General features: G+C 43.8%; 1 protein-coding gene and 2 non-coding genes across 7 annotated transcripts; 1 reads left to right on the top strand and 2 right to left on the bottom strand.

Annotated features, from left to right (window-relative positions):
* Nucleotides 1-1,516: 1,516 nt before the first annotated feature.
* LOC136638355 (U1 spliceosomal RNA) lies at nt 1,517-1,680 on the top strand. Its single transcript, XR_010793593.1, has one exon. It is a non-coding gene; the product is annotated as a U1 spliceosomal RNA (small nuclear RNA).
* A 1,055-nt stretch (nt 1,681-2,735) lies between these two features.
* LOC136638353 (U1 spliceosomal RNA) lies at nt 2,736-2,899 on the bottom strand. The gene has a single exon (XR_010793592.1). It is a non-coding gene; the product is annotated as a U1 spliceosomal RNA (small nuclear RNA).
* Nucleotides 2,900-24,369: 21,470 nt separating this feature from the next.
* Nucleotides 24,370-99,075, bottom strand: YLPM1 (YLP motif containing 1). 5 transcript variants are annotated; one of them, XM_066627269.1, is made up of 22 exons: nt 97,990-99,075; nt 83,414-83,653; nt 77,545-77,739; nt 75,829-76,123; nt 74,820-74,964; nt 70,440-72,551; nt 68,988-69,108; nt 66,303-66,822; nt 65,056-65,148; nt 64,175-64,352; nt 63,003-63,136; nt 59,719-59,873; nt 58,956-59,018; nt 57,206-57,325; nt 53,839-54,015; nt 53,339-53,422; nt 52,177-52,260; nt 47,809-47,892; nt 35,246-35,297; nt 28,193-28,323; nt 25,050-25,224; nt 24,370-24,757 (listed from the first exon to the last, which is right to left on the bottom strand). In XM_066627269.1, exons 1-21 carry the CDS (start codon nt 98,986-98,988, stop codon nt 25,078-25,080), a joined length of 6,129 nt encoding a protein of 2,042 aa, XP_066483366.1. In that variant the 5' UTR covers nt 98,989-99,075; the 3' UTR covers nt 24,370-24,757; nt 25,050-25,077. The 5 variants fall into 5 exon arrangements, with proteins under 5 accessions (XP_066483366.1, XP_066483331.1, XP_066483340.1 ...); XM_066627234.1 differs by having other exon boundaries at nt 74,820-76,123; XM_066627243.1 differs by lacking the exon at nt 65,056-65,148 and having other exon boundaries at nt 74,820-76,123.
* Nucleotides 99,076-103,866: the final 4,791 nt, after the last annotated feature.

Below are 103,866 nucleotides of genomic sequence, written 5' to 3'. Positions count from 1 at the left end.
ATGGATAAGGAAGGCTCACTGTAATTCAGCTGTTTGCCATAAAATGGAGGAATTGAGAGTAGTCAATCTCAAAAACCAGAACCACATGCCTGCAAATAAGCTCCAGAAAACTCTTCTAAGTGAGATGGATGCAGGAAATGTAGTCTTGTCTGTGAACAGCCTGTGGCCCAAGCCCATGCATGGCTACTCAGAAGCAAGTCCTATTTCATTCAATAGCACATATTCCTAGGTTAGTTGCATGAGTACTGTACAACTCTTAAGTAATTTTGTAATGCTTGTCCTTTCTTTGAATCCAGCTGAATGTTAAAGGCTTTTCTATACATCTATATACCAAATGATTCCTTTGGTGTGCTAGTCATGTCTGATGGAAAATTTGTGAGCATCCCTTCCTCGGTTTTTCAAAAAAACCAGCAAGGAGCACTTTCCAAGGCCTTTGGGAGTGTCCCTTGCAGCACCCAATTCTATACATAAGCCTTGCAGAAAAATTTAGGCTTTGTTGATACTCTGGTATTAGCAGAATTCTGGTATTAGCAGAATCTAGAATTACCTACCATTTCCAAATCCTTGAATTGCCTAGACCAGTGGTTCTGACACATTTAGCACAGGGGCCCACTTTTTATAATGAGAACCTGTCGGGGCCCACCAGAAGTGATGTCATGACCAGAAGTGACATCATCCAGCACAATCCTAGGTTACAATCCTACCCACACTTACCCAGGAGTAAGTTCCATTGACTATAATTGTTAAAAGCATATACATAGTACCTGTTAAAATTAAAGATCTGTAACATGTCCCCAAATGCAGTCGCATACCATGGTAGCATCAAGTCTAATATATTAAAAATAAAATATTGAAATGGATGGGGTCTCACCTGAAATTGGCTCACAACCCACCTAGTGGGTCCCGACCCACAGTTTGAGAAACACTGGCCTAGACATTATGCCCAATATATCAGTTAATAAGTAATAAGAAAAGTCAAATATTGTATAGTGAGAATCAGAATAAAAAAATGGATACACAGAAATAAAATACAGAAAATGCTGTTTCTAACATTGCACTTGTTATTGATCTCATGGTCATGCCACATTTCCTAAACAGGAGATCAAAGGGGCAGCTGCAAGCACTCTTCTTATTCATTCTGGATCGCCTCGCAGCAGCCACCCAAAGCTCTCCCTGTTTCGTCTTCGCTTCTGCTGCCCCCAGCCTCTGCACCTTCCCCAGCCGGCCAGACTCCTCGCTGCAGCGCCTCGTTCGTCCCAACAGGAGCAGCAAAGGGGGAGGAGCTACGCTGGCTTTATGCAGATGAGCCGCTGCAGGGCATTATGGGAGGCGGGAATCGGGGGGCGATTCGGCCTTGAAGTGGGGGCGCGCCTACCATTGTGGCGCTGCGGACCGGAGAGCTTGCCGGCGGCGGTCCCGGCCTCCGTGAGAGGCGCGAGAGAAGGGAGACCGCCGCCCGCCGTGGCCTGTAGAGCAGCGGACGGCGAAGGCGAGGGTTTGGCGGAGACGAGAAAGCATACTTACCTGGCAGGGGAGACACCTTGATCATGAAGGAGGTTTTCCCAGGGTGAGGCTCATCCATTGCACTGCGGGTGTGCTGACCCCTGCGATTTCCCCAAATGCGGGAAACTCGACTGCATAATTTGTGGTAGTGGGGGACTGCGTTCGCGCTTTCCCCTGACATTTGGTCTTCAAAAATAGACTTTATGGTATTCGTTAAGCTGCTAGAGGTTCGCTTTCAGAGTGTAAAGTGATTTCAGGAGCATAGTAGGTAACGTTGGTTTATATATCTCAAAAATGCTCTCAAATTTTTTTTGTAAGATCGCTGACACTGGTTTCTTCCGTAAGACTAGCATGCCTACGCTTCACAGTACACGGGTGAACTTAACAGAGCTCCAGAGAGGCGAGTTTACCATGCATTATTCCTGCTGGTGTGAAAAGCTTCCACAGCCTCGAACCCGCTTAGATGACAGTTAGTTGCTTAGGTTAGGTGACATGCTTACTTATTCCTTGTAGGGTCACTTTCAAAAGGCGGAGGGAAACAAGACGCACATGATTTTTAGTACTGGAGGATGTTCTGCTCCTATCGGCAGCGACCTCCCATCCTCTGCCTGAAAGCACAGGCTGATAATGGAAATCCTAAGTAGGCTCTCCCCCCCGCCCCCAGTTCAGTGAATCAAGAAGTAACGGGTATATATTGTAACTACCTAGGAATCTAGCTCCTTTTTTATTATGCGTGCTTCAGTTTTACTTGCTTACAACGGATAAAAATATGGAGAACTCGTGCAAGGAAAGCGCCCTACAGGTAGACCACAGCTGCGATACAACGACATCTGCCTTAGGAGTGGACCTCAACAGGTGGGAAACCCTGGCCTCTGAGCGGCCCGCTTGGAGGCAGGCTGTGCAGCATGGCCTTTCCCAGTTTGAAGAGACACTTGGCCAACAGTCTGAGGCTAAGAGGCAAAGAAGGAAGGCCCATAGCCAGAGAGACAGACCAGGGACAGACTGCACTTGCTCCCGGTGTGGAAGGGATTGTCATTAACCACCACTCAGAGCGCGATACTGAAGTCTCGAACCTGCCAACGCATACAGCACACCATTTAATTTGCCTTTTTCAATTTTCTAACTGACTATAACGCCAAAGCGCTGTTTCTACTAAAAAAAACCAGCTTAACGAAGTCTCTTCAGCGATAACACGTAACCACCTGTTACATCTGCTTTTGAAGACCAAATGTCAGGGGAAAGCGCGAACGCAGTCCCCCACTACCACAAATTATGCAGTCGAGTTTCCCGCATTTGGGGAAATCGCAGGGGTCAGCACACCCGCAGTGCAATGGATGAGCCTCACCCTGGGAAAACCTCCTTCATGATCAAGGTGTCTCCCCTGCCAGGTAAGTATGCTTTCTCGTCTCCGCCAAACCCTCGCCTTCGCCGTCCGCTGCTCTACAGGCCACGGCGGGCGGCGGTCTCCCTTCTCTCGCGCCTCTCACGGAGGCCGGGACCGCCGCCGGCAAGCTCTCCGGTCCGCAGCGCCACAATGGTAGGCGCGCCCCCACTTCAAGGCCGAATCGCCCCCGATTCCCGCCTCCCATAATGCCCTGCAGCGGCTCATCTGCATAAAGCCAGCGTAGCTCCTCCCCCTTTGCTGCTCCTGTTGGGACGAACGAGGCGCTGCAGCGAGGAGTCTGGCCGGCTGGGGAAGGTGCAGAGGCTGGGGGCAGCAGAAGCGAAGACGAAACAGGGAGAGCTTTGGGTGGCTGCTGCGAGGTGGTCCAAGACCCTCTGCGACGGCCCAGGGGCCCTCCTGCCTCTCAGGTCAGAGCTATATCATCTAAAAAGTGTGTTAAATTAACACTTCCACTCTCTTCAAGTACCATCTAGGATCCTTTAAGTTGCTATCATGGTTCTAGCTTATTCCTGTATGGTTGCAATCCTGTCCTCACTTTCTTGGGAGTAAACCCCATTGACTATTATGGGTCTTACTTCTGAGTAGACATGCAAAGGAGGGCTTTGATCTGTGTGTATTAGTCAAGGCAGAGGGCCAGAAATGCCAGCATGCAGACACGTATTGTACAAATTGCCACATATATTGAAGAACGTATTGATTACTTAGTTTTACATGTGTAAATATTTATATAAAGTATATTAAAGGAGGGAATGCATTAGCTTGTGTGCATTCCTATATTATAGGAATGCACACAAGTTAATGCATTCCCTTCTTTAATTCATACTGTTTTTGGCATTGGGAATTTTTTGGCCACTCTCTGGAAGTAGTTGGTACCCCTACTTGGCATCAATATGCCATGTTCACTGCTTGAGAGCCTTGAATGGAGAGAGTTGTCCCACTAGCAAAGAGGACACCAGGCTTGCTCCTACTTCAGGTTCTTCTCAGAGCTGCTTTACACTTGCCTTCCTTTGATGGGTGGGGGCAGCAAATAGTGACACAAGGGCACCTCTGCTGCCGAAGAATTTGCCAAAGAGCATTTCTGGCCCTGCTGGGCAAAATTCCAGCAGATCATTGCTTCATTTTCACCTGGAAGGTTGCCAGCATTCAGCCTTTCTTCCAAAGAATGCTATTTTTAAATAATCCTTACATTTGCTCTTTCCTTGTTACTGTGAATTCTGTTTGAATGAACCACAAAGATGCTTTCCATGCTGAATCTAGAAACTTTTGGCAAATCCGTTCATAAAACAAACCAGAGTTTCCTGTTGCATTGCCACTTTGCTGTATATGAGCAGTCCGATTTGTTGCCCCTGCTACTGCACAACCTCCTGAACTGTAAAGCAATCCTTTCATACTACCCCAGTATAGTTGCAGTACCCCCTCCCTCCCACTATAGTTGCTGTTGCTGCCTCCTCTGCAGCCAGGTGGGGCAGGCTGGATCCTGGCCCCCTGCCCTTCTCAGAGCTGGCCTAGCTATGAGGTGTCTTACTAAATCCCTGTTCTGAGCTTTGCCTAAACAACTTATGCCCAAAACCAGTAAGTTCCCCCAGCTTAACCACAGCTAGATCTAGCAGACTGCAAAAATTACCACTGTACCCCAGCACCAGCAGGAAGGAGACTAGTAGGAGGCTGGCTTGCCTGTAAGACTGCAGGGTCCCTCCTTCAAGTGGCAATCCTTTTGGGTACAGCAGCACCACCTCAGCTCTCCACCACTTAGCAGTCTCTGTTGGATTAGTCAGTGCACCAGTTCGTGGTTTGCCCTCCAGTCAGGGTGCCAGTTAGTTGTTTGTTTGCCAGTTTGTTAATTAGTGTGTCAGAAAGTCAGTTAGCCAGAGTCAGTCTGATAAGTAGAGTCATGAGTCAACTAAGCTAGTAGATCAGTTAGCCAAAAAGTCAGTCCATTTTGTTAGCAAGTCTCCTCTTTCTCTCCCCCCCACCCCTCCTGTATCAGGTGCTCCTTATATCCCTAGAGACCTCATTGCCTCTAGTGGCTGCAGCTGTGCAACACACCCTTTGCTGAAAGCCCAGGCCTAAACCCTTAAACTGCTGACACCACATCCCAGATCTTCCATGATTCCAATACATGAGGCTGACTGAGGGCCCAATCCTATGCAGTGCATGCCAGCTCACTGCTGGCACAAACTGTTGCTCAGCACTGGCTGGCACTAGTCCAGTGCCAGTGGAGCACTGATGCAGTGGAGAGGCAGGTGGGGATGTGGAGCTTTATTCTACCAGATCCTGAGCCTCCATGTCAGGCCACTGGTCTGACATGGAGGCTCTTAATTCAACACCAACCCTTGGGTCACCGTAGAATCGAGTAGCCCCATTCAGGGGTTGCTCGCTTTACACAAGGGAAGGGGATGAAAGTCCTCTTCTCCTGAGGAGCTGCAGGCGCTGCCTGCTGAGTGCACAGGATGCAGCAGCAGCCACTTTTGGCACCGCTGCAGCCCTGGACACTGGGTGGCTCAGGATTGGGTTGCTTTGAGCAGTGGTTTGTGGGAGAACAACAAATGAACAAGTGGCCTGCAGGCACACAGCCCTTGGATTTTCCCAAAGAAAATGCTGTTATATGCTTGTGTGTGCCCCACCTCCCAAGTGGTGAGAGAAGTTCAGGGGGTACAGCAATACCTAGGTTCTAATTTCCCACCTCAACAAGTGGGAAACCCTGGCCTCTGAGCGGCCTGCTTGGAGGCAGGCTGTGCAGCATGGCCTTTCCCAGTTTGAAGAGACACTTGGCCAACAGTCTGAGGCTAAGAGGCAAAGAAGGAAGGCCCATAGCCAGGGAGACAGACCAGGGACAGACTGTACTTGCTCCTGGTGTGGAAGGGATTGTCACTCCCGGATTGGCCTTTTCAGCCATACTAGATGCTGTGCCAGAACCACCTTTCAGAGCGTGATACCATAGTCTTTCGAGACTTAAGGTTGCCAATATATAATATATAGGTTCTAATTTCCTTAGAAGAGAGAGCACTGGAGGCTTACAATCCATTTGTAATATTTGCTTTACTAATATGCAGGTTTGCATTTTGTTACAGTGCTGACTGCATGTGAGGAATGGCAGAGAGTTCTTTTTTTGTCCAGGAAGTGTATGTTGAGAATGCCTCCAGATAGAACTAATCCATAGAGGTCCACAGATAGATACAGCTTCATACAGCACATCTGTCTTTCTGCTTTCAGTTGGTTAGGTCAAATCATCCATATGCAATCACTTTCAGAGACAAGTATAATACCTTTCAAATCATTTACTATTTCCTTTCTTTTGCACTATTTTATTTCAATGAAGGTGTATGTGCAGGGCAAACCAGATGGTGTCATTTTCTGGCACAATGTTAGTAAAGCTACTGGGAAAGAATAAGAAAACTGAAAAGTTGTAAGGCAAATTTGTATTACAGCTTCATCCCATGCAGCCAACAAAGTGTCTATCAACTTCAACTGGTCATCTGCATGTGCCTGAAGTTCTGTTCAATAATGCTTACCTACAGAGTCATGTCTGGAAGGAAGCAAATGTAGGGAGATAATGGCTTTGGCCTTCTCTTTGTGTTGCCTGGATATTTTTTATGCTCCCCCCCCCTCACTTCATGTAGACATACAGATCACCAAAAAATTAGAATAGGTTGCATTTTACTCTTTATTCTTATTTTTCGGCTATGTAATTTTCTCAATGCCATCTAAATGTTGGTCTTCTGCATCTCAGTGCAGTGTCACTCCCAAAGCACAGTGGTCTCAATCTAAGGAGTTCACTCAACCCTGCCCTGGATTGTGAGCATTCTCTTGTATTTGGAACAGGTGGTAACACTTGCTTGCAGTCTATTACATTAGACTGGCTTGAATAATATCTAATTATTCAGATATTTGGCTGCCAAAGATCCTGCATCTGTGAACAGATGGGTTCTCTCTACATTCTTTTCCACACTATAATACCATGAGTAGGGTTGCGTGTATCCTGCAAGCATTGAGATTAGCACTAGGTGCAGAATTCATCTTGAAAATCACATAGGCTGTTTTAAAAAAAAAGAGCAAACACAATTTTCTAGTCCTTAAGGGTAGACAAGAAACTTTGTGTGAGAACAATGCTGAGTGAAAATACACACACACACTGAAGAGTTTCTAGCAGTCCTTTAATTTGTCTTCCTATGCTAAAGTCTTCTCCTTAAAACAACTTGACCTTTTCTATGCTTTTTAAACATTGCTGGGGAACTGTTATTCAGTGGTGGACTTTCCCTGCCCCATGCCCCGGCACAAAGGTCTGCAGTGGCATCCCCCCCCCCCCACAGGATGCTGCTGCCCCACTGTGTGTAAATCTGCCCCCCTTACTTACCTGGAGTGCATGGAGCCTCACGTGACTCCAGGACCACCAGGGAGGCAGACTGAAGCTTCCTGGGCTCTTAAACTGTGCTTCTGGGAAACCGCAAGCAGTTTCTGACTGCATCAGGAACCTCAAAAGGCTTCCCGTGTGGCCCTAGACTAGAGGCTTGGCGCCCAAGACATTTGCCCCATTCCATCAATGGGAGGGCTGCTACTGCTGTTATCATATTAGTGTGTAATATATAGCTAGTTAGTTTTCTTAGGTTGGAATCAAGAATCTTGTGGCACAGCAGAAGTCACTTTCTCCTTAATGCTACAGCGGCAGTAGTGTCAATTCTGTTCGGAACAAAAAGAGTGCTGAGGAGGGGAAGCACCCACTATCCAAGGCAAAACAGATTACAACTAAACCATAGTGCAATGCTGAGCTATTACTCTGGAGGGCATGTGGGTAGCTGTGCTACTTTTATTTTTAAGGGCTGCATTACTGTTTGTGGACAAGCTTGAATCCATTTCTCAAGTCTCTGTATACATAAATGGACCGTGATATGAACTATGGATACTGCTTCTCTAGGCTCAGGCCCAGATTCCATTTTTTAATCTGTTTGCTACCAAGATGCCATGTGGGAAAAAAGTTGCACATTTCCATCTCACTGTATGTTGTAAAAACTGCCGTCTCCTGTTGGGATATGCTTGACTTCTGCCTGTATTTGCATTTCAGCTATAAGTTCATTGTATGTCAGGAATGTTAGCTTTGTGTTCTGAGGGAAGCAGAACCACAGCTTACAAGTTGGTTCAGGGAGCAGGTGTAGATTGCTGAGTCAGCAGAATCAGCAGGCACCTGGGACTGACACACCCTGGGTGTGACCAAGCCAGCACTGATTGGCTAAGCCAGGGGTGCCCAAACCCTGGCCCTGGGGCCACATGCGGCCCTCAAGGCTTCTCAATGCGGCCCTCAGGGAGCCCCCAGTCTCCAATGAGCCTCTGGCCTTTTGGAGATTTGCTGGAGCCCGCACTGGCCTGACACAACTGCTCTCAGCATGAGGGCAACTGTTTGACCTCTTGCATGAGCTGTGGGATGAGGGCTCCCTCCACTGCTTGCTGTTTCACGTCTGTGATGCAGTAGCGACAGCAAAGGAAAGGCCAGCCCTGTTTTGTGCAAGGCCTTTTATAGGCCTTGAGCTATTGCAAGACCTTCATTCATTCATATAAGTTCATCTTTAATACATTCATTTATGTAAACTTATGCAAATTTATTCAAATTTTAAATGTAAATTAATTCTTTTTTTCCCCTGGCCCCCGACACAGTGTCAGAGAGATGATGTGGCCCTCCAGTCAAAAACTTTGGACACCCCTGGGCTAAGCTGACTACATAAGGTTAGTCTGCTGGAGCTTCCAGTGCAGCAGTAGGGGTGTTGGAGATAACTGTGGAACTGCTGCCAGTGACTGAGGAGGCTGGATACTGTATGTATATGTTATTACTGACTTATGGCCTGAACCTTTGACTGTGTATTGTTGGAAACTGATTTGGATTTGTTATACTTGGATTGACTGCTCTTCGTGCTGACTCTTGGACTGCTGACTACTCTACTTGTGATATCCCTTGCTCAAATACATCTGCTGAAAGTACTCTGCTGTATTTGCTGTTTTTCTTGCAACCTGCTCACATTGGGACAAAACAGGGATTCTACACCAATCATCCCATTCAAACATAACCTTAACAAGGAAAACTAGCAGTGCCTGGTTGAATTCTGTTCACACATCAAGAGTGCAATCCTAACCAAGTTTCCAGCACTGAGGTAAGGGAAATGCAGCTCTGAGGTAAAGGAACAAACTTTCTCTTACCTTGAGGCAGCCTCTGTGACTGCCACCCAACTGCAGGATGCAGCACATGCCCATAGGCACAGCTCTGTCAGTGTGGGAAAACTGGTTAGGATATGGGCCTAAGCCTGCAATCCTATCCACACTTACCTGGGAGTAAGCCCAACTGACTACAATGGAACTTACTTCTGAGTAGACATGCATAGGATTGGGCTCTAAGGCCGCAGTCCTAACCAGATTTCCAGCACTGACATAAGGGAAATGCAACTCTGAAGTAAGGGAACAAACATTCCTTGACCTTGAGGAGGCCTCTATGACTGTCCCCCAACTGCAGGATGCAGCATACGCCCCGCTGGCACAGCTATGCCAGTGCTGGAAAGTTACTTAGGCTTGTGCCCCAATTTACATATTAACACACCAAAGAGGTTACCCCTGGAACCTAATTAGGGCACAGTCCTAACCCAGTTTCCAGTATCGACATAAGGGCAATGCAGCTCCTAAATAAGGGAATAAACATTCCCTTACTTTGAGGAGGCCTCCATGAGTGCCCCCCAACTGCAGGATGCAGCACATGTCCCATTGGCACAGGTATGTCAGTGCTGGAAAGTGGGTTAGGATTTGGGCCTTAGAGTCTACCCCCAGAGCTGCATATAAAGAGCAGCTCAAATTTCAATAAATATTGGGATATTTTGGCCATTCAGGTGCAGTCTACCTGATGTAACAACTCTTTTGTGGGTTCCTGTGTTGAGTCAGAGTTGCATCCCCCTTCACGCTATTGAACTTAGGCAAGTCAAGATTTGTGACAGACTGTCTTCTGGCAAGTAACTATAATTGCTTGCTACCTTGCTTTCTCTCCACCCCCAACCCTTCCCCTTCCAAAGCTTAAAAAGTAATGTTCCTTTGAATTACTTCCCTAAATTTTCCTTGGAAGAGGCAGGACTGATCGCCTTGTATCCTACTCCAGGGAAACATTTATTAAATAGTTTCCTCACCCAGCTCCCCTGGAAACACTTGGTTTGCTATTAGTTGACATATCTAGGAAAATATTTCTTACTAGGATCCCTAATTGGCTATGAGATATTGGAGATCTGTCTACTTTATAGCAAACCTTGCAGATTTAAGCATGTCAGAACTTGCTATTTCCATTTTACTTTCATAACAATATGAAAGTAGCTGCTGCTTTCACATTCAGCAGCTACACAGTCATAGAGGAACTAAGCAGGTGTGGAAATCTAAAACATCAAGAAGGGCTTTTCAGAGGCACTGGGTGCTCACATTTCAGTTGACTTCCATACTTCAAGAGATGGTTATGGGCAAGAGTCGTCAACATGCAGGCATCTGCTTGACACCATTCTCCCACACAGTAATCATGCTGAGCAACAGTATATTAAAGTCTCTCCCCCTTGTCACCAAACTGTTTGCATGCTTGCTTGTAAATAAAGCTGTGGCTTGTGGGCATTTCCTGGTACAAGACTTCTTTCTTGGTGTTCACATAACTATACTACTGGCTGTGGGCTTATTAATACAATACCGACTGTGATGGAGGCTGCTTCTGCATGGTTGGCCCATTGGTAAAGCATTCATTTACTTTAAAGCACACATTTACCACATGTGAATGGTAAATGTTTACATAACTTCCTGGCAATGCTAGCATTGGAAGTTATTATGCTAATCCACATACATGAGTCTCTTTACAGATATTTGCAGACTCCCGTATCTCAGTGGCAATGTATGAATCAGGTCAGAGACCTAGGAGGAGCTGTGTTTCTGTCCCAGTAGACCAGAATAGTTGGCATAACAGCCGGCCGGCCGGTCTTTCCATCCATCCATGAGCTCATTCAAGAAAAGGGGCCCCAAATACACATCCTAGTATACAGGACTCACTCAAAACTGATTTGAAATCCTTTTATTATTTTTCACACAACACATAAATAAGAACTATTTGTGATTACATCATCTAGGCTTAATAAAGTACTGTACAGGAAGCACTCTAATGAAAAATCTTCCACTGAACTCTTAAGTTACATGTTGATCTGCAATTCCTTTAAGTGACTATGGGTGCAATCCTAACTCACTTTCCAGCACTGCATAAGGGCAATGCAGCTTCGAAGTAAGGGAACAAATATTGCCTTACCTTGAGGAGGCCTCTGTGACTGCCCCCCAACTGCAGGATGCAGCACATGCCCCATGGGCACAGCTATGCTAGTGCTAGAAAGTTGGTTAGGATTGTGCTCTGTGAGCACAAACACTTCACTTTCAACTGCTATGCCTTGAAAAACAGTTTAAAATCCCAAGGAGGTGTAAGATACAATATCCCTATTTTAGAAATTCATTTCTTTCCATCTGCATAAGCATTGCACATGGCATAACAATGATAGGTTAAGAATTAGTGTTTAAGGTAATCGCCTTGGAAGACTCTTCTTGTCATCTTGTTAGGAGGTTCTCCATTTCACTAGTGATTTTTTCTTCTTCTTTCCTTTCTTCCTTTGTCAAGCTTAACAGGACCATTTTGAAGTCATTACAGTAAATTATGCAATTGTGCATAAAGCTATTCCCACTTTGCTCTAGCTACCTGCCACAATGGGATAGGAACACCTCAATACACTGATAATCACAGAGGCAGTATTGTTTAGCACATTGCTATAAAATATCACCAGGTGCTCTGGATTGACTCACCCCACCCTAAGCTTATATCATTCTGCAGGTCATGTAGAAAACAAAGCATAATTTTCAACCTAATTTAGTAACAGTTTTATTTAAAACAGGTCAGCTCTCTTGGATAATGACAAAGGTAATTATAGTGCGGTGGTTGTATAGAATCAACAGTCGGGAAATCAACAGTTACTTACGTGTAACTTTGAGTAGTCAACTTCTTTGAGTGGAAGAGTTCGGTGGCGTGTGGACAGCCAACCTCAGAAGCTTCCAGAGCTTTGTGGAACATACTGCCCTGCTCTCAGTTGGGAAACTCTGAACATACCATGTGCTCTCAAGTGGGAAACTCTTAAGGGTGGCAAGAACAACAACAACAACAGTATTTATATACCGCTTTTCAACAAAAAGTTCACAAAGCGGTTTACAGAGAAAATCAAATATCTAATGGCTCCCTGTCCCAAAAGGGCTCACAGTCTAAAAAGATGCAACACCAGCAGACGGCCACTAGAAAAGACACTGCTGGGGTGAGGTGGGCCAGTTGCTCTCCCCCTGCTAAATAAAAGAGGAGCACCAACTTGAAAAAGTGCCTCTTAACCAGTTAGCAGGGGTTGAACACTTAATTCTTCAGTTCCTTTTCAGCTGCTGTTGAAGCAGCACTGTGAGGAATGCTTCCTTTTGTCTTTTGTCCCTCAGAAAAATATTAACAGGCTGTTGCCTCAATTTTCATTTGAATTCTATACCATATTGCTTGCAGTACAAAAATACGCATAATTTTTTTTTTAGTTAGTGGGTTAGCTAACCCTGCCCTGTCACAGTGATTAGTCGCCTTTAAAAAGTGTACTTACCATGGGGCAAAACTCCCCACCATTTCCAAGTATGACACTCATTTCCACTGTTTGGGAATGAATAATATGGTGGACACCCATGTTCACTAGAAAACTTTTTTCAGACAGAGGAGAAAAAGCAGAGAACTTTGCCTCAGCCTCATTTCCACAGTAGTGATGTCAGTGTCTCCTGCAAATCTGTCTCCCTTGCCATTGCCAACAGCTTTCATGAAGCAGGTGCCAGACAGAAAACAAGTCTTCAGAGAGCATGTGTAAAATATGTCGCTACTAAGTTGTCACTGAAAAACACACACACACAGACACTTTTTTTTAAAATTTGACCATTTGCTTAAAATGTATGTTTTTCAGCTCATGGGGTTCTTCATCAGGCAGTGAGGACATTGGAAGAAGGCATTAGGTGAACATTAGAAGAGTTTCTTCTTTATGAAATACAGAGATCAGTAGCTGGAGAGACTCTGTTGTGGACCATGCTATCTTTGCAAATCTCACAACTCTATTAGCTTGGTATGCACAGGATGTTCTATGTGATCTGGGTACACTGATCTCAGTGGACTACAACTTGGCCAGTGGTGGGGTGGGGTGTTGGGAGTTCTCTTTGTATAAACCTCTCATCACCATGAGGCTGCTCAGGCTCACCCTAAACATGGGTTGACATTTCCTTTGGCTCTGCCTGGGGGGCATAGTTCTCACAACCAGACTGATGGAACTTACTGATCAAGTCAGGACTTGTTTTCAACCTAAACTGTTAGAAATAGCCTTCAAAACACAGCAACATAGTCCTGAGTGGCAAAATGAGTCCCCCAGTCAAACATTTGCAGCTAGGTAATTGTTCAGCACCAACAGCATGCTCTATTTCAGGAACTGCAATTATTTTTGCTGATAGGTGTTACGTTAGTGGATGTTTCAGTTCTCACCAGCATTTAACAGAGTACACCTCTCCTCTCAGAGCAGCAATGAACCACGTGGGGCTTTTGCTTGCTCTAGTACACTGTATTAGTATCAGTACACTGATTAGCAGCACTTTCTGCTTGTGGGAAAAAAGGAGTATCTTCAAAGGTCACAAAATGGACCTCTTTTCACAATGGGAGATAATGAGATAATGATACTTAGTCAGTATCACCTTGCCCACTATTGTGGGTCTCTGTAAAAGCCATTGTGTGCCCTCAGTGAGTTATGTACTCACCCAAGACACAAACCAAGAGTGTTCAAATGATCTCAAAATAAAATGTTCTAGGCCATTTTTCATGCCATATAAAAACATGTGCTCCTTAATCAACACAACGTTAGCAATCCCAGAATACTGCTATATATATTCATGCTTAAAATGTATGAATTGCCTCTCAAGACATGGTAAGAGACAAATTGCACAAATGCTTCTCTTCTTTCCCTTACGGATTAAAGACCATCTGAACTGCTAACACTTTGTTCCTATTGATAAATAGCAACAGGGAGAGAAGTGGTCAAACAATGAGTTAGGCAGCATGGCAGACTTTGCTTTTATAGCATAAAACAATGTCCTGTAGGCAGACAACAAATCACTTGAAGTGATGCCATTTTTGCTCTTTCGTAGACTAACCCAAAGACTGAAGTAGGTAATGGGAACAACTGTATTCATGCTTCTAAAATGCTCATCAATGCTTCTAAAATATTCAATCTGGTTAGAAAACTTGCTATCCACCATCCCAACCAAGAATAGTCACTGTGCTTCCAGAAATTGCTCAGCTCCATACATGTCCTGTCTGTTATCACTTAAAAGGCACAACAGGATGTCTACTATCCAGTTAGAAACCAATGCAATTGTATTACACACAGTTTTACTGTGTCCAACATAACCAGCAAAGAACTATAATGGACATAGGAAGGAGGAAATAGATATTTCCCTTTACTCATCAATTAAAGTATTACTATAATTAAGAATACACTGCTTTTCAACAAGAGTAGTTCACAAAGCTATTACAAGTCATTCCTTGTACCCAAAGTGCTCATAATATAAACAAGATGCAGAAGAGACACCAGCAGCTGCCACGGGAAAAGACACCATTCTGGGGTGAAAATAGTTTCCAGTTTAGTGTGAATGCATTCAAAATGCAAATAAAGAGTAAAACAACACAGTTGGGGGGGGGAGATGCACGCACAACAGAAAGGAAGGACTTGTTTGCAGAATCTTCACTCAGTCTAAGAGTTGATTCACATCTGCATGTGCAAGACTTGGCACACTGATGCAGCTGAATGTGGGAACTGCCTCTACTGAGAAGTGTCAGTTGAAATGATGCAATAAGTCAGCTCTGTCTAGTATTTGCTCTGTGACTGCTGTTTCATGCAGAAACATCACAAGATGCTACAATCACCAACTGAATATGCATGTATGAATGTTGTCCCAGTAATCCCCCCCTTCCCAAAAACTCAGCAACACAGGAACAAGATTTGGAAAAATACAAGAGAAACAAGAGAAAAATAGAACCATTTATTATGTTCAAATTACAAAGGGCCAGAACAGAAAATGAACACAAGTCTAGTTGGGACTCATCTGTAATAGTCACATTTTAGTTCAGCTTTACCTTGTAAGTCTCTGTTCTCCACCCTCAGCAGTGTTGCCATGAGAGAGGTGCACTGAGTCCTTTTTGGCCCCGGGGAAGGAGGAGCAGAAACAAAGGGAGGGGGTTTGCTGGTCCAACAACCAGGATCCCCCAACCAGGCCTCAGGCTTCAGCAGTAGGGAGGGGTTTCACCCTTCTTCTTCTTCCTTCTCCTCTCCTTCCCTTCTAACCTCTCCTTGCCCCAGTCGCAGAGGAGCAGACCCAGAGCAGCCCTCAAGTAGCCTGTCCTGAGATCACCAACTCTAGTGCCTTATGAAGCATTGGGCTCTCCCCCTCCTGGGCTATCTCCCCTCCCCACCAGCTCTAGTGTTAAAGGCCAGCACTGCCCCAGAATAGGGAGGCCCTCATAGGAGAGGAGCAGCTAACCCTGTGCCTTGATGGTCCAGGGGACAGTGGAAGGACTGGACACATAGCCATGCATTGACTGTACAGTGCCAGTGGCTTCTCCCCCAACCAGAGTTGTGGGGGGACAGCCAGAGATCTTGAGAAGGTGGGGCAAGTCCGGAAGCAGACATAACTACCTAATTTATACATGGTTCTAGATGATGAACTTGTGGAGGCAATTGAGTGTCTGTAGCAGGACCTCATAACTGACCATCTTCCTTTTGAATTGCTTGATTACAAAGATCAAATTCTAAACTGAAGTGGCCAAAAGTGTGTGCTGAAGATCCACTACTAGTCTATTTCTGAAGTAAAAAAGGGACTTTGTGTTTCTGAAGTACTCAGCATTTAGCAGCAAAGTGTGGACTGTTGCTGGCATAGTGATAATGTAATCAGTGTTGCCCCCCCCAATAGCTTCACAGATGATCAAAGTGAGAACAAGGGAAGCTCTGCTTCCTTTCCTTCTCATGAGCCAATGATGACAACAAGGAGGTCGGGGAAAACAATGCACTTTGCATTCCTAGAACAGAAGTATTTAGACTGCAAACATTTGAGAAAGAGAAAGGAGGATGCTGAAATTCCAAGCACACTGGGTTTAATTAGAGAGGGTTATTTGATCACTTATATTTGTTCATTTTCAGTCCAGTTGTGTTTCTACAGCCTTCAGTGAATTGAGCTAGAACAAATACATATAAGCTATGCTCCCTCAAGCCTTAGTTACTTCCACCTGAAAGCTACCCACCACAAGATGGGACAGCTTAACAATCTTCAGGATTTAGCTCCTTGCATCTCAAGATTGAGTGTCAGGCAGCCTAATCCTAACCAGCGCTGGCACAGTGGGGCTGCATGGCCCACACCATATCTAGTCCTGGAATTGGGCAGGCAGGAGGTCTCCTTGGAGTAAGAAAACACTTATCCCGTGTAGCACCCCAGCTTGCCCAGTGTGGCTGCTTGGATCTGTGCCAGCAAAATTGCTGGCCAAGTCCGAGAAGCTCTGTGTAGGGCTTCTAGGCCTGGGAAGGAGGTTAAGGATATGACAGAGGTCTCCTCTGCCAACACTGCCCCCTCCCAGGCCTGATCCGCCCCCTGCTCCATTACACTCCCTCCCCACCCTCTCCCTGTCCCTGCACCACACAGAGTAGATCTTACCTGCTCTGGTGGCCACTGCTTCAGATTCAGCAGTGGCAGCACTCTTTACTGAACCACTGGTATTCCTTACTCTAAAGTCAGTGCAAACGTGCTTTATGGCATGGCACTACATTACAATTCCGCTATCAGTTGGATTTTTGTTTTCTTTAGACATATATTTAAAAACTTCACAGACATGTATCTTTAATACAGAAATCACAAGCTGGTTCCTTATACAGCAGGCTTCAAGCATGCCCATGTTTTCAAGCAGTAACCTTCACAAGAACACATCACCCTCTCAAATCATCTGGTCGATGCTCTTTATCAGATAATTTCTGTCATCCAAAAGCATGCATGTATGAAGTGGGCTACATTGTATGTAACACGTACACTGAATCCACAGGAGTGCATAAAGTTGCAGAATGTGGTGGTGGATGTGGAATTCAGCCTCCGGAGAATCTCAAGTTTTATTTGTTTTTTTTAAAAGCAAGTTTTAGCTCTTGTAACTGAGATCTCAGAAGTGAAAATGTAGTTGGGGCGGAGCTGTTAACGTCTATTTCTTTACCAAAACCAGAATAAATTATGCATAATAAGATATGATGCAGATTTGCATTATTTATACAGGTTGCAGAATTCTGATATGCTTGGCCCAGAATTTGGATATCTGGGTGCAGAATGGTTTTTCAAAGTGCTGAATACATACAGCCTCATGTTTATGAAATCACTTGTTATAATGTCGATATTGTCACTGCTGTTCCTTTCAGTTTAACTTCTAAAAGTTCTTATGTAATTTACCAGCTGCATAAGCCAATTTCAAGTTAGCCTGTCATAGGAAAGACATAGATACTTCTCACTTTTAACTTCTGTAAATCAGTTTCCTTCTCTCTGTTAAACACATGTATATATTTCCTTCATTTGGGTATCATCTCCACAACCAGTCCTGATTGAACCAACCAAGCAGGGCCTAGGAGAGCAGGGTAAAGGGGGTAATTTGTACCCAGACCCAGGGTCAAAAAGGGGGCCCAGTTGCCAAAGGAGGGGGCTCAGAAATTTCCTGGGATCCTACATTTTCCTATCTCAGACTCGCTGCCCGCAAGGGATGCTGGGGCCATTATCGTGACTACTGCCACAAGCCATACACACCAGGCCCAGGAATGCATACATTCCTTAACAGTGTCATATCTGGGAGGAAACTGACCTGCTACAGTAGCTCTTTGGTTTGTGGATCCACTTACCACGAAGGAGTGTATAGGAGCTCAGGGTCACAGCTGTGGGACCATAGCTGCTGCAGAAGTCAGTCAGTAAGTCCAGGAGAACGAGGATTAGTCAAATACTGACTATTCCGCTTTCTGGTCTTTTTCCCAGTCTAAGGGACACTGGTGTCTCTAACAGCTCCTCCAGCCCGAAGCCTTTGTTGCTAACATGCCAGTTTGGCTAATAAAGGCCACCTGAATTCAGGATTTCATCTTTGTGTATAAACAGAGACCTGGCTGGAGGAAGTGGGAGGGATTGCTCTTCCAGCTTTGTCCTCCAGATTGGCAGGTAGTACTGCAGCAGAGGCTTCAGGGTGGGGAGGTGATAGTCTAACTGTCACACCACTCCCCTTATCCATGTGCTCTGTCCAGGTATAACTAGGGTTTGAGTGCCTTTGATTAATCAAGCTGATGACTCCACAGAATTTCCTCCTGCAGGAGCTGGTGATTGTCCCAGGGCTCTGTTTGACCATTGGAATGAAGAAATGCACCAGAGCTATCAACACTAGTGTCCTAATGAAACCCTGCCTCACCATAGGGCCAATATGGCTTCTTGTGATTCTCTGGAGAGCTGTTGGCAATGAAATGTTTAGACAACTATCTGGAGTGAATGTGAAGAAAAAGTGAAGAATCTAGCACAGGCTAGAGCCTGTTTCCAAGCTGACTCTGCAACAAGGATTATCAGTGAAGTCTGTGTACTTCTCTGCCACCATTACATCCTTAGGCAGTTGAATCCACAGATCTGGTGGATCTATTCCAAGTTGTCCAGAGCTTTTACCATCTTGGAATGGAAGGTGCCTTGGTGGCCCAATGTGAATAATTTGCAATACTTTGCAGATAAAACTGCTTGCATCGGTCACAACTTGAACTCTGCACCAACCATTTCCATAGATGCCCTGCTCCTGCTGGTCATGGAACCCAGAAGTGCCGATGATGCATGATGTGATAACATCATCGGCACTTACTTCCTGGTTCTGCAATCTCAGAACATCAAATCCGAAGCTAAACAGGCAAGGGTGGGAGGGAGGCCACTCCCCCCCAACTGGCAAAATGATGCATAGCACACGGAGCAGAACCTACTCCATGGTCTGTAGCATCATATTGGCTCGGCCGGTACACCTACTGCAATGCCACTGGGGACTTGGTGCAATGCCCCACGGTGTTGTGATGCCCAGTTTAGGAACCTATGCCATAGATGAATCCTCTGCATCAATTTGTCCAATTGTTTAGATTCTTTTCATCATGTGGGTTTGAGGAAGTGGACAGGATTCTCAGAAATATGGGACTGTACACATGCTCAATCAATCCTTGCACTTCTTGGCTGCTAAGAACTACACACTAGGGACTAATTGAGTGGGAAGTCGCTCATTTATGCAGGGAGTCACACCTCAACTCCAAGGATTCATGGAAGAAACTGATAATTAGGATCCATTTCAATCTGGTTCACAACCAGGAGTTGGGCAAGAAGCAGCCTTGGTTGTCCCAGTGGATGAGCTATGTCAGGAAATGCATCCCTGTTGGTCCTGCTGGACCTCTCAGCAGCTTTCAGTACTATCAACGATAATGTTCTCCTGATCACTCCTCACATGGCTGGGGCTAAGTGATACTGTTATGCAACATCACTTAGATTCTTCTGGCAGGTAGATTCCAGAAGGTGATACTGAAGGAGTCCGGCTCTGCACCTTGAACTTTATGGTGTGTTGCAGGGTTTTATTTTTATCTTCTGTGCTATTCAATGTCAACATTGGGAAAGATCATTGGAGGGCTTGGGGTTGGGTGCCCCCAGTATATGATGACAGCCAGCTCTGCATCTCTTTTACATCCAATGTGGGGGGGAGCAGCTGTGGCTGTGAAAGTCATGAATCGGTGCCTGGAATTGGTAAGGACCTGGATATGGGCAAAAATTAAATTTTTAAAAACTGGAATTAAATCCAGACAATACAGAGATGCTCTTGGTCAGATATGTGATGCAGATGATGGACGGTTAGCTTATTTTGGATAGAGCCATCAGTTATTTGATTTTTCTCTGTAAACCACTTTGTGAACTTTTAGTCGAAAAGCGGTATATAAATAATAATAATAATAATAATAATAATAATAATAATAATAATAATAATAATAATAATAATAATAGAGTTGTACTTCCCTTAAGGTTGTAGCTTGGGAGTCATCCTGGATCCAGTGCTGCTTTTGGATCTCCAGTTGGCAGTGGCAGCCCAGTGGGCCTTTAGCTGGTGCATCAGCTACATCCTTAATCAGAGTTTATCAGACATGACCACAGCAGTCCATGCATAGGTTACCTTGACTGGATTACTATAATGCACTCTACATCTGGCTTCTCTTGAAGTCCATCCAGAAACATCAGATAGTGAAAAAACTTGGCTGTACTTGCGGCAATGGGGACCAGATGATTTGGCTCGGTCATGTCACCATTACATCAACTGCACCAGCTAGTGGTCTCTTTCCAAGTGCAATTCAAGGCTCTGGTGACAACCTTTACAGCGTTACATGAGTTGGGACTGTGGTACTTGAAGCATCACCATGAGGGATGACATTCCTGGTGATAGTGTCCAATATATAGGATTACATCCCCCATGAAATTCAGTTGACCCCTTTTCTGCAGGTCTTTTGGTGGTGCTTGAAGATCTTTTTGATCTCTTCTAAATTCTCTGATTTGTGGTGATTTTTCTCCTTTTTCTGCTTCCTGTTTTTATAATTGCTACTGTTATTTTTTTATTTAATTGTTATTTAGTTATTGCTGTGAGCTGCCTTGGATGCTCTATTTGGTTATGGTGAAGAAGATGGGAAACCTTTGAAAGATATTCGTCAAGGCCACTACCAAAGACTGTGCCACCAGTTATTAAAGAAGTCATCTATAGCTTAGTACAGGATTCAAGGTCCTTCATTGTGATCCTACATTGTATTTTGAAGGCAATGAGGTTATTGGGCTTTCAGCACAGTTTCCAAATAAAAGAAGGATCAGAGGTGCCTATAGAATTTTACACCATTCCAGAAATATCAGCTGGATCATAAATAGCAGGGATGGGAACTTGAGACAAATGACTCGAGTCAGAGTCATTAAAACGTGTTTTTCACTGACTCGTGTGGACTCAAGTCACGGGTGTCAAAGACTTAGGCAAACACTAGAGTCTGGGGCCACTGACTTGGAAAGTGCTATGGATTTCAGTGACTCGAGTTGCCCAGACACAGCTTAGAGGTGCTGCTTGTGTACTCCAATGTTGCACCGCTTCTGTATTGCCTGAAGAACCTTGTGCGGTGATCTGGAAGCTGGGCATTCAGATCTGCACAAGCAGCAGCAACCAGCAGCAGGGTATGTTAAGTTCAGTCAGGAGGCAGAGACAGAGACTGAAGTGGAAAATGGTTATTTTTTTTTGTTTGGGTTTAAGGATATTGGATTGCAGAAGTAACTAGCTGGGTGCTGCACGTGTTCAGAACACAGGGGAGGGAGGTGCTTTTTGTCCCTCGGACTATCCACTGGACGGAGGATGTGTCCTGATTTTGTGTCTCTGGGAGAGGGAGTGGGAGTGGAGGAGTCTCACAGATAGGTGAAGGGGTCTTGGTCATATGGACAAGTGTTTTTTTGCAAGCAAGGAGAGGCAGGAGGAGGCGGGGGAAGTGGGGATGGCAGTTCCTGGAGTTATAGAAAATAAGCCGCCCACAGCTCGTGTGCTCATTGCATCACTCACTCCCTCACTGCAATAGTTGGTCTGTGCGGTCTCTCGTGAGAGAGTAGAGCTGCAAAGGAGGAGTGGGTGAGTTGGAAGGTAACCTCCCAGGTGCTGCGGGTAAGTGGTGCGCCCTGCCCGCCTGCAATCACTTCTGTCCCCTTGCTTGCTCACTTGTTCACTCTGCCCCATCCCCTCCTACCTTGCCACCCGTGTCCGTGATGTGAAGCGGGTTGGGTTTTGTCATGGCTGGGGATTGTACATTCTGCACTGCTGCCTTCTCTTGAAGAACAGCATGACTTTTGTTTACTGATGGAATGGGTGGGGAGTGTTTAAAGAGAACTTCAACAAGCACACTCTGCAGCAGCTCTGGCTGATTTTTTTTAATGGAAAAGACTCTGGACTTAAGTCTTTAAAGTTCCCAGAATGCTCTGGGTGACTGATAGTCTGCCTGTTAGGACTTGTTTTCAAGTCAAATTAAAGGGGTGGAGACTTGTGACTTGACTCGAGTCAAGCTGCGCTGGATTTGCCCACCTCTGATCAATAGTTGATTCTTCAGGTTCCGATGCCTGCAGCATGAAAGCCAAGAATTTTCACAGCACTTCTTGCATTACAGGAAGCAATCCCAGCAAAAAATACAGCAATGTTTGGATCATTTATAATACTGATGACACATTAGAGAGGTCTGGTGATGTTCATCCTTATCCTGCAGAAAGTATCAATTATGAAATCTGCAGATGCAATTTTTGATTATGTGAAAACATACTTATGCCAGGCAACAGTTTTGAAAATGCAGATTTCAGTGAGTGTATGCTTGAGAACTTCATAAACCAAAATGTCATTTTGCACCAAATCGTATCAGGTAAACCAGTGTTTCTCAACCAGTGGTACAGGTACTACCAGTGGTATTTGAAGTGGTATTTAGCGGTACTTGGAGAACTCTTGAACCCCTGCTGCCCATCAGCAAGACCCAGAACGCAACACAACAAACAAGGCTTTTCTGCACTCGAAAAGCCCTCCCGTTTTACTGAGCCTCTTACTGGTGTTTGTCATGTTGCATCTGGCCTCTCAACCGAGAAGTCACTGACAATATCATCGTAAGTTACTTCCAGTGGTACTTTGAATAGGTGGATCATGTAAAGTGATATAGAGGACGACAAACCTTGAGGAACACTGATGTAATCAATTTATTTTCTTGTTCTTTCTAGTCATAAACAAAGTCAAGTGTGCCTTGGAAGATAAGATCAGCAAGAACCTTGGGTCTTCCCATCATCACTCTGTGTAGCACAAAAGGAGAAAACCCTATCACCCTACTTAGTGATAATCGTCTGCTTAATTATTTTGTGAAAGCAATTTCTCCTTTTCTTGACACGAGAGATAGTTCTACATAAAAATCAATTATAAAAAGGACATTATAAAATGATCGCCCATTCATAGTTAAAACAAGAGATTCTCCTGAGCAACTTTGTCTGAAAGTTTCAGTTATTCCAGTGTGAAGAACAGTATAGGACCTCATACTCTTCTCATCAAACAAGGGGTTTCATTTAGCAAGAATGAGAATGCAATTCCTGACCTCTACAATGCCATAAAAGCTTCCAAAGTCTGTTCACAATTAAGGAGAAATGCAGGTCCAAAAATAATTTACCAATAATAAAAAGTCATAGTGGGAAAGTATACATATGAATAAGCTTTTGTAGCCTTTTAATGTTCTCAGCTACATTAGGATATTCTATTAATAATAGACTATAATTAATGTAATTAATAGACTATTATTCATCCTGGGAACCACTTCCAAATTATACATAATTAATCATACTGTAAAATGTCAAGGAAACATAATGCATTAAAACAAAGCACTAATTACTTACAAAACAGTGACCCTCCTTCTATTTAGCAAAAAGGCCCTCATCAGTGCTGGTGAATAAAAATAATCTGCAAGGTAATCACTAAACAGACCATCTAGGAAGAATTGCTGAAGTGGTTTTCAGCCTCCTGTTTCCAAAATAAATAAAGATAGCAATTTCAGAGATTTAATTAGTTTCAGTTGGACAACCTGGCACTTTCTCCATCCATATAATTCACTACATAAACCACGGGATAGCAATCTGAAAGGACAAAAGCAACCCATTCAATTTGTTTATCAGCAAGCACGTGAAGTTGTGCATGTCATAAGACAGAGAGAGTTCTGTATGTAAAGTTGTTTGACCATTCGCCTGAAAACAAATCTCTTTCCCACTGGGGCAAAATAAACCCTCAGAATAGCAGAGACGGCTTTTAATCTTTACATCAGCAGTTCCCAAACTTTTCCATCTGGGGGCTCCCTTGACCTACTGGGCCACTGACCATGGCTCTCCATTAGGCCTACAATCCTATACACTGTATAGGGTGGCAAGTTTTTTTGTGAGGATTCCAGATCTCCCCTGATTGATTTCAGCCGTTCCTCAGGGAGCTACAGTTCAGTTTGGAAACTACTGCTTTGTATGCAGACTGATACTTTCTGGTGTTTATGTGCAAGATAATGTTTTTGTGTGAAGAATAAAAATGCTTTGAATAGAAGGTTTATGAAGAAATATGACCATTTTGCTGTCCAAAAGGGTTTTCTGGACTATCACAAGAAGTCATTCATCAGCTACCCACTAGATGGGTTTCCAACATTCTGTCAAGAGATGAAGACCCTATACCTTAAAAGTGAATAACCCACTACCTTTCAAATACACAGAGGAGCCTATATCATAAATGGTCGACTACATCATGCACGGAGTTCATAGTGAAAGTTTATTGTTCTGTTTCCTAGTACAATAAACTACAAAGTTTGTACAGTATAAAACAACCAACAACAGCCACAAAGCAACAATGCAATGGTAATGCTGACACACTGTGGACAGTACAGCAGAGAAGATGTCCTTGACCTAAACTTTCCATTCTACTGCACGCATAAAAGCTAAAACTACTATTTTAACACAAAAACTGTCTTTCACATTTAGATGCAAGAGTATTCCATATAATTTGGGGGTGGCTGGATATCATCAGTCAGAATTCCAAAAATCCATTAAAATTAACGCTTCAAAAGAAAAAAACCCACAATTCTCAACGTGGGGAATGACATGATTCATGCCACTCTGTGTGGAGTTCTCATAAAAACGGATGGCCTGCAGAGAAAAGAAAATGGTTACAGAGGACTAGTCAGTATCTGGCCCTGGTAGAAATAATCACACTGCTGATAAACAGTCAGGTTTTCCTTGAAAAGTTTGTCATCACTGAATTTTTGAACTGTGGCATTCTATGTCCTCCAATTACCACGCATCACATAGAAAACTGGACATCAAGCAGTCATGCACAAATAAGTTATATCCTAATGCCCATATGTAGAGGACATGAATAGAGAGCATGTTTTAGTTCATTCTCAAAACCACACAAAGATATAGAAGGTTTAGCTCTTACCTTAGAAAAATTTCATTTCACAATTGCATCAGATGTATTTGGTGCGATTGAGGGCTCTTTCAGCAAGATGACCACTTTCATCTGTGATTTTCTCCCAATCTGTTTGTCCCACCACAAAACCAATGGCCCTCTTTCTGTCTGCATCCTTTTTTTCTTCAAGGTCTGCCCACCTCACCTAGAAAGAACGTATGTCAGGATGATGATCTCTTTAGAAAAAGTCATTACATTTTTTACCCCCAAGATAAATTTGTGCCAGAAAACAGACTGCAACCTTATCTGCTGAGTTTCCTAAAACCAAATTTCCTAACAACCTTATGTAATTTGAGAACGGAACAAGGTTTACCTATTTCCATCTTCGTAATGTTCAGATGTCACTACAATATTCTTGCACTGACCCCTCTTTCAAAACATTCAGATGAAAACTTGCTCATAAGGAAATAATGTAAAACATAAACGCATTCTCAGTTTTTGCCGCTATTACCACCTCTTCTGCATAGAAAAACTGGTGGATTCCCATGGGGGGGAAAAATCACTGAATTTGGTTTGAGTTATCTGAATTATGATTCAGTGAAATCACTGATTATAAATCACTGAATTATGGTTTGTCTAGGAAAAAACAAATTTTATTTCACTATTGTAAAATGGCAACTGCACAGAGAAGTGTTGATTTGTGAAAATTTATTTTCCAGAGATTTCTTCTATAACGCACATCCAACAAATGTTTCATAATTACACAGGTTTTAAGGGCTGCTTTGCACATTTAGAGATATTGCAAAAAAGCAGACTAACATTTTAATTTTGTACTTGTCGGAGCAAAATGAACATGTGAACTTGCACACATCTCCTACAGTAATAATAACTTTATTTAATAATAATAATAAAGGTAATAATAAATAGTAAGGTGTGCAAGCTCCACATACATATGGAACACAAGTATGGAATTCACACATCTTGCTCTAATGGCACTGCTCCAATGTCCTCTTCACATGTTACCCAGAAGCACTCCAATCAGAAATGTATCACTTGAGAATCTGTTTGTTGCTTCTTTTCTGAACATTAAGCCATTTCTGCCCAATGTTGCATAAATGTTGCATAAAAGGGACCAAATGTGTACCCCTGTGGGCTGGGCAAAAATGGATTAAGCAGTTGTAAGATCACAGTGTTATTCTTCCTGCTTGCAGCCCATTAAAAGGGAGAGCTCATGCTTCACAATGAGTCATCTGATCTCGGAAGCTAAGCAGCGTCAGGTCTGGTTAGTACTTGGATGGGAGACTGCCTGGGAATACCAGGTGCTGTAGGTTTATACCATAGTCTTTCGAGACTGAAGGTTGCCAACCAATAATATTTTCTTCCTGCTTTGATACTGAAGTGCTGTGGCTCCTTTTAACCACTCATAATCAACTCCTGTTTGCTAGTATGCTTCTCATACATACACATACATGCATATAGATGGAGTTGGCATACAGTAAAATCAGAACAGTGGTTCATCAAGTAATGTCAACTCTCAGAAGCAGTTGAGTTTCAAACCCAGTTCTTTAAGATCCCAGGCAAAGGTCTGGTCAAGATCTTGCTATCCAGGAATTAGGTAGGCATAAAATGTACAAGTGCTATGGTCACCTTGGCTCACTGAAGTCTACATTGCCCCATCCAGATTGTTTAACCATTACCCATGTAAATCAGGTGACAATGATAATGAAGCTGAGGCAGTAGAGGATAAAAAATGTGTTTTTCTCCCCTATTTTCCTCTTGTCTTTGCAATCCTTAAAATTTTCCATAAATGTAATTGAATTAGTACTGAGCCAAAAGTAAGAAGTATTTTGAAATTTTTTTGCTTCTCTTTGGGAGAAATTCTATAATGTTCTGTAAAAAGATACAAAACTATTCATGTGGGGAATGAGAATAAAAATGAGTCCCTGTAGCTAAGAGTAACAGGGCCAATGCTCCCTTACCCTGATCCAGTTACACTCAGTTAATTTGTTGGGGCAAAGATGCACATTCAAAGTAATACTGTCCTGACAGTAGTACAGTACAAGTGACTAGCCACTTCACATGGATGTTGACTATCTGCATTACATTCTGCCCCAATAGTCACACTGGTCATACAGAACACAACTAAAGTTTGATGAAAATAAAAGACTTTGCAGCACTGACAGGCAATACAGCTGTCTACACCAGTTTCTCAAACTGTGGGTGGGAACCTGCTAGGTGGGTCACAAGCCAATTTTAGGTGGGCCCCTATTCAATGTGTATTTAATTTTTAATATATCAGACTTGATGCTACCATGGTATGTGATTGCATTTGGGGAAATGTTACAGATCTTTAAGTTTTTTTAACTTACTGTAAACTTTTAATTTACTTAATTTGATTTTGTCATATGAGTGATGTTAAAACATTTTCTGATGTCACTTCCAGCCATGTGATCACTTTCAGGCAAATGACAGCACTTCCCGGACAGATTGTCTTTCTAAAAAGTGGGTCCTGGTATTAAAAGGTTTGAGAACCACTGATCTACACAGTGTATCAATGCAAAGATCATTAACTGTTTAATGATCTTGTTTAAGATCATTTCGTTTCAAACGTTTCTTGTTTAAGAAACGGCAGTAGCAGATCGGGAAAACAATGGCTGCAACAGGCATTGAAGCATACATTAAAAAGTGGAAGCCAGGTTGGGGGGGGGGTTTCACGAACACACTTGTGACCCTGACAAATTAGCTCTTAAGCCTCTTAAATTTGGCACAGCACAAAATGGAACAGAAATTATTTTCCAGGAACCTGAAGGAACTTTAGTAAACAATCTTAATGTGTGTCCTCAACCGATATTGCAAATCTACCAAATAATTGCATGTTATCTATTTCAATGATTTTTTTACAAGCTTCTTGATTTCCTTCTGCCTTAAAGCTTATATGCATGCCACGCTGTTATCCTCTCTTCTTCATCCCATCTACCCCTCATGCATAACTGGAGACTCTGATTTTCAGAATGGTTCTGTCAGTAAGAAAAGTGAAAACCAAACAATGAAAGAAATGGACCACTAAGCCCACAAATGGAAATGAACAGAATCTAAGAGACATCTTGCTTTGTGAAAAGACAAATCTGCAGCAAGTCCCTCTGATACACAAATTTCAAAGTGACATTTATTACCCTCTTCTTTCCAGGTTCAGAAGCACGGGTATCGTAATCATCGGGAAGTTGAAGAAAATCTTCCATTCTGCTAGCAATTGCTTCCCAATCTCGTTTTCTCTTAGCACCCGTTCGCAGTCCATCCAATTTGTCTGAGAACAAACATACAGCCTTAGGGTTAAAGGAGAAGACTTTGTGTAACATGAACAAGAAGTATGTGCATCAAGAAGGGCAAGTTGGTGTAGCAATGGAATCCAGAAATCCTTGGGTGTTTTCATAAGTAGAATACATTCTGAGAAGTGGGGAAACCTCCTGCCATTGCTCTGAAGTAACTATTTAAGTGTCTGCAATATATGATGATGGTGGTATATATGCAGAAGGAAGAAAAGCTTCTTGTCTTGGATGACCATATCAGAGTTCATATAATGTGGCATAGCTGTACATGTTCTGGAAACCATCACTCCATTTAGCAGCAGTTTCATTATGAAAAGCAACATTTCATTCCTTACCTTAGGCCAAGACTATGACAAATACATTATATATCAGGGGCTTCATCAAACACTAATTATTTCAGGAAGACCACAAAAGAGTTTTTGAGCTGCTTCTATTGAAAACTAAATCCTGAAACCTGAGACAGATTGAGAAATCTGAGTCTGACGCAGAATATCAGCTATATAAGGATTCTGTTTGCCTGTAGTTTAGCATTTTCTTCTGTTACTTGAACTGATATGATTGATCTGTCTAAGTTCAGGATTAAGGTTATAGTAATTTTTCAGTAGGATCACTGTCCTGATCAATATATTCCAAAACCTTTATTATTAGGCAGTAGGATTTTTATTGGCAACATGTAAGCAGATGTGAATAAGCAAAATTGGTCTTCATAACTCAAAGACTTTCTGCCTGCATAATTTGTGCTAGAGGTTCATGCTGTTGCACAGAGCACGGTCTCTGAATATGAAAAATAATTTATACAATTACTTCATACTTAAGCACACAATAGTGTATTTTATAACTACAGTTTGTTGAAATGGCTACAAGAGACTGCTACTAAAAATGAGCAAATATTCTATCATTCTTGTTTGTGGGACAGAACCTTACGAGTGTAAGTGCAAGGGTGCCTATTTGCTTTGGCATAAAAGAAAGCCACTCAAAGAATTTCCAATATGAGCTAATTTTTTTTAATGTAGCAAAACAGAAGAATAGCAGCTATAAACAACTTAACATCAAAATAAACATCATTTAGAACAGGGATGCCCAAACCCTGGCCCTGGGGCCACTTGCGGCCCTCGAGGACTCCCAATCCAGCCCTCGGGGAGCCACCCAGTCTCCAATGAGTATTGTGTCCAGTATTGTGGAGTATTGTGTCCACTTCTGGTCGCCGCATCTCAAAAAAGACATAGTGGAAATGGAAAAGGTGCAAAAGAGAGCGACTAAGTTGATTACGGGGCTGGGGCACCTTCCTTATGAGGAAAGGCTACAGCGTTTGGGCCGCTTCAGCCTAGCAAAGAGACGCCTGAGGGGGGACATGATTGAGACATACAAAATTATGCAGGGGATGGACAGAGTGGATAGGGAGATGCTCTTTACACTTTCACATAATACCAGAACCAGGGGACATCCACTAAAATTGAGTGTTGGGCGGGTTAGGACAGACAAAAGAAAATATTTCTTTACTCAGCGTGTGGTCGGTCTGTGGAACTCCTTGCCACAGGATGTGGTGCTGGCGTCTAGCCTAGACGCCTTTAAAAGGGGATTGGACAAGTTTCTGGAGGAAAAATCCATTATGGGGTACAAGCCATGATGTGTATGCACAACCTCCTGATTTTAGAAATGGGTTATGTCAGAATGCCAGATGCAAGGGAGGGCACCAGGATGAGGTCTCTTGTTATCTGGTGTGCTCCCTGGGGCATTTGGTGGGCCGCTGTGAGATACAGGAAGCTGGACTAGATGGGCCTATGGCCTGATCCAGTGGGGCTGTTCTTATGTTCTTATGTAATGAGCCTCTGGCCCTCCAGAGACTTGCTGGAGCCCGCGTTGGCTTGATGCAGCTGCTCTCAGTGTGACAGCCAACTGTTTGACCTCTTGCATGAGCTGTAGGACGAGCCCTCCACTGCTTGCTGTTTCACATCTGTGATGTAGCAGTGGCAGCAATGGAAAGTCTGGCCTTGCTTTATGCAAGGCCTTTTATAGGCCTTGAGCTATTGCAAGACCTTCATTCATTCATATAAGTTTCATCTTAATGTATTCATTTATGTAAATTTATTCAAATTTGAAATGTACATTAATTCTTTATTTTTCCTGGCTGCTGACACAGTGTCAGAGAGCTGATGTGACCCTCTTGTGAAAAAGTTTAGACACTCTGGATTTAGAAGGATGAACTAATCTCCATGCGGCGAAAGAATAACCTGTAACTCACTCCACGATTTTCATTGCAACGACTTCAAGCCTGCCATATTATTACTCATAACAATCTGCTTTGTGTTAAAATGCAATAAAATTTCAATCATATTTTTAAAAACTCCATTTAAATATGCCAGTTATTTCTGAATTAAAGTGTTTGCAGTTCTATAGAATAAAACCATTGGTTAATACAATAGTAAAAGTCTTTTGAAATCTATTGACAATAATTCATAAATCAGCTTGCACATTATGTACACCAATTATAATAGACACACCTACATAATCTAAGAGCACAAGTGATACAAGATACAGAAGATCACCATATAGGAACTCTCATTAGTGAGGGCCAAAATCTAAACAGCTCCAATTTACTTGTGGGGGAAGAGGTTCATTATTATCCTTTCCATCTGCAGCCCTTCCATATCCAGCTCCAAAGTGTCCTCTGATTGTCAGGAACCACCTTTAGGGAGCGTGAGCTGCAGTGGGAAGGAGGGGAGGAGAAAACCCCAGTGCATGAAGTGCCCCCTTGTATGCCGGTCTAGATATCAGTATGTTTGTTCTGATGCAAAGCATTGGTATATCTGATAATCAGCTGGCTTGCCTATGACCTGATCCAGTGGGGCATGTTCTTATGGTATATGAATGATGCGTGAAGACTCTGCAATACTCAGACTGAAACCTAGGTAATGAACAAAATATCTTTGACTATTGTTCTTCACAATAGTTTGTTTTCATTTCTTGGTGATTCTCAAAGTTTTACTTCTTCCTCACTGTATTATTCTAAAATGTGATGTGAACATTCTTGAAAAATAAAATGAATACTCACCTCATAATTTTTAATTAGAAATGAGCTAAAGAGCAGCTTAAGATGCAAGAAGCACCCACCAATAACTATCACCCACAAGTGCAAGTTTTATAAAACTACAGAGTGGAGGAAAAGTATTAACTCTTAACATTGAACCAGTTTCTATAACCATGAAGCTGGATTGGTACTGAAATCACTGACATAAACGTACGACTTCAAAAACAAAGTTGTCAGATGGCCTCACAAAATCCCAGTCGTTATATCTTTAACTGAAACAAAATTTTTGTTGCAAGTATGCAAGAAGATTGCAAGTACACGTTATTAAAAAGAATGAATCACCCGTACAGAAAGACCTCTGGTTCTTAAGTAAGGTAGTAGGCAACATTCACACAAAAAGTCCAATATTTTACTGATGTTGATCAGAATCCCACAAAGCGCCTAGATAATAACTCACAACATTGAATAGTGTATTAGTTTCAGAGCTACTTCGGGAGAGGAGTAACACTGCTGCACAGCTTAAGTGATATCCTCTCTAAAAGATCACCCTGTTACATGACTTTCACCAGGAGAAAGACAGGAAAAGGGAACATATCCCTGATGGCTCTCCTGGGCCTCTTTCAATATCACTGACCATGGTATCCTCCAGTATCACTTGCCTGGGATGAGAATTAGAGGTACCAAGCTTCACAGTGGCTCCATTCTAATTTGAATGCTCCAGAAGCGGATCCTGGGGGACAACTGGTCTTCTCGTGGCATTTATGCCATGGGGTTCCACAAAGTTCCATCTCATCCCCACACTGCTTAACATATGCACAAAATTGTTGGGAGAGGTCTTCCAGTGATTTGAAATAAAGTATTTCCAATATATATCCTGAAAACACACAGCTAACTCTCCTTCTACTTCAAGGATGGCTATGGAAGTTCTGAACCGATTTTGCATTTGGTAATGGGCTGGGTGAGGGTCCATAAACTGAAGCTCAGCTCAGATAAAACTGAAATCCTGTTGGCTGATACTGTTGACCAGGAAAGGATTTGGCATTTCCTGCATAGGGATGCACTCCCCACAGGGATCCAGTCTGAAGTCTATGGATGCTGTTATAGATACTCAAGGTACGCTCTCTGGCTTGTAGCACCTTTCACCAACATCAATTGGTATGCCAGCTGCAGCTGTTCTTGGAACAGCAAGTAAGACCTTCTTCAGTGGCTTTGATCCGCATGTCCTCCCCTGCTGGAAAGGTGAGTAGCAAAGCCTTCTCAGTTGTGGTAAGTTTTTTATGGAAGGCTTTTGTCCTGTTTATTTGCTTAGCACCCTCTTGGGTTGGCTTTCAGACAACACTGAAGACACTGTTTTTCCATATACTTTTAGTGGAGTTTACTACTCTTAGATAATTTACTTGGTTTGTTTTAGAGTTGGCTAAAATAGTTTTTAATTAGCCCCCCACTGCTACTGGTTTTGCTTTCATAACAGATTATTTATTGTTGATTTTAACTATGTTGAGAGCTGCCTCAGAAATCATGAGAGAGAGAGAGAGAGAGAGAGAGAGAGAGAGAGAGAGAGAGAGAGAGAGAGAGAGATATTAAAGCAGGATCCTTTGATTTAAAAATGTTACTTCTGGAAGTGATTGAGACTCAATTCACATACAATATTCTTATGAGATGATTAGTCTGTTTACAACAGTCAAAGGAAAACAAACCATACCACTATAATGAGTTTGAAGTCAACAATCACAGATTCACGAGCACTTATCTGCATATCATACAAACCATATACGCAATTATTTGGGTACAATATAGCTGTTTTCTATTACAGTACTTGCTCCAGTGCTGCAGCTGTCAGTGGGGGATGTTTCTCATGAAGCTTCTTTATGCTTCATTCCTATGGATGAAATTCTACATTTCCCCACTTCCTATATTTATGCATATTTAAGTGAATTAACCCTTGATCCAACTGTGTTGCTCCTTCTTATGTCTACTCCCAGAATTACCATTAGCAACCTTTGTAATCAACTATGAGTTCTGGTTGTCTTATTTATCCTGGAGGACTAAAAGCACATGAAATTGCTAGGATGCTGAAACATCCTACAAAATATCTGTAATCTACAGTTCTTATAAATTATAATGTGTCTGGGTCAGCTGGAAGATGAAAAATAAGCAAATGAATTTGCTAAGGTTTTTAGATTATGTTTTTGGACATAAAATTATGTGAAGAAAAAGTGAACATTGTGGCAGCTATACAGTTGTGTCTTAAGATTATAAAGTGTTATGTTTCACTTAATACCAAAATTATAAAAATATCCATAAAATGTGCCATAAATTATAACACTTTTACAGCATAAAGATATGACAAAATTATGACTTTGGAAATCAGCTTAGGCAAGGCTAAGATCTAAATTCTAGGAATGCACAAGCGGCTTTCTTGAGTAATATCTTTTGCATCTCCTTCAGCATGGCTCTTCTGCTGGATACAAACTGGACAAATTATGGTGAAATTTCAATAGCTCATCAACAGAACGTGGCAACAGAAAATACACCAGAATTGGGGAAAAAGTTAATTTATGAAATAGGGTACAGAAATGATAATGCATTTCCTTCAGCTGCACCCCTAAGACATTAGGGTACATCAGAAGTGAGCAAGCACCAGTAACCAGATTCAAACTGATGAGATCTTCCAATTTATGCTATAACACACTCATGTCTGTCAAATGCAATCCAAAGCAATTGCTTTCATAAACAAAAAGGACAGTAATTTGATGCTCAGTAAATCTTTCCTAATATCTGAATGTGCCTCAAATACCTTAAATCCCTAGAACTGAGAGTATATACAAAGAAATGGAGTACTTTATTAGTGCACTTGGCTACAAACCTTTTGCTACTGTTGGAGACGGGATATATGTACCAGTGATTTATTTCGGTATATGATACATAATGGAATTTGATGTCCATTTGTGTATGCATATGTGTATGTGTTCAGCATTAGGTATACATTATGGCCTCTTGATTCATATCATGGATATTTTAGAGCAAAAAAATACTAATAAAATTATGCTTAATGTTCAAACAACATTCCTTTTAAACAATCTTATCTTATAGAAAAGGTTGTACTTCTCCAAGAGGTTTCAATGAATTTTTTCCCTCTCAGCTTACATCTGAATCTGTTGAGAGGCTGTAACAGTGATTTGATTGGTCACAACTAGGGTCAACAACAGAAATCACACATTTAAGCAGGCCAATCAAACACATGCTTTAAAGTAATGACCTCTGAGGAAAGAAGATTCTACCAAGGAAGATGATTGAAAATGTATGTAAGATAAAAACAAGATGAAGACTAGTCTTCACATCTCTTCTCAGAAGCAGTGAAGCTGCAATACAATTAATGAACTGACAGACAGTGACAGCACAGCAGCCACCACTTCCCACCAACACTGCTTTGAACTGCTGATCACCTGCTGTCTTCAACCGTGACAAGGTATAATACCAAAGGATGGATGAGACTTATCTTTCAGAATTTAATGTGTACCCACTACAAACAAACAATACAGTGCAAATAAGGGCAAATTCTATTGCCCTTGGCAATTTCACAGGTATCATTAAAATACTGCAAATAATTCCTTTTAGTCTCAAATTGAACACCAGGATAAAAGTTACGCAAGCCATGCAAAAACCAACAACTCAAAGCAATTTATTATTTGTGTCTTTGCAACTGCAAAACACAGGAATTGCATATTACACAGCTCAGAAATATCTACAATATATCCTGCAAAATGTCAACAATTCATATCATTTCACCTTAGGTAATGATCAGAGCAAAGGTTATTACAGTTATGCAAATACTTTCATCAGATTTTTAAAAAAATAAATTAAATACCCACCTAGTTTTGCTTCAGATGTATCCATCTCCCATTTGCTTTTCGGAATGTAACCCTAAATCATATATAGAGAGAAGCTCGAAGGATTAGAGAGAGACAGATACAAAGATATACTTCATATTTTAACTTGCAACAGCATTATACTGCAAACATTCCTTAGGATACATCTGAGGTGCAAACCAAAAGAGCTGAAATTATGAAATACTACAAACTTCTTTCACATTCACTTTATGTTCAGTGCGCATCCTATGTTTAATGCAGGAGTAAAATTCTCAGTATACGTGGAGTTCTTGAATTAGATTATATGCACCAATGATGCAAATGTGTATTACACAATTGTCTAAGTGGCATCCTCTTTGCAACCTACAAGACAAAACTTCCAGTATATTTACCAGGATTCAAAGTAACTCATGCATGCATTCCAATGCTGTGACATGTGCACTGTGCTCATCAGATTTTCCCTCTGACTGTAATTGCAAGTGCTGCGCTGCAATACCTCAACTTTTGGAAAGGGGGGTACCGTAGGAAGGAGTCTTCAAGAGCCTCAGGGCATCAGTAAGGCCCACAAACACAGCTGCAAATAATTATTTTGAAGTACCTATCTTCTTTAAAGTATGCATTCTTGTTACTCAATGTTCAGGGACTTCACTAGGTATGAAGGTTAAAAAATGAAGAAATAATTTAGTAAGCCTAAAGGAAATGCATTAGTGAACATGAGTTAAGTGTGAATCCAGTTTTCCGTACTCACCAGTTTAAATTATATTTTATAGATGAGAGTGAATACACATGGTCAAATTATTTACAAAAATGTGGAAGTCTCACATGTTTAAGTTACCATGTCAGAGCTACAAGTACAAGTGAAGCAACGTGAATGCATCAGAGTCTTGGGGCCCAAACCTAGGCTGAGCCAGTGCTGGTGGCCATCACACTGCCCCAATAACCATTGTTGCAGAAGTGCTGTAAGGCAGTAAGCCCGCTGGCAGCTTCTCCTAGTGCTGAGGCCCAGTGCTGACTGGCAGTAAGCGTGCTGGGCAGTAAGCCCAGTTGACGCTGAGTACCAGGAGGACCTGCTGCGGGAGCAGCCAGTGGTAAGTTTCTCCACTGGCCAGTTGAGTGGCTTTACAAGGCATGAGGAAGGTGTAGGGCGGGGGGTGGGTGGGCCTCAGGTAGGATCAGGCCTGGGAGGGGGTGGAGATGGTGGCTGACTCTGCCACCGTATCCTATGCCCCCTTCCAAGCCTGGAAGCCCTACATGGGTCTCTTTGGTTCTGCGCCAGCAAAATAGCTGATGAAGCTCTAAGGAGACCCTTTTGGGTTGCCAGAGCTTTACCCAAAGAGTCTCTGGTGGCTGCCCCAGGCCTACAGGATACAGCAGTGGCCATTTTGATACCATTTTAGTGCCAGGGTAGCATAGCACTGAGTTGTAGGATTCATTGGAGTCGTTTGGTATACATTATGTGAAAAGAACTATTGCCTCAATTGCAGATAGTCACTGGAAGTTGCAATTAGGAATGGAGAAGGGCATATTTGCTTAATTCCTTTCCATGCAGGCTGTTTTTCCTCCAAACATAGTCCCTGCACTTGCTTTCTACATTAATTCCCCACCCAACCTTCCTGCACTCCCAGACTGCAGCCTCCAGTAGCTCCTTTTGATTAAAAAAATACTGCAAGAACAGAAGGAGTTGTAGGTCAGTGACAGAGCACATGCATCACATGCAGAATGTCTTGGGTTCAATACTGCAGAGGTACAGCAGAGAAATACTTCTGTCTGAATCTCTGCTGCCAGTCAGTGTCAATAATACTGGATGGGCCAATTGGATGACTCAGTATAAGGAAGCTTCCTTTGCATATTTGGACATGATCCATGTAATAGAATCCTCCTGGAAAGGAGAAAAAAACTCAGCACCAGTGTAAGTATTTTGAGACATCCTTTCCATTCTATCCGATTTGTTTTCTTATATCAACTGATAGACATGTCAATAACTTGTAAATTATATCAATAACTAAGAGACAATATATTAAATCAATGGCTACAATTGCAAACAGATGTGCTGCTGCCTATCTTGAAGCCCTTCCTAGAATTCTGATTTTTTTTTTAATATAATGCTGGTATGTGAGCAAATGCTTCAGGTACGAAGTGACATCAGTGTACACCCACAAGTGTTTCAACAGAACACTGTACCGTATATGTTTTGCCAAAATGATGAAAACACTGTATTTTAAGAAATATGTCATTTGTCAATAAGCACAAAAGCATTATTTAAAACACCAGAAATGATAAAAAGCAAAGACATCAAATTTGTACAACTTGCCTAAATACAGACATGCTCCCTTGTCCGCAGGGGTCCTGTTCTGGAACCCCCTGTGAACAGCTGAAACCTCGCAGTCCCAGGGGCCACCACCCTCATCCAGAGGTGAGCAGAGCTCCCCTTGCTTCCAAAGCGGCTTCTGAGCTCAGCAGAGACCATCCCCGGTCTCTGCCGAGCTCAGATTGAGCTCTGCTATAGAAATAATGCAACTTCCAGTTTCACGGAGAAACCGGAAGTGCTGTTTTTAATGCTTTATGGCAGTGGTACCCAAACTGGTGGGTTGCAACCCACCAGCTCATGTAAAGCTTCCCCTGACCCTTTAAGAGGCGAGGGAAAGGGAGAAGCAGCGAAGCAATCCCCAGGATCGCGTCACTAAGGGGCTGCTTGTACTTACTCAAGGTTTCTGCAAGCAGCAGGAGATGCGGGGAGCCCTGTGCAGCCCCCCACAGGGCTCCCCGATGCTTAGAATGTTCAGAAACAGCAAGCGCAAACCACCCCTTGGTTTGTGAATGCAACCAGGAGGTTGTTTGTGCTCACTGTTTCTGAACATTCTAAGCTTCGGGGAGCCCTGTGGGGGGCTGCGTGGGGCTCCCCGCATCACCTGCTGCTTGCAGAAGCCTTGAGTAAGTACAAGCTGCCCTCCTTCGTGACATGATCCTGGCGATCACATCACTGTTTTCGCCCCCTCCCCTGCAAACACCTCGAGAGTAAATCTCCTGAAAAGTTTGAGAACCACTGCATTATGGCATTGGGAGGTGCGGGAAAGCTCTGGAGGGCTTCCAGTTTCTTGGAACCTTGGACCAGGGGTTCTTTCCAGTTTCTTTCCGGTTTCTCTGTGAAACTTGAAGTTGAATTATTTCTATAGCAGAGCTTAGTCTCAGCTTGGCAGAGGCCAGGGACAGATGTCCCTCTGCTGAGCTCAGAAGCCCCTCCAGAGGTGAGGGGAACTTTGCACCCCTGAACTCCGGAGGGGAAGTGAACATTGGGGAGGGGCTCGACCCAATCTGTGAATAACTGAAATATGGGCCCCCCTGTACAGTTATGATACATTTCAGATATTAGCCATTGGTTTAAGATTATTGAATTTCTTCTATCTAATGGCTTGCATATTTAATTCTGCAAGTGGAAGACCCCCCCCCCCCAAATGGAGTTTTCCAGTGTCCCTCTTCCTGCTATAGCCCTAAGTGGCCACCTAAAAAGATACTCCTGATAGGAGGGAACCCTACATAATGGCATGAGATGTGGCAGAAAAGGCCATTTTAGCGGGGAGAGGAGTCCCAGAAAACTGGGAACTTCCTTCCTTTATATAAGCTGAAGTCATTACTTCTTTAATAACTATGCTGAAGCTACATTCAACAGCACCTGTTGCAACTTCAAAATTCTTAACAGGTAACAAAAGAAACAGAACACAAAGACAATAAACTGCTATCATAACATCAAATGTCAACTGAACAGCCTCTCTCTGGAGGTCATGAAAAACAGAAACAGGTTGTTCTTCATGACATAAGTGAATGGTTTCTTGTCTTGTGTATCCATGTCAAACATTTTCATACATGGATTACTTTTCATCAAAAAATCAGAGAACTTCAAGCGTTCTGATCTCCTGTACATTAGATTATTCTTTGTACTTGATGCAATTGATGACTTCTGTTCATCTCTCTCTCTACACACTCTCCCCCCTCAAACACAAATATAGCTCTCAGAAAATAAAGTCTGTTGTAAACCAAGATGTAGTAGTTAGTACATATGTTCCTGTACAATGAAGGGTCTAAGTGCACCCCGGTTTTTTTTGAAATAGGTTGCACAATTTCATGATGACATTTTCCTTTCAGAAAAGAGTCAATGGTTAAACTCTTCACTAAGAAACATGGAATTTTCATAAGAAACAAGGTCAATCAGTTATATACACACTTCTCAAGGGGGAAGGTATGTAATTATCATATACCATGCTATGACTTAATACGAAATGCATAAGGCCTGAATATTGGTGATACAGTTAAGAATAAGTAGGCACATTATAAGACAAGACACTTTTATGCTCTTAAGTTTCATTATCTGAATGTTATAGCATTAGTTCAGGAGAGAGAAAAAACTTATCTACTAAAAGTAAGTATACCTTAACAGTGAACAGAAAGTTGGACATTCTGAAGACCCTCTCAGTTCAGCTGGCAAAAAAGCAATCAGTACAGTACTGCCATCAACTCAGAAAGAAAGGTTACAAAGGTGACACCCTTTCTGGGGAGGAATTTCTGTCCAGTGTGATAATAAATCACTAGTACACCACTGAAAACATTTCAAATTCTAAAGCTGTAAAATATAACTTCTAGCCAAGCTCTAGAAATGCACTCCAGGAAATGGTGGGGTGAAGGGGGGGGGGGAGAGAGTGTTGATAAAACAGAGGGACACTCCAAAGGGTCTCAGCAATCACAAGTTGAGTCTGATTATTCTTCTACCTTCTGAACAGAAAAGAACCTCACAAGTCCAAGCTTCTCCTTCTAGATCAGAAAGTAGAAGAACAGTCAGCAAAGGGATGCACAGCAGCAGTACCTCTCATTCCAGGGATGGACCACCAGAGTGGAATAATCTTGCATCTTTTAGTAGCTATAGGACAACTTCTAGCTGTCTTTCTAGCATCCTTCTTCAATGCAGGTTTCTTCTGAGGGGCATCTATCTTGTAATACTTCAAGACTCAATTCACTGTTGTAAATATGCCCTGCATAGTCAATCTACTAGTAGCTACTATGACCAGGCATCTTATGAAGTAGAATCTATCTTCTTAGAGAGATGGCCGAAAATAGCAGAAGCTGTACTTAGCTGCCTGGGAGCAGTGAGGCAATGCACAAACTCTCTATGACATGAGGATGTAACTCCAGAAACAGAGGTTCCAAAACCTAACATACAGAGGTGCTGTCTAGACATGGTCACTAAATCGTAGCACATCTTAAGCACAACCAACTCAAGTTAGAAGGCAGATCATGAACCCACTCTGTCCAAAATGATTGGCTAACTACTGTCACTCGGGATGGTAGGGACACCCCTACTTAAATCAGGCTAAATCGTAGGCAAATTTTTGTGTTGATGCTTTGAAGATAAACTGAGAATTGTGAACATCTCTGGCCTAGTTCCTATTTCCACTTCTCTAAGTTGAAAGGAGATACTTGGAAGACTCCACCAGCTGCATTGCTGCTTATATCTTTGTCAATAAATCTAAGTTTAAGAGTACATTCAATGTTCATGTGGGTTTTTAATAGCTACTCTCCTCCAAACTAGTGGAGAAAGACAATCAAATACACCATGGAAAAAGCCACTTCCTTGAGCGAGAGAACACCCTCCTAGTCTTATAGACATCTGTTGATGCTGAATCTCAGTCTTATAGCTTTTAGAGCAATGGTTCCCAAACTTTTTTTTTTTTTTAAATCTCCCTTTACGCTCCTAAAAGGAGTCTTAAGGAGCTCCAATGATGCATGACCAGAGTTTCAGGGAGCCACAGAGTCCTGGTGTATGCGCAGAGTGGTGTAGCACCAAGCCCACCATTGAATACTTGTGAAGAGCTGAAATGGGAAGGGGGGGTGAGGAAGGAGAGCCACAAACAGGGAAGGCAAGAGGAATGGACGAGCAAACCAAGGGGGCAGATGACAGACACTGATAGTATGCTCATGGAGTTTTCTGAAGGGGTCCCAAGAAGCCTCCAGGGCTCCTAGGAGCACACTTTGCTCCTAGAGCTGCCCAAGAGCTTCCTGTTCATACAAGATAAGTAGGTTTTGAGCATCTGAAGTCCAAGCAATTCCTCAGCCACATCTCAAGTGCTCTGCGCATGTCAAGTCAATATCACTCCTTCTCCTTCGGTGTGTAATTTTTTTTATTTCTTTTTGTTTTCACATTTTTGTATTCATCCTTCCTCCAAGGAGCTCAGGGTGCTGTACATAGATCCTCACCTCCCTTTGTCCTCACAACAACCCTGTGAGGTAGGTGAGGCTGAGAGATAGTGACTGGCCCAAGGTCACCCAGGAAACTTCACGGCTGAACAAGGATTTGAACCTTGATCTTCCAGGTATAAGTCCAACTCCTGAACCACTACACCATCCTGGTTCTCATTTTGCAGTATATTATCCAAACATTTCATCATGTATGTACATTCAGAATTCTAAACTCTCCCTCACTGAGAGGCTGATTCATTTTGGTACAAACTGAGGAGGCACATCAACAAATACAATTTTGTAAGCATCACAATAAAATAGTCAGCCTTAGAGTGTGGAAACTTCCCTGTGTGCTCACAGAATTCACAACAGCCCCTAAAAGTAGTGATATAAATATGCAACCTACAAATTAGTGGTAAGAACTGTGTGTCCCAATTATCTTGTTTGTATTCTGTAAATAAGTAAATATACAGAATTCATAAGAAAAAAGTTACTGGGAATGTCATACATCCTTTCCAAAAGTGCTTCCCCCCAAAGAGAGTCAAGACTTACCAAACAGTAACATCACTCAGCAAACTTCTGAAGCTCAAGTCCCTGGGGAGGAGTTAAGAACTTTGAATGTATGTGAGTTGTGAAGTATTTGGATTATACGAAACCTATAAACTTCCAGTGGATTCATATTGTGTTCTTCAGACTCTTCTCAACAACTACAGAAGCATCTAAATTTCACTGAAAAGGCTAGTCATGGCTACTAGTTAACACCAGTGAAATCCTTTAATGCGAACGTATACATTCTGTTGGTATATATTTGCAAGAGACCAACAGGGTACTGATGGCTGCTGGGGCACACTCCTTCAGATGCTACTGCTCACCCTCTAGGCAATTTTACTCAGTCATTTCAGTTGCTGAATGAGACTCTGGGTCAGGAGATTCCACCTGGCTGTTCAGAGCTAATCCAAAGGTGGCAAAGATTTCCACTTGAAATCATGACATGAGGCAACCAGGATAATCTTATTTCTCAAATTATCCTTGAGAAATAGCAGAAATGCATAAAAGAGCCTAAGAAGACTAGCATCACCTTGCTAGATCTTCACCAGAAATTTTCAGTATCATGGCCAAACTGCTCCACCTTCATTATGGCCAGAAATGCATGTTATTTCCTTAGTAGAGATGGATCAATTGTTTCCTGAACAGTCTCTGTTGCAGTCTTCTCGTTCACCAGACACTGGTGATCCAACCGTATCTGAAACTCAGGAATCACTGATAACCCAAACATGGGTTATCAGTAAATCAATAAATATCAGAAAGTCCAGAGAACTGCCCATTTATTTTAGAAACTGATAGGTAGTAGAACAAGAGATGAAAACGTCAGAGTGGTAGAGCTTTTGTGATGATTCCTTAGACCAAGGAATGGCATCAAGCACTTTCAGATGGTTTCAGCTTGACCTCATTGGGGAACAAACATGTCCCATGAGATGTTGCCTAGCTCCATAGCAGAACCCAGTTGTGTGTCTTTCTCAAGGAAACAGTAGCTGGATAATGTATATGTGAGAACAGCCATAGCTTTTCCAAGTGGTGAAGACCAGAAGTGATTGTGAGGAGCTCCAGAAGGATCTCTCCAGACTGGCAGAATGGGCAACAAAATGGCAGATGCGCTTCAATGTCAGTAAGTGTAAGGTCATGCACATTGGGGCAAAAAATTAAAACTTTAGATATAGGCTGATGGGTTCTGAGCTGTCTGTGACAGATCAGGAGAGAGATCTTGGGGTGGTGGTGGACAGGTCGATGAAAGCGTTGACCCAATGTGCGGCAGCAGTAAAGAAGGCCAATTCTATGCTTGGGATCATTAGAAAAGGTATTGAGAACAAAATGGCTAATATTATAATGCCGTTGTACAAATCTATGGTAAGGCCACACCTGGAGTATTGTGTCCAGTTCTGGTCGCCACATCTCAAAAAGGACAGAGTGGAAATGGAAAAGCTGCAAAAGAGAGCGACTAAGATGATTACTGGGAAAGGCTACAGCGTTTGGGCCTCTTCAGCCTAGAAAAGAGACGCCTGAGGGGGGACATGATTGAGACATACAAAATTATGCAGGGGATGGACAGAGTGGATAGAGAGATGCTCTTTACACTCTCACAAAACACCAGAACCAGGGGACATCCACTGCAATTGAGTGTTGGGAGAGTTTGAACAGACAAAAGAAAATATTTCTTTACTCAGCGTGTAGTCGGTCTGTGGAACTCCTTCCCACAAGATGTGGTGATGGCGTCTGGCCTGGACGCCTTTAAAAGGGGATTGGACAAGTTTCTGGAGGAAAATCCATTACGGGTTACAAGCCATGATGTGCATGTGCAACCTCCTGATTTTAGAAATGGGCTATGTCAGAATGCCAGATGCAAGGGAGGGCACCAGGATGAGGTCTCTTTATCTGGTGTGCTCCCTGGGGCATTTGGTGGGCCGCTGTGAGATATAGGAAGCTGGACTAGATGGGCCTATGGCCTGATCCAGTGGGGCTGTTCTTATAGCTACCTTCCACGCTGAACTGGCAGGGCTCTCAGGTTAGGTTGTCATTGTCCATCTTCTCAGTTTTATCACTGCTTTTGCTGAATCAAGAAAAGACTGAACTTGCCTGTACAGTCTCTGCTCCTTTCTTCTCTATCAGGATCTGTTTGACTATCTCTTTAGGAACGGAGGGACGGCTGGACTCATGTTGAGTCTCATGTACAAGCATTTTAGGTACATATTTCCCTAGATTATCACATCAGGGAAGATAGTGCAGCCTGAAAACTATATCCAGTTCTGCTGCTATGTGAGGTTATTTAGGCCAGGAGGTGGTGGTGGTGGTGGTGGTGGTAATAATAATAATCATCATCATCATCATCATCAATCATCATCATCATAATAATAATCATAATGTTTATATATTGCCTTTCTGGTCATTGGATTACTCTTCTGACTTTTCTGGTCATTGGATTACTCTTCTGACTTTACTCTTTCTGACTTCTGACCTTTCTGATCATTGGATTACTCTTCTGACTTCTGGTCATTGGATTACTCTTCTGACTTCTATGTAAACCACTCTTCAAGGTGGTTTACATAGACAGGATATCCCTAAACCCCCACGGGGTTCTGTCTTTCAAGAACAGCACAACATTTCAGATGGATCTTTCATGGTCTGGTATCACTTCTGGCCTCCAGTTGCCTCCCATGCTGGCTGACAAGCAGCTCCTTCGTTTCTCACTTGAAGGGTAGTAAAGACGCTTCTTCACTCACACCAAAGAGCAGGTGGAATAACTCAGCTTAGCTTTTCAGCTGCTTCAAGGTCTCGCCATTCACGGAGCTGCCAGTGGCCTCGAACTGGCGACCTTCAGATGTTATCTTCGAGCTAACAGAGGCTCTACCCTCTAGACCAGATCTCCTGCCCACCAGGGGACCCAGTTTCTAGCTGAGTCTGTAGATTCTGCCCCCTTGAAGATTCAGAGAATGGAATTGTGGGCTTGGACTGTGCTGGCATGAAGAACATCTCTTAGATCCTCTTGTGGAAAGGTCCTTACCAGCAAATTTTCAATCCTTCCCCTCTGCTCAAGAGTTGAAGAAAATGTATGGTTCTACTTAGGAGCATAGGAAACCCAATAACAACAAAAATGCCCTTTGGGGAGATAAAACAGGGTATAAACAAGTAAGTAAGTAAATAAAAAGCTTGCTGGGGCTAGATGATAGGGATTTCCAACTGGATAGCTGAAAATATTCAGAAGATGAAATTCAATTTTGCAGCTGTACCACTGCTAGGCTCTGTCTACAACAGTGTGCTCAGTCCATTTATTTCAGTCCATCACTGGAATCTTGATATGGAAGTGGAGGTTCCTCATGGCATGAAACCTACAGTATCTCTTCAATGGTGATGAAATTATGTTCTAGATCAGTGATTTTCAACCTTTTCCAGAACATGGTACATTGACATTGTACTAAAATTGTCCAGGCATACCACCAGTTTTTTAATTACATTAAACCATTACGCTATAATTAATAAGTACAATTAATTTAACTAATAATTTAATACAATCAAATCATTAAATGACAAAAGAAATTCACAAGCTGAACTCAAACTCCTCTGAACACAAATAGATCTCTCTCGTAAAATTACCTTGAAGAACTCTACAACTGGAGAGGGAAGTGTACATGATTTCTGGAAAGGAGGAAAATATTTAGAAGTAGTGTGATCAAATTTTTATCAGAAGTGCCAGAAAGCACAGGCAAAGAGAGGTCAGACTAAGCACATGGTGTACTGAAGAAATGTGGAATAAGGGGCAATGAGGAGGCATGATTGAAACAAGGTGTGGTATTCAATGGGGGACAGAATGTAAAAATTCTGAACCTTTGGAAAATGGGGATGAGTGAGAAGGACAGGAAGGGAGGTGTTAACTACAATTATGAAATTTTAGGATGGGGGAAGGAATGAGTTGTGTTTGTGAGAGGTAGTGGGGTAGGGGGAGAAAAGAGATGTGCCAATTGCCTGCTTGTATATGTGAGAAAGTGTGAATAACACTCTTACTGTAAGGGCTTAAGAGTGTCCTGTCAGTGGAAGCAATGCAGGGAGGGTTGCTTTAGGTGTTGCAGGCTGTGGTGAAGAAAAGGACTCTCAAAGACCCCTTTCAGCCAGCCAGTCCTTTGGTAAGCGGCCATGAACAGACTCCTACTTCGCTTGCTTGCTTCTTACCTGGTTGCCTACCTTCTGGCTCACTTGCTTGCTCTCACACACAGAGCAGTTTCTGCCCTGAGCAAGCTTCTCCAGCTGTCCAGGACTGGCAACAGTCACCTCATTCTTGCACAACAGCAGGAGCTTCAAAGCGGCAGCTTCATCTAATCATGCTGTGTGAGACGCAAAGCGATTACTGCCAGCCCCTTTGTTGGTTGCTTCTTTTACTTGTGCTGCTGCCTGAAGCTCAAGACAGCCGCTTTTTCTCCTACTGCTGTCTGTCTCCTCCAGTCCCACGGCACCCCTGAGGCCCATTTGTGGTACATCAGTGTGCCATGGCACAGAGGTTGAAAACTGCTGTTTTAAACTGAGAGAAACTGCATCTACTGGAAGAAGAGCTTGGGAAGCCAGTATTGCTTCCTGGAACACTGCCTCCCTGTCTTATGCTCATGCTCCCAGAACACTTTGAATCTGAATGACCTAAAGGAAATGCAGTGGCCACCAAGGAGAGGACCTTCCACTTCTGATTTATTTATTACATCTAATTTTTTCCTAGGGAACTCCAAGGATGCATATGTAGAGTTCGAAGGTTGTCTTTCATCCAGGCACTGACCACAACCAAACCCATTTAAGCTTCGGCGAGATATCATGCTTTCAGACTCATGCTCTGGGGCTATGTTCAGATATATCTATGAAGCATTCTTTTTCTTCCCACAAAGCAGAAAAGATTCTAAAATGGCTACCATTTCCAAAGCAGTCTCTGTCAGACAGAGAGAGTACAAGGCGCAACCTTATGGAGCATGCATGTAAAATTGCTGTGCCCCTTCCCCTTCTAAGATGGGGTTAGGAAGGGGAGCAGAGGAAAAGAGAATGGCCATATGCAAATCGATGAATGGATTGTGTGGAATCATAAAGTGCTGATGATGCATCTCTAAGGGTTCTCAAGCTTGCTCAGCCCTTCAGGAAAAAAACAAACATAAAGACCAAGATCACTGTGTCCTGCTAAGACAACCATGTAGACAAGACTGACTCCTCAGACATGGGATCCTCTGGAAACTGAAACTGGTAGGAGTGCCATGTTTGGGAACTATGCTTTCTGGAGTTGGCGAATAAATTGGCACTTTGTTGACTGCTCTTTTGCCAGCTGAACAATAAAGGCTCTTTCCCAACATCTTCTACAAGAAATATTTATAATCGCTGGAACACGGTTCAGTCAAGAACAGTTCTTACGTAAACAGTAGAATAAAATAAGTTACTTAATTATCTTTCTTCATTCATATTTCAACAGAAATTTCTCCATTCCCACCTGAAAAACCTCTCAAATCTGACCTTTCCAAGCCTTTTAGCCAGTTTTTTTTAAATTCCTGAGGCACAATGTCAGCTTTGTCACAATTACAACTTCTAGTAATAGCTACAGTCATAAAGCTTGAAGTATATTCAACTAAAACAACTCTTCTCAAAAATTGCTAAAAATTCTGAAATAGTAGTGCAAACATTTCAAGGCTCTTATTCTGTTGGATATGGTGGTGAGAGAGACAACTAATGGTATGGAGAAAGGGAGTGGAATTTAGCGTGGAGAGAATCTTGATTAGACATTGTAACAAAAGACAATTGTTGCTGGAGTTGGCTGACATGTTTCCTACCAGTTCACTCTCTTCTTCCTCTGCATCTTTCTTGTTTTCTTCTTTCTGGTCTTCAATGTTTGCATCAAAATCTTCCATTTCCACCTAAGTCAGTTATAAAAATTTTAAGTCTGTTAATTATAATTATAAGTTATATAAGTCAATTATAACAAACCATTTAGTATTCAAACATTTAATATTTACTTCAAACTAAAAAAAGAAAAAGACCTGAAGCAAATAAAAGTTGGCACTCACTCAAAGATGGATACTGAGGTACTTATATAGATAACATTTCTCTTTTCTATAGAGCCATTTTGTATTTGAGGTCGCTCAGAATTGGATATAAGTTTGCTTTTCTCTTCCATGCACATTTTTTAAAAATATGGATGGATTCATTCTGATGCTTCTATCAATGTTCATACATATGCTTGATCTAACTCTCAAAAGACTCAAAATATACACACAAAATTGAGAATGCTTACTCCAGGGCTCAACACATTTTTTATTATTATTTAGAAGCCACATTCCTTAACTTCAATGCTTCAATACCAGACAAAAAAACTCATATGCCACAAATCGGACTCTACACACACACACAGAAGAATCCCACATGCACTCACTGGCTCCAAAATGGTTAATGCCATCAAAAGGTGTCAACATCCTGGATTGAGCAGCAGATAATGAGAACCAGGAGATGTACTGTGTGAGGTGCATATTTTCCCAATTCAAGTCTTCACTCCAAACTCTTCCACAAACTGGCACAGGAGAGGCAACCACACTGCCTCACTCCATACTACACCACCCAGGACTGTGGTCAGATGAGCAGCTTTCCACAAGCAACACTGAAGGGCAACTGCACCACAGTATTAGTCTGCTCAGGTTCAGAGCCTAGCAACTTATCGCCATCATGCTATGGGGAAGGAAAGGAAGAGTGGCCCCAAGAGGAAAAGTGCCAAGTGTTTACCTCCCCACAACGTCTCATAGGCCCATCACTTGCACACCAAAATTCCAAAATGGTCAACAACTGTGCACACACACAGTCAACAAAATGATGGAATAACATGAACAGAAGCAGCATGTGAATTCTAAATAAATGAATGCCCTGATATCACTGAGCATGAGGTAAACAGAAGACATATGTCATAGTGGCCATAGTTGCCACCTGTCACACACTTGCAAAAGGCCATGAGACGTAGGTGGGGTGGGACGTTACACTCACGATACATTTACAATTGGAAAGAGAACAAAACACACAGACAAGGGAAGTGCATGTGCACAACACAGCCACTTACCCACTCCTCCTTCCCCCACCACACTACCTCTCTCCCCTTTCTCTGGCAACCACTGCACTCCCCACTCCCCTGACCTGCTTCAACCTCATGGAGAGGCTTACATCTGTACTGATTAAATGTGGAAACATGTATTTTCTGATGTTTATACACATAATATACTCAGTTTATGTGGCTAGACCCCTGGGATCCAAAATCAGTGACCCATACTGGAATATTTATTCCAGGAATTGATATTTTACCTTTCTGATTCAAGAAGCACACAATGTACGTACAATTCATTTAACATCATGAATAGTATAATAAAAATTAAAACATGACCAATACTGTATTGTATTGGCAACCTTCAGTCTCGAAAGACTATGGTATCGCGCTCTGAAAGGTGGTTCTGGCACAGCGTCTAGTGTGGCTGAAAAGGCCAATCCGGGAGTGACAATCCCTTCCACACCAGGAGCAAGTGCAGTCTGTCCCTGGTCTGTCTCCCTGGCTATGGGCCTTCCTTCTTTGCCTCTTAGCCTCAGACTGTTGGCAAAGTGTCTCTTCAAACTGGGAAAGGCCATGCTGCACAGCCTGCCTCCAAGCGGGCCGCTCAGAGGCCAGGGTTTCCCACTTGTTGAGGTCCATCCCTAAGGCCTTCAGATCCCTCTTGCAGATGTCCTTGTATCGCAGCTGTGGTCTACCTGTAGGGCGCTTTCCTTGCACGAGTTCTCCATAGAGGAGATCCTTTGGGATCCGGCCATCATCCATTCTCACGACATGACCAAGCCAACGCAGGCGTCTCTGTTTCAGCAGTGAATACATGCTAGGGATTCCAGCACGTTCCAGGACTGTGTTGTTTGGAACTTTGTCCTGCCAGGTGATGCCGAGGATGCGTCGGAGGCAGCGCATGTGGAAAGCGCTCAGTTTCCTCTCCTGTTGTGGGCGAAGAGTCCATGACTCGCTGCAGTACAGAAGTGTACTCAGGGCGCAAGCTCTGTAGACCTGGATCTTGCTATGTTCCGTCAGCTTCTTGTTGGACCAGACTCTCTTTGTGAGTCTGGAAAACGTGGTAGCTGCTTTACCGATGCGCCTGTTTAGCTCGGCATCGAGAGAATGAGTGTCGGAGATCGTTGAGCCAAGGTACACAAAGTCATGGACAACCTCCAGTTCATGCTCAGAGATTGTAATGCAGGGAGGTGAGTCCACATCCTGAACCATGACCTGTGTTTTCTTCAGGCTGATTGTCAGTCCAAAATCTTGGCAGGCCTTGCTAAAACGATCCATGAGCTGCTGGAGATCTTTGGCAGAGTGGGTAGTGACAGCTGCATCGTCGGCAAAGAGGAAGTCACGCAGACATTTCAGCTGGACTTTGGATTTTGCTCTCAGTCTGGAGAGGTTGAAGAGCTTTCCGTCTGATCTGGTCCGGAGATAGATGCCTTCTGTTGCAGTTCCAAAGGCCTGCTTCAGCAGGACAGCAAAGAAAATCCCAAACAAGGTTGGTGCAAGAACACAGCCCTGCTTCACTCCGCTTCGGATGTCAAAAGGGTCTGATGTGGAGCCATCGAAGACAACAGTGCCCTTCATGTCCTTGTGGAAGGATCTGATGATGCTGAGGAGCCTGGGTGGACATCCAATCTTGGGGAGAATCTTGAAGAGGCCGTCTCTGCTGACCAGGTCGAAAGCCTTTGTGAGATCTATGAAGGCTATAAAGAGTGGCTGTCGTTGTTCCCTGCATTTCTCCTGCAGTTGTCTAAGGGAGAATACCATATCAGTGGTGGACCTGTTGGCTCGGAATCCACACTGCGATTCTGGATAGACGCTCTCTGCAAGTACCTGGAGCCTCTTTAGTACAACTCGGGCAAACAGCTTTCCTACAACGCTAAGGAGAGAGATGCCGCGGTAGTTGTTGCAGTCACCCCTGTCACCTTTGTTCTTGTACAGCGTGATGATGTTTGCATCCCTCATGTCTTGAGGTACTCCACCTTCTCTCCAGCAGAGACAGAGGATTTCATGCAGCTCAGTGACGATGATCTCTTTGCAGCATTTTAGGACTTCAGCAGGGATGCTGTCTTTTCCAGGTGCCTTGCCAAAGGCAAGGGAGTCCAGGGCCACGTGAAGTTCTTCTAGGGTTGGTTCACTGTCAAGCTCTTCCAGCACAGGCAGGCACTCAATGTTGTTCAGTGCTTCTTCGGTGACTACATTTTCTCTGGAATATAGCTCAGAGTAGTGCTGCACCCAGCGTTCCATCTGCTGCGCCCGATCCTGGATGACCTCGCCTGTGGCAGACTTCAGAGGGGCAATTTTCTTCTGTGTTGGACCTAGGGCCTGCTTGATACCATCATACATCCCCTTGATGTTGCCCGTGTCAGCTGCTATCTGTATCTCGGAACAGAGCTGGAGCCAGTAGTCGTTAGCACATCTCCTGGCAGTCTGTTGGACTTTGCTGCGAGCAGTTCGGAGGACCTGCAGGTTGCGCTCACTGGGACAGACCTTGTATGCTGCTTGAGCTCTCCTCTTTTCCTCAATGACTGGTGTCAACTCCTCAGAGTGGGCTTCAAACCAGTCTGCCGCCTTGTTGGTCTTCTTGCCGAATATGGACAAGGCGGTGTTGTAACGGTATTCTTGAAATGTTCCCATCTGTTGGATGCGTTTGCGTCGGCCGGGCCTGGAAGAGATTCCTCAAGCGCTTGTGCAAATTCCTCCACTTTTCTCTGATCCCGGGTCTTGCTGGTATCAATGCGAGGTCTTCCTTCCTTTTTCGTGTGATACAGTCGCTTTGTTTGCAGTTTCACTCTGCTGCACACCAGGGAGTGGTCAGTGTCGCAGGCAGCACCATGATAACTGCGTGTGATCTTGATGCTGGGAAGGCTGGAGCGTCTGGTGAGGATCAGGTCGAGCTGGTGCCAGTGCTTTGATCCAATAACACAACAATAAAACACACCAGCACACAAAATCAATCAGCAGTAAAACATCAAAAACAGTGGTAAAACATCAGGAGCATTCATAAATTTAAAGCCTCATGGAATAACACCCCCCAGCACAAGACAAGCAAAGTTCCTAGGAAGAGAACTTCCACACTTAGTGCAACAGCAGAGCAAGTTCTCTAGCTTACAAATCTCACCTCTTCAATAGCAGCATCTTGTAGCAAAGATCGAATGTCTAAACGTATCATATGACGGGGCGCTGTCTCCCAATGATCAGCCATCTGAAAAATATGAAATTGGAGCTGAAGCAGCTTCTACATGATAGGATTATTTTATTCAAAATAAAACAATACTATTTTTCATCAGGATATAACCTTCATTAAAATTACCTTGTCAGAGAGACAGAACCCATGCAGTCTGAAGACCACTTTTTTTTTTTGTTAAATACTGGTAGGACTTCTGAGGACCACATCCAGACTTTATCTGTCTGGATTTTATCTGGCCCACAGGGTTCCTCACCCTCTCAAGGCTAAAAATAACTAAAAAGACACACTTCTGGGTATATATAGTATTCAGCAACAAGAGGTGCTGGATGTAATGCAATGTAATAGAAAGAAATTACAAGTCAAACCTGATTATTCATGGGGGTTTGTTTCCCCAATCCCCTCGGGTTGAGAAAATCCATGCATGCCTGAATTGGAACTGTAAATGGTGTTTTCTGTCATTTCCAGTTCAAAACAAATCAGTGTAAAAAGATCCTGTCCCTTTAAAACCATTTAAGTAAGGGGGGAAAAGAAAAAAGGTTTCTGTGGCAAGCTGGAGTGCTGCAGGGCAGTCTACAGCGCTCCGAGAAGCTATTTCCTGGTTGTGCCAAGACCCCTCCCCCTCCTTTCGTTGGAAAGAGCTCTGCCTCAGAACATTCAAACTCCCCCCCTCGAAAGCTGGCCATTGCCCGCAATCACTGAAGGAAAGGAGAGAAGAATGGTCAAGGTTCAAAATCCCTCCCACTTTTGGAAAACAGTTTCATCAGGTGCCTCCTGGTGATCAATAGAAACAAGGACAGCCCGGAGGCCAGAAAGAAGGAAACATTTAGGCTCCAGGGGAAGCTGCAGTTCCTCCCTCCCAGTCATTCTCACAAGCACCAGTTCCCTCCCCACTCTGGCTTGCCTCTGTTTCGCTCTCGTTTCACAACGGGTGCTGTTTAAAGACCCATCCCCGAACAGCACTGCTTGGCTTTGGTTCCTCTGTGCAGCAGTAGCAGCACCACTCGGGGATGGGTCTTAAAGTTTAAAGCACCACATGGAGGAAGCCGTAGTCAAGCAGTGCAAACTCTGTTCCTCCACATCTTTATACAGTTACCCTATTGATTTCTTTGAGCTTGCGTCCATGAACATTTCTTTTGCAACAAGTCTGGTTGTCGGCAGTTACTTCAGCTAAGTAGACCTAGAATGCAGGAAAGAAAAGAGAATGTGTAAAAAAAAATTGGCCCATGTCACAAGAAGTGTTTTCGAAAGTAAGATTGGTGGACTAAGAAGAAGTACTGTAAGAACAGAATGATTACAAGTTAAGTTGGAACAGGAAATGCCTCCTGGTTGTCCTTTGCCATACCCCTTGAAGATTTGGGGGAAGATATCTTCATTTCAACCCAGGCAGCAATGCCTTGAAACTTGGGTCAGTGCAGCTCCTTTGCAATGCTGGAGCTCCTTGGCAATGCTGGCCTCCAATCCTAAGCACCCAAGCTTGGCTCTCTTTTAACTTCCTGTGGTCCAGGCTTGATACTCATAGTTCAAAGTCACGGAAAATCTACTTAGAGATGTTAGCAACTACAAAGGTCAAGGAAGTTACCCAAGAAAGTTTACCTCAACCCCTTTTGTTTTTGCTGCACTCCAGAACTGTTCGAAGTGGCGTACTCTGTCATTGATGGCATCAAGGATGATGAAAGGGAAAAACCCATCATCCAAAGTCTTTTTGAAGGTTTTGAACATACTGGCACGATAAATCTCTTCCATATCAGCTTCATATTCATACTCCAAAATCTATTCCAGAAAACAGAACGTTAGACAAAAGAACAATCCTTTCTAAAAGGAGTCAATTCCAGCTTATTGCTATCATAGATGCAGAACCATTTATTTAGTTAAAAGATTTTTAACTTGCCTTTCCTCAATTTATAGATTGAAAAATCGATTTATAAAAACAATGAATAAACATGGGGGGGAACCAACTGGAGGAGGGCAAAACAATTTACACTCAAGGATCTGCTATAGAGGCACAGGAGGCAGACAACCTATCACTCAAACGCCAGACAAATCATAAAGGTTTTGAGCCCTCGCATGAGCCATGAGGGAGGAGGAGGAGGGAGGAGGAGGGAGGATCTCCTCGCCATGAGGGAGGAGGAGGAAGATCTTAATTCCCCTGGTAGGGAGCTCCATAATTGTGACGCCACTACTGAGAAGGCCTGCCCCCATGCCGCCTGCCATCCCCCTAACTTGGGAGAAAGGTGGCATTTGCAGGGAAGCCCCTCAGATGACCTAAGAGGGTGGGCCAGAAAATATGGGAAAGGTAATCCTTCAGATAACCTGGCCCCAAACTGTGAAGATCAATACCAGCACCCTGAATTGGGCCCAGAGGCAAATGGGCAGCCAGTGTAGTTGCTAAAGCAGTGGCTGACAGAATCAAACTGCCTAACTCCAGTAACCACCCTGGTCGCCACATTCTGCACTAACTACAGTTTCCAAACCACCTTCAGGGGTAGCCCCATGTAGAGTGTGTTACAGTAACTGGAAGTGGGTTGCAATCATTATTTGTACATTCTCTGCATGTTGGGAAACACTGCAGAGGCTGGCTGGAGCAGGGCTCCCCACACCCTCGGGAGGCTGCTGCGGGCTCTGGTAAGTCTCAGCAAACCCCTGTGCCTCTCCAAAGTGATGTGATCCTGGCAATTGCTGCCTCCCCCCCACCCTTAAGGGAGCAGAGGCCAGGGCTCTCTCTGCCTGGGACGTCGCGACACCCCAGTTTGGGAACCACTGCACTAGGGCATGGACCATCATGGTCAGGTCCGATTGACCTAAGTACGGCTGCAGCTGGCACACTAGCCAAAGATGAACAAACGCACCCCTGGCCACTGCTGTAACCTGGGTCTGCAGGGAAAGCAGTGAGTCCAGGAGCATCCCCAAACTGCACTTTAACACTAGATTAACACTAGATTAGTAAACAGCATAATTCAAGAGACCTTGCTTCAGAAATCTAACTGTATATTTCCTTTGTATCTTTACTAAGTTACAGCTATTGTACATGGAATCGCAGCAAAAAATGACGGAAGATTCCAAACATGCCAACAGGAAAAATTATATATCTGAAAATGACTGGTGGAATTAGTGTCGGTTTCACTGAGTTCTGCTTTTAATACTGCACCATAGTTTGCATTTTTGAAAACCTGGGCCAAAGCTCAAACATAAGAACGTAAGAACAGCACCACTGGATCAGGCCATAGGCCCATCTAGTCCAGCTTCCTGTATCTCACAGCGGCCCCACCAAATGCCCCAGGGAGCACACCAAATAACAAGAGACCTGCATCCTGGTGCCCTCCCTTGCATCTGACATAGCCCATTTCTAAAATCAGGAGGTTGCACATACACATCATGGCTTGTAACCTGTAATGGATTTTTTCTCCAGAAACTTGTTCAATCCTCTTTTAAAGGCATCCAGGCCAGATGGACATATAGTCATACATGTTGCACTCGATGCAAAACCACTGGATAGCCCCCACCCTGCTGCTGGCTGTCTGACTGCATAGCTTTTTTATTTTGTTTGTTTTTGTTTAGGGGTACTTAAAAACCCTACACTGGTTAGCAGCCCTCTTCTCAAGGGAAGAGAAAGGGCGGCATCTGGGGCCCTGGCTTCCTAGCCCTGCTGCTGAACTTGCACAGACGCTAAACTCGCGGTGCCTTACCTGGCACTGGGTTCCCAGAGGCCACGCGCGCTTCTGCAGAGAGGCTCACATGGTGGTAGGCACTAGCTTTATACTCCTAGCTAGCTCCTTCTCCCTCCCTCCTTGCTGACTGAAAAGGGGCTGGTCTTCCCAGGTGAAATTTCCCTGAATGGGGTGCTTGGATTTGCCTAATGGGGCTCTTATCAACTCCTAAAGGTCAATTGCTATTACCTAAAGGACAATGCTAAATTGCCCTGGCTGGGTGGGAACTGGCACTTCCTAGGTTCTTACCCTCCTACTTCAGTTCTCTGAGGCTGGACTGTTTTTTAACCTCAAGCTGATTTTTTATTTGAGTTTAAACTGCACTGGTTTAAGAGCTTTTTGGCTTGGCAGAACTTACACACTAAGGTTTAAATCCTGTTTAGCCCTGCTAAAATTCTGCTTTTATTAAGTGTGCACCTTTATTTTATTTATTTACTTACTTATTTATTGCTCTCACCTAGATCCTGTCCTAATTTACTGAACCTTTAGATTATGTCCTAACTTAGATTAAGTTTAACTTGAGTTAAGTATAGGGTTAATCTAAACCAAGTAGAAAAACTTGCTTTCCACTTTATCCTCCTCTGTTTTATTTATTTTTCCAAGTGCCTGTACCTTGGGCTCTTACTCACATGTAGGACTCTGCTCCTGCTCAGAGTAGACCTCTGTACGCACTTACGTATTTATTTTTATTGCCCTCACCTAGCTCCTGTGCCCCAACTTGCTGGACCTTAGAATCCCTCCCTCAGGTTAGATTAGGTGCTAGCTTAGGTAAAGCTAAGCTAAAGGTAAAGCTAAATTTCAATGTTGATCTAAGGTGGCCCTTGGGCACTGTGGCCCAAGACAGCTAGCACACCAGTCAGGGAGTTGATATAGCTTAGAACACCATTTGGATTAATCAGGTACCAAGGATTGACCTGTCAATGCTAATATATTATTCCAGCATTTCCCAAACTGTGGGTCATGAGCCCATGTGTGGTGGGTCGAGACCCCATGTTATGAAGTAGCCTCTGGTCATTTCTGTGGGCCATTCGGAGGCCCACAGAGGCCAACAGAGTAGGTTGCCGGCCTGGTATGATCCAGAAGAGGCTTCCAGGACCTCCCAAAAGCATTCTGGCACCACCAGAGGCATCGTGACATGACGCACCATAGAGGACAAGGTAGGTCGCAGCACCGTAAAGTTTCAGAATCAGTGTATTATTCTATGCCTTCTTGAGAAGGTCAGCTACAGTGACTTCACTGGAAAGTGAATTGTGTACCTTTTTCTTCACTCTTTTCTTTGTATCTGGGTCTCTCTCCTCTTTCTCGATTTCAGTGATAAAATAGTCATCCAGGCTGAGCACTCTGGGTGCAGCTCCTCCACATTCCACTTCCTTATCCTGGGAAGGAAACAGGAAGGAAAAAGAACATAAGAACATAAGAACAGCCCCACTGGATCAGGCCATAGGCCCATCTAGTCCAGCTTCCTGTATCTCACAGCGGCCCACCAAATGCCCCAGGGAGCACACCAGATAACAAGAGACCTCATCCTGGTGCCCTCCCTTGCATCTGGCATTCTGACATAACCCATTTCTAAAATCAGGAGGTTGTGCATACACATCATGGCTTGTACCCCATAATGGATTTTTCCTCCAGAAACTTGTCCAATCCCCTTTTAAAGGCATCTAGGCTAGACGCCAGCACCACATCCTGTGGCAAGGAGTTCCACAGACCGACCACACGCTGAGTAAAGAAATATTTTCTTTTGTCTGTCCTAACCCGCCCAACACTCAATTTTAGTGGATGTCCCCTGGTTCTGGTATTATGTGAGAGTGTAAAGAGCATCTCCCTATCCACTCTGTCCATCCCCTGCATAATTTTGTACATCTCAATCATGTCTCCCCTCAGGCGTCTCTTTTCTAGGCTGAAGAGGCCCAAACGCTGTAGCCTTTCCTCATAAGGAAGGTGCCCCAGCCCTGTAATCATCTTAGTCGCTCTCTTTTGCACCTTTTCCATTTCCACTATGTCTTTTTTGAGATGCGGCGACCAGAACTGGACACAATACTCCAGGTGTGGCCTTACCATAGATTTGTACAACGGCATTATAATACTAGCCGTTTTGTTCTCAATACCCTTCCTTATGATCCCAAGCATAGAATTGGCCTTCTTCACTGCTGCCGCACATTGGCTCGATACTTTCATCGACCTGTCCACCACCACCCCAAGATCTCTCTCCTGATCTGTCACAGACAGCTCAGAACTCATCAGCCTATATCTAAAGTTTTGATTTTTTGCCCCAATGTGCATGACTTTACACTTACTGACATTGAAGCGCATCTGCCATTTTGCTACCCATTCTGCCAGTCTGGAGAGATCCTTCTGGAGCTCCTCACAATCACTTCTGGTCTTCACCACTAGGAAAAGTTTGGTGCCGTCTGCAAACTTAGCCACTTCACTGCTCAACCCTGTCTCCAGGTCATTTATGAAGAGGTTGAAAAGCACCGGTCCCAGGACAGATCCTTGGGGCACACCGCTTTTCACCTCTCTCCATTGTGAAAATTGCCCATTGACACCCACTCTCTGCTTCCTGGCCTCCAACCAGTTCTCAATCCATGAGAGGACCTGTCCTCTAATTCCCTGACTGTGGAGTTTTTTTTACACAAATGATTTGCACACAAAATGATTTGCATTTGTGTAACAACTGCTTCCTCTGGGATACACAGCACTCTCACTAAAGCTCCACCACAATTAGATCATTCTAGTTTCACTTTTTTACTTCAGTCAATTCAGAGATACAAACTATATTATAGCAACAGAGGAAGGGACCCAAGTTATTTGAGTAAATAGCTAAGAGGCATGGCTTAGAATCCAAAACATACTTCCACCAAAGACAGGTACTAAATTTATCATCCTTTCTTCTCTAAATAGATACAGAAAGGAAACTGTGCCCCTGATGGGATGAAGATACTTTCAAGTTCTCCTCTAAAATATGATTAAGGACATGAAGAAAGCTGATGGTTATCCACTCACCCTGATGAGTTTTGCAACATGGGTCTTTCCACTGCCAGGCAATCCTCTCATGATAATGACAATCTAAAACAAAGACAGCATAAGTGAAAGACCAGCCTCCTAATGAGCTGAATAATGTGAATGAGCACTGGAACTAAAGCATCTGGGTCAGTACTATTAACTCAGTCCATCCCTGCTGCAATGTAACTGAAATCCCTTGCCCCTATAAATGCTATTTTTTTCTTGGGAGAGAGGTTTCCACTCTTCCCTCTGAAAAGAAAGCAGCTGGATAAGGGTGGACATGTAATTTTTGCTAGAATTGCAGTGAGGAAGGAACAGGTTAAAGTTAAGAGAAAGCAATTTTGAAATGCAGGTGCAAATTACCATTTTAAAAAGGACTCCTGTTCCCAAACTCAATTTCAAGAACAATTCTGTTCTTGGTTTGAGTAAAACTTAATGCATTTGCACTACCAAAACATTCCCAAGGGGTTGGAAAGTGGGTTCTGCTATAACTAGGAGAGGGGAAAGAGAGAGTAGACTGACCCAGTCTGACCCTTTCTCCCTGAGCACAGAGTTTCTGCACATGGTAAGCAGAACAGTATTCCAAATTAAAATTTTATACATTTCTAATCTACTCTTTTTTAGATTCACAAATCAGTCAGACTTTGGAAGGCATAAGAATTTGCTTCAGAAGAGTATGTGCTACATGAATGCTAGCAGAAGTTGACATTTTGAATATATACTGTTAACCAAGATTTAAAAGTCACACATCCACAGTACTCACTCGTTCTGGCCTACTCTCCCTTCCAGGTGGCTTCAGGATATCATCCACATTTTTCGATTCTGGTTTCCTTTCTACACGTGGTGCAGGAGGTGGCTGCCGGGGTATTGATGGAGTAGAAATTGGCATTCTGTCCTCAGGGTAATTTCTTCGGTCACCTTAACATGAGGTTTGTAGAAGAGATACACATAATGAAATCAAAATTTCATGACCATAACTCCGAAGAAACATCCACTTCTGCTTCCACCATGTTTCACTGGCACTTTTTCTCCTACTTGCAAAAATCTAATTAATTTGTACATTCTACTAATTCATTTCAGAATGAAATGTCTAAACTAGAACAAAAAACACCAAAAGCTAACACAGCAATAAAAAAAAGAATGAAATGCAGTATCTTTTTCCAGATTCTGGACATGAACATTTTCTGTTGCTTAGGAAAGCTTTTTTAACCTCTGCCCCAGAAAAAGGGGGCTATACTTAAGAACCTTTAAATGTGTGAAATATTTGAACATGTAAAACCCTTGGACACACAATGTCACCACAATGATTCACTATACCAGGGCTTTTCAAACTGGGAAGTCATGACGCCCCAGCTTGTGGGCTCTGGCCCCTGCCCCCTTAAGGGGTGGGGCAGCCTGGAGGCAGGGAGGAGGCAGCAGCGCGATCCCAGGATCGTGCTGCTCAGGGGGGTTGCAGGGGCTTGGGTACACAACCCAAGACCCTGCAGCCTTCCGGGGGTGGGAGGAGCCCGGCGCGACCTGCAGCAGGGCTCCCCGCAGCAGTGAAAGTAGATGTGGAGCGATCATCCACAGTGTCATGGAGACAATAAACATGAATTTGGACAAACTCTGGAAGTTCATGGTAGACAGGGTGGCCTAGCATGCTGTGGTCCATGGGGTCATGAAGAATCGGACACGACTTAACAACTGAACAACGTTCTACTGTGTTCGAAGGGGTTTACTCCCAGGAAAGTGTATATGGGTTTGCAGCCTAGCCCTTGAACACAAAAAACCTTATCACTCATGCCCTGCAAAATCTATACTAAAAAACAAACACACACACAAAAACACAAGCTCTACAGGAATTATTACAAGATTTTATTTTCACAAGCAGGGTAGTGTATAGTCTGTAAATGTACAGACGAGCAGATTTTAAACAACAACAAAACAGGTTTCTCACTCTTACGACTGGTTAAATCTCAAAACCCAATGTTTGATCAGGGGTTAGAGGCAAAGCTTCAGTTTGTTGTTGCACTCAAACCACAGACAAAGAATATATACTGATCTCATAAATATAAAGTAATTTGTCTGCATAACTTATTTTTTATTATAATGTAAATAGCTGATAATACATTATATAGGTCACAGAAGTGACAATTTCTTGGTGCAAAATTTCATGATCTGTGTAAAGCTGTGATTGGAAATCATGCCAAACAATGCAATGGGAAAAGGCCAATGCATACAGGTAGGCATGACTTCTTGTTTTCCAATCAGTTTCATTTGCGTGGTCAGTCAGCAGTGTTCTGATTCAAGAAAAGTCAATTACATAGCAAGAATGAGAACACAGCTTGGATGTTCACATTTCTGGGAGAGAAAGTACTGTAGATACTCAGGTATAGTAGTGAAATTTTTGCCAAGTAATCAAGCTCCAATTATCACTTTGCCTTATCTCTGGGTCAATCAGAGGGCAGAGCCTTTCAACTCTGAACAGTTTCCTTTCTCAAGCTGCAGACAGGCACCAGGCAGGCAGGGCAGAGATAGTTTCTAAGGCAACTGGGAAATTCTAGCCAAAGTTAACCTTTTAATCTCCTTCCTTCTGCTGCAGCCTGGTTCTGCTTTGCAAATGCTTGCAAAGCAGGTCTGTTTTTTGAAACACCAGGATGAGAATCCTCCTTTCCATCTGAAGCAGGCTACAATTCAATGCACCCTTACTTAAGAATAACACCAATGGAAAGCAGTGGGTCTACTTCTGAGTAAAAAGGGTTGCAAATATATGCAGCTGCATCTCTCTGCTGTGAATTGAATTGCACACTCCCAGTTATGTGTTATGTGTTGCATGTTGTATGCAGAACTTCTGGCTTAACACACCAGACACTTTAAAGGTGGTTTTGATTCATGGTTCAACCTTTTTCACTGGCATATCCCTTGGCAGCTCATTTCCATAAATTGTACCCTTCCTATTAGCAAAATGTTTGTAATTAATAGTACAAGCCCTCATCTCCCCCATATGAAAACCCAGACTTCATGTATTCATCACAGTGTTTTCTCTTTTTATCTGCTTGAAGAACAGAAGACTCTGCCTTTGCACTGTTTTGCACCAGAAGTGTGCTGAGAAATTCTGGGTGATCGATCACTTTCCATATTACGTTTCAGCTTTTTTACTGTGCTGGTTTTCAATCACTGGTTCATACATGAATTGATGACCAAAAACTAGCTGTTGGTGGGGCTTTCACAGTCAACTAGCTATCTCCCTTCCTGCCTTGCTGGTCCTTGTAAGGCATTCCTGTCTTGCAAAGCATTCTGGAGCATGACCTGCATTATGCCATTCTTTTTCAAGTACCCCTAAAGGTCCTGCTGAGTGTCCCTGGGAGTACATGAATACCAGGTTGGGAACCACTGTTCTACTGGTATGTAGTTTACAGTGCACTTACTCTGATAGTGTTTACAAAAAGGTGGTGAAGACCAGAATTTAAAAAGAATAGAAATGTATCTTATGATCTTTTACTATGTTTTTAATAAATTAGAGGCTACAGTTCTTAGGTAACAATTAGCGGTAGGTTTTCAGGATCTGGCCTCAGGTAAAATCAGACAAAACTACAGTCAGACACCCCCCTAACCTCCAACTTATCCAAGGGTCATAGAAAATTCCATTATTGTTGGTTCAAAACCTGCCCTCGACTTGTCTGTGGGGTAGACTTATAGGTGAGTATCTGCAGTATTTATTTCTGCTATTTGCCCTAATGCTAAAATAAAATTAGCATATGTTTCAATATTTATTGGACAACTTTGAACAACATTTTTTCAGTCCTGGGTGAAGAGTTGGTCCTTGCTGTTATTAAGAAGGAGATGGGGCAAATTTGAATTTTTGCGCTATCCTGATTGACACTGGTTACCAAGACAATACAATTACTCTAGTAAGTTACTCTCTTTTAATTATTTGATTTTTCCTAATTTAAAATACACTTTCAGTAATTATAAATATTTTCATCCTTAAAGAAAAAGTAGCACCAATCCAGCTTATGTTCTCATCCTATCCCATAATATTTTGCCAAAGTTAAAGAATTATACCTCCAAACACAGAAGGCCCATGATCATAGGGAGGGCGATCTATTTTTCTCTCATATGGCTGTCTTTCAAATCCTCCCCTTCTTGAGTTTGCATGATCTCTGTCACGGTAAGACTGAGTTCGTGAAGGAGATGGCCTGTCAAATGGAAACAGCATTTTGTAACAACAATATGATTGCATATAACAGCCATTTCACCAAAACAGATACCTCTAATAAATGTGGCTAATTCCTGATCAGCCCATACATTGCTACTGAGTACAAACATATTTTCGTATTCCCGCTCCAAATGACATACCATTGGAGGAAAAACGTTCACTGGTCTCTAGGGAGCCAGAAGTACCTCTGGAGGCTATTTCCTCACTTTTCTTTACAAAGAACCAACAAATTACAAGAGAACAAATTACAGTTAATGAATATAAATAACAATTCATTTTTCAAGCTCAGGTGCTAAAAGTTTTTAAGTAGTCCATTCAACCAATCACTGTTTAACAAATTGCTTAAATCAACTTAAATCAAGTTAAATTGCTGTTTAACTTAACAGTAAAGGTCCACAGATAAGGTCTGTAAGTGGCAACCAGAAATTATTCTGGCTGTTGGCAAGGAAAGCCTCCAGTATACTACCCATTTTTTTTAAAAAGGTGACAGCAACACAGAAAAGCAGTGTGCGCCTCTTTCAAAACAACTCCACGACATGCTGGGGCACAGCATCAAGGTCTGGGTAGGAAGGCTGAATTGCTACAAATACACACGCACACCTACTGTTCTCTAAAAAAACCCTTCATACTGCAGAGTACCAAGGGAATGCACTTTGCACAGTAGAAAGTGAGAAAGTAATGGCTGATTTCCTAATTTCCTGATGGCTACTAAGAAAAATGCTTGGTTACCAAGTCCAGTTCAAATATATTGACCCCTGCTTTCTGGATAGTATTGTGATAAGTAGCTCTTTCTAGTTTATTTTTAACCAACCCTTTAATTTGGCAAGAGCCTACTTTCACATGAACATATGCCTGATGTTATTCAAACTAAAACTTTTTATCTGAATTAAGGAACACAGCAATTTATATGTACAAAGTCACATTTCACAGCAGAAAAATACTTGAGGATTACTGCTCACAAACAGACCTAAGGTCTCATACACAACCACTGTGTTCTGGTTGTTTCTATCCAACATACCTGTCTTCTCGCAGATAGCGTTCTTTGTCAAATCTTTCCCGTTCATGGTCTCCAGAAGTACGGTCCCTGTATGACTCTCGTTCTCTCCTGAAATCTCTGTGATCTATATTGGAATTATTTTGCCTCTCAAAGTAAATTTCTCTCTCCTTGCTGTATCGATCCCGCTGGCCTGGATGTTCTGGAAGAAAAAGTTAAGAAAATCTAACAGCTGTTCTGTAGAATAAGAAAGGAGATTGAAGTGGCAGAATTCTTTGGGTGAGTTAATTCAAATTGCAAGTAGAAGGCTGTATTCTTGAATAATGCCCTCTCCCCACTTTAAAAATTTCTTACATATTTAAAAAAAACAACACCAGCACATCAGGAAGAAAGGTTTAACCCAGTCTTCTTCTTGATGTGCTAGTTTACAAAATGCAGGGAAATCCTCCTAAAGCCTAAATCCTAACCCACTTTCCAGCACTGGCATAGCTGTGCCAATGGGACATGTGCTGCATCCTGCAGTTGGGGGGCAGTCATGGAAGTCTCCTCAAAGTAAGGGAATGTTTGTTCCCTTACCTCAGAGTTGCATTGTCCTTATGTCAGTGCTGGAAAGTGGGTTAGGATTGTGCCATAAGTGACTGAGGACTTTAAAAAATAATGACCAATCTATCTGCAGGCTGAAACAGACTAAAGTGTTACAATCCAGGATTCTGCCATTTCACTCTAGAATGGCTCGAAGACAAACATTTAAAAACAACTCAAAGCATGAGAAAAGTATTTAAGTCACTGTGATATAAAATGGGGAGGAAAATGCATTTCTTTTCTTAACAAGAACCTATTACATATTAAACAGATGCCTGTCTGTCTTCAAAGAGACATCTCAGAAACACCAAAGATACACCCACCTTTTGTAAAGGACTGTCTCTCATGAGGAGGTTCTGGACGCAGAGCTATTCGCTCCCCATAAGGAATTTGTCCACCTTTACAGGTGGTTATATCTGTTAAACACAAATTGGCAATAAAATAATTAAAGAAATTATCCTAGAGCCCATCTTTCAACATGTGTCCTTTCTTTAGACAAAGGTAATGGCTCTGGGGAAGGTAATGTTCTCTGCTGCTTTAAAAACAAAAAATTAGGTGTATTAATCACTTAGGTCAACAAATTATACTTGGCATAAAGAGTCTATATTTTGCCTTTCTCACAAATGTTTAATTAATGTTTAATTAAATTAAAAACAGACATTACCTAGCTAAAACTCTCACGAGAGAAACTCCTTAGCAACAATGCAATTCATTCACGTCTAATATCTGTTTCCAAACCAATACAGCAGATGCCAATAAATAGGGGAATTCAGTTAATGCTGTTCCTCACAGAGGAGACTCATGAAGCGTTAAAAAAAATAACTGAGAGAAGAGGAAATAACTGGTGGGTAGGCCCACACAGCTATACAAATCCTATCTATTATTTGGGATTGGGTGGTTGACTGGCTATATTTTATGCAACAGCAGCATTTGGGTACTTTGACACACAGGCATCAAAGAAACTGAAGATTAGAAGCGCAAATAATATGATTTTTAATTTTTGCTCAGTCATGCCAAGATGCACCTAGTCAAGCATTCTGTTTCCAAACCCTTCATAAACTTCTATCACCTCCATAATAATATTTTCTCTAAACTAAGAAGTCTGAAACGCTTTAGTGTTTTGTCATTGGAAAGGTGCTCCAGAGCAGTGCTACAATTACTGGAGTAAACAACAAGCAATGCATTGTGGATCCCCATCCCTCAATCACACTTTTACAGTAAATTGGCCATTTCAGGTCCAAATGCTGCTACTTCTGTAAGACTGCAAATTTGCATTCTATTCTTTATCAACATAGAGTCCAAGGGAGGCAACATTCTCTACCGAAGGAATAAAATCAAGAGCCCTTGTCACAGAAGTTCATAACCTTAACCGGCAACCGGAAGATTAAGGATGTTGAGAGTTAAATCAAACATCACATTTCCGGGTTGCTATTTGACATAAAGGTGCCTTCAAGCCTTCATTTTCAAATTTACAGAATGTATTCCAGTGCACTTTGGGCAGAAACGGTGAGGTTTCCTAAGTTGCAGGCATAACTAACATGCCAGCTAGATTAAAATTAAGAGCACTCACCTTGACCACGGCCATGTCCATGTCCATAATCAACAGTCTGCTGAACAAGTGGGGGCTTGGAAAGCTGCAGCATACCTGACGAAGGGGATACTGGGATTGTTGATGAAGGTAGTCCGGGTTCTGATGTAGGGAAGTCATACTCTGACTTTGTCCCTTTATCTTCACTGGAATCCCAAAGTCCATGGAAAGAATCCTCATCCCAGCGTTCTTGGTTCATGGCAGGGGATGTTACCACAGATGCTGAAACCTGAGTGGTTGTTGCAGTTGAAATGGGAACTGGAGCATTTCCCTGTGCTGGTGGAGCAGGTTGCTTTATTACTGGGAGAGGGGCCTTCACAGCTGGAACAGGTGGTCTCACCATTGGGCCAGAGGGCTTTGCTACTGGGACAGCTGGTTTGGTTGTTGGGGTAGATTTTGGGGAGGGCTTCCGAAACAAAACAGGTGGTTTCACAATTACAGCTGGAGTAGGCTTTATAGGTTGTTCCTCTATTGGAAACTCAGGCTGCATTTCAGCAGAGGTCTAGACAAAAGGAAAAAAAAAGATGTATTAAGGAACCATTGTATAAGAACTGGTGTCACCTGTTTTTGTGGAAGCTCACTGTCAGAGAAGGGTACAGTTACATCAAAGCTAATTTTAAGCAATTGTACATATGTGCTCCATATGACATCTATATCTAATAAATACCCAACTTTTGAACTAGCAGTCCCCTACTTTATCCCAATTTGCACAAAGCACTTCCTGTCTAATTCTTCTCAAGGCTGGGTCAGGTGTTTGGTGCACACAGAGAAGTGGAAGGGTGAAAGCAAAATCTGATGCAACATGGCCACAAAAAAATTTAGCAGCGATTTGTCTAACACATCAACCATTTTAAAGGGCATTTTGAAAGAAATGTCTTTAGTTTCTCTCTTTTGGGGGTGAGGATAGAAGAAAGGAGGAAAAAGAAAGGAGGTGGCTGTGAAATGTTTCTTTGAATATACAAACTACTACCAAGAATTGTTGGATAAGGCATTATTTCTGACACATGGCTGTGTCTTTGGTGCTAATCTAGGTAGAGAAGTTTTCAAACATCTGAATCAGCCTTCAGGTCAGAACATGACCTCCTATAAAGGGAATGTACCCATTACCAATAATAATAAGTAATATAGGATGGCTAATATGCCACTGTATGAGAATTATTCTTTGGGATGTAATGAGAATCAGTTTCTAGTCTGTCACCAATACAATTTAATATTTATATAAAATTGCTAGAAGAAATCTGAAGATTTGGAATGTTGTATCATGACATCCAATTCTAGCTTCATCTGATATAGAAGCTTTCCTGAAACAATGTCCAGGGAATAACAACAAACAGAATTAATGCTAACAAATTGAATCCAGAGAAGGTGAAAATAACAAAAATAGAAATGCATGTGTTCTAGGAAGAGGTATGTTTATCTGCTCCTAGTTGCTCAGACAGTAGCAGTGTGCCAACAGTACCTTTTCCCAGCTACAACCCTTCCTCAAAGATGACAATCTGATGATCCTTTTATCCATGGGAAATGCTGGGAAGAAGTCAGAGTGGAGGCAATCCCCTTGTAAATTTCCTCTACCATGAAGATGATGCTGGAGCAGAGGGCCTGCTCAGCATCTTCAACAGTCTCTTCTGCAGTTGTAAGAGTACAGGAGGAAAGAGATGCTGTCTCGGCAGCATCTCCATCCTCTGTAGCCTAGTGGCGATGGATGCAGCATCACTCCTGATTTGAGGGCTACTGAAATCTCCCTTGGACGTGTAGTAAGGAAGAGACTAAGCAGTGCTTCTTTCCTGCCTGTATGTCAGCATCTGTCCAGATGTGCTGGTGGTCTAGAGACCGGATGGCCATCCGACTTCTCATACTGAGCAAAGGCAAATGTTGCACTGATTGGCTCTCTGCTTCAGACCTAACCAGATTTGATGGGTTTACTGAGTACCATTTGGCTAACTGATCATCTTATTTTAGTTGGAGGGTATTTTGAAAGAAATGTCTTTCTTTTCTCTCTTTTTGTGGGGAGGGGGGAGAAGGAGGAAAAAAATCCCTCCTCAACCCTGGACAGGAAGGGAAAAGCAAGAAATAACAGAAGGCAAGATGGAAGAAAATGATTCCTTTTCTAAGTTGGTCTTGAAGGTGAAAAGCTGTATCCTTCTCTTTGCTTAAGGAAGGCCAGAGAAAGCTGATGATGGAGATAACTCCGAATGTGCCTGTCTCAAGAGTGGGAAGGACTAGAAACTGGGAAGAATCTCCTCCCAGAAAGGAAGAAAATCTTTGCTAATTATCATGAGTTCTGGCTCTTGTGTTAGTGGAAGGAGGTAACACACTTTGAATGACCTCCCTTTTCTTCTCCTGGGCAATGGGAAAAGCATAGCTGATGAGATGCTTTGCCAACAGCCAGGAAGAAACAACTGTGAGTTCAGCCAGGCATTTCATGGGAGATAGGTGGTGTAGGCGGAGCCCAAACAAACCATGATGAGACAGAGTAAGCCAGGATTTGGAGATGGTCTGAAGCACCAATCCCAAGTTGCTAAACAAGGCACTATGAATATAGACAATGGTGTTGTGTGATGTTTGAAACAGCTCTATGTAATCTTAAAAACAAATACAAAGAAGCATGCACAAACACAAACAAAAACACTTGTAGCTTTTTTTTTTTTAAAGAAATGCTTAATTTACCTGAAAATGATCCTGCCGATTAGTTGTACTTTGTGGTCTAACCATTTCCTTTGGAGGCAATTCAACCCTATGGGGCTCAGGAACGAATTCTTTCATCTTTTGCATCTGTTCTTTCTGTTCTCTGCAGAATCAAAATGTATATTGTTTGTTTTAAATGTCCTTTTAAGAGCCAACAGCAACACCAATAAAACACAGCTAATCAAGCATAGTACTATTATCAATGCCAAAAATAAAAAAATCAGCACTTTGCAGAGACCTTCTGACTCAAGTTACATTACTTTGTGCCCCCACTTCTGATCTTGTTACAATTTTCAAGAACTGAAAAAATTAAAAATTGTAGTCTGACTAGAAAACCTCCAGTTCACAACACTAAAACAATGATTAGAGACATCACCATAACTAGTAAGCAGCAGATACAATTCTCCACACCTGCACACTTAATTCCTGTCTCATTTAGCACCACAGATCTACACCCTTTGCCAGAGAGTGCAATGTGGCACAGGGTTACTTGCTACAAGGAGTACTGAAAAGTTGAGTAAAGAAAAATGCCACTTCCATTTTACTTGTGGCATCACACGAATATCTGCTTTTATATTTCAATCTTTTCATTGAATGTCACACTTTGCAACTGGGAGGCAAACTGCAGTTGCTTGGAAAAAGAAAGACCTTTTCCAAAAGTCAAAACTCTTGGAAGAACTGAGCTGCTCTCTTAAGGAAACTTGGCTGTTCAGGTATATGAATTCTGAAGCAATCTCATATGTAGTGACTGACAATGCTGGAAGCCAATGAGCAACCATTTCCTTTTCACAGACCTTTAGCTTCCATAAGATCTCTCTTTAAACATATTGCAGATTTCTGAGCCCAAGCTGTTTTATTTTTACTTTTTTTGGCTAAGAAATCTGGATTTGCTTTACCCAAAGATAAAAGCGATCACCACCAGTTAAGAACTGCTCAGTTTTTCTATGGTTTTGCTCATAATTTTCTTGATTTTATGGATGATTATATGGACCATATTTTAAAAAACCTGCTCTAAATTCATTAGTTGATAAAAATCACAATTTAAAGCATAGAGCTCTCAGACCTCCTCTCAGGGGTCTCTAACTCTGCGTCTGCCTCCAAACTGATCAAAATTTTTACAGCTGTCTTCCTAGCTGGGGGCAGAGCTCATAAACTAGTACCCATTGTGGTGGTGTAGTAGTTCAGGTGTCAGACTAAAACCTAAGGAATCCAGGTTTACTTCCCCATTCAACCATAACGCTCCTTGGGTCAGCTTCTATCTGTCAGCCTAACTTACCCTTACAGGTTTGGCAGGAAGGGAGGGGGAAGTGATATGAACATGCGCAGCCCTGAGTTTCTTGACGTTAAGAGTGGGATGCAAATGCAAATAAATAATATGACCTAGAAAAAGAAAGCCAGCTTTTTTGCAAGGTAAGTAAATAACAGCCAACTCACCGTAGCATTTTCAGTTCTTGGGCAGCCTTCAAGATTATTTCATGCTGCCTTTGACTAAGGACCATTACACCTCCTAGTGACTGATCAGCGGGTACATGTGGCTCTTCTCTCAGCAATTCAGATGACCGTGGTGGTATTGGTGGTATGTCCAAACGATCCTCTAAATGTGGGAATCGGTCCATTTCATTGGGATACCACCTGTCTGAAAATCTTTCCCGCTCCCAATCACCCCTATCAGAAGGAAAATCAGATGGCTCTCTCCAAGTATCATGCCTCTCTGGATACTCCCGGATCCTGATCTCCCCCCTATCTCTAGAATCTCTGTCACAGAAATCTCTCTCTCTCTCCTCCGTCCATCGATCCTCACGATATCTGTCCAAAGGTGGAAGAGGTGGAAGGGGAGGCAAAGGTGGAAGAGGAGGGATATCCAGGTCACAACTTACTGTATCTCTGTCCCCCAGTGGTCTTCTATCCCAGTCTCTTTCTAATTCACGATCATACAAATCCAAAGGCCTTCTGATCCTGTCCAGATCTCTGTCCACCTCTCTCTCCCTACACACAGGCCTTTCCCAGTCATCCCAAAAAGGTTCTCGCCTGTCAAGATCAGCAGACAAGGGAGGTAAAGGTGGTAGAGGAGGCAGAGGTGAAAGAGGAGGCAATGCATGACGTGCTAAAAAGTCATCTCTCTCATACTTATCATCATGGAAGCGCTGATCACGCTCAGGCCAATATCGGTCTCTTTCCCAATCCTCCAACCGTCTGCGCTCCAAAGGAGGAGCATCTCTGTATTCAAGATGTCCCTCCTCTAGGCCTGGTTCTCCATAAGCCCATGAAGGTCTGTGTGTTTCCTCACGAGATAGAGGCAAATTTTCATTACTGCCACCATCACGTCTATGCAGTTCCCTCTCCCTGCTACTAGGTCTTCTGACTGGGTCTTGCTCCCAGCTGCTAGCTCGCCGATCTGGACCCCTCTCCCGGCTGCTAGCTCGCCGAGCAGGGCCTCTTTCCTGACTACCAGGTCGCCGATCTGGGACCCTCTCTCGGCTACCAGGCCGCCTGATTGGGCCTCTTTCCCGGCTACTTGCACGGCCCCTCTCTCTGCTGCCCTGTGAACCTGGTTCTCTGTCTCTGATTGGAAACCCTCGGTCCTGGCTGCTTGATTGCCTATTCAGTGTCCTATCTTGGCTGCTTGACTGTCTGCCCATCCCAGACTCCCAGCTGCCTGATTGCCTCTCTGACAGCTTTTCATTAGTTGTTGACCCACTGTTTACATCTCTGTCAGTGGTAGCCCTGGTCTGACCTCTACCTCTACCTGGCATTCCCCTTCCTCTAGTACTTTCCCCTCGACCCCGGCCCCGACCTCTAGTATCTTCTATTCTACCCTGGCCCCTGCCTCTGCCAGCAGGCCCTTTCACCTGATTATCCCCTGGTTTCATTTGCCCTCTCTCCCTGCTATCTAGTTTAGATGATTCCTTGTTCTGATTATTTTCTGAAGAAGCCAACTTATTCTCTGCAGAGTTCAAGTCTTTGTTTCCTATTGTTTGGTTTGATAGCTTCTTCCCTCCTGGTTTTGGAGGAAGAGTTGAAACTGGTGTCTGTTGGAGGGATGAAGAATGAGTTACTGGTTTGGATGTTTCTGTTGGCAGTCTAGATTCTGTGGAGCTCCATTTTTTTCCTTCTGACATCACTGCTCTGTCCTCTATTCTGGATGCATTTTGGTGTGCTTTCGACAGCCCCTTGCCAGGCTGAACTGGACCAGACACTTTTGCATCTGGTGTAGGTTTAGATGTACCTGTCGCTGCCTGATTGCTGGACACATCAGAACAAGATTCTTTATTTTCTGCTTGATGGTGCTGCTGTCCTAAGGGAGGTCTAGGTCCCTGCCACCGCGGTCCACCTACTTGAGAGTTCTGTGCTTGTGATGCACTTGAGGAAGTATAAAATGCTGCTGCTGGCCCCCGGGGGATTGTCCCCTGTTTGCCTGAAGATCCATCTGTATGTTGATTTTGAAGTTTAGGCCTTGGAGCTTCTAAGCGCTGGCCCTGAGGACGAGGCCCTCTCTGTTTTGGAGTTTCAAATCTTTCGAAACCTCTTCCTCGTGGTCCATCAAACCTGTTCAGACAAAATTATTTGCTCAAGTATGACATTTGGAGATCAACAGTGCAAGCCCATAAGACCTCTTTATTTTTTTTAAACTTGTCAAACTCAAATCTCATGAAGTAACAATGATTCATAGAATTAAGCAGAAAGCACGTTATGCTTATGCAACATGCAGTCCAAGTCTTTCCTCCCAGAAGATGGGATAGCAGAAGATCCAAAAAAGCCCCAAAGTAATAAGTGACAGCAGGTACTATGTTCAGCACTAGAAATAGGGCCTGTTCAGACGTTGCTTCTTGAAGTGTAGCACAATAGGAAGATTTCTCAGGCTCATGCATACTTAGGCCCCATTCTCTCAGTCATATAGAAAGTAATATCTGAGTCCTGCAGAATACCACATTCTAATGTTAATGGGGATTCCAGGTACAGATTAATGCAGTATATTTTTCTGCTCAGAGAGAGTAGAAGGATGCTTTTCTCTCCAGCTTCAGGCTTCCCAGAGGTCTCTAGCTGGTCACTGTAGGAAACAGGATGCTGGGTTAGATGCTCTTTTGGCCTGATCCAGTAGGGCTTATTGTGCCACCCCTTAAACATTGGAATATTTATGAGACACTAATTTTTGCTTCCCATAAAGATAGCATTGTTCCTGAAAGGAATGCTAATTTTGTGTAACCCTAAGGGTGCAATCCAGACCCGTATTTGGCATGTTTGCACCTCCTCAGGAGGAAGCCAGGCCGGTGCTCAAAGAAGCGCTGGCCCGTGGAGGCTGACACAAGCCTCCACACTGGCTTCCTCCTTGGAAGTTGCGTCGGCCTGCTTGGAGGCATTCCTGGGCAGTGGGCGGGGAAAGGAGGCGGAGCTGGGAGGCAGGGTTTCAAGCCGCTCCGCTCTCCTCAGACTTGCGCCACCTTAAGCTATGGCGCAAATCCAAGGAGACCCATTGGGGTCAGCAGCTCTAACCTGGAGGTAAGGGGAAATGTTTCCCCTTACCTCTGGCTGAGCTGCTTATGGCCACTATCCTGCGCTGGATACAGCGCAAGCCTCCTTGCTTGCCTGTTCCAGAGCAGGACAGGATTGTGCCCTAAGATGAACAAAGTAATGGAATGCCTGCACTTTGCAAAGCGACAAAGAAAAAAAAAGATAGAACCCAGAGGTTTTTGTAGTGAACTTTGAAGCTGGAACTACATCTCAGAACTAGTCTCTCCACTGAACAGCTGAAAAGGGGGAGGGGGACAAAATGGGATGATTAACTCTTTCCTAGAGCACCACTTTTCCTACTCCTTTCTAGTTGCTTTCCTCATATTTTGTTTGCTATGTCATATGGAAAAGCACACACACCCCGCCGTGGGAAGGGGGATGGAGAAGAGAACTGACAGATGTGGGAATGCTTAAGCACATCTACTCATTGCTTCTCTGCTATAAACTGCCCCCCCAGACACCACTTGTTAGGTTCTCATACATGGGGACTACCATTGAATGTACACTACTGGCCTGAGAACCTTTATTTTGATTTATGATCCATCTATAAGCTTAAAGCTGAACTATTTTAGAAGAAATAGCATTTATTTATTATGTCACCAGATTATCCCTTTAAAAAATTATCCACTGTGAATTCCAAACTGAATTTTTGTAATCAAGTCAGATTTTTTTTAATCTTTCACCATCTGATATAAATAATACACTAAATACAACAAAGAAATAATTAAGACTAAAATTCTATGCATACACACTTGAAGGTAGGACCCATTAACAACAGCAAGTCTTAAATCTGAGTAAGAACATACAGGATTGGACTACATATCATATCAGGCAAAACAACTATAAGAGACAATACAGTTCAGTCTGCTAGAAATCAAAATTTTAAAATAGATAACATTAATTTTTAAGAACCACTCTCATATGTAAAATGAACATTTGTTTACAAAGAAGTAGTGGAAGAGCAGATTATTATTTCTGATGCTGGATGATATTGAGTAAATAGGCAAAATACTATTGGTTGCCATAATTCTGCCTCAGGTTCCTTTTCAATAGGATCAACATGAAGGCAGATAAAGATGACTTTGAGCATTCCAGAATTATTCCAAAGGAATATTTTAGGTGCACCTATTTACCATGTGGTGAGTCACATGATAAAGTAGGAATGCTATCACTGGGTAGTGGCAATCACCATCAGCATAGTCACACAAAATATTACCATTCTGCATTGCAAAACTGTACTTGAAAATCTTTCCACTATAAAGTCACATAACCTGCAATGCTGTGTGAAAAGAGGGAAAAACCTACCTTGGGCCTCTTGGACCTTCAAAGAATGGTCCTCTGGGGGGCTCAGGAAACCCAGCTGACCTCATTGATTTGTTCTGATAGGTGGTGGTGGTGGTGAATGCAGATGATGACGACACTGTAGAAGGAGCTTTCACATCAACAGAACCTAATTCAGATGAGATAGAACCAAATGGCATTGCCTGTTTGCCCGGAGGCATGTAAGAACTGCGTTGATCTGAAGAACTAATGGACGATGTCACATTCAAGCGGTAAGGCATAGTGGCAGGTGAATCAGTACCTTTATTATAAGGAAAAGAAGCAGGGGATGGGGTAGGAAGCAGAGCTGGTCTGGCTGTCTCAGTGGTCTGGGAAGTGGCAGATAAATCAGAACTTTTATTATAAGGAAAAGAAGCAGGGGAGGGTGTAGGAAGTAGAGCTGGTCTGGCTGTCTCAGTGGCCTGAGAAGTGGCAGATAAATCAGTACTTTTGTTGTAAGGAAAAGAAGGAGGGAAAGGAGTAGGAAGCAGAGCCGGTCTGGCTGTCTCAGTGGCCTGGGAAGTGGCAGATAAATCAGTACTTTTGTTATAAGGAAAAGAAGGAGGGAAAGGGGTAGGAAGCAGAGCTGGTCTGGTTGCCTCAGTGGCCTGTGAAGTGGTGGATACATCAGAAATTTTAAATGAAAAGGAAGAAGCAGAAAGAGTAGGAAGCAGAGCTGGTCTGGACATATCCATAGTCTGGGAGGAGGCTGGAGAATCAGTTGTTTTGTATGTAATACCAGCAGAGGTAGGTAGCAGAGCTGGCCTGGTCAACTCTGTGGTCTGGGAAGTGGCAAGTGGGTCACTACCTTTAAATGTAGAAGAACTAGGGGTAGAGAAAAGAGCTGGTCTGCTTGTTTCAGTAGTCTGGGTGCTCAGAGGACCAGACTCTTTTGAAACAGGTATATGAGATGTCTGAGGACCAGAAGAGAATCCAATGGATGCTACAGGAAGTGTAGTTGCAGGCAAAGTAGACGATACAATGGGCATACCACCTTGAGTTGTCTGAGAATATGAAGCAAATGGAGAGGGCACAGTTGTACTCCCAGAATATTGACTGTTCATGTTCTGAAGGGTCTTTACTTTCTCCTGAAGGTGAGACTGAGTAGCTTTCATCTGTCCCTGCCACATTCTCCATTGTTTTTCACACTCATAAAGTTGATCTTTGTGAGGGTAGGACTGAAGTTGATCCTGCCACTGTTGAAATTCACGTTCCCATTCTTTGTAAAGTGGCTGGAACTGTTTACTCTGAGTCTCATAATGCTTTAGTTGCATCTCCACTGTCATTGTCTGCCAGAAAGACAAAATAAAAATAAAGAACACACTATAGGTTAGTACAGTGGTTCTCAAACTCTCTGGGAGAGTTTGAGAGCCACTAAGTCTTTGCAGGGGAGCGGAGAAGGAAGTGGGGGTGGAGAGAAGGCAGCAATGCGATCCCCAGGATCACGTCACTAAGGGGGCTGCAGGCACAGGCATTTATTTACCAGTCTCTGCTGCAGCCTCCCAGTAGTGTGGGAGCCCTGTGTGACTGTCCACAGGGCTCCCCAAAGTTTAGAAAGTGAAAGCAGAGCAATGGTGCTCCACTTCCAGTTTGCAACTGCAAACTGGAGGCAGAGCACAATTGCTCCGCTTTCACTTCCTCACTGAGCTACACTGAGGATGGCAATCTTTTAGTTAAAAGGGGCCAGATGTTTGGCATCTAAGGCCATAACCCTAACCCTAATCACTGAACCTATGGGTTGCCAAGCATTCGGAAGTCACTGTGTGGAGCTTGGCTTGGGAGATGAAGCCTCCTGTGTACTTTGCGGCGCAAACAGGGACTCCACAAGCTTGGGCATGTGGTGACTTGGGTAGGAGGCTTTGCCTCCCAAATTAAACTCCACAGGGCCTGATGACTTCAGCTGGAATGCTGGATCTGACCTGCAGGTCATAGGTTGCCAACCCCTGCATTAGAGCCTTGGAACCTGATTATTACATTTATAACAGAGGTGCCCAAATCCTGGCCTGGGGGCCACTCGTGGCCCTTGGGAACTCACAATCTGGCCTGCAGGGAGCCTCCAGTCCCCAATTAGCCTCTGGCCCTCCGGAGACTTGCTGGAGCCCACACTGGCCCTACGCAACTGCTCTCAGAATGAAGGCGACTGTTTGACCTCTCCCGTGAGCTGTGGGATGAGAGCTCCCTCTACTGCTTGCTGTTTCACATCTGTGACGCAGCAGCAGCAAAGGAAAGGCCAGCCTTGCTTCGCGCAAGGATTTTTATAGGCCTTGAGCTATTGCAAGACCTTCATTCATTCATATAGGTTCCATCTCTATTCATTTATGTAAATTTATTCAAATTTGAAATGCAAATTAATTCAGTCCTCAACACAGTGTCAGAGAGATGATGTGGCCCTCCTGCCAAAAAGTTTGGACACCCCTGATTTACAACATCAAATCTCTGCCCTCTTCCAACATAATACAAATTTGTATTCTGCTCCTACTGTATACATACTGCAGACTGTAAATTCCACTGAAGCAATGGAAGTAATTTCCATATAATCTATTTCAGATTAGGATGCTAGCTTCCAAATATTTTGTAGAATTTTCCACATGAAAGCAGTTGGCACTAACAGTTTTACCTCTAAGTCTCAATACGTAACTCCTGAACATTAAACTCAATGCTATATGTTAATCACAGTACTGACTTCAAATCTATTCCCTTAATGACTCACAGGCAAGTGTGGTGGTTGCTGTATGATCTGCTGATATCGACGTAGTATTTGTTGCAATCGTTCATGCTTTTGCATTATTCTCTGATACTGGAAACCCACTCGCTGATGTGGATGCTGCTGCCATTGTGTTGCTGCTGCCTGCAACTGCTGCAATCTCAAACTTTCCTCAGGATCCTCTGGTGGTTCAATGTTCAACTGAGGACACAAATAATTATCATGGAAATCTTGCTCAAATATGACATAGGAGTTGTACAGCTTTGATCACACACAATTTTACATACCTAGTTCTCTCAACAGGTTAAATGATTCTTGCACATCATAAATAGAAAAAATATGAAATAATACAAATATGAAGTGTTTCAGAGCATAAGGTTGTTCAGGATTATCCAAATTCTTTGGTACCTTAAAGTAGATTACTTTCTTAGTAAGAATCTCTTCTAGGATCTATTCAAAGTGCTAGTCTCAATCTATAATGTCCTAAGTAGGCTGGGACCAGGGTCTCTCAAGAACTGTCTCCTTCCATGCGAGCCTTCCACATGATAATGAAGTTCCCTCAAAGTTCCACCAGTTCTCTGACATTCAGTGGGTGGGGAGTATGACAGAGTTTTTCAAATGCAGTACCTAGACAGCAAAAACTCATTTGTTTAATGCTGCTTGCAGAGCTGCCCCACCCATGAGGCAGGATGAAATGGCAGCTACAAGTGGCAGGTGGAGGGTTTGGCAAACTGGTAGAAGATGCCCTGCATCCTATGCCTGCCTGCCACTACCCCTTGTCCACTGCCTGCATGGCCGCTCCACCCTGCTGTTGCTTCACCCTCTTCTTACTTGCTCGGGGAAAATCCATTCTCCCCTCCCAGCCCACTCTGAAGAAGTAGTGGCCTTTAATGTGAACACTCCCACCTCTCCCTCTCCTCTACTGCTTCTTTAAAGGAGGATGAGTGGGGAGGATCCTGGGAGCTCCCAGAATCCTTTCAGCCCATCCAGTTTTGAGGAACAGATGGGTGGTAAAGGCTATGGTGAAGCATGCATGAAAAAACAGGTACAGAACATGGATAACTGCTTTGGCACCACTTCTGCCAGGTGCCAAACAGACACTTATGCTTGCTTTTCAGTTAGAAACTAAAACTTGGCACTGAAAGAAAGCATTTGGCCTAATGCAATTCCTTTTGTCCCCTTGATTCTTTTCTTTTTTTCGCTTTTGAATGCTTTTAAAGTTGTTTTATTTCTGTTATAAATTGGTTGTTGTTGAACTTCGTAATTGTTAGTCATGTGAAGCATTTTTAAGGAAAATTTGTGATACAATATTTTAACCTAGTATGCAACAATGAAAACCAATGGGAGAATGTTACCCCTGAATTTTTAATCTATAGAAAGGGCAAAATAGACAGCAAGAGAGTTGGTGCTGCTCAATACTTGGTGTTGATTGCCAGATGCAGGGGAGGGCACTGGGATGAAGGTTGTGTCTGTTGTCTTATGTGCTCCCTGGGGCCTTTGGTGGGCCACTGTGAGATATAGGAAGCTGAACTAGACGGGCTTTTGGCCTGATCCAGTGGGGCTCTTCTTATGTTCTTATGTTAACACATCAACAATATAGAATACAACAAACAAAAAATCATTCACAGAATTCTTGTGAGTAGAAAATACCAAACTAAAAAAGCAAACACAACACTAGGAACACTATCACTCCCCTAATAAAAACTTTGATGGTGATCTTGAAATGCAAAAACAGATAGGCAATTATATTGATGAACAATGCAGGTGACTTCAATCATTCTATATACAATAAATGATTGTGCAGTGGAAGAGTTAGTTATGCAACCAAGTAATAGGAGAGAGATTACATTTCACTGGTGTGTACATTGTAGAACTGCTTGGAAACGGTGACCAAAGCACTATTAAATTCAATGTGTATGAGAATGGAAAACTGCCAATAAAATTCAAGAGTAGCATATTTAATTTTAAAATATTTAATTTTAAATAGTAAAAATTTAATTTCCTTTCCAAGGAAGCTGCTAAGAATACAAACACTGACGAACCAACTGTGCATTGATAAATAAAGTAGAAATGAACAGTTCACATTAATTTAGATATTATATTATTAAGAATATGTACAGACCATTTTTCAACAAAAAGGTTCACAAAACAGTTAAATATTAGAAACACAAATCTGGCCAGAGAAGGTAATGTAACTGTTAAATGGAGATATAAAGAGTATGCTATAGGATGATAACAGAAGCTACAAAGAAGCTAAATATTCTTTGCGTCTGCAGTAAAAATATTTTTACTGCAGATCTTTGAGTTGCTCACACCTAAACTGTTGCTTTTTGGGGCTGAAATTGAAGCACTTGGCTACAAAGAATGACATTTCAGAACAGACAGATGAAGAGTTTAGGATACCAAAGTCAAAAGGCATTCAACAAAGAAGAATTCAAATGTGAAACTGGTGATCTTTGAAATGCAACTAAGGGTCAAATCCTATTCAACTTTCCAGTCCTGGTGTAGCTATGCCAATGGGGTGAGTGCTGCATCCTGTGTTGGGAAGGTAGTTATGGAGGCCTCCTCAAAATAAGGGAATGCTTGTTCCCTTACCTCTGGGCTGCGTTGCAGTTGCACTGGTGCTGAAAAGTTGGATGGGATTGTGCCCTTAGGCCTCTAGACCAAATGTGCAGAAACCCATGTGGAAATCAGCATTTTCCATGGATTTAACACACGTTTAGATACAAAACCTGCACGAGTGTCTGTAACAATGAGTTTTTACCCAAGACATAAGCTGATTTAACTTTTTAATCCTTGAGTTCAGAATTGTCTGTATGGGTTTTGAATGTATGGTTGGCCACACATGCGTTTGTCTAGTATCTACGGGTTTTGAGTCTTCTCAGATGAGATGGTGTCCTAGATGGTCTCCCAGGGGACCCATTTGTTGCCAGAGCTCATCCTCTCCTTGTTTTCAGCTTTGAAAGGCAGCTGTCATCTTGTGGTGAGTAGGAAAGATGGATGTGAAAGCAGCATTTGCTAGATCTTTTACCTGACTGTTGATGGAAACAACTGGAATTCCAATTCTTCTAGCTACTACAATTCCTTGCCCATCTAAGAACTACTTCATGGAATCAGGAGTTGAGACCCTTCATAGACATTTGGAAGGAAGGGGCTGTCCAGACAGATCTTGTTGGAAGTTACCAAAATGTTAAGCAGTTCACTACATTTCAGAGAAGCTCAAGGACATGGGCTACCTGTGGGACCCTGAGGCACAAAGGAGCAAAACCGAGGAACTACCATACCGCCTCTCCGTGGCTAGGCGCTTCAGCATCAGATGAGTCATCCCAAGCCACAGGTGATGCAGAAAACCTGTTACTTGAACAGTAGATAACAGTAGCAACAATAGGTAATTCCTTCCTATCCCTATTCACTATGAAGAACAGCTTAGAAAGGTGCAGAGGGCAAGTGGGTGGATGGTAAATGCCTGAGCTTGGCTAGAAAGTGCAAAGAAACATTTTCACCAAATGGATGCGTTAACCACTAATGCCCAGCAGAGTGCTGGAATGCTATTCAAAATTGTGTGCGCAGAACACCCTACTGCAGTGTTTCTCAAACTGTGGGTCAGGACCCACTAGGTGGGTCACGAGTCAATTTCAGGTGGGTCCCCATTCATTTCAATATTTTATTTTTAATAGACAATGCTACCATGGTATGTGACTGCATTTGGGGAAATGTTACAGATCTGTACTTTTAACAAGCTACTATGTATATTATTTTAACAATGATAGTAAATGGGTCTTACTCCTGGGTAAATGTGGGTAGGATTGCAGCCTAGGATTATTAAAAATTGTCCTGCTTGATGATGTCATTTCCGGTGGGCCCTGACAAATTCTCATTTTAAAAAGTGGTTCCCGGTGCTAAATGTGTGAGAACCACTGCCCTACTACATTTAATCCAGAGATGCTGACCTACAGGCTAGAGTCACTTATCAGACTAAAAGCCCAAACCTGAGCTGCCTGTTGTGCTGGGACTGCCGTGGCACTGAAACGGCTGCTGTGGCATCCTGTGCGCAGCAGGGCAGCCATCATGGAGGAGGGCAAAAATACTCAAGGAACTGCTATACAGGCACAGGAGACAAAATGAAACAAAAATGTTTTAAGCCCTCACCAAAATGCCATGAGGGTGGGGGTAGAGCTTAATTCCTTGGTAGGGAGTTCCATAACTGTGGCACCACTACTGAGAAGGCTTGCCCCTGTGCTGCCATCCCCCTAACTTGGGAGAAAGACGGCACTTGCACGAAAGCCCCCTCAGATGACCTAAGAGGGCAGGCCGGAATATATGGGAGAAGGCGGTCCCTCAGATAACCTGGCCCCAAACTGTGAAGGGTTTTAAAGATCAAAATCAGCATCTTGAATTGGGTCCAGAAACAAATGGGCAGCCAATGCAGTTGCCAAAGCAGTGGTTTGACAGAATCAAACCACTTAGCTCCAGTAACCACCCTGGGCGCCACATTCTGCACTAGCTGCAGTTTCGGAACCATCTTCAAGGGCAGCCCCACGTGGAGCCCATTACAGTAATCCAATCTTGAAATCACTAGGGCACGGACCACTGTGGTCAGGTCCAATCAACTCAAGTATGGCCGCAGCCGGCGCATCAGCCAGAGCTGAGCAAATGCACCTCTGGTCACCTGACTCTCCAGAGAAAGCTGTGAATCCAGGAGCACACCCAAACTGTGTACCTGGTCCTGCAGGGGAAGTGCAACCCCATTCAGAGCAGGCAGATGACTCAGTACCTGCATCGAAGATTTCATGACCAAAAGGACTTCTGTCTTTTCTGGATTCGATCTCAAACTACTGCCCCTCATCCAGACCCAACCACCTCCAGACAATGCTCCTGGACTTCCACAGCATGGAATGAGATGGTAAGGAAAGACAGAGCTGGGTGTCATCAGCATATTGGTGACACCCCACTCCAAATCCCTGGATGATCTCCCACAGCGGTTTCATGTAGATGTTAAAAAGGACAAGGGACAGAAAGCACAAGGGACAGTACCCTGTGATACCCCACATTGTAAAGGCCAAAAGGCTGAACAAGAGTCCCCCAGCAACACCATCTGGGACCTGCCAGCCAGGAAGGAGCGGAACCACTGCAAAGCAGTGCCCACAATCCCCAGCTTGGCCAGACAACCCAAAAGGATGCCATGGTTAATGGTATCGAAAACTGCTGAGAGATCCAAGAGAACCAACAGGGATGCGCTCCCCCTGCCTAGTCCTCTGTGAAAATCATTCAACAGGGCAACCAAAGCTGTCGCTGTCCCAAAACCTGGCCTGAAGCAGATTGGAAGGGGTTCAGATAATCTGTCTCTTCTAGGACCCCCTGGAGCTGAGATGCCAGCACTGCTCATTCACCTTACCCAAAAAAGATTAGATACTGGTTGGTAGTTGCTTAGATTGGTGGAATCTAAAGGAGGTTTTTTCAGGAGGGGATGCACAATTGTGATCTTCAGGATCCTATAATCACTCCCTCATGCAAGGATGAATTTACAATGTGTTCCACCCAAATGGCCAGACCAGCCCTAGCAGATCAAATTAACCAGGCTGAGTAAGGGTCAAGCGGGCATGATGATGGTCTCAAACTCCAGAGGACCAAGTAACATCCTCAGGCTATAACAGTTGAAAAGAATCCATAATGATGGAACTGACATAAGCCATAGGGACAAATGACAAGCAAATGGTTCTCATTAACCAGCCTTGTGTTCTAAGCCTGCTATGACATGGGCACATATTTTTCAGCCAGCCCTTCCATTTCTTTAACAAACTGAAACAGGCAAATGCTGGAAACAAATCCCTATGAACAAACACAACTCACAGTGACATCTCTGTGTACAGCCTACCTTGGGCTCAACAGATGACAAAGGAAGGTCATCATCTTTGGAATGTGGTAATTGGGGTTCATAATGCAAGGTAGGCTCAGAATGGTGATCAGAAGAAACAGATAGTTCTCTTTCTTCTTGCTTCTGCTCAGGAGCATCATTTACAACTACACCTGATGGCTGCTGCTGGCCCAGTGCATGTGCTTTTGCCCTTTGCTGCAGAGTAAGCAGATGCTGTTGATACCAATACTGCTGCTGTTCCTATACCAAAGAAAAAAATATGAGAAAAGTACAGTAGTATCTATGCTCAATAGGCAAGATCATATCCTTGAATCTGAAGGAATTACATTAGTGACTGAAAAACGGAGAAAGAATCCAATTCTTAAACAGAATATTTGTATTTGCTTTAGAAAAACCTCAATTACTATAACTATTTTTATTACAGCTCCATGAAGATCTAGGTAGCTGAACTCATCAGAATTTTAACTGTTGAATGGGTTTTCAAGTGGCCTTTGTCCAAGTGATATTTATAACATTTTGATAGTTCTTGCTTGCTGTCTTATTATTCTTATTTGTATTTCAATTACTACAGTTTGTTTTTTGATGATTTCTTAAATCCTATGGTAAGCTGCCTTAATGACCAGTAACGGTGATTTTTTAAAATATATAAATAAATACAAAGAAACTGGGACAACTTTATAGCGTTTTATTAATGGGGATAAGAATAGGCCCTCAGTTTGGCTGTACTTGTCGTAAGAGGCGACTAAACAGCCACCGGGTAGATGGGACTCGTTAGCCTGGGAAGGCAGCTCATTTGAGAGAAGGAAAACTCAGATCCCAAACCGCCACTGCCTTGTGGCTGAAGGATGCCAACACAACACATACTTCTGGCATCATTTAGCTTATAGATACTTATAGTATATACATTACGAGTAAGATTTAATACATGAGGCTCAATCCTTTGAGATAGATTTTAAATATAACAAATACATTTAAGATCAGGAAAACTCTGCTCTGAAAAGACATGAGGCAATACTGCAAACTTGCTGAGAAAATGCTTTGTGTAGTGTTATTTACCCCTCAATGAAATACCTGTACATAATTTTCAAAAATCTGGCAACGGGCATTGATGAGTAAATCCACCCCAAAGATAGTAGCTTACCTGGCAGCACCCACTAACTAATTTGCCTAAGACTAAAAGGTTTCATTTATAAGCCCCTTTTCTAGACTTCCCCAGTGTTCAAACACCTGTTTCACTGTGAGAGTACAAATCTACACTTTCTGCTACTCTTAGCTGACCTGGTCCAGAAAGCCATAGTGCCACATTGAATCCCATAGCCTTACTGAGTGTCTTTGCTCCTCACTACCTTATACATGAGGAGAGGAACAATTCTACTTCCAACACTTCCTTGGAACAATTTGCCTTAACATCTAAATGCAGTAAATTCAGGTTGCAAACAACTCAAGAATTAAAACCGGGACACAATTCATTAAGCCATGGGTCAGCATGACATGAACTGGGCCAAACCCTTTCCCAAGAACATGCAGGTGGCAGGACTGAAGCAAATGCTCACACTGTAAACCTTCACATTCTGACTTCACATTCCAAGTCAGAAAATAATCAATCACACTACATTCTGCAAAGAAGTTTTTATAGGTATTAAAAATACCTAAGCACACTCACACTTCATTCGCTACAGACTGAAACAGAAACATATACAGTGAATTTGAGACGGCTTCCATTTTTTTAGCAAGTTGTTTTGAAGTCTGTTCGGGGGTACACCATTCAGTTCAGTTCAATTTGCTTAAAAATACAGGTTGAGACTAATTATTCCGGTGGGTTCCATTCCAAGCACTCATCTGGATGGTAAAAAATGCACTATAGCAAATCAATTTAAAAAACAAAGTTTCTTTCTGACTTAAAAACAGCCTTGCTGACCTTTTGACTCTAAGATAAGTCATTAAGAAGACAATCCATCAACCAGTCCTCCTCCAAGAGCTTAGAAAGCTTCACTCAGCCCCTCCCTTCACCAATACAAAGCGATTACCTTCTCAGGGGGAAGGGAGGGGTGATTGTCAGCCAGCTGCCCCCCCCTCATTAAGGAGGCTATTGTTAAAGGACTATTCAGTTTTTTAAACTGATTTTAAAGGGGTGAATTTTCCCTTTCTCCAGGGATCAGCACATTCCTTCTCATTTGCAGGGGCCATTCCTGTTGAGTCAAATCCGTATATAAAAACTCCGTGTATAAATAGGCTGGGCCTGTATAAGTTATCACAAAGCATTGTTCACCACAAAGGGTATTTTCAAGAAGCATAGAAAGAATGCATCCCCAAATTATCTACATTTCAAGTCTTATATCCTACAAGCTGGTTTAACCAAAAGTACAGTATGCACCAGGCTACAATAAACCTACGTTAAACAACTGCCTTGACAGGAATGGCAATGGACGGATTTACTGATTTACTTACCGGTAGTTCTGATTTTCCTAGATTCTACAACAAAGAGTACCATCTTTGAGACTATAGTCATAGCCAAACCAAATAATGCTAACACCATCTGGTAGTGCATCTGAGTAAAGGTGTCTTCCTGGTAAGGTTTAGGCTTGTTGTGACTTCCTATCTCTGCAGAAGCGGGGGGACCGTTTTCTATGGTCCGCCCCGGAGGCTAATGGATCTTGAAGGTTTCCTGAGGGCTCTGGGGGGTTTTCCCACTGCCAAGACTGGCGCCTCATCTGAGGCCCTGGTTGACCTCTGGAATAGGGAAATGACCAGGGCAGTGGATGAGATTGCTCCAGAGCGACCTCTGCCATGTCACAGACTCGGAGCGGCTCCTTGGTTCACTGAGGAGCTGCGAATGATGAAGCGGCAGGGCAGGCGTCTAGAGCGACAGTGGCAGAAAACTCCCAATGAATCCGATCGGACACAGAGTAGAGCTCATTACAGAGCCTAATCCGTGGCGGTGGTAGCAGCGAAGAGATCGTTCTTCTCTGCTACCATTGTGTCTGCTGACAGCCGTCCAGCAGAGCTGTTCTGTGTGGTGCGGGGCCTCCTTCATCAGGCCCCTCCAGTAGACCGGGAGGAATACACGGTCAGCCGCTGTGACGTGTTTGCGCAACATTTTGCAAATAAAATCGATCGTATTCGTTGCGACTTGGATGCCACATTGACAATGTCTGACAATGTCCCCTTGGCAATTGCTTGTCCAGTGTTGTGGGATTCTTTTCAGCTTGTACAGCATGAGGATGTGGACAGACTCCTTTGGAGTGTGAGGCCATCTGCCTGCCTGTTTGACCTTTGCCCAGCTTGGCTGATAAGAGCTGCCCAGGGTGGACTGGCTGAGTGGACGGGGAGGGTGGTCAACTCTTCCTTGATGGAGGGGACGTTGCCACTCGCTTTGAAATGGGCGGTGGTTCGCCCCCTCCTGAAGAAGCCCTCCCTGGATTCCACTGTGTTGGATAACTACCGGCCAGTCTCCAACATCCCGTTTCTGGGCAAGGTAATTGAGCGGGTGGTGGCGTCCCAACTCCAGAGGGTCCTGGATGAAGCAGATTATCTGGATCCTTTCCAACCTGGCTTGAGGCCGGGCTTTGGGACGGAAACTGCCTTGGTCGCCTTGGTGGATGACCTACGCCGGGAACTGGACAGAGGGAGTGCGTCCCTGTTCGTCCTGCTGGACCTCTCAGTGGCTTTTGATACCATCGACCATAGTATCCTTCTGGGCCGATTGGCCGAGTTGGGAGTTGGAGGCACAGTTTTGTGGTGGTTCCGCTCCTACTTGGAGGGTCAGTCCCAGATGGTGGTGCTGGGGGATGCCTGTTCGACACCCTGGCCTCTGAGGTGCGGGGTGCCGCAGGGTTCAATTCTGTCCCCCATGCTATTTAATATCTACATGAAACCACTGGGAGAGGTCATCCGGGGGTTTGGAGTGGGGTGTCATCAATATGCTGATGACACCCAGCTCTATCTCTCCTTTCCTCCAGACTCCAGGGTGGTGGTTGAGGGCCTGGAGCGCTGTCTGGAAGCAATGAGGATCTGGATGGGGGCTAACAAGCTGAAATTAAATCTGGATAAGACAGAGGCTCTCCTGGTTCGGAAATCCTCGATGCAGGTGCTGGACTATCGGCTTGCTCTGAGTGGGGTTGCACTCCCTCTGAAGGAGCAGGTCCGCAGCTTGGGGGTCCACCTGGACTCGCAGCTGCTCCTGGATTCCCAGGTGGTGGTTGTGGCTAGGGGGGCCTTTGCTCAGCTTCGGCTGGTGCGCCAGCTGCGACCGTACTTGGATCATGCAGACCTGGCCACGGTGATCCATGCCACAGTGACATCGAGGTTAGATTATTGTAACGCGCTTTATGTGGGGCTGCCCTTGAAGACGGTTCGGAAACTGCAAATAGTGCAGAATACAGTGGCCCTTGTGGTCACTGGAGCTAGGCGGTTTGACTCTGTCAGTCCGCTTCTCCGGGGGCTACATTGGCTGCCCATTCGTTTCCAGGCCCAATTCAAGGTGCTGGTTTTGACCTTTAAAGCCCTATACTGCTCTGGGCCAGGGTATCTTAGAGATCGCCTACTTCCGCACAATCTGGCTCGTCCTCTTATGTCATCAGAGAAGGCCTTTTTACAAGTGCCGCCGCCTAAGGAGGTACGTGGGGCAGCGGCAAGAAATAGGGCCTTCTCAGTAGTGGCACCAACGTTATGGAACGCCCTTCCCCTTGACTTGAGAATAGCTCCCTCTCCTGAGACTTTTCGGCGAGGCCTGAAGACCCTTTTGTTTAAACAAGCCTTCTGAGTTCATGGCCTTTTAAACATCTTTTAGTATTTTTTACAGGCCTGAGTCCTCTATGATCTGCTGCTTTATGCTCTTTTTATCTGACTTTTTTTATCTGACTACTGTTTTTATGGTATCTGTTAATGTGTTTGTAATATGTTTTTATTTGTTGTTAAATTATTATTATTATTATTATTATTATTATTATTAACAGTATTTATATACCGCTTTTCAACAAAAAGTTCACAGAGCGGTTTACAGAGAAAAATCAAATAACTAATGGCTCCCTGTCCCAAAAGGGCTCACAATCTAAAAAGATGCAAAAGTACACCAGCAGGTAGCCACTAGAAAAGACACTGCTGGGGTTAGTAGGGCCAGTTACTGTTCCCCTGCTAAAAAAAGAGGAGCACCCACTTGAAAAAGTACCTCTTACTCAGTTAGCAGAGGTTAAATTATATTTTAATCTGTTTTTAATATGTTGTAAGCTGCCCTGGGTCCCTTTGGGGAGAAGGGCGGGGTATAAATAAAGTTTATTATTATTATTATTATTAGTCTTAAACGATATATGTGTCCATTCTCAACACCATCTGGATGATGGGCATGGTCTTCATGCCTAATTAGTATTCCCTTCCATAAATTGTCTTTTAAATTAACTTTTTCACTGACCTAGGCCTGCTGCAACTTAATTTTCCTTGGATATCCATTTCAGCAGGGATACCTATACCTAACAGCCCACTTCTATCTAAATCCTAGCACAGCTACCGAAGTATCCTGTGGGAGATTTTTGTCTTCTGGAGGTCTCCACAGGGTAAGCCCCAACAGCCACAATGGGTCAATGTGGACCTGCGCCAGCGATATTGCTGGTGCAAGTCCACACTGATCTGTGCAAGCAGATCAGGCCCAGGAAAGGTGTTTTGATATGGTCTGTGCTGGCACTGCTGACCCTGCCCTGCTCCACCTCCTCCCCGCCAGAATTACCTGCTTCGCCGGGCCTTGCAATGACTGCTGGCATGCATGGAAAGGCTCTGGCCTTCCCACCGGCACACCTGGGACTTGCACTATGGCGAAGCTCTTTACAGCGCCTTGGCAACACTGTGCACCAGCGGAACAACTGCTGTGCACATGTTCTGTCGGCAGAGGCTCCAAATAGGATTGGGCCAAAGCACTTGTTACACTCTTGCAGTGGTGGAAGGGAACCCAACCAACAAGGCAGCTGATGAACCATTACAAACAGCTAGAAGAGATTTAAGAAAATGATTTTGTATTATTTTAGAAGGATTATGTTAATTTAAGGATCACAGCTCTGCACCCTATAGAATACAGCAATAATCTTGACAGCATAGACCTTAATTGTGGGACCACCAAATTTCCTCTTCATTGCCCCAAGGAAAATTTGAAACAGCCTGATTTTGGAAGTAGAAAACTTTTTGGGTGATTTATGTCCTTTCCAGAAAAAATGCTCTTTTAAATTGAGCCTTACTTATTCAACACTGATGACCTACTCTATTTATGAAAATGGTCTAAGACACTCATGCTTTCTTTGCCTCTTCATACAACTGTATGATAAATAATTCTATTTAGTTATCATTATTAATGATATCTTAATGCAAATCATCAGCTTACAAAGTGACTGTCAGTAATTAAAATCTAACAAATAAAAACTGAAATATAGTTCAAGATGTCTGAACACATTCTTCTTACTCCTAATCTCAAAACATGCAGCCTTGAAAACACTGCATGAAACGAAGTTAACTTTGTTTATTAGTACTTATTGGTACTTTACTCCACAGTCACAAACGACCATGGAGACAACTGGTGGAAGGTTCTGTTAGCTTTGAAACAGAATATTGTAAGACCTTGGCTAAAAAGAAGCCCTTCCTAGATCCAGACAACCCTGACCCATTTCCAATTTGCTATTTCTGAAAAAGATGTAGAAACCCAAATTCAGGCTTTCCTTCGGGTTCTGGCCTGGATTGCCTTGGTGGATGGAACATGCCTAGAACACAGCAGTAAATACCTGTTGGTTTTGATGGACCTCTCAGAAGCTTTCAACACCATCAAATATGGTATCCTTCTGGGTCACTTTGCTGGGTCAGTAGAACTGCTTCACTTTTTCCTAGAGGGTAAGTCTCAGAAGGTGGTGTTGGAATACTAACTACTATTTGGCCTTTGGACGATGAGGTCCGTCAGGACTCCATCTTATCTCCTACGCTATTTAACACTGGCATGAAATTTTTGGGAGACATCCAGAGGTTTGGGTTAAGATGTCATCAGGATGGTGGTAATACCCAGCTCTACCTCTCTTTTCTATCTGATTCTGGGAAAGCAGAGGAGGTTCCTAATCGGTATCCAGTGAAAGACTAGATGTGGGTTCAGTAATGGACTGGATGAGAATCTAGACAAGACAGAAGTGTTATTAACCAAGAGGACAGCCAACTTGCATTTTGGTATACAATATCCAAAAATACTAAAAATTTTGGTACAGTCTCTTCTGGATGGTGTACTACTGTGCTTTTTCAGACATGAACTCCAGGTTATGGAACTTCTTCCCCTTTGAGGCAATTTGGCCCCCTAGCTGTAAGATTTTAACAAGACCAAGAAAATCTGTTCAGACACATATTTCAGTTAAAGTGTGCCCCAAATGATATTTATTGTTTTTCCCTCTGCTCTCAGCTGGCTTCTGTTTCAGTTGGCCTTATCTTTAGGTTTATACATAAAAACACTTGTAGAAGAGTGTTCCCTAAAAGGCTCTGTCAGACTCTTTTTAACCACAGGAATTATAAAAGTAATGGTACAACTCCACTCTTAGCTCCTGCTGTTAGAACATAAGAAAAGCCTGATACACCAACTAAAGGTTCATCAAATCCAGCATTTCGTTTCCTACAAGTGGGCCAATCAGATGCTTACAAGAAGCCCACAAGCAGTACGTGAAAACAACTGCACGTGAAAACAACCCTTACATCATGTGCTTCCAGCAACTGGTATCTAGAGCAGAACCGCAGAAACTGCGATCCGAGGGCTGGATCTGATGTCCACACGGATCTGTCTGACCAGTGAGCTGACCTTTCAGTTCCACTCAGCCACATGTGATGTCCTCCCCGTTCGGAGGACGGGGCACTCTGGGCAGTCGTGTCTGCCCGGATGTCCTGTTGCATGGCACTCTGGGATGCCGAGCAGATGACGCGACTACCCAGAGCTGTCCTCCAAACAGGGAGAACATTGCATGATGGCTGACCGGAACGCTCGGATGCAGTCCAGATGGGGACTGCATTCTGGGCGCACAGCGCTCGAAAGTTGGAGGAGTGCCACTGATCTAGAGGTACAGTAGACTGACCTGAATATGGAAGTTTCATAATGAAAGCAGCCACTGATAGATCTATCTCCCATGAATTTGTCTAATACCCTTTTAAATTACCTAGGCTAATAGGCATCACTACACAGCAAAATCCATAAAATTAATAATGCATGACCTGAAGAATTCCTTTTCTCTGCCTGTCCTAAATTTCCTACCAATCAAGTTAATTGAATGACCTCATAATCTAATATTATGAAAAAATCTTTTCTCTGTTCACTCTCTCTACACTTCCCCTCCAGTTTCTACACCACAAACAATAAAGCACCGTAACAATTATTGGTAGAAGTTATAACTACAAAGCAGGGCTATATATCACAGTGCTAAAGGAATAGCACCACATACACTGCCAAATATTACTAGCCTTGCATTGCCCTCTAGCATAAACTCCTTTAAAGTAAACCACACACAAGCAGCACCTCAGATAAGCACCAGTCTGTGACATACCACCAGCAGCAACCTTAATATTATTAAAAATAATAAAGTGTTATAAAAAATGTGTTAGGTACAGTCATAGCTCCCTTCACGGTCTTTGTAAATTAATCCAGCACCCACAGTGAAGGAAGACGACAGATGGAAAAGGTCAGAGTGGTATTCTACTTCAGGATAAACCCACAACTGAAGGTGACAGAACGCCAATGGTTGTCACCTATACATCTTACCAAAAACCATTCTAACAACCCATAGTCCATTCTAGGCAATGATACTTCTGCAAGCCTTGACTGATACGCCTATCTGTGCAGTTCCCAACCTGAAACAGCCACATGCCACATGACAGAAACACAAACATGCAAACCAAATCCTGGAACAAATCTCAATGCCAAATCTCAGGTAACATAATAACAGGACTAACAACACCAGCTATATCATTAAGGGGCTCATTCACCTGTTCATCCTCTGATGTGATATATTCTATCAAATTTTTAAAAAAATTGTTGACTACATAGGACAAACAAAGCAATCTCTACACAAATGAATAAAGAGGCACAAATGTGAGATAAAAATGACAATATTCAGAAACCAGTCAACCTGCCAAAACCTTCTGCCTCTGGAAAATCAACATTTCACAATGAAGAAATTTCAAAGGGCTTCCTTTAAATCAAGTCTTCTTAAATCAGGGTTGTCAAACATAAAGCCTGTGGGTCACATGTAGCCCACGGAAGCGCTTTATCTGACCTGCATGATAGTTGTGCTCTCTGAGCACCACCATTAACTGCTGAGCTGTGAAGTGACACTCTGGCAGAAGTGGCACTGCTAAAAGGGCGGCCTGCATGACAATTGGGTGCTCCCGTATAATAAAAATATGATCAAGATTTGTGTGTTTTCTCCTCTGTAATTTGCAGCTAATGAGTTCCTAAGTGAGAAAAAAGTGCTTATTTCTGATCATCATCTGCTTACTGGCCCTCAGCAGGCACCATGAATGCTACTCGGCCTGCTGTATTAAACAGGTTTGACACCATTGACTTAAATCATACACAAACACAATTTAAATCACTGATTTAAAAATTGTTCACGTTGATTAGATGCTTTCTACATAAAAGTGCAGGCTAATAAGTTGCTATAGCCATACACATATTGATTTAGCCATTGTACTGTTCACATTTGCCATGTTTTCCTTTTTAAAAAAAATCAGCAAAGAGATTTCTTCACTTTATTCCCAGAAGGGGGTTCAATCCTAAGGTGCTTTTTACATTTGTGGGAGGTGATCTGATTGCACTTAGGGGTTGACATTTCTGCAGATCTCCCCTTTCCTCAGCATCTTCCTATGCCCCCTCCAAATAATCCACAATAGTCAGGAACAGATTTTTTGGGAGGTGCAAAACTGCCCATCCTCTCCTGAACAAAAAAAATCTCCTTTTACAGCAGAAGTAACTCAGAAGCAACAGAAGCAACTCAGGATACAACCCAGGATCACTGTTATGATCTGCAGCCATAACACGTTTTTGTAGATAGAGGCTCGCTGGAATCACCACTAGAACGTGTTACTTTCCATTGTTCCTGTCTGTCTTAATGGGCTCCTCTTTCTTTGTCATATCACTAGTCTGCCCTACCCCACCCCAGCCCACTTACAAAGTACAGAACCTACTGGGCAGATCCATTTCTTCAAGAGACTGAAGGTAAACATGCATAATCTTGGATTTGTAATGCAATAAATGTTTACAAGCAGAATACAGAATAAGAGCAAGAGATCAGAAAATTACTACGCAGAGGTTCCCAAACTGGGGCGTCACAATGCCTCAGCCAAGGAAGCCCTGTCTCTTCCCCTTACGGGAAAGGGTGATGGTAAAGGTAGCAAAGCGATTGCTATGATCATGTCACTGAGTTTTTCTTTACTTACATGAGGCAGTGCCAGCCCACTTGGGGGATGCAGGAGGCCTGCAGAGCCTTCTGCAGGGTTCCCCAAACCTTCAAACTATTGAAAATAGTAAAAAACGGACACTTCTGGTTTTCTTCACAAAACCAGCAGTTTTTTGTTTTTTTTTAAACTGCTTTCAGCAGTTTGAAGGTTTGGGGAGCCCTGCAGAAGGATTCAGCACTGCCTCAGGTAAGTTTTTTTAAAAACCCTTTTATCCTGGCGGTGGTGTGATCGTAGTGCCCCTCCCCTGCAGGAACTTACCACAGTTCCCAAACTCCTGGAAAGTTTAGGACCTGCTGGACTAAAGGGACACCCAGATGGATGACCTCTGTGGTGACTGGTCTTTATTTATCTTATCAAATCATAAAATAAGTACACAAATTATTACCCAGTACAACAATGAGCAGCCCAATCCTGAACTGCCCGGGGCGCCTAGGCTCGGTGACACCAAGAACGGCTGCCGCCAGATCCTGCGCGCCCCGGGCTACCGTGGGAGGCGCCTTAGGAGAAGGGGACTTTCGTCCCCTTCCCCCGGGTAAGGTAAGCAGCCCCGCAATGGGGCTACTCACTTTATCACCAACCTTAAAGGTGTTCATGTAGGGTGCGGAGCACTCCACGAGCACCTTGGATTCTGCGGAGCAGAGCTCCGTGGACCCCCCTCCCTTCCTCCCCTGGCACGCCTCCAGCCTGCCCCCTCCCCACATCACACCTCCTGGCAGCCCTCTCTCCACCCCTGCCGGCCTCCCCCCTCCCCGGAACGCCTCCTCCCCGCCCCTGTCCCTCATGCCGCAGCTTAGCAGTCCAGGAGACCGCCAAGCCACAGAAGCTGGGTGACCGCCCTGCACTAACCCAGCACCAGCCAGTTAGTGGTGCTAACAGGCGGGAGCCCGGCGGTGAGGCTTGCAGACGTGCCTTACGGCAAGTTTGCGACAGTGCTTGGCGGCACGGAGCCGTGCCACCAAGCACAGGATTGGGCTCTAAGAAGATTAGTCTCTTCACAGTTCTTTCATTACAAAGGAAATGAAACTTAATAAGAGGGTCATAAATTTAGTTCCAAGGACTGATATGCTTGCATTATGTTTAAATTTCATTTTAAACCAAGTTACTTTAAAAAGAAAAAAATTAGCTGAAATATTAAATCATAACACATGCATCAAATTTTTAAAATTCCATGCAATTTTTAAAATTCACTTTTTATCATTAATTTTATATCTATTCAATCAAAGGAAGGTTTCCAAAAGTAACTGTTGAACTAGAATGCATCAGGAGATTTGATTATATGTGCTTTGACTTAGGCACAATGAGGGATTTCCCCCCCCCAGTGTTTCTATTTTCATTTCAAACAATCAGACCCAATTAAAGTCCAACAGTACAGTATCTTCTCCTATGGTTTGCAAATTCAGATCTATCACTTGAACATCAATGCATACAAAATGCAATACAACTAAGTAACATTTTTCTTGAAGGATTATGCAAATCCTCTCCACCCCCAATTTATCAAAACTGTCAGTGGAACTTAAGAATATAAACTTTTTTCTAAACAGAATCCACTTTGGTTATGAACCAAGATCAAGGGTTATTCAAGATCTAACAAGTCTAAAAAGGTACAATGGATACTTAACTATTTGCCGCTTAGTATCTCAGGTTTCTTTCTGAAGTCTACACATCTTAAACACACTTACCTGGACATCCATTAATATTAATGAAATTTACTTCCAAGAAAACAGGCTTAGAGACTGTAGCTCTCAATGGTGAGGGAGAAGGAATATAAGAACATAAGAACAGCCCCATGGGATCAGGCCATAGGCCCATCTAGTCCAGCTTCCTGTATCTCACAGCGGCCCCACCAAATGCCCCACGGAGCACACCAGATAACAAGAGACCTGCACCCTGGTGCCCTCCCTTGCACCTGACATATCCCATTTCTAAAACAGGAGGCTCCACATACACATCATGGCTTGTAACCTGTAATGGATTTTTCTTCCAGAAACTTGGCCAATCCCCTTTTAAAGGCATCTAGGCCAGATGCGGACTATTCTGCTCAAGCTCAAGAGACTTCCTGTATCAGTATTACTTCACATCTTCTGGGGTTTAGCATATAAGCATTTAATACAAGTGTTAGGAGTTAGACTCTGTAGTTCAGTTAGGCCTTGAAAAGTATCCTGGAAACTGCAAACACTAAAAAGACAATACCTTAAGGCCAAATAATATGCTACAGCCTTCTACATGGCATGAAAGTACTTCCTTCCATGAAATAATGTGAACTGTATGCTTTAGTACAGGGATGTCAAAAATAAGGCGGGGGGGGGCAGATGCGGCCCAGGGAAGCTTTTTATATGGCCCTCAGGCTCTCAGCTGCTGAGCAGTGCTGAGGTGTTACTGCTGAAAGAGCAGCCCACTTGAAAACTGAGCTCTTCCATATCTTGAACATGATCAAGATACGTATATTTTCTCTTCTGTCATTTGCAGCTAATGAGTTCCCAAGTGAGAAAAAGTGCTTATTTTTGGTCATGAACTGTTTAATGACATCACTTCCTGCCTAATGACATCACTTTCAGACCTCAGCAGGCATCATGAATGCTATTCGGCCCTCTGTATGAAATGAGTTTGACACCCCTGCTCTAGTAGGTCATATACTTGTAGGTCGTACAAGCACACATATGCATTTAATAGCATGTACACACATGTGCATGTGAACAAGCTGCAATACAAGGACATCTGCAAGAGGGATCTGAAGGCCTTAGGAGTGGACCTCAACAAGTGGGAAACCCTGGCCTCTGAGCGGCCTGCTTGGAGGCAGGCTGTGCAGCATGGCCTTTCCCAGTTTGAAGAGACACTTGGCCAACAGTCTGAGGCTAAGAGGCAAAGAAGGAAGGCCCATAGCCAGGGAGACAGACCAGGGACAGACTGCACTTGCTCCCAGTGTGGAAGGGATTGTCACTCCCAAATTGGCCTTTTCAGCCACACTAGACGCTGTTCCAGAACCACCTTTCAGAGCACGATACCATAGTCTTTTGAGACTGACGGTTGCCAACACACATGTAAACAAATGCATACTTGTGAGTCAACTGCTAGATTTCATATCATTTCCCAACCAGAAATGTTTTATGTATAATTATAATTTTTACTATCACAACATAACTCCAAGAAAGCAATCTAGAAACCATGACCACCTTTTAACTGGGGGGGCACTCCTGTTTAAACCATTTCTGCCCAACATTGCATATATGTAGCAGGGAACCAAATGTGTACACATGTGGGCCACGTAAATATGGATCAATGAGAATATGTAAAATTACATCTTGCCAATTTTATCTTTTTAAGAACGTAAGAACCACCCCGCTGGATCAGGACATAGGCCCATCTAGTCCAGCTTCCTGTGTCTCACAGTGGCCCACCAAATGCCTCTGAGTGTTGGGAGAGTTAGGACAGTCAAAAGAAAATATTTCTTTACTCAGTGTGGTTAGTCTGTGGAACTCCTTGCCACAAGATGTGGTGATGGCATCTGGTCTAGATGCCTTTAAAAGGGGATTGGACAAATTTCTGGAGAAAAAGTCCCTCACAGGTTACAAGCTATGATGTGTATGTGCAAACTCCTGATTTTCAAAGTGGGTTATCTCAGAATGCCAGATGCAAGGAATGGCAGCAGGATGCAGGTCTCTTGTTTTCTTGTGTGCTCCCTGAGGCATTTGGTGGGCCACTGTAAGACAAAGGAAGTTGGACTACATGGGCCTATGGACTGATCAAGCAGGGCTCTTCTTATGTTATGTTTACTTTACCACCACAACAAATGGCATAAGTATGTCTCTGACAGCCCAAACCTATCCACTTTCCTGGGAGTAAGCCCAGGGACTTAGGGCCCAATCCTATCCAATTTTCCAGTGCCAGTTTGGCTATAATGTATACTCAAGGTAACGGGACAAACATTCCCTTACCTCAAGGAGGCTTTGATGAACACCTCCCTACTGCAGGATACAGAATGTGCCCCATTGGTATGACTGCAGCAGTGCTGGAAAGTTGGTTAGGACTGGGTCCTTACTCATGAGCAGACAGGCATAGGATTGGGCTGCTATTTAGTTTACTCCAGGCAACTCTGGCAGCCTGGGGATGGGATCCTTCATTCTTACCTGGGGAGTCATGATGGATGGGTCAGCACGTGAGGTGTTGTGCTGCTGGTTGCACCGGGCATCTGTGTCCTGGCCACTGCCCTGCCTGACCTCCTGAGGTTCAGGAGTGGGCTGAGAAATCAGGGATGAGGAAAAGTGGGGGTCAGGCTGGGAGACGGAGGGAGCGTTGGGCTGGACTGCTTTGGAAGATGATGCCTGGGGGGTGGGTTGGTACGGCTGGGCCTGGGGCAGGTATGGCTGGGAAACAGCGGAGGGGGGCTCTGAGAAGGCCTGTGGAACTGCCTGAGACAACTGGTAAGAGTGGGACGGCTGGGCGAGTGGCTGAGTCGAGGGGGGCAAGTAGGGCTCGGCCTCCAGGGCAGGCAGGTAGGGCTGGGTGGGTGACTGAGGAGGGGAGGACAGGTCCATGTCCATATCCATGTGCAGAGTGCTGGAGGAGGCCGCGGGGGCCTTCCAGTCGTCGTGAGCCTGGGGGGGCTCCACCGCCTCCTCTGCCCGGGCGAGGGGAGGGAGCGGGGCGCCGCGGGGCGCCGGAGAAGGCAGCGAAGGCTCGCGATGCTTGAACTGGTTCTGGTAGCTGCGGGCGGGCGGCGCGGAGGGCGCGGGCGGTTGCCAAGAGCCCGCGGGGGCAGAGGCGCCGGACAGGGCCGGGGGCGGCGGCATGCTCGGGGGAGGCGCGCCGGGCGGAGGGGGGCCGCCCAGCAGCACCGACTGCAGCTGCTTCTGGTGCATCTGCTGCAGCTGCTGGAGTTGGGCCAGGTGCTGCTCCTGCAGGCTCAGGAAGCCCGACGCGCCCGCGGCACCGGAGCTCGTCGAGGAGGCCGCGTAGCTCCCCGGCGCGGGCGTCGGCGGCACCACCGGGACCGGCGGCGGCAGGGCGGCGGCGGCGGCGGGCAGCACGGCCGGCGGAGGCCCTGGCAACGGTGGCGGCGGCATCATGGTGGGCGGCGGAGGGTAGGGCCCCGGGGCCGCCCCGTACAGACCCCACGCCGGGAACATGGAGCCGGGAAACGGATCTCAGCGGCGTCGACCGGAGCGAACGCAGCGCTTCCCACAGGCCGCAGTAGCGGTAGGCGGCAACGGAGGAGCTCGCGAGGGGGCACTGCGCATGCGCACCGAGGGCCCAGCGCAGCCGAAACCAGAGCGCGGCTTCCTTCGGTCCACGGAACGGAGGACGCTCAAAAGCGACAGCGCCGCCTGCTGGACCTCCGAGGCCTTTACACGCTCCTGGGGAGGAGGGCTGAGAAAGCAGGCAAGCGAGTGGAAGTGAACTCACTACAGTAGCCCAGTGTTTCTCAAACGGTAGGTTGGGGCCCATTAGGTGAGCCGTGAGCTATTTCAGGTGGGTCCCCATTCATTTCAATATTTTATTTTTAATATATTAGACTTGATGCTACCATGGGATGTGACTGCATTGGGGAAATGTTACAGCTCTGTACTTTTAATAGGCTACTATGTATATGCTTTTAATAATGATAGTCAATGGGACCTACTCCTGGGTAAGTGTGGGTAGGATTGTTAAAAATGTTCCCGCTTGATGATATCACTTCCAGTGATGACATCACTTCCAGTGGGTCCTGACAGATTCTCATTCTAAAAAGTGGGTCCTGATGCTAAAAGTTTGAGAACTACTGCAGTGGTCTGATTGTATTGTAGAACCTGGCTGCTGTTTTGAATTAACAATCATGTATTTAAAATACACTTTTGTTTTGTAACATTACAGGGTGAAACAATTTTGTGAAACCAACTTTGTAGCCTTGAGGAGTTTGAAATAATCTAGATCAGGGGTCTCCAAACTTTTTGGCCAGAGGGCCGCATCAAATATCTGGTGTGGTGTGGAGGGCTGGAAAAAAATTTAAATATAAAATTTAAATAAGTAAATTTGAGATGGGACTTAGATGAGTGAATCAATGAATGAATGGGCTCATTCATTCAACCTCTCTGGCCCTCAAAACACCCTCCAGACACAATCAGAGCACAGTTCCGGTCATGTTCAGTTGAGTGGGCCAGAGGCTTTCAGGGGACAAGAGGTTGGCTGCGGGCTGGAAAGAGGCTTGCTGCGGGCTGCATCTGGCCCCTGGGCCAGGGTTTAGAGACCCCTGATCTATATGATGGCCAAATGGTTTGGAATGCCTGGAAAGTATTTTCACTGTGTATTTCCCATGTATACCTGTAAGTAATGCCACATGGACATAATCAAATCCTAAATTTTTTAGCAATCATCTATAAGCTCATCCATTGCATTCCAGCTGTCTGTGTCTCCCTTTATAAGACCAGAGAGTTACTGTTTAATAGTGCAAGCCTACATCTCCTGAGAAGTAAACCCCACTGAGTTTATTGGAACATATTTCCAGGAAAGAGTATCCAGGATTGCAGCCAAAGCCAGGCATGTCAAACATAAGGCCCGCAAGCTGAATGTGGGCCCCCCTGAAGCAATTTATCTGGCCAGCATTCTAATTAGGCTCTCTATCTTGAAAATGTGAACAAGGTTTGCACACTTTCTCTTTAGTCTTTTGCAACCAGCAAGTTTCTATGTGAGAATAAAGTGCTTATTGTTGGAGTTGGTGCAACTCTGTCTGCTGTCCAGAGGGGGCAGGATGCTGTCCAGAAGGGGTCAAGCAAAAGAGGCTTGCTTCGGGCCACATCTGGCCCCTGGCCCAGTGAATCTGACCTTTCTACCTGTTCTCTCTGTGATCCTTGTGGGGTGTGGCCCTAACCCTTTATCCTTCTCTTCTCCTCTGAGCACTTCCTCTTGTCCTCTGACCACTGACTTGTTAAGATGGCGCACACCAGGGCTCTGATGTCCAGGCCATCTTGAGCGCAAGGCATGCAGGGTGAGGCAGCTCCAGCACCTTGCTATCTCTAAGTAATAGCTGAACCTCTGATCCTAATCAGATTAAATATACACTGAATGGAACTGTAAGTAAATAACTTCTTTTTTGCAACTTTAACAAGCCATTGTCTCTTTGTCTTTTTTTATTAAGAACATAAGAACAGCCCCACTGGATCAGGCCATAGGCCCATCTAGTCCAGCTTCCTGTATCTCACAGCGGCCCACCAAATGCCCCAGGGAGCACACCAGATAACAAGAGACCTCATCCTGGTGCCCTCCCTTGCATCTGGCATTCTGACATAACCCATTTCTAAAATCAGGAGGTTGCGCATACACATCATGGCTTGTACCCCGTAATGGATTTTTCCTCCAGAAACTTGTCCGATCCCCTTTTAAAGGCGTCTAGGCTAGACGCCAGCACCACATCCTGTGGCAAGGAGTTCCACAGACCGACCACACGCTGAGTAAAGAAATATTTTCTTTTGTCTGTCCTAACCCGCCCAACACTCAATTTTAGTGGATGTCCCCTGGTTCTGGTATTATGTGAGTGTAAAGAGCATCTCCCTATCCACTCTGTCCATCCCCTGCATAATTTTGTATGTCTCAATCATGTCCCCCCTCAGGCGTCTCTTTGCTAGACTGAAGAGGCCCAAACGCCGTAGCCTTTCCTCATAAGGAAAGTGCCCCAGCCCCGTAATCATCTTAGTCGCTCTCTTTTGCACCTTTTCCATTTCCACTATGTCTTTTTTGAGATGTGGCGACCAGAACTGGACACAATACTCCAGGTGTGGACTTACCATAGATTTGTACAACGGCATTATAATATTAGCTGTTTTGTTCTCAATACCCTTCCTAATGATCCCAAGCATAGAATTGGCCTTCTTCACTGCCGCCACACATTGGGTCGACACTTTCATTGACCTGTCCACCACCACCCCAAGATCTCTCTCCTGATCTGTCACAGACAGCTCAGAACCCATCAGCCTATATCTAAAGTTTTGATTTTTTGCCCCAATGTGCATGACCTTACACTTACTGACATTGAAGCGCATCTGCCATTTTGCTGCCCATTCTGCCAGTCTGGAGAGATCCTTCTGGAGCTCCTCACAATCACTTCTGGTCTTCACCACTTGGAAAAGTTTGGTGTCGTCTGCAAACTTAGCCACTTCACTGCTCACCCCTGTCAAAGAATTCTATAAGGTTTGTGAGGCAAGACTTACCCTTACAGAAGCCATGCTGACTCTCCCTCAGCAAGGCCTGTTTGTCTATGTGTTTTGAGATCCTATCTTTGATGAGGCATTCCACCATCTTACCCGGTATGGATGTTAGGCTGACCGGCCTATAGTTTCCTGGGTCCCCCCTCTTTCCCTTTTTAAAGATAGGCGTGACATTTGCTATCCTCCAATCTTCTGGCACTGTGGCCGTTTTGAGGGACAAGTTGCATACCTTAGTCAAGAGATATGCAACTTCATTCTTCAATTCCTTAATAACCTTTGGGTGGATGCCATCAGGGCCCGGTGACTTATTGATCTTTAATTTATCAATGAGGTCTGAAACATCTTCTCTTTTAACCTCCATCTGACTTAACTCCTCAGTTAGGAGGGGCCGTTCGGGCAGCGGTATCTGCCCGAAGTCTTCTGCCGTGAAGACAGATGCAAAGAACTCATTTAATTTCTCTGCCATCTTAGATTTTATCTCCCCTTTCCCTCCCTCACCATCCAGAGGGCCAACTGCTTTTCTGGCGGGTTTCCTGCTTCTAACATATTTGAAGAAGCTTTTATTATTCCCCTTAATGTTGCTGGCCATGTCTCATAGTCTCGCTTGGCCTCCCGTATCACCTTCTTACATTTCTTTTGCCAAAGTTTATGTTCCTTTTTATTCTCCTCATTAGGGCAAGACTTCCATTTACGGAAGGAAGCTTCCTTGCCCTTCACAGCCTCTCTAACTTGGCTGGTTAGCCATGCGGGCACCCTCCTGGATTTAGTGGAACCCTTCTTTCTTTGCGGTATACACCTCTGCTGGGCCTCTATTACTGTTGTTTTAAGCAGCCTCCATGCACTCTGGAGAGATTGGACTCTTTTTACCCTCCCTTTCAACCTCCTTCTAACCAGCATCCTCATTTGAGATAAGTCCGCCTGTCGGAAGTCAAGGGTTTTTGTTAGAGATTTGCTTGGTATTCTTCCCCCAACGTGCATGTCAAAACGAATCGCAGCATGATCACTGTTCCCCAATGGCTCAGTAACATTTACATCTCTAACCAGGTCCTGCGTACCGCACAATATTAAATCCAGAGTCACCTGCCCTCTGGTGGGCTCCGTGACTAGCTGCTCTAAGCCACAGTCATTTAGCACGTCAAGAAATCCGGTCTCCTTATCGTGACCAGAACACAAATTGACCCAGTCAATATGAAGATAATTGAAGTCCCCCATGATTACAACCCTGTCCCTCCTTGTCACCTCCCTGATCTGTTTCCTCATTTCAAGGTCCCCATCCGATTCTGGTCTGGAGGACGATAGCACGCCCCCAGTATTACATCGCTGCACAAGCCTGGTAATTTAACCCACAGAGATTCTATGGTGGAATTGGACCCACCTTCAATCTCTACTTTGCTGGATTCTATCCCTTCCTTAACATAAACGGCCACCCCACCTCCAACACGCCCCTGCCTGTCCCTCCTGTAGAGTTTATAGCCCGGGATTGTGGTATCCCACTGATTCTCTGCATTCCACCAGGTTTCCGTTATGCCCACTATGTCAATGTTTTCCCTAGTCACCAGACATCCAGTTCTCCCACCTTTGCTCGTAGACTTCGGGCATTCGCATAAAAGCATTTGTACATGGAATGCCCCAGGATGGGCTGCTTATTTGCTCCTTTGTCCCCGCATCCTCTCATTGTGCCAAACCGTCTATCACATCCCATCACGCTACCTTTCCCAATTTCTTCTCCTACTCTGCCTTTGTCTTGTTGTTCTCTAACCTCCCCATCCTTGTCCCATACGGATGAGGAGTCCCGAACCGGATGCCCCTCGGCTCCTGTCGGCCTTC

This window comes from Tiliqua scincoides, chromosome 1 (assembly GCF_035046505.1).
Source record: "Tiliqua scincoides isolate rTilSci1 chromosome 1, rTilSci1.hap2, whole genome shotgun sequence".
NCBI lineage: Eukaryota > Metazoa > Chordata > Lepidosauria > Squamata > Scincidae > Tiliqua > Tiliqua scincoides.
Note: the sequence above shows the minus strand (reverse complement) of the source record. Positions and strands in the feature narration are given on the sequence as shown.

Excerpts from the sequence above, each read along its gene's own strand:
- YLPM1 (XM_066627234.1), bottom strand. The coding sequence starts at position 98,988 with ATGTTCCCGGCGTGGGGTCTGTACGGGGCGGCCCCGGGGCCCTACCCT. Across the intron at positions 72,552-74,819 it reads GAAGGTCCAAGAGGCCCAAG|GTTTGATGGACCACGAGGAA; the intron begins GTAGGTTTTTCC and ends TTGTCTGAACAG. Across the intron at positions 66,823-68,987 it reads ATCGGCAGGATCATTTTCAG|ACCTCTGCTGAAATGCAGCC; the intron begins GTAAATTAAGCA and ends CCTTTTGTCTAG.